At 35.5% G+C, this 129864-nt stretch overlaps 1 protein-coding gene across 1 annotated transcript; it reads right to left on the bottom strand.

Annotated features, from left to right (window-relative positions):
• Nucleotides 1-32801: 32801 nt before the first annotated feature.
• On the bottom strand, nucleotides 32802-98960 carry LOC149821294 (Polyketide synthase, enoylreductase family protein). The gene is made up of 10 exons (XM_089982759.1): nucleotides 98675-98960; nucleotides 98150-98247; nucleotides 64323-64454; nucleotides 63982-64125; nucleotides 63767-63869; nucleotides 55379-55478; nucleotides 55120-55196; nucleotides 54944-55022; nucleotides 33114-33232; nucleotides 32802-33023 (listed from the first exon to the last, which is right to left on the bottom strand). Exons 1-10 carry the CDS (start codon nucleotides 98878-98880, stop codon nucleotides 32930-32932), a joined length of 1152 nt encoding a protein of 383 aa, XP_089838885.1. The 5' UTR covers nucleotides 98881-98960; the 3' UTR covers nucleotides 32802-32929.
• Nucleotides 98961-129864: the final 30904 nt, after the last annotated feature.

Below are 129864 nucleotides of genomic sequence, written 5' to 3'. Positions count from 1 at the left end.
ACAACAATCACAAAAGGCGCTATTCTAGCGCGAGTTGAGGAGGGTTCAGGTTCTTCTGTGAACTTTGGTGTCTTGAACGCACCCGAACATTTAGAATGCTCATACCAAAACTAGCTTGGATATGCTTTCATTTTATTAAGGGTGGTGGCAATTTCTTCAGGGGTTAAATAAAATGGCACATTTCATGGGGATCACTCTCACTAAGATTCACAGGTGTTGAAGGCGTCCGTCTTCCATGGACAAACTTGTTCTGACAAGGAAAATGAACATCTGGCCTGCACAATCAACATTGATCTACGGCATACTAGAAAACAACTGCCATACAATTGGAGATTTTTTCCTTAAGGTATTTTACTGTGGTGGATGTTTGCTGCTTGAGTCTGTTTATTTTCCAGTCGAAATCGATCCCCCGTTAATTGTAATATTAGAGCTCAGCATGTCTGAAAGCATGGAATTGCTGATGTTACCAGTATTCCGTGCTAGGTTGGCCATTGCATAGCTGCTGAGAATATGACAGGCGTTCAACTCCTCAACCCCAGGGAAAAAAAATAAAAGGTTTGGTAGTTGGAGGGCATAATCTTTGTTATCAAGGGCACAAAGCTGCAGCTTCAAATGCACTGCTTATCATGACATTGAGCATGATGCTGGAGCTAAAAGTATCTCACAATGTTTCTAAAATGGAAATGATAACTGGACCAACCGTTAGTTTGGAAAGTAATTGTTGACGGCGGTCTGGTGCAACCTCCCTCCAAGTTGATTAATCTCCTTTCTAAAACCTAGCGCAGCCCAGTCCTGCCTCCCGAAACAGTTAATTTTTTTTTTTTTTTTTAAAGCCCAGCCCTGACTGCAGCAAATAGTTTGATTTGTCCATATGAAATAGATTTTTATTAATAATTGTAGCCATTTTTTATTTTATCTCAAAATTTTTTTTTCCGGGGGCGCTGCCCCCGAACCCCCGACTACCGCACAAATAACATTTTTTTTGCTACACCCCTGTTTGCCCCCCCCCCCTCCCCCTCACATGAATCCTAGCTACGCCCCTGCTAAACCATGTGGAAAAAATAGAATGGTATGTTACATTTTGCTCCCAATTCAGAAAATATAGATTAGTAGTGGCCTTTGAAAACAAAAGAGTATATACTACAAGGGAATTTCCTTCATATCTGGGTTGAGTCTTGGAGATTCTTGATATATAAGCTCTTTTATGTCTTCCTCACTGAATGACAGACGTTCAACGTCAAACTGTGCAAGAACTAAAGGCACATTCGAGACCGGATGCTTTGTGTTGAAGAAGATGAGTGAACGAATGAAGAATGAAGGTGAAAATTATCATATGTGCATCTACAACATGAAATATGCAAAACAAGTTTAAGGTTTTTCACTTTATTTTAAAACTCAGACGTGATGTACGTGCTTGATTCCATTGGCACGGTTTCGTGGATTATCCTATCCTGATACGTGGGTTGGGTTTTATAAGGGTTGAAAATCAATACCCCGAATTCTTTATAAAATTTCGAGGCTTAGATTTTTTTTTTAAATAAAAAAGTGACCCAGGTATAGATTCCTAGCAAATCGATCATGCCCAGCACGTTTATAATGATAGAATTATAAAAAGAAGTGCTACAAAAGCCATTTCGACCCATTTTGCATATTTTATTTTGGGGTTAATATTTAGTGCTATTGATGGCACCCAACTGTTGAGGTGGAAGTTCTAAGTTCAAGCTTTATCAACTCAGTCTGACCACAATAGAGTTTGTTTGTTTGCTAAGGATCAAATATTAGATCGTGTTATTTTGATCTAAAAATATATTTTTTTGAGCCGTAAAATTTTAATACATTGTGGATGATTGATTTTTGAAGTCTACTTATGTATCACTAATTCAAAACTCATTTTCAATTAAACAAACCTTGTAGAATACATCTATAAGGTCGGGTCTAAATCTCTCTCTCTCTTTATATATATATATATATATATATATATATATATATATATATATATATATATATATATATATATATATATATATATATATATATATATATATATATATATATATATATATATATATATATATATATATAAAGAGAGAGAGAGAGTAGTGAGTAGGTGCTTGAACACCTACTTGAACATGCTGGCCGTCTACTGCGCGTGATGGATGGCGAATGAAAAAAGAGAGTAAAAACTCATCAAAATAACAAGTTTTTCCGCCCAAATGGCTTTAGCGACACCTTTTGAGCACCACTAAAGGTTTGGGAGAAAAAATGACCTTTAGGTGCTCAAAAAGCACTGCTAAAGGTATAAGCCACACACACACAACATTACAATTTTACAATGTGGCCCGTATTTCTTATACCTTTAGCGGCACTTATTGAGTGTCACTAAAGGTCATTTTTCTGCTCAGACCTTTAGCAACTACAGCTAAAACCATTTGGATGAAAAAACTCATCATTTTGACACTATAAGTTAATTATGATTAAACAATAATCATGATTTGAGGGCTATATAAATTGACTATTCTATCCCCATGAATTAAATGAATGTAACCTATTAATGTTTTGCAAAAAGTCTTTTAATGAACGCAAAATAATCATTTTATAAGTATTTGAACTGCCTTTAGAAAGTGGGAACAACCCATAACCCCAAGGAAGACTGAGCAAGGGTTATACTAAAGGGAAGGGCCGATTTAAAAAACCCCATAAAGCAACAAATGATTTTGCAAATCCATCGTAAGAATAAGCGGGAAAGAGAAAAGGAGAAGAGAAAAGAGAAATACCAAATGATTTTTTTTATATTTACGCGAATAAATCACCCCCAAGATCAGAGACCTGGCCGCGCTAGCTCTGCCTGCAGTACTTATGATTGCTGTCCTGGCAGCATAAAACTCCATGGGCTTTACCCCCTTTCCTCCAAAGAGTCGCCACTCTTCGGCTTGTGCAAGAGGTGACATTCATGGGATTTGAACCTAGACCGCTTGTCTAGCGGCCTAGGCCCCATCCCACTACGCCATACCCTTTTGGGGGAAGAACTGGAATGGTTGATGATAGAAATGAGGCAGTAGGTTTGGGTTTATATAAGCCCAATCCCAACGGTCAGCAATAAATAGGCAGGAAGAAAAAAGGCAGTTTTGATCAATGGTTGCATGCAAGGACATTGGACAGTTATGGTCCAAGAAGTCAAGGACAGCTAGAACGGTCAAGCTGGACCACATCAAGGTCAAGAATGGTTGGTCAAGTTAAAATCGTTCCAAGTACCAAGAGGATAAGTGAAAGGTCTATTATGACCGTGACCAAACTGAACCCAACCAAACCGAGACAGGTCAAAACCAAGGCCTAACACCATGCCCAAGTCCAAATCTAAAAATCTAAGCACAAGTCCAATTACCAACTTCAATTGAGATGCCCACAAGAAGGCCTTGCCCTAAAATGTTACTCTACTCTATATAAACACTATGGAAGTTTCTCTCTTTTTCAATGTAGGATTACAATTTTTTGATCATAAGGTTGTGATTTCCCTCAAAACCAAACTTAAGGAAAAGATGGGTAACGAGTGAACCAAGGCTAAGTTCCCAGCATAGGTCTTAATTTTGACCAAGGTTGTTAAATGCGATGAGGCGAAGCGAGGTGTTGAGCATGCGCTTCGCCTCTGAGGCGTACGCCTCTCACAACATGAGACTCTCAAGTATCTGTGGTATATCTAAAATATCATAAAAATATGTGACATTTTTGATGAGTTGTGGAACCTGATTCGCTGTTTTTGCCCTGCAGGAAGGGGGGTCCGGGCGGAGGTCCAGGGGGGCCCGCCCCTGGCGGGGGGTTATAGGGGGGCAGCGCCCCCCCCCAGAAGAAATTTTTCTGGGGCTTATGTTTGGGACCCGGTTTTCAGTGGATCCGACCCGATTTGGTTAGGGTTAGGGTTGTCGCCCTTGCCTTGTTTATATTCTCGCTTTTCTTTCCCGAGCTTGTAACTGTCTGTTAAGAGTAATAATATTTCTCTCTGAGCGGCCGTGGTTTTTTACTCTCTCTCGGATTTGAGGAGAGGTTTTTTCACGTAAATCTGTGTTCTTCTTGTGTTTTTGTTTGATCGTTCTTGTTCTTTGTTTCCTTTTGATTGTCTCTTGCTTGTGGTTTTTCCTAACAATTTTTGTAAGGATGTTAATGGATTGAATTTAATGCGTATTCGACTGCATCAGAAGGACCTTTGTTTAATGATCAGATTTGGAAAGCTGAAACCCATATGCTCATAATCAGATTTCTTTTTTTATATTTACCTTAGGCGCTTCACTGCAACGCCTCAGTACCTTGAGCGTGCGCTTCGCCTCTGAGGCGTACACTTTTGAGGCATACGCCTCTCACAACACTGATTTTGACAACCTTAAGCACAGTTCTATTGATCTTTCTTTTCTAGAAAAAAACAAGGGGAAAACAACAGTTTGTCAACTCTATAGAAGCCATAAAAGAAGAAATACATGCCCATTTGCTTAACCTCAAAAAAGTTTTCTACATTGCTAATATCAAGTTCCAAAGAATTAACATAAGATTCCAATGCAATATCGAACAAAAATGCCTAAGTTCCTGTACAATGCGAGCAGAAGATATAAGAGATGAAAAAAATCAAATAAATAAACTTGACAAAAAAAAACACCATAAGTATGGTAGACAGTTTCTACTGTATTCTAACATTTTTCTAAGAGGTTTTGGGTACTATTTCTATGAATGCCCTTTATTTTCTATATTTCTAATAGGTGATGTAAGACATTTCTTTCAAAAAAATAGGTGATATATTTGACCTGATTCTTTTATCATCGCTATGCACGCTTGGATCCGAGCCCAGTCGAGGTTTACATGACAAGCCAAATCCAGTAATGCTTTATACAGGTCTCCCATTTTTGCACCAAACCCGGCAATACAAATTTGGGTCGGGTTGGGAATTTAAGACAAACTGACCCATTGACACCTCCTACTGGACGCCAACAGGCATGGGGTGTACTTGTGGAGTTTTGCATTGTGGAAATCAAAGTGGGATCACAATCAAACATGATACCTCTCAACTAGGGGTGGGTATCGGAACAGCCCGGCCGGGCCTGAGCCCGTTTAGTGTGCCCTGGCCTGGAGATGGTCAGACTCATTTACTAACGGGCTGAGTTTTGTCCCGGTTCTTAACCGGCTATGGTTTAAAGAGCAGCCCATGGTGCGGTGCATTGGCCCAACAGAGCAATGTGAAGCGGGCCAGGTCTGGCTCGACCCAAATTCATTTACAAATAGTAATAATTAATAAGTTCTCAACTTTCTATGCACTCAATTAATTATCTTTCTAGTTTTCTTAAAATTAACCTAATTATTTATGTAAATAAAAATAGTTAATTTTTAATTTTTATATCATTAAAAAATCAATAAATAACTCAGGCCTATCAGCATGGCTCGGTACGGGCCGGCCCAGACCACATATAGCTGGGTTTTGGCCTAGTACCTAATGAGCCCAGACCTAAAACCTTGACCCAAACTCGGCCCATGGCAGGCTGGGGCTCCACCCCCCACTCTGAATCCATAACGTCTGAACTATAACAGTGATTTTTTTTTCATTATATAAAAAAACATCTGAATATTAATATAATGATTTTTTTCTCGGTTCATAACCCGAAGAAACTGCGCTCATCATTCTAATGCCCATATAATCATTGCACATTTTAGAGTTTCTGTTTATGAGCAGGTGGTTGGGAGGGAAGAGGTAAGGGGGTGATGGGAAGAGGTGAGAGGAAAGGTGATGGAAGTAAATTTGTCCACCACATCTTGGTAAGGATGTAGTTGAAATTGAGAGAGGGAACTCCCAACCACATCTCCAAATCCTAGACCCAAACAACGGGGATGTAGGTAGGGTTGCAACGGGTTCAGATTCAAGATGGATCTTTGGTAAATTTTGGTTGTTCCAGATCCAACTCCCCAAAATATCTTCTGATAAAAAATCATAACCGTTTGCATCCCTAAATGTAGGGAATTCAGGAAATCTCCTTTCTACCCCCAGCTCCCTTTCAAATCGTTTCCCAAAGAAACCCTAAGGCTAAAGGGCTTTAGTAGGGATGGCAGTGGGGCGGGGGGGGGGGGGGACAAGGTCTCCACCCCCGCCCCGCCTCAAGATTTTATCCTCCACCCCCGCCTCCATCCCCGGCGGGGATGGATTTTATCCTCCACCCCCACCTTCATCCCCGTTTCATGTCCTCCATCCCCGGGTCAAACGGGGATGAGGTGGGGCGGGGATATTGCGGGGAAAAGTGGTCGGGGCGGGGATGAGGCAGGGATCATGGCGGGGATGGGGTGAGGCAGGGAAAAGTGCACGTCCATCCCCGCCTCCACCCCCGGACGGGGATGAGGCAGGGATCATGGCGGGGATGGGGTGAGGCAGGGAAAAGTGCACGTCCATCCCCGCCTCCACCCCCGGACGGGGATGAATTTTAACCTTCGTCCCCGCCTCCATCCCCGTTTCATACCCTTCATCCCCGGTCCAAACGGGACGAGGCGGGGCGGGCCCCCGCTTTCCCCCGGTCCACTGCCATCCCTAGGCTTTAGGTTTGTGTAGTTTTGGTGTGTAGAGGAAATTAGGTAGCTGAAATTTGCACTCCCCATTTGTTTGTTTTTTATATTTACTTGAAGAAACCTTTCTTAAGATCAAAGACCTAGTCCTTCTGGCTCTACCTTCCGTGGTTACTATCACGATAACTGTCCTGACAACATAAAACTCCATGGGCTTACCCCTTGCTCCCAAAACGTCACCATGCTTCGGCGCAAGAGGTGACACCCATGGGATTTGAACCTATACTGTATGTCTAACAGCCTAGGCTCCATCCCACTACGCCAAGCTCCTTTGGAAGCATACTCCCCATTTGTTGCTAAGGGCTACACAGAATTTTGAACCAATTGGGGACCATAACAAAGTGAAAAACATGAATTTGAAACTGAATTTCCAATTGACTATCCTTAACCGCGGAATTGAAATATGATACTAGAAACTCTGAATAGCCCAGACCTAATATGTTCAGTTATATATATATATATATATATATATATATATATATATATATATATATATATATATATATATATCCAGTGCCAATTGTTTTGACACAATTTGTCACTGTATTGATTTAGCCAAGATCAGCCCTTGGATCATGTGTTTTTATAAAGAATATATATTTTTAGCAAAAAAATTATAGCCATTGATTTTTTGTTTTGCTGAAAAACCTATTCATACATCAGAATGATGTATCTGGTGATCCAAGAGCCTATCTTGACTAAATCAAACATGTAGATCCAGTTAAAAAACTCTCATTATGAGTTCTAACTTATTGATACCATGAACGTGTCTATCAGAGTAAATAAATATGAGAACCGAACATATTATGCCGCATTTCTCGTTCTGCCCCATGGGTTTTAAGTGTTTTATGATATATCTGAACTGTTAGATGTATTTATCATGCTCGATTTAGTGAGAATTGAGTCTTAGATCATGTTTTTTCGACGAAAAAATATATTTTTCTGAGCTGGAAAAAACTGGTACCTTCATACCCATTAATTTTAGATAACTGGAAAAAACCTGTATACAAGTCAGATTCCAGCGATCCAAAAGCTGGTTCCCACTAAACAAAACCTATAAATCACATCTACGTGAGAAAAAAATACTTAAAGGTATGATTTTTGAAGGGGCCTAAGAACACATTATTCAACTAGTGAATTGGGCATTTTCATATGAACTAGGCATTTTTTAACACGTTTTTTTTTAAAATCTAATCATGTAGATGTGTTTGGTCATGTATTTTTTATGAAAAAAGATAATTTTTTGATGCTTGAATATTTATGAAGATTATGAGCCCTTAGTTTGAAGCCTCAAAAATCTTGTTTATGCATCATAATCAAATGATTCAAGAGCTGTTCCTTATAAAACCAAATATGTAAATCACATCCACATGGTTAGATTTAAGAGAAAAAAAATTCATGAAAATCGGGGCTCACATGGTAGTTATATTTGGTACAATCGATTGTACCTACTGTCTAATTTGAATCTTTTGATGCAGGTTGTTTTGACACAATCTAACCAAAAAGATGTGTTCAGCATGCTCAATTTAGTAGGAATAGACTCTTTGATAATGTTTTTTTATTGATGCTTTCATAACCAGTGATTTTTAGATCACCGAAAAAACCTATATACAGGTTGAATTCCGGCGATCCAAAATCTGGTTCCCACTAAGGAAAATATGTAGATCACATCTATGGTTAGCAAATCTTAACCCATATATATATATATATACACACATACACACACAATTGGACACATCATCGAATGCCCAATCATTGAACTTCATGCCCGATAGCCCAATGCGTCTGATGAAATTTTTTCATTTTTTTGACATTTAGTGGCAGTTCGGACTGCCACTAAAGGGTCATTTTTGCACTCAGAGGACGATTTAGCACCCACTGTTAGGCCCTACTATATATATATATATATATATATATATATATATATATATATATATATATATATATATATATATATATATATATATATATGCTACCCTCAATGGTTCCAAACCCGTATGAGAAACTAATATATGTTAATTCTTTTATTGTATATTTGACCCTCCTGATATTATCTATATGTTTAGTGTACTAAAAAACCCTTGGATCATATTTTTTTAATATGTATGCAAGATTTTTTAGGGGCTGAAAATTAACGTTGTATAACGTACTGATTTTTTTTGGATAATCTAAGGAAAACCCCCAGCACCGACCACACATTGGCAAGGCCTCTGTAAAACCCTAACATAATGAAATTTCAACCATAAAAAAAAGCATTTTTACATTGAAAAAATATGTTCAGATGGTCAATTTTTACCATTTTGGCTATTTCAATTACATCCATGTGGTCAGATTTGGTGAAAACATCTACCCATGAGTTTCAATAGGGCCTAACAGGGCAGAATGAGAAAAGTGAGCTTAATATGTTCAGTTCTCATATATATATATATATATATTAGATTACACCGCACCCCCCCCCCCCCCAGCTATCTTTAGCTAACTACAACATCTGGTCTTTATCATTATTGTCCCAATCGTGCTTGATATAATAGAGCTTACACCTATGCACAATATTTGTGGATCTGTTTGCTTGATTCCGTTGGTGGTTAGTGACAAATTGGTTCCTTTGAAGCATAGCTTCAGCCTAGCTAGACTGGACAAGGTCTACAAATTTGGTGGCTTAAGTGGGGCTGAATACCTCTCAGCATCCTTTTGGGCTGCTTGCGGGTCCAAGACTAACAGACCCTGGTCAAAGGTTCAAACCAAACCAAAACCTGACCGAGGTCCAACATCATCCCATATTCCTACCTAAATGCCCTTGCTCGGTATGGATTCAGGTTCGAGCACCTAAGTCAAGTGGCAGGCCTGGCTGTGATCTGGATTCTACCAATTTGACCTCATGAGCCTATTGGACCCACCAAGTGGATCTAAGCCCGACTTCTTGGCTTGGGTTAGGGAAACGACATCGATTAAACTCGACTTGAGTTATATCAAACGGGATAGATCCGTGTCAAAGTTGTCTAGTTGGTGGACTTTTAGTGCATCAGTAAATATATAACCATACCTGAACAGAAGTTTAACATTGAAATATAATAATAAGAGGCAATTAAAAAGTCAAAATAAATAAACAAAAAGTGCATTTCATAAGTATTTCATGAAAATAATATTTATCTTGAAAAAAAGTCTTATGAAACAATATCCACTTTGCAATCTCAATATTACTCACCAAAAGGGATCAATTAGAAATGATCTCAAAATTCATCATAGCTACAACAGGAAACACTTGGTTCTCACCAAGTGGAAACAAAAAATATTTTATATATCAATTAAAGCATAATCGAAAAATCCAAAAGAATACAGTGGATAACCACTTTATTAGAAAACAACAAAAAACCAAAAATTAACCCTCACATATGTTACAAAGGATACATGGAATCTCAAACTTCACTCAGACAATCTCATGAAAAACATGGCCGGCATTATTTTCCTAAGTCAACTTCCTAATAGAAGAAATTAAAGTAGAAGATGATTTTCCTGACGAGGGCATCTACAATGTCCAACAATCTTCAGTTTGAAATTTATTTTTTGATGGCTCTAAAAACATGGTCGGCATAGGGATTGAAATCTTACTGGTCACACCTGAGAAGAAAATGATACCTTATTCTCTCAAACTCAACTTTCAGTGTACTCACAACATGGCCGAGTATTAAGCTCTGATACAAGGCCTAAGAATTTTGCAAAATTTCAACATCAAAAGAGTGCATGCCTTTGATGATTCATTGCTTGTCGTCAGTCAAATCAAAGTTGAATGATAGGTGAAGGATCAAAAGCTAATCCCCTACCAAAAGATTGTCTTAGCTCTCACCAACAATTTTGAAGAATTCCAACTTCATCACATCAAAAGCGAGTATAATCAAATAGCTGACGGCTTGGCCAGTCTCGGCTCCATCATGTCTTTCAAAAATGATGAATCTTGTCGTTCTTTTAAAATTGACAGACTTGATCAACTTGTCTTCATTTCAGCTGTGCAAATAAATCAGGTCATTCAAAAGGGGAAGCCTTGGTATCAAGACATTAAAGATTTTATTGAAACTGGTGAATTTCCACCAGAAATGCCAAAAAGGGAAAGACAAGTGATCTAGCGTATGTCTGCTCGTTATTTCATTCTCGTTGATGTCCTCTACCGTTGCGGATTTAGTGTTGAATACGTCAAATGCTTAGACAAAGATGAAACCAGGGAAATCGTCCAAGAGGCACATGAAAGAATTTGTGATGGTCATGTTGGCTACCAAACTCTCGTTAAGCAGATCGTTCGAGTAGAGTACTATTGAAAAACCATGCAACACGACTGTTATCGTTTTGTGAAAAAGTGTGTCAAATGCCAGATGCATGCACCTTCCATTCATGCATCAGTCGTATATCTGCAATAAGTTATTTTCCCATGATCATTTTTTATGTAGGCTTTCGATGTCGTAGGTCCAATTACTCATTCTGCTTCTAATGGTCACAAGTATTTTCTAGCTGCAAAAGAATATTTCACCAAATGGGTCGAAGTTGTCACTCTGCATACAATAGAAGACTGACATGTGGTTTCTTTCATTCACAAAAACATTCTTTATAGTTTTGGCATACCACATGACATTGTTTCAGACAATGACAGTCATTTCAAGAATGAGAGGATGAAAACCTTTTATTCAAAATTCAGGATCCATCATCATTTTTCAGCTCCATACTATCCTCAAGAAAACGGCCAGACAGAGGCCACCAATAAGATTCTAATTTGCATCTTGGAAAGAACTGTGAAGACGGGTCGTGATTTGCACGAAAAAATCCACGATGCACTATGGATATATCGAACCGCCATTCGAACCTCCAACCAATGCAACTTTATCAGAACTTGTTTATGGAACCGAGATAGTACTACCTCTTCATGTTCAAAAGTCCGCTCTTAAATTCGCATCGCTCGTAGAGTTACCACTCGATCAGTATCAACAACAGAGGTTGGTACAACTTGATCTACTAGACGAAAGAAGACTCAAGGCAGTGGAGCATGCTCAAACTTATCGTCAAAGGATAGCTCGACATTATGCCAAGTCTGTCATCGAGAGGAAATTCTACGTTAATGATCTAATCCTCAGATCGACAACTCATATCAAGCACCGAACGCGTGACAAATGGTTATCAAACTGGAAAGATCCTTATGTGATTAAGAAAATATTACCCTGCAATTCATATCGTCTGATCAATGTAGATGGAGTAAAACTGTCGGATCCTATCAATGCTCTACATTTGAAAATTTTTTATACCTAAATTATCTATTCTATCTTTGTATTCTTCAAAGAGCTTCCTTCAATAACAATGATCAATTGTTCTTTCATCCAATCCAATGCTTTCTTCCCTTGTTATACTGGGCATCTTTTATTACGAAGATTGGTTTTCACTTCAAACATCATATATGCAGGCAGGATTAAACAAATTCTTTATTCATCAATTTTTATCAACTTTCATCAAATTTTCATCAATCTTTATCAAATTTTCACCATTTTTTATTGATTTTTCATCAATTTTCATCAATTCTCGTATCACTTCACATTCAGGATAAGGGATAATCTTGAGAACACCATGGATAATTCAAATCATAAACTATCTTGGATCAAGATTTTTTCATAAATTTCTCATCTTAATCTTCAGAAAATTTGTAATCTTCATATTCAATTCATAATCTTTGCCGATTCTTCTCAAATTCAAGCTAGGATCGAATCACTTTTTGAAAATCGATCCCTGCACTGGCGTTCTTCGCAATTTTCAATATTTGGATTAAATGCTTTCCTCTCAAATCCAACTTTCAGGTTGGACAAATTTTCTTTTGAAGATCCGAGTTTCGACTCAGGTTTTCCTTCAAATCAATTTATCTTTCCTTCGAAGATCTAGGTTCCGACTCGGGTCTTATTTCAAGTTAATTTAATTTTCCTTGAAGATCCTAGTTTCGACTTAGGTTTTTCCTTCAAATCAATCTATCTTTCCTTCAAAGATCTAGGTTCCGACTCGGGTCTTCTTTCAAGTTAAAGTCATTTTCCTTGAAGATCCTAGTTCTGACTCGGGTTTTCTTTCAAGTTAATTTCATTTTCCTTGAAGATCCTAGTTCCGACTTGGGTTTTCTCTAAAAAATAATCTAATTTTCCTTAAAAAAAAATGAGTTTCGACTCGGACCTTCTTTCAAAAAACTGAGTTTCGACTCGGACCTTCTTTCAAAACCGAGTTCTGACTCAGACTTTCTTTCTAAAAATCTGAGTTTCGACTCAGACTTTCTTTTAAAACTGAGTTTCTACTCGGAATTTCTTTCTAAAAACCCGAGTCCCGACTCGGACTTTTCAAAACCCAACTTCTGAGTTGGACACTCTTTCAAAAATCAATTTTCACCAGTCTTTTTTTTTAAATCAATCCTCAAGTTGATCTCTTCTTATCGAAACCGGTCTATCGTACTGGTCTCCAGTCTTCTTTGCGGTTCTTGGGTTTAATCCCTTTTAAACCAATCTCATTTAAAAAAGATTCGCTCTATAGGTTGAATCCCTCCTGATCCAGTCTTTCTTTCATCAAATCCAATTTATCAAATGCCAACATTTTTCCAGCTTTTGTCAATGACAGTCTCTCAAGATTCGACCCTCGGGTTGAACTCATTTTTCAATTGGCCCAATATCTCAACCAAATCAATTTTCCCTTGTGAAGGACCCTTTTTCTAGGGAGAGTTCGAGGGAGCTCGTTCCTTTCACATGTAATCATTTTTATTGTTCGTAAGAATCTTTTTTTCAGAGAGAGTTTGAAGGGACTCATTTCTTTGCGGACTGTTTGCAAAACAACAACCATTTTTTTTACACAAGGAAACCCTTTTTTCAGGGAGAGTTTTGACGAAAGCTCATTTTCTCTATTGGCCCCCAATTTATCATTTTGGCCTCCCCGTCGTAGAGGACCCTTTTTTCTAGGGAGAGTGTGATGGACTCGTTCCTCTTTGATATTCATCAATCTTACCCATCGACCGCCTTTCCATAAGAGAAACCTAGGATTAAGGAGTTTTGACGAAAGCTTAATTTCTCTTCGAAAGCTCTGTTTGGCAAACACCTCATCTTCAGGGAAGAGAGCAGTATTTTTTATACCAATTCAGGTCAAGGGTCAGTCCTGAACCTCTCTTTTGGGGAAAAGAGAGGAGAATTTAGTCACGGATATGTCAATTCGATGTCAAGCAATCCATTTCACCAAGGATTTCAAAAATATTTTGCCAATTTGTTATCAAGACCAATGTTGATCTAAAAAAAAATAAATTTACTACACAAAATTTCACCTCAAGCTACCTTCAATATTCTCTCTAAAAAAGGTGAACCTTTTGCGAAGAAAAGAACTGAATTTAAAAACTTTTTATGTTGGTCGATCAAAAGGATGAAGAAAAATCCTCGATATGACCAGTAAAGAAAAATTCAACAATGTTGAAAAACCATAAGTGAATTGATATTGGTCATATCTATGGCACATCTTTAAAGACTATCATTCTTGCAATAAGGCAACAGAATTATCCCGAGTGATAAAAAGAATCCACTCAATCTCAATATCTCTCGTTCAAAACTATAATTAACTATCTGCAAAAGGGATCTCTCAATCATCGTCAAGTTGAAGACTGATAGATGAGTTAGACCCCAGGGCCAAAGGAGGACTTGGATCATCTCTAAGTTGAAGGGGTATGTGACGTGCCCTTCCAGAGAAAGTTTAAATCATTGCCAAGTTGAAGGTTGATGTGATAAACCTCCCGACAATCCCTAAAAGATATTTGATGCACGTCATCATAAAGAGATTTCAATTAAAGAGACAACATCCTTAATATAATTCTTGGGACCAAAGAAGATGTAGATCATCTCCAAGTTGAAGGAGTGTGTGGCGTGCCCTTTCAGAGAAAATCTAAACATAACCAAGATGAAGACTGGTGTGATGAAATTCTCGCCAAATCTCAAGAAAGCTCATTCTCTGTCTTAAAAGAGCGCAAAAGGATCATCAAGGGTAAAACCCCAGATATCAAGCTGCCGAAACAGTCAGGAATCATCTTTATCTATGTGAAATCCTTTTATTAATATCATTTCATCCACTTGCTTTTATGAAACTAAGAATATTTTCTCTTTTCATATCAAGGAAACATACAACCTCCTTGAAGAAATTCAACAGTAACAATTTTGAATTTGATTCTCGACTCTACAAAGTTAGTCCAATTAGAGTTAATACTCTAGGTAGAAAAAGAAATGTTTTCGCATAAATGTGCATGTTTTAATCATTTTTTAATCAACTACAATTTTTATCTCATTGACAATATTTTTTGGTTATCCCGACATGAAGCAAAAACTTGATGTCCATTTTGGCATATTCTGGCATTGTTTTATCCCTCGTTAGGACTTGATAACACGAGTTTTCAAGGTCCTTCCCTTCAGTTTGGTTTGAGCGCCTAGGCTCTCAGATCTGCACATTTTCCTATTGTCCCCACTGTCCCACCATAAACAGTTCATTTTCAGGCCAAAGGTTGAGCGTGTTTTTCTCGCAAAAGGTTATTTTCAAAAGCTATTCAGTCTCAATCATGAGACGCCCCAATCAACTCATTTTCAAAGCTTTAAAACCCCCCATTTTTTTGCCTTTTGCAAACCCCTTTCAGATTCTTTGTGCAAAATTTAAAAGTCCCATTATGGTCTCGTCATTCGAGGATTTCATATTTTTCATATCCATTCAGGTTAAGGATTGTCTCTGTGCCTCACCTCGTGAGGTATTTTTCATATCCAATCAGGTTAAGGATTGTCCCTGAGCCTCACCTCATGAGGTATTTTTCATATCCATTCATGTTAAGGATTGTCCCTGAGCCTCACCTCATGAGGTATTTTTCATATCCAGTCAGGTTAAGGATTGTCCATGAACCTCACCTCATGAGATATTTTGCATATTCATTCAGGTTAAGGATTGTCCCTAAGCCTCACCTCGTGAGGTATTTTTCATATCCATTCAGGCCAAGAATTGTCCCTGAGCCTCACCTTGTGAGGTATTTCTCATATCCGTTCAGGTTAAGGATTGTCCCTGAGCCTCACCTTTGAGGTATGTCTCATATCCGTTCAGGTTAAGGATTATACCTGAGTCTCACCTCGTGAGGTATTTTTATATTCGTTCAGGTTAAGGATTATACCTGAGCTTCACCTCGTGAGATATTTTTCACCCCTGTTCAGGTAAGGGTCAAACCTGAGCCTCGTTCCACGAGGTATCTTTCGTCCCATCCAGCTCAAGGGATAAACATGAATCTTTTCAAAAAGCTTATCTTGTCTCAGCCGTGAGACCTCTCTATATTCAACATCTTTCTTTTCAAAACTTCAGGGACTTTATTTATTTTTACCTTTTACAAATCTCTTTCAAATTCAAAAGTCCCATCACAGTTTCCTCATTTCTTTTTATCTGATCATTTCGCTTTCAAGGATTCTGTCCTCCTCAAATCCATTCAGAATAAGGTGTAAAACCCAAACCTCACTTCATGAAAATCATTCTTCACAATCAATTCTTTTATACCCAGTCAAATTTTCCTTGATGGGGGCATTTTTATTTTTGAAATTTAGTATGTTTTTCTTTGTTACTAAACTCGGCTTTCAACCGGCTTAACAGCAAAGAGGGACATTTGTAAACACCCCAAAATTTCTAAGTTCCAAAAAAAATATCCTTTCTGACCTTGGGTCCCACCTTCTGAGTCATTCAGAAGGGCAATTGAGTCAATTTTTAATCATTTCTCAGATTCACTTCCTTGTTGAAGATCCAAAATCCAATTTCATTTTTTATACTAGACCCAATCTCGGATCTAGATCAGACATCCAAATCCAATTTTGAGCCTGATTCTTCTATTTTCAATCCAAATCTAAAAAAAAATCCAAAATCAATTTTTTGTATGGCTCAAGTATTTTCAGATCAAATCTCTATTTGGATCCATTCCTCTCATTTTTTTATCAGTTGGAAATCCAAACTCGATCTTTACTCAAAATCTCGGATCCATATCCATTTTTAAAATTCAATTTTTAAAATTAATTCTTCTATTTCAAAAGCTCTCCTTTGCAAAATCTGCAAACTTTAAAATCCAATATTTTTGCAAAAATCTTTCAAAACTCCATCTCAATCTCGCCTACTGAGTCACTCGCATTTTTCTTTTATATAGTTTTAGATTCTCTCCCGAAAAAATAAAAAGGGAAAATTTCAGAAAGTGATTTTTGGTTAAATAAAGAATTTTTTGCAACTAAAGCCTCCTTTTTAAAATTTAAAAAACCTAGAAGGGGCATTTTTGAAACTTTGGTAACCACCCTCTCCTTTATAAGCACACGTAAAGGAGAGGAAATGGGAGAAGCTTTTGGAAGAGGAGGAAAATTGAATCCCTCTCTTCTCTGTCTTTCCTTCTTCCATTCTGATTTTCCCTCTCTCTCCCCCCCCCCCTCGTTTTTTTTTCACCAAAGGATTTGGGTATGCCCCTTCTTCACTGAAGAAGGCTGAGAAGTAGGCCTGCTCATTCCTTAATCACTCCTCAACTATGGTAAGTTTTATATTTCCTCTTTCCTATTCAATATTATGCTTCTTCGAGTTTCAATTCATTCTGTTTTTGTGATTTTTGTTTTCACCATTGCTTTGATTTCATCACTGCCAGTGTTGTGAAAAGCGTTGAGGCGTAGCGAGACGCTCCACCAAAATCTGAAGCGAGGCGTAAGTCTCGAGGCGTAAAGCGTAAGCCTAAAAAAATTAAACTTAAAAAAAACTATAAAAAATATCTAAAGTATAAATAAATAAAAAATTCTTTATTGATGAAGCAACAACTAACAAGAAATAATAAATCTCAAATAAATACTGAAAAATATGAGATTAACATGTAAATAAATACTGAAAAAATATGAGATTAACATGTAAAAGTAACATTAATGCAACAATCTATGTAAGTATCTAAAAAATAAAACATGGGCATTCATTAAATAAAAAATTAACATTAACAACTAAATGCATCTTAGCATTAACAATACCATGTCATAATTAGAAAATGTAAACATTAGAAACCAAAACTCTCTTTAATTAAAATGATCTCTTGCCACATTTGCAGAAAAAAAAACAGAGCTAAAAAAACATCTATTGAGAGCATTGCATCTATGCAGAAATCAATATTAAAACCTGATAAGTGAAAATCAATATTAAAAGTATATCATGTCATTAATATTGTGATCTATGAAGAAAATTCAAGTCATTTGACAACACCTTAGAATGATTTTCATTCAAACAATAAATAACATCCAAACATTGATATCAATGTCCAAACAAATATTCTAAATCTTAAAGACCATTTAGATTATATTGTATAAGGAGGAAAGAGGATAAAGACATAGCACAATATAATTTAATGCAACAAGAGAGCATCCAATGAACAAATTTTTGTTTTTTTTCAACAAGGGAACATCCAATGAAAATAAAATGCTAATACAAATACAACAAGGGAAGAGAAAGTAGAACAATACAACAATTTACTGTTTGCACATGCTAATAAAAACCATTCATTATAAATGAAATGCAAATGACATTCGTTTCAACAATATAAAAACAAATCAGGAAACAAGAAACCAGCTAAGGTTTTTCAACAGACACTATATGGGATGTTGTTCATCGCATGGATGAATGGCATCAGGTTGACCTCTACCATCGAAAGTAGAGGTCACGCGTGGGCTGCAAAATTCATCAAATGTTGCAACGAAGGGTCTGCAAGAACTCACGCGTGGGCTGGACCTGCTAAAAGCATTCACGCTCATCTAAAGGAGATGGGACACTGCACTAGATATGCCTGTGATAGCACGCTAACAGCACAACAATTGCAGAGTTGCTGATTTTCGCAGACACTAGTTGAAAGGGGGGGAAGAGCATCAACGATTGAGAGAGAGGGAGGAAAGAGCACACCTGACCTCCGAGAGAGGGAAAGCGAGCCGGCTCAGTGGTGGCGACATGGGTAGGTGAGGAGAGGGAAGCACGAGCAGGAGAGGAGAGGGAAGCGCAAGATGGAGATCGAGCAGGCGAAGGAGGAGCGTGAAAATACCTTTTTAAAACTGCGTGAAAACCCCTAATTTATGGTCAAATGGGGACTTTGACCCTCATTTGACCAAAAAATTAGAAGCGTATACGCCTTGGCTTGAGGCGCACGCCTCGAGCCTTTTGCGCTTTATATGTGCGCCTCAAGGCAAAAAGCCCCTCGCCTCGAGGCGAGGCGCGCTTTTTGCGCCTTGAGGCACGTTTTTAATAACACTGATCACTGCAATACATGTTGCATCAACCAACATCTCACAAGCACTGCACCGGTCTTTTCTTTTCTTTCATTCTCGACTGTCCATCAGAAGCATATGTTGCAGTATCGACCTACCTATAGCAGTATCGATCTGCATATTGCAACAGGGTGTTGATTCCTTTCTTTTCATTTTATCTTCATGTTACTTATGCTCCAACATTTTCCTTTGCAATTTGTTGCTAAATTTTCATTGCTTATGTGCATTCAATCTTTGTTTATGCTTTTGCATATCAGATTTGGCGCTCCCTTGCATTTCATCATCTTCTTCATCTCATTTTGTTTCATGTTCATGGCATCGCATCATTCATTGTCTCTGCAGTAGAGGAATTAAATCTAGAATTTTCATTGTCTTAATCGTTTCTTTTTCATCACATATGCATTAGATTATGGTTTTTGCATCATATCATTTCAATAATCGTTGAAGTAATTAGGTTTGCTATGTTTCTGAAGCATAATTATGTCTCATCGGCGCGTCTTTGAATTTTAATTTGCTATTATACAAATTTTGGTTTAGATGACTAGCAATTGTGCATGTTTGATTTCCCTTTAGTATCTACATCTTTGCATCTCCTCACATCATTTCTGATTTTCACCATTCCCGTTGCAACATTTTCATCAATCGTATTTCATTTCATTTCCATCACACATCATAATCATCAGTCCATCCAACGTTTTCTCTGTTATATTGTTCTGTCGTGTTGCATTTTCTCGATTATCTTCATTTCTGCATCAATTGTGTTTTGGTTTTGATTCACATTTTTTGCATTCTGGTGATCATCATTTTCACTTTCGTATTGAGCATCGTCTTCTATATTTCATCGTATTGCTGCAACTGTGTATTTTATAGAATCATCTGCATCGGTTGTATGTTCATCTGTGTTTTCCCTGTTCTTGTTCACGCCCTGCATTTGATCTGAATCCGCATAATCCTGCATTGCATCGTTCTGTTTCACCGCATTTTAGTGCATTGTTTGCAATATCTGTTTCGTTTGTGTATTTGTACAAATTAATCATTTGCATATTCTTTACATCATGCACAACACCTGCACTCAAAACCGCAATCGGTCATAGTAGTAAATTGCATCTTATCGTCGCCTGTCATGTCATTCATCCAGCATCATCCAAGCATTCATTTTTCATAGCACAATATTTTACTTCTCAGTATCACTGCATCAAGTTCTGTTTTATATTTTCATTGCATTTTTCTGCAACTGATGTTTTGTTTTGATCTGCAATTACGATCTATCTTTAATTTTCATCGGTTATGCTTTCATTTGTTGAGTTTGCATCATATTTTCTTTCATTTGCAGTCATCATAGTGATTATACTTCAGTATTTCAATTGTGCTTTTGCTTATGATAGTTCCATTCATATACGCACTTCTGATTCATCCTCATTTCAATTCATTGCATTTGTGTTGTAGCATCATCAACATCTCTGCAACAAAACAAAAAAAACACATCATTTTCACAACAGTTCACTCACAACACTTCATTCACAACACTTCTATTCCACCGTCATCTTCTCCATCTCCCTCAAGGTTGGATCTTTTATCATCTTCCCAAAGCAATATCTCAGCCTTGCTTGGGAGTGTATCTATTGACAATGATTTCCTTGAAAGCGATAAAGATTTGTCAAGAGCTATGAGTGTTCCTGCAAGTGTTGAGGCATCAAGCTTTCTAAATGCTATGAATGATGTCAAAGTGGCTGGACAGATACTGTCCTTCACGAACCACGATGGGATCGAGCAAGAAATGCTGACATTATTGGGGTAGAGTTGGCCAAGAGTACACTAGAGTTGCCTCTTATGTGGAACATTCAAGTTAGCACATGGCTTACTGTTTTACAGAAGCATTTACCACTACAACTCATAATGCAGTTGCTTCAGCAAATAAATTTTTCTGCTTCTGTTTCCATGATCTTAAAATTTCTGTTGATATTAGCATATATTAGAGGTGGTGTTGAGATGCTTCACTGTGTGCACATTGCCACATTCACTGTGTTCATTTCACTATATTGTCACATTATCACATTCACTGTATTTTGATTTAGCATTTATATCTCACTTCATCAGCATCATCAACATCTGCATCATTTGGTTTTGCTGCATTTTACTGTTACATTTCCTATATATATGTCATCGTATTAATTTCAGTTTATACGTCTGCATTTTATTGCATCAAGTAGTGCCTATAATGATTTGTTGCATAGCATATTCTGTATATCACATTCAGCACCCACACTTTAAATTGCAATCAGTCTAGTCTTCTTTCATCGATTGTTGTGTTCTTCATTTCAGCATATGCATTTCCATTTCAGCATGGTATATGCATTTTCATTTCAGCATAGCACATGCATTTCCCTTTTATCATATCACATGCATGTGCATTTCATCTTAGTATATGCATTGTATTTTAGCCTATGCATATGCATTGCATTTTTAGCATAGGTATATATACATAGGCATTTAATCTTAGCATATGTATATGCATTGCACTTTTGCATGTGCATTCCATTCTCGGCATAAGTGTGTGTATTTCATTCTCACCATGTCCACATGCATATTCATTTAATCCTATACATTTTGCATATTATCCAGGTTATATTTCTTTCATTTTACTCTGTAATTTCATTTGTTATATTCAATCTTTTATTTCTTGTCATGTAGTAATTCTTAATCATAATTTTAATCTTCTTTCAATCTTTCATTTCTTGTGTCTCGTATCTTTGTTGCTTTGTATCACCTTGTGTTTTGCAGGAAATGCAAAAGATCTTGGTTTCTCTTTTACATTAAGAAATTTTAACATTCAATTTAAAATTGGGGTTGTAATAATTTCATTTAATGAGAATTTATATCTTTGTACATAGATTAGAATGGATGAGCATGTAGTTGTATTTTGAGTCTTCATAATTGATTGTGGCATGTTATTTTTATTTTCTTTCAAAAGGGCACTATAGTGAAACATGAATGACATGTGCACCATTCTAATAAAAGGTAAATAACCCTAAGTAGACGATTTGCATTTTTGGCCATAGTCATAATGCGAACAATACTTAGGATTTTTATCTTTTATGGAATAAAAATTGACCTACACTTTAGGTCCTTTTCGAAAAACATCACATTTTCTAAAATTGATTTCCTTTTCTTCCTCTATCAGAATTTAAAATCTAAATTAATTTGAGATATATTTATGGCCATAGTCATGAATGTATTAAAAATTAATTTTGCCTTAAATCTTATAAATGCACAAAATTTATTTTATTCTTTATTAGAATTCAAATAAATATTAAATTAGAATATGTTTATGACCATAGTCATGAATATATTAAAATTTAATCTTGTTTTAATTCTATTAAAGAATAAAATTTGATTTTAATTCGAATTTCAAACAAATCCTTTTAATACATTCACCATTTAAGATAGAATTGAATCATTATTTTCCATCATTTTCAAATTATTTCAAGTTATTTTCAAGGTTTCAAGTGATTTCCGAAATAAATTTTCAAAACAATTTTCATTCAAAGTCATTTTCGATTTCAATTTACAAAATTCAAATTTATCCTTTTATTTTCATTTTTCAATTTCACTCAATACTAAATCCTATTTCAAATTCCCATTTTCGATTCTTATTTCTAAACTTCTCATTTTTGAATTTTAAACTTTGAATTTCATTTCAATTCCAAAAATTAAATTCAAATTCTTTACTTCTTTTCAAAAATTCCAAATTTTGAATTCTATTTTCATTTCAAATTCAATTTTAAAATTTCAAAAAAAATCTGAATTTTATTTCAATTCTCAATTTAATTCTAAATCAAATTTTGAAATTCGCTTTAAATCTCCAATTCAATTCTGATTTTAAACATCAATTCAAATTTCAAAATCAATTCAAATTTCAATTTCAAATTTTGATTTCCATTTCAAAAATCCGATTTCAAGTTCTATTTCAGAAACAAACTCAATTTTCAAATTCTAACTTATCAATTTCAAGCTTTAAATTCAGACTTTCATTTTTCAATTTCACTCTCTTCCAATTCCATTTTCGATTTCAAAATTTCATTTTCAATTCAGATTTCAGATTTCAGATTTCAAATTTCAAATTCCAAATTTCAAAACTCTTAATCTCAAAATTTTATTTCAAACTTTTGATTTCAGTTGCAATTTCAATTCTTTTTTTTTTTAATTCCTATTTTCATTTTCAATCTCAAATTCACTTTAATTACAAGTTTAAAAATTTAAATTTAAATTTCAATTTTCCAAATCAAGTTCAATTTCTAAACCACTTCCTAAAAGATATTTTCAAACCTATTTCAAAATCATTTGAAAAATCCAAATTTCTAAGATATTTTCAAAAGCATACATCATAGCACAAGCATGATTCTATAGGACTTAGAATAATTTCTTAGACAAATTTAGGCAAGTTAAAGGCATAAATTTGATCCTTGGTTCGATTACCCCTGATAAAGGCGCCAGGAACGGTTGAACCTCGTACCGACGAGCGAAATTCATCTCTCTATTTTCCCGCAAAATTCAAAATGGAGGTGAGTAAATTTTCAAAACACTTTTCAAAAGGTCAAGTGAGACCTTGCAAGGGTTCTTCAATTTTTTTTCCAAAAAAGAAAAAAAAAAGAAAGGAAAAATTTTGCAATGATCACGATCACACATTCTGACTCTTCTGAACTTAAGATGAGCTTGACTGAGTCTAGACTGACAAGAGTCTAAGGGTGTCCTTGGGGTAAAATGATATTTTGTTTAACAAAGTGGGGGTAAAATGACCTCTGAACTGGGATAGACTTAACGACATGACTCCTATACTGTACTGCAGGGGGTTGGCATCTATGAGAAGAGGGTGTCCGGAACGGACCTAAGAAAATTTGAGTTGTTTATAGATGCCCCTTTTTGCTGATAAGCCGGTTGAAAGCCGAACTTAATGACAAAGAAAAACACACTAAATTTTGAAATAACAAAAAAAAATGCCCCAGTTAGAAGATCTGAATTGAGTATGGAAGAATGGTTTTGAAAATAATTCTCAAGAAGTGAGGTTTCAAAAGGCGAAAAAATGAGATCTCCAAAGCTGTGAAAAGGGAGACTGATATAGGAGAAGTCTCATGATCGAGATGAGATAAGCTTTTGAAATGGTCCTTTTGTAAAAATCCAGGTTTGACCTTCGTTCTGGATGGGACGAAAAATGTCTCATGGAATGAGGTTCAAGTTTGACCCTTACCTGAATAGGGAGAAAATATCTCATGGAATGAGGCTCAGGTTTGACCCTTACCTAAACGAGGAGAAAAAATACCTCATGGAATGAGGCTCAGGTTTGACCCTTACCTGAACGAGGAGAAAATACCTTATGAAATGAGGCTCAAGTTTGACCCTTACATGAATGGAGACGAAAATCCCTTATGGAATGAGGCTCAGGTTTGACCCTTACCTGAACGGGAAGAAAAATACCTCATGAAATAAGGCTCAGGTTTGACCCTTACTTGAACAACAAGAAAAAAAATCCCTCATGGAATGAGGCTCAGGTTTGACCCTTACTTGAACGGGAACGAAAAATACCTCATAGAATAAAACTCAGGTTTGACCCTTACCTGAACGGGGAGAAAATACATCATGGAATGAGGCCCAGGTTTGACTCTTACCTGAACAGGGAGAAAAAATACCTCATGAAATGAGGCTCAAGTTTGACCCTTACCTGAACGGAAACGAAAATACCCTATGGAATGAAGGCTCAGGTTTGACCCTTACCTCAACGAGAAGAAAAATATCTCATGGAATGAGACTCAGGTTTGACCCTTACTTGAACAGAAAAAAAAATACCTCATGGAATGAGTCTCAGGTTTGACCCTTACCTGAACGGATATGAAGATACATTATGAAATGAGGCTCAGATACAATTCTTAACCTGAACGGATATGAGAATATAAAATCCTGACTAAAGAAACCATGATCGAAACCTCCGAATTTTGCACAAAGAATCCGGGAAGAGGGTGCAAAAGGTAAGGAAAATGGGGGTCCCTAAAATTTTGGAAAAAAGGATTGATTGGGGTGTCTCGTGACTAAGACTGAATAGCTTTTGAAAATGACCTTTTGCAAGAAAAACATGCTAACCTTGACCTGAAAATGAACTCTCTATGGTGGGATAGTGAGGATAATAGGGAAATGTGCGGATCTGAGAGCTTAGATGCTCAAATCAAAAGAAGGGAAAATCTTGAAATCCCAGGTTATCAAGTCCTAAAGGGATAAATAGGGTGCCCAGATATATCAAAATAGACATTAAGTTCTTGCTTCATGTCAGGATAGCCAGAAAATATTGTCAATAAAATAGAAATTGTAGTTGATCCAAAAATGTTAGAAATGTGCATATGTGCGAAAGATATTTTATTTTTCTACCTAGAGTATAACCTCTAATTGGGCTAACTCTATAGAATCAAAAATCAAATTCAAATTTGTTGATGATATTGATAAAATTTCACATAGATAAAGATGATTATTGACAATTTGGCAGTTTGATATCTGGGATTTACCCGTTATGATATCTTTTTGCACTCTTTGAGACATAAAATTGAGCTCTCTTGGGGTTTGGCGGAAAGTTCATCACATCAACCTTAAACTTGGAGATATTCTGATTTTCCCTAAAAGGGCACGTCACATGCTCCTTCAACTTAGAGATGATAGAGTCTTCCTTGTCCCCGAGAACTAGATTGATGATATTGCCTCTTTGATTGAAAATATTTTAATGATAACATAGATCAAATATCTTTTAGAGTTTGTCAGAAGGTTCATCGCATCAGCCTTCAATTTAGCGATGATCTGAACTTTCCTTGGAAGGACACATCATATGCTCCTTCAACTTGGAGATGATTCGAGTCTTCTTTGTCCCCAAGGGTCTAACTCGCCTATCCACCTTCAACTTGGTGATGATTAGGAGATCCCTTTTGTAGATAATTAATTATGTTTGCATAATTAAGGGAATTGAGTGAATTTTTTTTATCGCGTAGGATATTTTCACTGCCTTATTGCTAGAAGAATCATCTTTGAGAATGTGCCATAGCTATGATCAATAACAATTCACTTCTGGCTTTTCAACATCATTGAATTTCCTTTGCCGGCCATATCAAAGATTTTTTCTTCATCCTTTTGGTTGACCAACAAAAAAAGCTTGAACTTTGTTCTTTCCTCGCAAAAGTTTTACCCTTTTAGAGAGAATATTGAAGGTAGTTTGAGGTAATTCTTTTGTGCATTGAAATTTTGAAATCAACAAATATTTTTTGTAACAAATTGACAAAATGTCCTGAAACCCCTTATGAAATAATTGCTTGACATCAGGTTGATAAATCCATGACTAGATTCTCCTCCCTTTTCCCCAAAATAGAGACTCAAGCTTAACCCTTGACTTGAATGGGTAAATACTTTTCTCCTCCCTAAAGATGAGGTGTTTGCAAAACAAAACTTTCGAAGAGAAATTAAGTTTTTGTCAAAACTCCCTAATCTTAGGTTTCTCTTATGGAAATGCGACTGGTGGGTAAGATCGATAAATATCATAGACGAGCGAGTCAATCACCCTCTCTCTAAAAAAAAAGGTCCTCTGTGACGGGGAGGCCAAAATAAGAAATTGGGGGCCATAAAAGAAAATTTTAAGTTTCATTTCAATTTCAATTTCAATTTCAAAGAAAATTTCAATTCCCAATCAATTTCTATTTCAAGACAATTTCAATTTCAATTTCAATTTTCAAAATAAATCCAGGCATGCATCATAATTTTCCTTAAAAAAAATTCAAAGTCACATGATTAATTTTCTTTCTGCATTCTAGGACTTAGAATAATTACTTAGGCATTTAAGCAAAGCAAGGCATACCGTTCAATCCTTTGTTGAATTACCCCTGGTAAAGGTGTCAAGAACGGTTGAACCTCGTACCGACAAGCGGATCCCATTTCTTGCATTTTTCAAAAATGAAGGTGAGTTTTCAAAACAAAATCTTTTTCAAAAAGGTCAAGTGGACTTGCGAGAGTTTTCTTAAAATTTTTGCAATAATCACACACCATTACCGTTGACACCCGACTTCTTGGACTGACCTCTCTTAAATTGCTTTTACTCATTATTCAAGATAAAAGTCGACTTAATCGCATTGCCAAACATTGTAGGGCGACTAGTCATCACCCATACTCGTAGTTCGTCCTTGAGTCCCCTCAGATACTTTGCGGCCCTAGCCTTGTCGTTAGCTAATAGGTTGAGGCAGTATTGCTCAAGGCTCCATAATTTGGTGGTATAGTCTACCAAACTCATATTTGCCTTAGTCAGCTTGAGGAACTATTGCTACATCATTTCTCTGGCGAACGAGGAAAAGTAGGTCTCCAAAACTCATCTCGGAAGGTCTCCCAAGGAATAGACTCCACCGTAGCCTACTTTATCTTTCACACAGTGTCCCACCACTTCTTGGCATCACCTTTCAGGCAGTAAATGCCCAAATTAGTCAGTTTGTCCTCTGGTACGAGCATGACATAGAAGGCGTGCTCAATCTCCTCAACCCAACTCTCAGCGGCTTTAGGGTCAACCTTCCTTGAGAAAATTGGCATATCTAACTTCAGAAACATATCATAGATCACTATACCCGTATTAGGAGTCACGACTGATATGGGATGCACATATACTGCAGGTTGAGCCGTTTGTGCCTGGCTCTACATAGTAACTATCTCAGCCAGACTGTTGAGGGCATTCGTCAGAAAATCCCATTGTTCTTATCAGTTCTCATAAGCATTTGTGCAGGCATGAGTATACATCTAAAAATCAATTACAATAAAAAAATTATCATTCAACCATACTCGTAAATCAAACCTACTCCCTTAGGATTGATTCGACTAATGAAACATAATCACATCAAACATGCAAATTAAATCATCATATATTAATTTAATGATAATTGTTCATATTGCCAAAATAACAATTTTCATAATTATAGAACAATAAAAAAATAAAAATTCGCAAGGTACCACTCACCAATGATGTGGAAACTACTTTTAGAGTGCGAATTTATGAGTTCAGGGTAGTGGTTTGACTAGCTCTGATACAAACTCTGTAACAACCTCAAACTAACCCTAAAAAAATATAATTTTTTTTTAAAAAATATTACGAAAAATACCTAGGAACCTCGGGCATATTACATTACATATTTAATATATACAACCCAATAACAATTCCAGACATAGAATAAATCAAACCATAAACTGAAATTGAATTGAATTTAATTAAAGTCATATTGAGGGTTCACATAGTTCTCATAAACAAAAACTCTCGAACACGTCAGAACCCTAACCACCAAATCATAACCCTCAATCCTTCCAGCGAGTTGGTTTATCTATCATTGTGCCTCAGTACTTGAAAAAGATTTTTAAAAATAAGATAAGAACTGAAGTTCTCGCACAAGACCCTTTCAAAATCTAACAGTAAAGAAATTAACATAAATCAACTCAAACATAAGTTTAAGAGGGTTCTACAAAGAACACATAATCAGAACAAACTTGTAATCCAAGCAGTTCAAATCAAACAATCAATAATTTTATGTTAAATTAAACATTCAGGAATGCATGAATCAATGCAACATGCATCAATAACTTTTTAAATTCAATTATCAATATTATTTTTGCATGCATGTCCCTATTTAATGCACACAATTTAATTTTCACTTTCTTAAAACTAGCAGATACTAAAAAATAAGATGAATTCTCAAGATTCAAGACAGTTCTCAGTTATACATTAACATACAATTTGTACTTTATTTAGTGGGTTTTACACGTCCTTCGATCGATGTCAAGAATCATCACCATCAATCAGAACATTAAGAATCATCACCTAATATCAAGACGACAAAAAAATTAACATTCATTGACACACTTTCTTGGTATATCAATAACTACAAGTAAATCAACACCACCACCCCAAGCAAAGTGGTGAAAATTTCCTACAACTGTGACTGAAAACACGAATCACACATCAAGTTCTTGAGAAAACAAATGCACACAACATTTAGTATCTCCACGATCTCCTATGACTTCCATCCATGGTTCCCACCCTTTCAGAGGGACATCGAGAAAGAAAAGTTATTATATTGTTTGATCTCTTTTACCGGTCCTAATTAATTAATAGTTATGCAAATCATCATGTAATAACATATTCGGGCCCTTGACCTATCATTTCAATAGTGTAATTAATTCAAAAAAATACCAAAATCGTTTTGCAATGCATTTACAATTTATTATCTCATGAGCAACACATGCTCATGGCCTCATAAGACCCATCAATAGTTCACATATAACCACTATATAATTTAATAAGATTTAAATGACATTGCAAATTTTAGTGAACATAAATCACACAAAGATATTCAAATTGGTATCCACGATACAACATCAATGCATATTCACAACAAATAAATGAATGCACATTGAACCAAGCATATTAATTTTACCATGCCAACAAAAATTCCAAAAAAAACTTTTATAACCATTCCAATTCAATATCCATTATCCTCAAATTGACTAACTATCTAAGGCAAATCAGTTTTAACATTTTCTAATGGGAAGCAAAGTCTTAGACAACTAAAAATTTAGATTCTAATTTGATTTTCTAAACAACTTGCTAATAAAGGGTTATTTTCAATAAGATGTCATAGATATAAGGAATCATATAATCAAGTTCTACAAGCACATGAATGAATGAGATTCCAAGGGTGAAAAAGACAATGAAAATACAGAGACATCGGTTAGAGGGGTGTCTAAAGAGTTTGTCCATCTAACTGAGCTGTGAACAATTATGCACCTTTGTAATAGACCAAGTTAAACCTACATTTAATTAGATGAATCAAGTTATTAAACTTTGACTATAACTTTGTAATGAAGCTCATGTATTGAATGTAACTTTGTAATTGTTAAACTTCAAGCAATTTGATTTCTTGCAAACCAACTTCATTTATTTCTATATTAATCATATTGACTTGTCTATACATGGAGAAACAATTTTGCAAAATTGTCTCATTTTTGCCTATCAATAGGATTTTCGCAAATATACTTCACGAGACTTTAAAACATATATGCAAACAAGTATGATATAAGTAAATAAGTTTAAAATAGTTGTCAAAATTAGTAGCTGAAAGGGAAGCAAGTTAGGGACCACTGGTTAGGGAGAAAAGACAAAAAAAAACTTAGATTATGCGAAAATAAGCAGGTTTAGGACCATAGCGGGTTTATACATTATTCAAGAAATTCATAAAAAATAAAAAATATCACACATTTGTTATAGTTTCACAAATATTTAAGTATGATATTTGCCATATATGAAGATTTGTAAGTAACTTCATGCGAGAGCGTGCAATATATGCAAAAACATAAGTTATTTGCAAAATTAGTGGTAAGTGTTTCACACATAAATTTATGCAATTTCAGGATATATATGAAACAATATGTTATTTGCAAGAGGTTTTTCATAAATATTTTTATGCAAAATTTTTTATTATATGTGAAAAAGTATGATATTTACGATTTTGGTGGTTTCAGTTTCACCAAGATTTCACAAATAAATTTATGTGAGTTCGTGAGGTCTAAATTTGCATAAAAAACCTGTGATTATGTATTTAAGTGGGTGATGGACATATTCGATGAGTGGTATAATTTTATCGCAAAAATGCCTAAATTCACAATTTAAAGAGTAAAAGTATCCTAATGATTTAAGATATTTACGATTTTGGATTTCAAAAGAATATAAAAAATTATAGGTTTTTAGAGAATCATGTTAAATTACCCTTACAGTTCGGTCATTTTCCATTGTTAAAGTTCTCATACAAGACCCTCTTGAAATCTAATAGTAAGAAAAATTAGCATAGATTAAATCAAACACAAGTTTAAGAGGGTTTTACAAACAACACACATTTAGAACAAACTTACAATTTAAGCAATTCAAATAAAACAACCAACAATTTCATGCTACATTAAACATTTAGGGATGCAAGAATAAATGCATGCATGAATAACATTTTAAGTTCAATTATTAATATTTTTTTTGCATGCATGTCCTTATTTAATGTACACAATTTAATTTTCACTTTCTTAAAACTCACGAATACTAAAAAATGAGTCAAATTTATGAGGTTTAAGACAATTTCCAGTGGTAGCTTAACACAATTTGTATTTTATTTATTGGGTTCTACGCATGTCCTTCAACCGACGTCAAAAATCACCACCATTAATTGAAACATACTTAATGTCAGAACGACAAAAAAATCAACATTCATTGACGCAACTTTTTTGGTATACTAATAACTACAACTGAGTCAACACCACCACCCTCAGGCAAAGTGGCGAAAGTTACTTATAACCGTGACCAAGAACATGAATCACACATCAGATTCTTAAATAAACAAATGCACACGACGTTTCGTATCTTCACGGTCTCCCATGACTACCATTCATGGTTTTCACCCTTTCAGAGAGATACCAAAGAAAAAAAAGTTATTGCATTGTTTGGTCTCTTTTATCAGTCTTAATTAATTAATAGTTATGCAAATTATCATGCAATAATATATTTAGGGCCTTACCTTATCAATAATTAATTAATAGTTATGCAAATTATCATGCAATAACATATTTAGGGCCTTACCTTATCGATTCAACAGTATAATTAATTTAAAACAATACCAAAATCATTTTGTAATGTATTTACGATTTACCATCTCATGAGCAACACGTGCTCCTGGCCTCAAAAAGCCCATCAGTGGTTCACACATAACTACTATACAATTTAATAAGATTTAAATGACATTATAAATTTCTGTGAACATAAATCACACAAAGATATTCAAACTATCCAAGATCAGCAAATTTTATAGTTCTAAAAGAAATCGGACTTTTGGGACAGCATAGGCAAAGTTTCAGTATCTTCAAAACCACTTTCAAAATATGATTTAGTATATATATATATATATATATATATATATATATATATATATATATATATATATATATATATATATATACATATCCTAGTCAGCATATATATATATATATATACATACTTCTTGATCATCACATGTATTGATCAAGAAGTATGTATATATATATATATGCTGACTAGGATATGTATATATATATATATATATATTGGCTGATACAAGAATCTGTCTGAAACCTGTCAGCTCAAGAATTTGTCTTGAATCCACAAGATCGATTCTTGGTTTCAATCCAAGATTCTACTTTTCTTGTTATAAATCAATCCGAACCAATTTTCGGTTCAGGCTGACCTGAAACCTCCCAACTGTTCTGAGATTCAGTCCAACTCGAGCCTTCAAACTAATTCAATTGTTAATCCAAATAACATCCGACACACACAAGAAAGTATAGACTTATATAGGTTTTCTTTTAACACTCTCGCAAAAAAAAAATACATATTAGTGTGTGGTTCCTGTCCACACACACACAAACAAACAACGACAGGTTTGCGTGTGGTCCATGTCAACACACATGCAGGAACATATGTGTGTTTCAACTCACAAACAAACTTTTATTAATGATCAAGCAAATCAGCAGTTTAAAATCATGTTTATGCTAACTGAATAAAAAAATCATCAGTTTAAGATATATATATATATATATGCTGAAAAGAAAGATCATCTCAGTCACAGTTTCTCAGGTTCTATCATACCCTAGATGTCTGATTCTTGTGTAATAAAATTTATCTTATGAACACAATTTTTTATCCAAAGACTCAGTAAAAAAAATTCAGCGTGATATATTTAAGGCAACCATTCTATCAATTAAATATATTTATTTAATAAAAAAAATCTTTTATTGAATTTTTAAAATTAGGCAAATTAGCAAGATATTACACAAAGATTGTCCTTAATAGCACTATTAGGGAAAGTAGTAGAGAATCCTCCATTTGCAGGTTTTATTGACAAAATGGGTTTGCCAATTATCTTAGGAACAGCAGCATTTTTTACACTGAACTAACACACGTTGAGTTAAAATTTCAGGACCTGTTTAGGATGACTCCCTAATTTCCCTAGAGCCTTGTTCAGAGCCAAGTCAAAATTATCAAAAGGAGCCAACTCCATCCTACAAAAGAGTGTCACAAATAATGGTCAAGACCAAGCAAACAAAAACCTGTAATAACTCTTTAATAAGGACAGAGGAAAAGAAACATACTCGTATTTGAATTGTCCATCCTTCACTAAGCTCAACAGATAATCAATCATTGTTCTGCAGTCTTTTGCCTTGTCTGAAGTCATCCAATTTTGCAACCAAAAGCCTCGGAGCACAAGATCCTGCATATGAAACATCTGCTTAGCAGGATAGGTGCCAATAACTATAACAAGAGTCTCCTTTTTTAGTTTATAGCCAGTTTGGACTTGATTGGTACACAATATGAAGCATGAAAGCCTTAGCAGAAAACACAGCTTCATGCATTTCTACTCAAGATTATATGTTCATACCAAAACCTATTGTTTCTTTATCAAATGATGAAGTTAACATTAATTGTTGTCAAGGGAAAAAAGAAGTATGAATCCCTGTATACAGAGATAGGAAATTGGCATCCTACAAACCTCAGTCTTAACCAAGACACAGACTTCAAGAAAAGGAAAAAGATGTCTTCTGTAAGTCTCAAGCAGATACCCTCATTCATACTTTTGCTGGAAATTATTTGTAGCCATTTTGTGCCTTTTGTACTTCAAACTCTTCAAGATGTTTCCTTACTCTGTGGAATGCTGGGTTTATGCCAACTTTTACAGTATAAAATGCTATAATCTTTACCATATGCAATTGCCATGCTAAAAGCATGAGTATCGTTCTTTGGATTTTTCCTCTCAATTAGACCTTGTCAATCTTATATCTAATATACTAAGCAACAGAGATATTCTGCTAATGAAATGGTATCACATAATAGATCTTCAGTCTACACAGTAAGCATCTAAGAATGAAGATGACATTTCTTTGGATCATTCGTCTGACATGCAACACCATTTTTATATGCTCTGTTTTATAACAGCATTTCTTCACACCCTCACTGATTCTACTATGAACAGGGAACCAAAATATGTCTATAGACAAACTCTCACATAACACTTGGAATAGACTACATGAAGTTGGTCATTCAACTCTATAAAGATCCTTACTACTAACTTTGAGGAGCCTGATTTGGCAACACACAGGCTTACTGGGCTTGCAGTGACATTAATTTGATGCTCAGCAAGTATAGAGCTGATGAGATGAAAGTGAGAAAAAATGGAGGTGGCAATCGGGTAAGGCTCTTCGGCTTCATTCATAATTGATTGTTCTGAACAATAATGAGAAAGACTAATGAAATAACAAGTGCACAAACACAATGCAACAAAAGGGCTACAAATGTGCACATCCATAAATACAAAAGCCACTTATGGGCCAAATACAAAAGAGCCACTAAGGGCTAACACATAAACCTCACAAAAGAGAGGAAGAGCACAAATATAAAATAAAAAATGTTATTCCAAAATGCTTAGAACATACCTAAAGAAGGGGCCAACCCTTATTATACAGAAGATGAGGCATTGGGGAGCTCCCAATATAGTAGTTGGGAGCTCCCCAATGACTCTATGGTCATAATGACCATATAGCCCTTAAAAAAGTTGAAAAATAAAAATATAAAAGGACAAAAAAACTGTCCCTAACGGACAGCACATATTACATGTACAAAATAATCAAAATACCCTGGTCATATACTCTAATTACATAACAAAAAATAACTATATATATATTTGAATATATATATATATACATAAAATCTTATACAATACATTTTAACACCCCCCCTCAAATTTATGGTGTGATCATCGAAAATTTGTTAAGAAGAAAATGAAATTGAAGTGACGGAAGCACTTTGGTAAAAAAGTCCTTTTTCAGAAATTCTTCACGTACATAGTGACAATCAATTTCTATATGCTTGGTCTTGTCATGAAATGCATGGTTGTCAGCATGTATAATGCACTCTTATTATCACAACATAGTCTGGAAGGTGTTTGTAGAAGAATGTTTATATCTTCAAGTAATCTTTACAACCAAACAATCTATGATATTGTAGTAGGCATTGCACGGTACTCAGCTTCAGCGGATGATAATGATACTTTTTTATTGTTTTTTATACTTTCACGACACTAGAATCACCTAAAAATACACAAAAGTCAGTTTTTTTTTTACGATTTTATTTTTTGAGAAAATCGGTTTTTGAGAAAATGATTTTTAGAGGGGTTTTCTTTCAAAAAAACCTTTCTATCATATGCATAGACAGCCCTAAGCCAAACCCATGTGTGGGAGGCATAGTTTAGGGTATGTACTTATGAAAAATCGAAAGAATTCATACCTATGAATTCCGTATTACGTATAGAGTATAGAACTCCCTACCTTCTTAGCGAAAAATTGATCCTACGCACGTAACTCGTTCTTCTACCATGAATCGGCCGTCCAGTGCGGACAACGACCTCGCCCACACCCTCCTTACGCTCCTCACACGATCGTGGATACCTCCCTTGCTGAGCTAAGGGTGGAGACACCAAGGTTTTGGTGTAGGGAAGAGGGAGAGAGAAGAGGGATTTCTTGGGAGATGAGAGAGAGGTTTTAGAAAAAATAGAATAAGGAAAAATAAGGGAGGCGTGAACCCCTCATCTATTTATATTGGTAGGGTTGGATCAAGGGCTGGAACTAATCCTAGCCCTTGATCTTAGGTTTAGGATAGTTTCCATAACCTTCTTCTCCTTATCTTCTCAACTTGCTTGCCAAGTAAGCAAATTGACTAGTCAAAGTTAGAGTTTTATTTTTTTCACTCTTTTATTCTTTCCTTTCTTTCCTTCTTGGTCAAGCCAATAACCTAATGGGACTCTCTAGAATTGATGCCCCCCTCCTATGGGGTTTGTTTTTTTTCAAAAAAAACTTGACTTTTCTTCTTTTTTTTAATTTTTTTTGGTAACTTGAATTCTAATTTGATTTTAAAGCTTTATATTATATTTTTTTAAGCCTATATATTGGAGTGTCACATAGGATGGGACAACCCACCTATGGACTCCTATCAATTTATTAAATTTAGTTAATTTTTTAATTTCATTCCATTAAATGAAATTCTAGTTTAATTCAAATCAATTTCAAATGAAACCCTTTTCAAATTGCACCTGTGAATTTACATGAAATGTCAACAAATGAAGTTCAAACTAAACTTAATATAATTAAATTCCATCTATAAAATTTTGAATTTTCATGTATTTAAATTATTTATTTTAAATCTTCCTTAAGAGGTTAATTCGATTTTTTCAAAAATAATTTCTGAAAAATTGAAACTCAATAGGGTCGATGAGATCCTTGGGCGTGTAGGGGTGTTTCTTACACTTAGAAAATTTTGTCTAAGTCCAACATACTCTATACTCAACGCAAATAATCATTATCTAGACTGTTTAAATTATTTTCTAAAAATGATGTTTTCTCATAAACGAACTTCAAAAGTGATCTCTACCAGGGTCGGCAGGACCTAGTGTCATTTTGAGTGTTTTATTTATTAGAAATACCCTAAAGAATCACATGTATTACTTCTGAACTAAATTTAAAAGTGTAGATTCAATTTAAAAAAAAATACAATTTATTATATTTTTCAAACTTGAATTAACATTCGATTAAGTCTTAATTTAGATTTGAATCAAACTCAAATCTAATTAGAATATTTGAGTGACATTTATTAAATCCGAATTCAAATCCAAACCCGATTAAAAATCGAAACCCTGATTCAGAATAAATTCTCCACTGAAAATTTATTCAGAATCCTAATAAATGTTTAAATTATAAATTAATTCTCATCTTAATCTCAAATAATATTTTTTAACCTTAATTTAATGTTATTTCTCGTAAAATAACGAAAATTTGCGAGTTTTATAATACATACCCTTAATAAAGAGTCATGCCTCTTTGGCTTTATGAAATTTAGCAATATTGGTACATATTTTAAGCTCAACATTATTCATAAACCATGCAAGAATTTTTTCATGGATACTCTCCCAATCTTCTACCTTAGATTGATGATCTTAAATGGCTTTAATTCGAGCATCTCCTTTTAGAACCTTCTCTTGACCTCCTTCTAGTTTGGTGAGCTTGAGTTGAGGCACAGGGATAATGCCCATCACATATCCCAAAAGCTTCTTTCCTTGGTGTCTTGTAGTTTGAGCCATTAAGCTTGAAGGAGAGATCAATTTTGTGATTATGCTCCATTTTGAATGGTATAAGCGAGAGAGAAAAAAAAGGTAGGGAGTTCTATTAATTGGAGATTTGTTTTCTAATACTTGAGAAGGCATTTTATTTATTAGTTATACTGCGATAAGTGCAGCTTCGGCCCAAAATTGTTTTGGAATATTCTTTGAGATAAGAAGGGTTCTAACAGTCTCAATAATGTGACGATGCTTTCTTTGGAAAATACCATTTTATTGAGGAGTCCTTAGACAAGATCGTTGGTGTAAAATTCCATTATTTTTAGATATGATTGAAATTCATTTGAAAGAAACTCTCCCCTTGAGTTGGAGCGGAAGACTTTAATATTTGTTTTAAATTGGTTTATAACAAGATTATGAAAATTTTTAAAACACAAAAAAACTTCTGATTTAAGCTTAAGGAAGAAAATCCAAGTATGCCTACTGAAATCATCTATGAATGTAATGTAATATGAATATCCTCACTTTGACATGACAGGAGCGGGACCCCATACATCCGAGTGCACGAATTCAAAAATTTCACTAGATGAAGAAGTTTTTGATCCAAAAGGTATCATTTGCATTTTTCCAAGTATATAATCTTCACACACAAAATCTTTATCTTTACAAAAATTTTCCAAAAAATGGAAAATGAGATATTTTGGATATACTTGGATGTCCTAATCTTTTATGCCAAAGATCTAAATCCATGTCTTTGACATGATTACAAAAAGAGTTTTTGGGTAGACATAAAAAGTCCATATAATAGAGATCTCCTCTTCTATGGCCTTGCCCAATCAACTTCCCTGATTGGAGATCAGGCACCCAACAAGCCTTAGATGAGAAGAGGACTTTACACCCATTATGAGAAATTTGAAAAACTAGAAAAAGGTTTAAATCTAATTTTAGAATAACCCTTACGTTTGAAACAAAAAAAATTAAAGTGTCTAAGATTTCCTATACTTTTGACTTTTAAAGAAATGTCATCGGCGGTTGACACACGTGAAAAATATGAATTGGCGCAATTGGATGGTAGGGATTCATTATATATCATATGAAAAGACACTCTCGAATCCAAAATCCAAGTGAACTTACCTGGAGAAGAAGAGGAAGAGATGGCGGCACTGGATGTAGGAGTAGCTTTAAGGATATGTGAAACGGCCTCCGTTATTTGAGCAATTGTCAAATCATTGAAATTGCCTTCTTTCTTGATATCTTGAGTTTCTTCACTTAAAGCGGCTACCTTCTTAAATTTGGGGCAATCCGGTCTTATGTGTCCCGGTGTTAGAAATGGTATCCCACCTTCAACACAAGAGAAAGAGAAGTAGAGAGGGAGAGAGATATCAGTGGCTGCAGAAAACCCTCTCAATTAAGGTTTGTTGTTTTCTCTATTAGATATATACACGTACACTTTTATTAGAGTACAAAAACACCCTTTACACAGTATGGAATTTACAACATGCCATTAATGAGCATGTGTTTAAATACAAGTAAAACAGATTGGGTCTGGATCCCAGTCATGATAATCTTTTCACCCTCCCTCAAGTTGTACATGGTTTTGAACCATGAACAACTTGCCTTTTAACATCCAAAATTTGTCCTTGATAAGTCCTTTTGTAAACAAGTCAGCAACTTGATCAACAGTCCAAACGTATTCTTGTTCAATTTCCTTCTCTTCGACCTTCTGTCTTACAAAATGTTGATCAATTTCAATATGCTTGGCACAACTATGGTAGATGGAATTGAATGACATGTTGATAGCACTTTGATTGTCACACAAGAGAATACTTTTAGAAATCGATTCTCCTACTTCTGTCAACAGGTGTCTGATCCATGTCACTTCAGTTGTAGCAGCTGCCATTGATCTGTATTCAGCTTCTGTGCTCGACCTGGCTATGGCCCTTTGTTTTCTACTGCTCCAGAAGATAAGATTTAGGCCAATGAAAACACAGTATCTTGAGACTAATCTACACTCATCTGGATCTCCTGCCCAATCTGCATCTGTGTAAGTAAGAAGTTCATGCATGTGATGGTCATGCATACTCTTTCTGTACAAAAGACCATCGCCAATAGTTCCCTTCAAATATCGAAGAATACGTTTAACATCTTCCATATGTCCAATATGTGGTTCATGCATGAACTGAGATACCTGATTGACCGAATAGACAATATCAGGTCGAGTGAAGGTAAGATACTGAAGCATTCCGACTACCCAGCGATATCCTGTAGGGTCCTCATACAAATCTCCATCTTGGGAACTTAGTTTCTGATGAAGTACACTGGATGTGTTTAAAGGCTTGCAATCTGTCATACCTGCCTTGCTAAGAACATCAACCGTATACTTATGTTGAGTAAGTGCCATACCTTCAGGAGTCGTATCAACTTCTACTCCAAGAAAGTTTCACAGTTTACCAAGATCTTTCATCTTAAATCTATGGTTCAAAAGTTCTTTGACCTGTTCAATATGTTCATTAGAGTTACCCATAATGATAATGTCATCAACATATATCAATAACAGGGTAACTATATCTTTGCATTTGAATATGAAAAGAGAATGGTAAAAAAGAGACCGACTAAAACTATATTTTTCTACTTCAAGAGAGAAACTATCAAACCAAGATCGAGATGTTTGTTTCAGACCATATATAGCTCTCTTTAATTTGCACACGTATTCTTTGGAGTTCCCTTCAGCATACCCAGTGGGTTGCTCCATATATACTTCCTCCTTCAGAGTTCCATGGAGAAAAGCATTTTTTACATCCAGTTGACTGAGAGTCCATTTGTGCTCAATAGTCAATGACAATATGATGCGGATAATGCCCATTTTCACGACTAGACTGAAGGTCTCATCGTAGTCTTGTCATGGCTCCTATGTAAAGCCTTTGGCAACCAATCGAGCCTTGTATCACTCGATAGTACCATTCGGCTTATACTTTATCTTATACACCCACTTTGAACCAACCACATTTCGATTGTGTGGTCTGGGAACTATATCCCAAGTGCGACACTCATGAAGAGCCTCCATTTCTTCGTTCATAGCTTCAATCCATCTTTTGGAATTTACTGCTTGATAAAACGTGGTGGGTTGATCTTTTTTGCCCAAGGCGGTTAAGAAAAGTTGAAAATCCATTGTAAAATTCTCATAACTAACCCACCTATCAATAGGATGTCGAGGTCGGGTAGACCTTCTGTGTACAAGTGATTGAATGGAAGCAGAAGGAGAATTTAGCTCCTGATTACGGTTGGGGAAGATCTCCTTCTCACGTCGAGAGTAAACAATGCCTTTATACCTTTTGGGAGCCAATGATGATTCAGAGATCACCCTTTCCTGAGTTATTTGCACAACAATAGACATGTTTTCCTCATCTCTTTGATTACAGCCTGTAGAGCAAACATCGTCAATACTAGAAAAGAGATCTGAGTTCAACCAAGGGTGGTAAGTTTCAATTTTAGGAGGAGTGTCAACATTATGACCAAAATTTGATTAATCAAACACAACGTTTATGAATATCTTGATGTGTTAGTTCACAGGATCATAACATCTATATCCTTTGTAATCATCAGCATATCCCACAAATTTGCACTGTAAGGCTTTATCCTGAAACTTGTGTCGCATTGAACTGTCAACATGAACATAACATACACACCCAAATACACGCAAATCATGATAATTTGGATGCACACCATGCAAAGAAAAATGGGGTGATTTGTTTTTCAAGATATTCATGGGCAATCGATTTATGACATAGACTATTGTACGAAAGGCCTCTGCCCACAAGGTAACTGGAAGATTACTATCATGCATCATACTCATTGCACTTTCGACAATATGGCGATGCTTCTGTTCAACAATCCCATTCTGTTGAGGTGCATGAGGGCAAGACACCTGCCTACTTATTCCATTTGTCTGGAGGAAATTAATAAAGTCATTTGAAGAGAACTCACCCCCTCCATCACATTGGAAACACGTAATATTCTCAAAGAATTTATTTTGAACAAAGGTATGAAAATTCTGAAACAATTTGAAGGTTTCAGATTTACTTTTCATGAAGAAGATCCATGTATATCGAGAATAGCTATCAACAAAAATGAGATAATATCTAGTGTCAGACATGAAAGGAACTGGAGCGGGACCCCAAACATCATAACATATAATTTCAAATGATCTTGAAGCTCTTTTATTAATGGAATGAAATGGGAGAACATGACTCTTACACTGAAGACAACTGGAACATTTTATATTATCGACACTTAAATTCAGACTTGACTTGAGAATAAGACTGCTTGAAACAAGCTTATCAATAAAACAACTACTACAATGACCCAGACGACCATGCCAAAGATTCGACTCAATACATTAAAAAAGATTAAGAACACTCTCAGAACAAGCTGAAGATGATGATGTGAGCTTCAAGATGGAATCAACAGGTTGAACATGAGAGAAAGGATTCTCTTGGAACACGTACATATTCCCTTGCCGTTTTCCTTCAGCGAATGTTTCCCTCGTGTGAAGGTCCTTAACATGAACAGAAAAAAGGGTAAACTCGATTGAAGCATTAATGTCATCGACAAGTTTAGAGACTAAAACAATATTTTTCTTTATATTAGGAGCATGAATGACATTTGAAAGAGCAAGAGAAGAGTTGGACATAGGAATTACAGAATTTTCAATGTGCGAAATATGATGATGAGACCCATCTCTAGTGACAATACTATTTCTACCAATATAAGGAGCAAGATTTAGGAGCTTACCAGCATCACAAGTAGCATGGGTGGCTGCACCAAAATCAACATACCAAGTACCGTGATCATTATGTTTGATGTTCAATTCAGCCAAAGCAGATAACAACTCCTTGACTTCCCCAGTATTCTTCAATGTATTTGTTCTCTTTCTTGTCTCCAATTGTTTTCCTCGATTTTGCGGGTTATACCAGCAATTTGCTTTGATGTGCCCCCTTTTGCAGAGAAAGCAGGTAGGTATCGTCCTTTGCCTTTGCAGATTAGGAGACATACTGAGAGAGTAGGTAAAATTCCACGGGCTCCTTGTCCATTCTTCTCTTGACCTCCCCTTTCTCGAAATTCATACCTGCCACGTCCTCGACCATAAATAACACCTGTGGCAAGGACCTCATGTGCTCCAATGGGATTGTGAATACCTTCGGAGAATCCCTTCAAGGTCATCTCATAATGTAAGAGCTTAGCACGAAGGTCTTCAAAAGTAGGTAAGTCGGGCAAACACAACAAAGAAGTAACCATCATATGATAATCGAGTCCCATCCCGCTCAAAGTCTGCTGCACCATATCTTTGTCACTGACCGTGCAACTGTGAACACCCCAAAAATTTTCAAAATGTTGTAAATATTCCCTTTTTAACCTTGGCCTCCATCTTCTAAATAATTGAGTCATTTTTTTATCAAAATTCTAGTTTATTTCTCAAATTTACTAGAATCAAATCAATTTTCTATATCTGACTCGATTTTGGATCCGGATCTAGTGTCAAAACCCAAATCTGAGAATCCTTATCCAAATTTTCAAATTAAATTTTCAAAAATACCAAAAATAATTTCTGAAAGGCTCAGACAGTCCATCTGGTATCCTGTTGGATCCACAACTCTGTATTTTTTGATTCGAGGTTTAAACCTCGAATATTTCCTCAAAATCCGGATGTAAACCCGTTTTCACCCCTCCGCATTGCTTTCTCTCCTCTTCAACGATCTGTCTTCACCTTACCCCTTCTAACATCCATTACGACCGCTTCTCTCACGCCCATATCTCTGATCTCTCCTGGAATTACTGAAGGTAGAGCTCCCTTCCCTCCTCCAGACTCTTGCAAAACAGAGGTAAATCGCCATTCGTTTTCCTTCTTCCCTTTCATCGTTCATTCATAAATTTCTTTGATTTTCATGGTTTGTAATGCATATTTATAGTTTAATTTTCTTTTTTTTCTTTTCTTTCTTTCTTTCTTTCTTGCTTTCAACACCATTAACGCATCAGGGATGGTTTTGGATTGCTTATGGCAATTTCAATCCATCTTATGCAAAAGTAATCAAAATATTTCATTCCGACATAACTTTATCTCCCGTCTTCCTTCTGTATTTCTTTTCACAATCGTCTGGTTATGACCGTTCCCTGCTTTGACATTATCAGATTAATTGTTTTCCCCCTTTTTTACCATATTTCTGTTTATGAATGTTGTTTGTATGCTTGTTCCTGTTTTACTTTGTATTTTAACATTTCGTTCGTATTTTAGTCACTCGATAATTCCTTCATCCCTTGTTTTTCGATCTCTGCATAGTTGACGTCCCATCTTAAGGTCATGTCGTCATCACCGTGTTCCTTATTCTGTAATGTATTTTACTTGATTGATCAGCTAATGTCAAGTTTGTAGCTTCAATGTTTTCCCTCTCAGAGTAACATTCTGCATCACCTGCGGCGGCGCTATTTAATTTCATCCGATTTATTGAATATCCATCGTAATGTTCCTACGTCTCATTGACTTCTCATATACTGGCACATTTTAAATATCCCAAGGCCCTCGGTTTCCTGAGATCAGAATAATCCGGGACAATAGCTCACCCGCAGGGCTGGACTGAAGAAAGCCGATCCCATTTTCATTCGGTAAGACTTAAAGCAATATCGTGTGCATTTTTTTTTTGACACAGTGATTAATCTCAAAAGAATTTTCTGTCTTCTTTTACTTACATATGCTGCATCGGCATCGAATCATTACTCTTAATATTAGTTCACCGGTCCTTTTGGGCAATGCTATCTCTGTAATCACATGAGCTATATGTGTTTGTGGTAAAAGGTAATCTCACCTGGTTCAAGGTTCCTCAGGAAGGGATTTGTCTTGATGCAAGTCCCATGTCTAATAAGGGAAATGTGGAAATTCTGTTGGTCTGAATTTAATCATGGCATGGTGGCCAAATTTGGCAACATCCTTGGGATTCTCGGATGATAAAATCTGAAGAATTCATGAATGTAACCTGAGCAGGTCCAACTCGCCAGTTGACGTTAATAAGGATACGGCTGATGCTGCGACAGATGGTCTTCAACTCCCAGTACTGAGCTAGGAAATGTGTGACTTGTTTATCCCTCTGATCCCTAATTCTTTTAATGGCTAATTCAGAAATATCACTTCCTATGTTTTGACAAATACGATTAGAGTCATTTTCTTTCTTTCAGTTAAAGCTTGCTGGGATTAGATATGGATAGTTTAGTTTTTTTTTTTTTTTTTTGTAAATTAGCATTGGAATTCTTGTGATTACAGGTAGCAGCTGGGAGTCAATTACTAGTTTGGTGTTCATTTAGCAATCTTGATTAGTAACTTCAATTCATTATGCTAAACATATGATCCTCTTATTTAGAATCAGAGCAGTGACATGCAAACTATGCTATGGCAAAAGGCTTATCAAAGGTAATGCTTCCCATCGTTTAACATTAGAAAAGCAGGTAGAGTAATGTGTTGGGTTGACTGTGATAACCAGGATACTTGAGATAGCTGCTAATCTGTTGATTTGCATTGACAAAATTGTTACTTGCTCAAAACTATCATTCTGATTGCAACCACCTGCCACAGTGGATATAAACAAGATATCTGGAGACTCACTGTCAACACAGCTATAATGGTTTTTTGTTCCAACATGATCCCTGTTTTCTGAATTTCCTTTGAGTGAATTCCTTGTATAGATGACAGGCTTCTGTTTGCTGCAAACTGCTAACACTAATACAACATATCTCCCTGCTAAAATTTTGGAACCTGTGCACCTTCTCTCCATCATCAATATGCACAGCCCGATACCTTCTCCAGGTAAGTCATTTGTTCTTGCAAACACCACCTACCTACTGTCATCACTTCCCCTGCTCCCAGCTTTATCTCCTCACAGCCAGACACCTTATCCACTTCACATCACTGACACATCTTGCACCTTCCCTCATCACCAGCCACTGTGCACAGCATAAGAACATTATATCTCAGTACAACACTCCATTGCCTCATGCCCAGGTATATATCACATCTGCCCACTGCACGTTAGTTTCCCTGCAAAACCCACTATTCACCATGAGCTACTCACCCCATTCTTGACCTCACAGACCACACACATTCTCTCACATTGCTGCAGTCACATATCTACAATTTCCACCTGTATGCTCACTACACTATTGCAGAAATACAGCCCTTCCCCTTTACTTATTACACCTGTGCTTACTGCATTGCATTTCCTCACGGTGCACACCCACAGCACCTTATCACTTCACCTTGCTGTTCCTGCACTTTCAAACACATCCCTTCACAACCCTCTCCCTTGTTATGAATATTCACAGCAGCTTGTAGCTGTTGTGCGTTCTTTTCCCCTGCACTTTAGCCTATCCCTTGACTGCTGCCATGAATATCAGTTTGCAGAAACTGATTTATTGCTGACAGTCTACCTGAATTGCCATTTCATTCACATTTTGCTATAAGGTTAGACTGTGATTCATCGGTTTATATGTCACATGAAGCAGTTAGTATGCTAATTCAAAAATCAGTATTTGATTTGCTGCAAAATGTATAGTTTTTTATTCAATATTCCACATATATCCTATCTATGGCATAATATCATTGCATATGCCTTCTCAGGTAGATTTTTATTAGCCTAAGGAATAGCATGCATATACATTCATATATAGATCTTCTCATTAGCTTAGTATATTATAATATCTATTTTCCCATTAGTTTAGGATATTAAACATGCATTTTAGTGTCCATTTCCTCATTGGTTTAGAGCATCACTTATGCACTCAAATATATGATTTCTCATCATAATGCATTACATTTTCATTAGCATGAGGCATATGCATGAACATTTTGTTGCTTGTATTCTAAATTCAATATGATATTTGCAATGTCTTTTTATAGTTGTTTGTTGCCTTGTGCTAATTCAGTTTTTGCAGGAAAACATGAAAAACTTAGACTTCCTTTCTTAAATTAGGGATTTTATCATTTGAAAATTGTAATAGCTAGATCAATGAGAATATTTATATCTCCTGTCTTAGATTACAATGTATGAGCATGTAAATAATACTTGATTCATATTAAATTTTCTTTTTCATTTCAAAATTTTACATGATGGAACACGAATGGCACGTGCACCATTCTAATAAGAGGCGATTAAATCCTAAGTTGATGATTTACATCAATGGCCATAGTCAGGGTGTGAACAAGACTTAGGATTTTCATCTTTTATGGAATAATACTGGATCCACAGTGTATCTTTTCCAAAATATTTTCTTCCTTTATTAGGGTTTAACTTAAAATTAACTCAAGATATATATCAATGGTCATAGTCAGGATATATTGAGAGTTAATTTCATTTTAAACTCTATAAAGACACCAAAAATATATTTTATTCTTCACTTGAATTTAAATATGATTACTATATAATGCATTCAATGACCATAGTCAGGGATGTATTATATCTTTAATCTTGTTTTAATTATCTTAAAGAATGAAATATGCTTTTCAAATATTCAACTTTCAAAATTCTTTAAATCATTCATCATTTATGATACAATTGCATCATATTTTTTCAAAATTCTTTTTTTCAAAATCCAAGTGATCTTGAATATCAATCTTCAATTTCGATTCTCTTATTTCAAAGATTCAAAATTTCAATTTCAAAATCCAATTTGATTTTGAAATTTCAAATTCTCAAAAATTCAATTTCCAATTCAAATCAAATTTCGAAGTTCAAATTGAATTTGAAATTCCAAATTCATTTTTTAGGATTCAGTTTCAAAATTCAATTCAACATCTCAAAATCAATTTCAAAGTGCAATTTAAAGTTTCTGATTCATCTTTTGATTTCAAATTCAAACTTCAAATTCTAAGTCCAATTTGACTTTGAAATTCATTTGTATATTCAAAATTCAATCTCAATTTTCAAATCAAATTTCAAAATCCAATTCTATATTTAGAACCCAATTCAACTCAGGATCTAGAATTCAGAATCCAACTCCATTTTAGATTCAAGACTTCGGATCCAATTCCATTTAGGTTTCGGATCCAACTCCATCTTAGATCCCAGACTTCGGATCCAATTCCATTTAGGATTCCAGATTTCGGATCCAGTTTCACTCCCAATTCCATATTGGATTCGGATCTTCAAAAACCAAAATCCATTTAGGGTTCTAAATTCAGAATCCAACTCCATTTTGGGATTCAAGACTTCGGATCCAATTCCATTTAGGATTCCAGAATTCAGAATCTAACTCCATTTTTTTATTCAAGACTTCGGATCCAATTCCATTTAGGATTCCAGATTTTGGATCCAACTCCATTTTAGATTCAAGACTTCGGATCCAATTCCATTTAGGATTCCAGATTTCGGATCCAACTCCATCTTGGGTCCCAGACTTCGGATCCAATTCCATTTAAGATTCAGACTTCGGATTCAAATCCCATCTGGATTTCTTAAATCCAATTCTATTTTCAAAATTCCATTTGGATTTCTTAAATCATCCTGATTTCGAATTTTAAAATTCAATTCCATTTCAAAATTCCATCTCCACTTTGGAATCCAGATCCAGAATTCAAATTCAAAGTCCGTTTTCGACTCTTGAAACCTCATTCTTTCTTCATTCCTTTTAAATCGAAATTCACTTTCCCAACTCTGATTATGTTAGAACTTCAAATATCTTTCCAAGATCTATCTCAAAATTCTAAGTTAGATTCAACTTTCAGAAACTATTTTTCCATTCCATTATCAAGTTCATTTCAGAAACACTTGGGATTTTTCAAATCATTTTTCTCAAAAGCATACATTTCTGCATTTGTATTGCATAAGCATGATTCTCTGTGCATTTAAAACTTAGGATAAAATTCTTAGATGATATTTTAGCAAAGCAAAAAGGCATAAATTCGATCCTTGGTTTGATTACCCCTGGTAAAGGCGCCAGGAACGGTCGAACTTCGTACCGACGAGCGAATCCCGTCTCCCAATTTTCCCGCAAATATTTCAAAACGGAGGCGAGTAATTTTTCCTAAATATTTTCGAAATTAAGGTCAAGTGAGACCTTGCAAAAGAGTTCCTCTCTCTTCTTCCTTTTCTCATTCTCTCTTCTTTTTTATCTATTATTCCCCTTCAAAAAGGGAATAGAGGCTAGAAAGGCGAAGAAAAAGGAAAAGATGAACGAGAGGAAAAATTTTGCGATGATCACAACAACTCACGATGGCCAACTGATCTGTGATAGTCTTTATTTTGTTTAAGTACTCCATGACCGTCATGGAGTCCTTTCTCGACATTTGAAACTCTTTCTTTTAAAATAAAATTCTAGCCTGAAAAACTTGAGAATATATCTGAACAAGACGATGCCATAACTGCATAGCTGAGCAGTCATCTGAGATTGCCATAAGCACCACCTGTGACAAAGTGGAAGTGATGTAGGCAACCAAAGCCTGATCTCGCTTCATCCAGGATACATACTCTAGATTTCTAACAAATGTAATTGAAGTTTCACTCTCCCCATCATTGCCTTCTTGTGATAAAAACTCTGGAGGGACAAGAACAAAGTCATCCAGATGTCCAGAAAGATCCTGACTCCTTATGAATGGGATGATTTGTCTCTTCCAGGTTAAAAAGTTGGAATTGTTCAGTTTCTCAGACACAAGCTGACTGAGAAAGTTGGAAGATAGGCCAGAGTGCGAAGAAGGGAATGAATCCATAGTCAATGGGTGAAAACAAGAAGGATTAAGAGACCGGAAAGAGAAATCACTTTTAGAGCAAACAAAGTAAACTTAGAACTCGATTGTTTTTTTTTACCTACAGACCCGAGACAGAAAACAGAATATGTAGTAAGAAATAAAAGAAACTACTCTAAAGGAAATATGGATCAATTAGTAAGAAGGCACATTAATATGAAAATAACGTGTTTTCTTTAACGTATTTTCTTTCTAAAAGGGAAAATTCCAGAGTTGAGAGGTAGACAAAGTGCTATTAATCAATCAAGGAAGTACAATGAACGTACAGAAGTAGACAGGTCAGATTCAGTTCTGGCGTTAATTATGAGGAAAGATAAGGAACGGGTTTGACGTGATTTCAAACTTTGAAATCACGCAAACATGAATTCAGATTTGTGGTGTTAGAAAAGATTATTTTATGGGTGAAATTAGAAAAGAATATGTTGTATGAAGAAAGGAATAGAGGAAACAAACAAGATAAGAAGAAACCACTGGATTGTGAAGAAAGGAAGAGACGATGGGAACCGAGAGAAAAATACCTTAGAGAATAGCAAGGAGGTTGGACACGATCTTCAAGGGATCTAATGCTCTGATACCATGTTAGAAATGGTATCCCACCTTCAACACAAGAGAAAGAGAAGTAGAGAGGGAGAGAGAGATCGGTGGCTGTAGAAAACCCTCTCAATTAGGGTCTGATGTTTTCTCTATTAGATATATACACGTACACTTTTATTAGGGTACAAAAACACCCTTTACACAAAGTATGGAATTTACAACATGCCATTAATGAGCATGTGTTTAAATACAACTAAAACAGATTAGGTCTGGATCCTAAGTCGTGATAATCTTTTCACCCAGTTCCTTACAATGATGACAAATGATTTTGCCCTTGTATCCTCCATGATGTCCTTTCCCATTGTTTTTCCTCTCAAAATAAGGAGGTTTATATGTTTTTACAAAGTTTCTAGGTCTTGCCATGGCAAGAACCTCATCATTTTACTTATGCATGTCAAGTCTTGTTTTCTCTTGGCAAATTTGTGCAAGAGCATCACTTATAGAAGAAATTGAGGTCCTATGAAGTAAAGAGGACCTAACTTGTTCAAATTCCGATCGGAGGCCATAAAGGAAAGAGAAATGGTTTTTTCTTTCTATTTGAGCTTTTCTCATTTCAATAGTCGAACCTTCCCATTTAGGTTCTAACATGGCTAATTCATCCCAAGTAGGGGATAAACCCCCATAGAAATCTCTCACGCTTTGTCTCCTGTTTTGCATTACGTACCTTGTCTTGGTGATAATATAGCCTAGTTATATCCTTTTGAATAAAGGAATTCTTTGAGAAATTTCATGCATCGCTTGCCTTCGTGAACTTGATGATGTTGATGACAATCTTAAATTCCATGGTATTCATAAGCTATGAGAGAATTTGAGCGTTGCTTGCTTCCCAATCTTCCAACTTATCTTGGTATTCTTGTAAAGTCTTTTCCTTTTCTTCTTCGGACAACACTTTGACTTGATCTCCTTTTCTTCTAGTCAATTTGAGTTGGGGTTCATTAGTGGAGCCACTAACAAACCCCCATAGCCTTTTGCCTTTGATGTGATCCTCCATTGTTATCGCTCACATCAAATAGTTGTTCTCAAAGCTTGTATGTGATGATGGAGGCGGAATCTCTTTCTCCCATAATGAATTGCAAAGATTTGAATATGGGAATGACGAACACGAGCGTGAAGAGCACTACCACAAGAAGGATCACTAAGGAATCTTTTTCAAGAACCTTAAGCTCGGATACCATGTAATGAAACAGTAGTCCATGTAATGAAACAATAGTGCACTATTACAACACCAACGAAAGGCTACACAAGTGCACAAATATAAAATGGTCACTAATGGACCAACAACAATCTCACAAAGGAGATACCGAATATCACTTTCACAAGAAGAACAAGGCTTAAAGCCTAATGAAAGAGAATTTTATATATTCACACAAAAATGCTTCAAAGAGCATACCATACAAAAAGGAGTGAGGCTCTATTTATAGAACCTCACTTGGTCATAAAGGGAGGCAGTCCAACATGCATTGGACTGTCAGCCCCCCAACGACTATAAGAAATACATTTAATAAAAACAAAAAATTAAAATTAAAAAAGACTTTTCAGTCCCTAATGGACTGTGCTAAAGTACTATACATGGAATGACCAAAATGCCCCTGATATACGTATACTTATAAATATACATATATCATGGATTACACACAATTTTAACAATACCATGTAATGAAGTATGCGGAATTATAAAACAAAGTGCATAAGCACATACACAAGTCCAAAAAAGGAAAATACACTAAGGTACAACACAAGTACAAAAGTAAATACAAAGACTTCAAAAGGACTACAACATAAACTCAAAAGTAAAAAATATTATCTTTGTTGAATAGAAATGCTTAAGAAAAGCATTGAGAGCAAGAGAGGGGCTCAATCCCTATTTATACACAAAGGAGAGCTTTGGGCTCTATTGAGAAGCTCCCAATGACTCTATAGTCCTTTGACCATAGAGCCCATGTTCTTTTAAATAAAAGAAATAAAAAAAAAAAGAAAAATTGTTCCTAGTCAAAAATACTATTACATGAGTGAAAAGACCAAAATTCCCTTGAAGGGCAATACAAATTACAAGATTGTATATATACATATATGTAACCTATTTTAACAGGCTCCCTATGTATACTACTCATAAAAAAGGAAAGAACCTTGGCATGACCCACTTCTCACTCCTTATAGGCTTTTTGTATTCAAGCATATCTTTTTCTCTTTTAACTCCCTTAAGGCTCTCCTCCTTAGATTCACCATCGGCTCCAACAACCATTTTTGTGAGAATTGGTTGTGGTTCCAATGCGGAACCATCAACAAATTGCCACATATATTTACTCATGAGGATTCTTTTCACTGCCGCAGCCTCTACATATTGTAGTTTTTTCCATCAAATTTGATGGGAACAACGGTTATAATTTCTTTATCAACTATAGCGGAAACAAAGAAGAGAAAGAGAGGAAAACAATAAAAAGATATAGAGAGACAAGGAGAGGAGAAGTCCCAAGTTGATGTAGATCCACCATAAGCTTCTTTACACATCCTCTTTCAAATTCATAAGCTTTCAAGAGCTTCTAGATCTGATACCATGTAACGAAATAACAATTGCACATACACAATGCCACAAAAGGGCTACAAATGTGCACATCCACAAATACAAAAGAGCCACTAAGGGCTAACACATAAACCTCACAAAAGAGAGCAAGAGCACAAATATAAAATAAAAACTATTATTTCAAAATGCTTAGAACAATCATACCTAAAGAAGGGGCCAACAACTCCTTTTATACACAAGAAGAGGCATTGAGGAGCTCCCAATATAGTCGTTCCTCTTTTCAAAATCATAAGCTTTCAAGAGCTTCTAGATCTGATACCATGTAATGAAATAACAATCGCACATACACAATGCCACAAAAGGGCTACAAATGTGCACATCCACAAATACAAAAGAGCCACTAAGGGCTAACACATAAACCTCACAAAAAAGAGCAAGACACAAATATAAAATAAAAACTATTATTTCAAAATGCTTAGAACAATCATACCTAAAGAAGGGGTCAACAACCCCTTTTATACACAAGAGACATTGAAGAGCTCCCAATATAGTCGTTGGGAGCTACCCAACGGTCATATTTATGACCGTTAGAGAGTCCCAATGACTATGGTCATAATAACCATAGAGTCCTTAAACAAAGTTGAAAATAAAAATATAAAAAAGACAAAAAAAACTGTCCCTAATGGAGAGCACCCTATTACATATACAAAATAACCAAAATACCCCTGATCAAATACCCAAATTACATAACAAAAAATAACTATATCTATATCTATAATCTTATACAATACATTTTAACAAAGACTAATATAGCCCACAAACTAACACAGATATTTGAAATTGTAATGTTCAAGCCAAGGTTGTAAGTACCGTATCGTAACCCGTATCAGTCGGGCCCAAATTAATATTGTATCGTATCGTAAATGTATCATAAATTTTCAATAAAAAAAATCTAAAAAATCAAGAAAAATCAGAAAAAAATAGCAAAAAATCTAAAAAAATCATTACACATGAAACAATGATAAATTGCACAAATACAACCATAAAATCGCATTTATGTCTCTATGAGCTACATAAGACATCATCAAACATCAACTAATATAGAATCATCGATAATACTGCATGCATATCTCACAAGAACAATGCCACACATAAACAAAGTAACCAAGGTTATGAAATACGTTACAAAAAAACACTATATATCGTACTGTATCATACGACATGGTAAGATACAGGAGGTGTATCGTATTATACACCTGATACTGGTACGATACACACTCGTATCAAGATATGGGTGTGTATCGTATGGTTTTGCCCAAAAGTAGTGATATACGTTACGATATGGTACGATATTTACAACACTGGTTCAAGCAAACAATAGGAATATTTTTCAACAAGAAGTTTGGAAATTTTCTTTATTTTAAAAAATTAGCAGAATCTTAGGAATATCAAAGGAAAATCGTGATGATAACATAAATACGTCATGCAATACATGCTAAATAGAATTTAGTCAATGTTTCCAAAATCTTTAAAAGATCTCAATGTTTGAAGATCCTAGTGAAAGTAGTGCAATAACTGGAAAAATTGGCAGAACTTTGTGATAGAGCTATCATCAATATGTGTGTATATTGAAGAGTGCTCGCCTTAATTGAATCGGTAAGACTTGATGCTCACATCACAAGAAGCAAAAATAGCATGTTGAGACTTTGTGCTAAATGAAACCAAAGATAGTCTTTCTCCTGCCACTCAGATGATCTCACTCCTGGAAACTAATTTCTCAACAAACTGTGTGGAAAGGAGCCCACATTCTAAGATCAACATATAGTACAGAATCAACATATTGTCTACAAGTACAATTTAGGTGACACAAAGAGTTCAGAAAACAGGAAGATTGCAACATTGTGGACAAATGATCATCTATCCAGAAAAGGATAGGGTTGCTGAAAGTTGCAGTTATGTAAGCAAAAGGTTTTGAGCCTTTGGAAACCGTAAAAATAGATAGCGATACCAAAAAAGGTAAGACTGTGAAACTTGGGAAGACTACAAGATAGCAGAAAATTAGTAGCAAACAGCTGGTTTATATCCAGTTCCTGATGACATGCCTTTTAGTTTATTTTCAAAACACCCTGAATATATGGAAGACTGAGAGGCCAGGTGCTGGTAGACGAGGCAGTTCCCAGAGAATATCACCTTGAAATCAACAAGGACACTAAGATTTCAATGAATGGAAAACAAAATCAATTTTCCAAGAACAGATTGAAAAGTGGGAAGAGGGGAACTGTCTTTGGGTGACATGACAGCAAATGAGATCACATTGATAAGTGTCGTAGTGTGAAAAGTGAACCAAGGGAGATTGCATACTAGTAAATGGACACAAGGATTACTTGGCAATAAGTTGAACACGGCAAAAAATGGGAGATAGGTGGAGGCCCTGTGGCAACCCTATGGGAACATGTCCTCTTGCACATTTGAATCATGAAAACTGGTACCAAAAAGGGGATGGACACTGAAATAATGAAAAATGATACCAAATAGGGGATGGTCACTGAACGGACATATAGAATGGAAAATGAAACAGTAAATTGTCAGTATGTTCGCACAGAACCAGGATCCAATTATCAACTGAAGTATCACCATATTAAAATGATGTATGGGGCTCAATAAACCACTTTTTGGGTCATGAGGATACTCATCGGGTGACAAATCAACTACTGTTTTCCGCTAATAAACAGTGATTCACTAACCTCTCTTATTAATGGACAGATAAACTTACTGTAGTAGGGAACTTAACCGTTTATGTCTCACCACAATAAGGACATGACACCTTGTATAGAAAGTAAAATAAGTTTAGTAATGCTATACAAATCAACTAGGAAACTATGAGTTGACAAAAGAAAATGGAGGGAAGAAATACTTAAAAGTTCACCTTGAAAATGAAAGATGAAGTGGACACTGTGATCGGTTTCTTTGACATGCCACCATAAGTCACCATAGTCCCTCCACGCCTGCAGATATTTATAATTGCATTAACTTACTGAAAACAATTACTAATTTGAAACCACAGCAGATTTCATATTTAAAAACTATGAAAGTGTTTTTCACCTTATGAATTTGAGGACTAAAGTGGCAGCATTTCCACCAACACAATTGAAACCTAGGACAGGTTCAGGCAGATCACCCTAAATGTTTTAAAGAAACATAAAAACATGCTTCAGCAATGAGAAATATTTTTTAACCAAGGAAAAGATTACAAGAAAAAATAAAAGCCAGAGGCCCCAATGCCCAGGGGCATGAAAGGTAGGTTTTACATGATCTGTTCTATGATAGTTGTTAATCACTATATTTCAGTTAATAATGCTACCAGGAAATCCTTGACATTCTTCACTTCCAACTGGCTTTCAGTGTACACCTCACTTGCACCAAGTTCTTTGAGTTTCTTTTTCACTTCATCAGAACCAAGCCTAAAGCATCCAATAAGACAAAGTTGGAAGTGGTTAATATGGCAAGAGAAAGAAGCGTATGCGGGCATTAATAGATATGATTACAAGTCACAAAAAAGTGCTTGAAGATATGCACATTGGCACAAGATTTATGTTCACAAAGAAAGTAGATGCATCCAATAATCTTTTTTTCTGAAACAGAGATGCATTCAATGATCTTGTGTCAGTCACTTTGATAATATGGATCTATCTAGACTCATGTCGCTTAAACCATTTGCTATCAATGAGGACACAAAACATACCTTATTAATGCATTAAGTAGATAAGGTTGGTCACAAGGTTTAATCCTACATTATTGTGAGGCAAGGTACTAAAGCAGCTATCTTCACTGTCATGCTCCTCCATCTTTCTCATTTATAATCATTCTCTGCTAGCATAAAAGGAAAAAGGGAAAACACTCTGTCGCAGATTACCATCTGCAACATTTAAAAAAAATACTATGCATAGTCACTGATTTTGCTATCGGGGATTTTCTCTCGGAATAAATTAAAAAAAAAACTATTTTTCATCAGAAAAACTCAGTATATTTTAAAATACATCAAATATATAAAAATATAAGAACATGTTGAAAATATAAAAATGCATAAATATCACATTAATTGTAATGAAGTATGCAAAATTACAAAAACAAAGTGCACAAGCACATACACAAGTCCAAGAAAGGACAATACAAAAGGCACTAAACAACTATACAAGCACAAAGTGCATATAAAGACTTCAAAGAGTTTAAAACATAAACACAAGAATGTAAAACTATTATCTTTGTTGAATAGAAATGCTTAAGAAAAACATTAAATACAAGAAGTGAAATTCCACTAGAGGGGGGGTGAATAGTGAAATACGATGCAGATCGATAAAATAAAAAATAAGGCAATAAGGCACAACACAATAAACACAGGATTTATACTGGTTCGGCCGAGTTACTGACCTACATCCAGTCCCCAAGTAAAACACTTGAGTCTTCCACTATAACATCTGAGTTACCGGATAAATAATACAACACTCTCTTCCTCAGAGGTCTACTTCTCTCAACAGAGAAGGGAAACACCCTCTTCCTCAGAGGTCTACTTCTCTCAACAGAGAAGGGAAACACCCTCTTCCTCAGAGGTCTACTTCTCTCAACAAAGAAGGGAAACACCCTCTTTCCCAGAGGTCTACTTCTCTCAACAGAGAAGGAATACAGTGAATAACAGAAAGATACAATACTTCCTATAGAACCTTCAGAATGATATGAATGCACGAATGAAAGATTCTCAGAATGTTCTGTTCTTTTCACTCAGACAATACTCTTTATCAAAGAGTTATTTTTGACTTTTTCTCTTTCTTTTTCTCGGCTCTCTTTTTCAAATATTGAATAAGAATTTTTCTTTTTGTAAGCTCACATGTCCTTATGAAATAAGTAATTTGATTGTGTTTATATAGCCTTAGAAAAATAGTCGTTGCCTTTTTGAAATGATAGTCTTTTTGGGATGTGAGATGTCAAGTCATTTAAAAAAAAAACATCTTTATGGATTTTAGAAAAAGTCTTCTTTCCATAAAAGTAGTATTTGGGGTACACTAGTCGTAATATTTTAGGTATGATATATTTTATGTAAAAAGTCTATTTCTCATAATAAATGACTTATAGTATATTGAACGTTGGATTATAAACAATCATGTAGTTTTGTCTTTATTCAAATTAATGATTTGTAGTACTTTAGTATTTTATTTAGAAATCGTCACTTCTTTACTTAAATGGGTGTAAGTACAATAAATGCTTTGAGTCCTTTATTTTGTAAATAGTCATATCTCAAAATGCTTTATGAGGTGTTATTTAATGTCTACAGAAAGAATGATGACTTTAAGTAAGTCGACATTCTTAAGTGGGGATTTTATTATTGAATAAATAGTCATTTCTCAAATGCTTTTGAGGTGGCTTTTAATGCTTACAGAAAGAATGATGACTTTAAGTAAGTCGACATTCTTGAATGTGAATTTTAAAATAAATAAAGTCTTTTTCAAATACAATTATCTTGTATATAAAATAATATTTGTTTTCTCAAATTGTCAATTCAAGATGAATGGTTGTGAAGTACACTAAATGCTTGAGTAATACTTATATTACAAATAGTCATTTCTCAAATAAATGTTTGTGTATTATCTTTTCATAATTTGTTTTTTCTTACATAAATGTTTATGTATTATGAACCAAAATTTCTTACGTAAATATTTGTGTATTATGAACTAATGTATTTTGTCTTTTCTTACATAAATGATTATGTATTATGAACCAATACATCTTTTCATATTTTGTCTTTTCTTACATAAATGCTTATGTATTATGAACCAATACATCTTTTCACATTTTGTCTTTTCTTCATAAATGCTTATGTATTATGAACCAATACATCTTTTCACAATTTGTCTTTTCTTACATAAATGCTTATGTATTATGAACCAAAATTTCTTACGTAAATGTTTGTGTATTATGAATTAATTCATTTTGTCTTTTTCTTTCATATTTGAAATCATTAGCTTTTATATCTTTTCAAGTTGTCTTTTTCATAAATGCATGTTAGAAGGTACAATTAATGCTTTTAAAATCATGAGCTATTATATCTTGTCAAAATGTCTTTTTCATAAATGCTTGTGAGAAAGTACAATTAATGCTTTTGAAATCATGAGCTATTATATCTTGTCAAAATGCCTTTTTCATAAATGCTTGTAGGAAGTACAGTGATTTGTTTCAAAAAGGTGTTTTTGAAATGCTACAATATACATAACGTATCCTTTTATGAAAGCTTAACTTTTTGTAAATAAATGGCTTGTATGATTTCAAAGCATATAGTCTAATATGAAATATGCATGCTTCTGAAGGTTCTGTTACATATGACTCTAAATAAGAAAAAAATCTTCATCTTGAGGTAGCCGATCTTCTTGGATAATCTTTATGAATGTATGGCCCATCAAGCTTTTTCTTCAAAGTAGTATGATTGCATCAAATAGTTGCACTTGATCAAGTTGTCTTCACTCTTCTTAAGTGAAATAACCTTGCATCAAATACTTGTTAAATACATAACACATCATATCCAGTCATAATATAACATATTCAGTTTCACATATGAAAGCATATCATATTTATCATATCTCATGAAAGCATATCATGTATTTATCATGTATCATATATATGCATCATGAAAGCATATCATATTTATCATGTATCATCAAAACATAGTTTCTCAACAAGAAGGGGGCAACAGTCCCTATTTATACAAGTAATGGACCTTGGGGAGCTCCCAAGAGTCATGAGTATGATCATTGGGATGCTCCCAACGACTCTGTGTAATGTCCGTGAATTTTTTGGATATTTAAGAAATAATAAGGGATTATTCTCAGTATTTTTATGAAAAAATCATCAATAGTTATTAATCGAAGAACTTTTGAACGTTTATCAAGTTATTTAACTTATACAAGCTTTTTAGACACTTTTGAATCTAGATTTCGATGGGAGATCCACGAGGATCGACACCCATGAAACCCAGTTCAAGTCATACATTTGACATACGTAGTATCCACTGAATCTCCTAATTAAATTATATTTGAATCCAGTATATGATCCGAATTTATGAAACATCATAACAAGGACTCAGATCAATTCAATGGACCCGGTCCGAGTTTAAAATTATTTTGAGTTGGGTCTCGAACAAGATCCAGATTACTCTAAGGCTTAAGGCTTAGGATTGGATTTATTAGATGGATCCAATCTCAAAACAAGTTAGATCCGAAAGAGATCCAAATTTATGAACACTTCGGGTCTAGAATTGGATCCAAAAAAGATAAATCAATTCTCAAAATATGTGAAAACCTTATCATATATGTGTATATACATGAATGCTTATTTTTGGATCCGAGATCCAAACAAGACCCAAGATGGATGTCATATAAGAGAATAAGGATTTTGGGTCCATTCCGACCCAAACCAACTCAGAACTCAAACACCGTTGCATTGGATTGGAAATTAGAATCCGAATATGGATCCAATCCAATCTAAATTCAATGCATATAACCTAGACCTAAATTTTGGAAATGGATTTGGATTTCTATCCAAATCCAAACCACACTCCATGCAATTATATATATATATATATATATATAGGATTGAGTTGGATCCGAATTAAAATACCTAATTAATATATATACATAGATTGAGTTGGGACCTAATCCCTTGAACAACCTCTCCTAAATCGCCCATTTTTAAGAAAGAGATGGAGGTTTGGATCAAGGTTAGATCCAATTGGATCAAAGTTGGATCCAATTGGATTCAACCCGAATCCAAACCACGCAACCGACACCCCACCAATTAATCACAATATTGATTAATGTGCATCTAAGATGGATGAACTGTTTATAGCTCATACTAGTGTAGCTTAAATCACTGTTTTAAAATTGTTTATCATGCTAGCATAATATGTTTTGCTTTAATTTTGGTTCCCTATTGTCTAGATTGTGTACTTACCAATTTTTCGTGAAATTGACCCATTTTATGGGAGCAGGTGACGATTAGGCGGTTTACCTGACGATAATGGTGTGATGCGAGATGGCCCGAGGTTTCACCCTCCTGCTCGCAGTTTTGAGTCATGGTTACTTGTTGGAATTTGTATAAGAGGAAACCTTAACTTTTGTACCACGAATAGTTTTCATAATAAATTTTTGGCTCACTAATTCTCTTGTTAAAATGTTTTAATGATGATGGATTTTTATGGTAACGTGCCCAAAGTTGTCAACTTGTTTTGCTTTTCAAAAAAATCATTCCGCTGATAAAAACTCTAAAAAATGAAAGGTTTTCTAAGTATTATTAAAAAGTTAACAAGTTTGAAATTTTGGAGCGTTACACACACGGAGTTTTAGTAACCTCACGGTTTTCCCAAAACCGCCATCCAAGATTCTCACACTGCGAAAGGGAGATCCAGGAAGAAAAATATTAGTTGCACTGTTTGTATCTTTTATATTTTTAATAAAAGTAAAGTTCTTTCCAAAAGAATCATTTTGCAAATCAACATGCAAAACACAACACGGGACCTTGGCCCATTACAAATTAACAATGCAATTAATTTAGAAAGCCAACAATTTCAAAAGTAAATTTTGAAATGCATAACACTGATCTTGGAGCTACACATGCTCCAGACCCACATGGCCTATAGTGGTTCACATTTGACCACTGATGCATCTTAAGCAAAATTCTCAGTGAACATGCACACACACAACTATTGAAACATGTTTATAATGCACATTCATTCACACACAAAAAAGAATATACATATAAAACAAATTGTATATGCATATGAACACTTGCTTACAACATGCATTTTTGCTTTCATGATTCATTTCATGCATAACATCAAAATATGCACGTGATCATATTAATGCAACATCAAAATAACTTCAGAATTCACGTGTTCATGATATGCACATCTATGCCAACATGATATTCAATTGCATGCATATACATAACAAATAAACACTTTTGTCAATTCGGACATGATCGAGATACAAAACATAACTACCGAGCCATAGCTATGATGCCCCCTGTGTCTCATGCAGAAACATGCAACCAAAGGCAGTGGACAGCGGACAATGTTACACATAAATGTGCAACATTGTTCTGCCCTATAACAACCCACCGAAAACAACTAAATCATATGTATCATGAATACATGTTTGATGTATAGTTATGCAGAGGTATAACATGCATGTATACGGTTATTAAAAACTTAGTTATTTCGGAACCATTGTTCTTTTATCTGTCATTGGTTTTTCTGCACATATATATAGATGCAGTTTGATAACAATTTTGCAAACATAATTATTTCTAGAAATCGTGTTTAACGGTCATAAGTGTTTAACAGTCATAAGTTTTCTGCACATATATGAACACAGTTTGGTGGTAGTTTGCATACATGGTCATTTTCAGAAATTGTTTTTAACATTCATAGATTTTCTGCACATGTATATATACAGTTCTCGATGGTAGGTATATACACAATCCAATAATAGTTTTACTATATAATTAGTGCTGGAAATAAAATCATGCTGCTACTCATTATAACAGAAAATCAGCTCCACTTTATTGTACAGCCGACTCATTTTCAGTGTTGGTAAGTATGTCTAAATGTCGGTTTTACAAACCCAGCTACATCAAGAAGTATGGAAAGACACGATATTACAATTATAGTATTCTCTAATACTTTTGTCACTTTGGATCATAGTTCGCACCTCATCGTGTAGATTGCACACATGCGCAATATCTTTAAGGAAATACATATTTTTAAGATATTCTCAAGCCTTGTTGGCATGCTCAAACTTTGCAAGACTATAGCATTTTTTAATATCTACGCTATTAACTAGCCAAGACATGATCTTGGCATGTTTCATCCTCCATTATTTTCATTTTTTCTCATATGTGGCTAATGTCTTAGTCTTCGCTCCTTCCGTGAGAGGTACCTCTTTCTTATTTTCTATTTTTGTGACATTAGTTTTGGTACCGAATCGGAACAATCTACTAACCCCCACAACCCCTTTTCCCAAATATGGTGTTTCATAATTGAAGCTCACATTAGATTAACTGGTATCATTTAGTTTCATGGCCATGATGTTGACTTTATCATTGTCATCCATAGAGAGAAAGAAGATGAGAGAGAGAAAAAAAGAAGAGGGAAGAAGAAAAAAATGAAAAAAGGATAAAGAACAAGAGCACAATCATGATTCCACGATCTCTTTTCCTTCAACTATGTAAACACAAGAATACTTAAATCACTAGAAAGGATAAGAGACAACTTCTTGCTTCAATGGCACGGAAGTTGAGTTGAGACAACAACTTTCCAAGATCTAAGAGCTTGCTAGCTCTGATACCATGTAATGAAATGGAGACCTTCAACAAAAGCACAAATGCTCACAAGTGTTTATTAAAGACACATTAACCACAACCCACAAAAGGGCACAAATAAGAAGGCTCAAGAGTAAAATAATAATCTTTATTTAATTCACATAAAATGCTTAAAAAGCATTGATACAATGAGAGGGGAATCACCCTTCTTTATATACATGAGAGGAGGAAGAAATGGACCTTGAAGAGGCTCAAATAGAGTCGTTGGAGCTGGTCCAAAGGCTCTATTTGTAGTTGTTGGACTAGCTTCAATGGTAGAGTCTAGTTCAAAATAAACTAGACAAACTAAAAGAGAAAAAAAAATAAAAGGAAAGGAAAAATATATAAATATACATATTATATATATATTACATATATATCATATGTATAACTATATATATACACTTTTTAACAAAAATAATTATGCCCTTTTTTGGGGCTGCAGATTATACAGAAAGCTGACAGCATGAGAATCTGAATGAAATAATCAGACCTAACAATATGCAACAAGAATATATATTCCCTTTCTTTTGTTTTGCAGATCTGATGTGTTATAAAAATCACGTCAGATCTAGACTTGAATAATGAAAGCAATATAACACGATAAGAAGAATGATAATAAAGGAAACATTCTGATGTTTTTTAAACAAGGATAAAAATCAGATCTGAACTGACATTATATATATTTTTTTTGACAGAGATAGGAATCAAATCTGGACAGACGTTAATCTGATCTCCTACCCAACGCTGATGCAAAGATGGAAGAAACTATGGGTTGATTTAAGTAGCGAAGAAAGAAAAACTGCTTTTGAGAAACAAGGGTTTGAGAAGGAAGAACGATGGGTTGATTTAAGAAGGGAAGAAAGAAAGACTGCTTTTGAGAAACAAGGGTTTTGAGAGAATAGAGAAGAAAAATCTGGAAGAAGCAATATTCAATCCGCAACTCTGATCTGAGAGGGTCTTATCCTCGCCCTGCTCAGATACCATGTGAGAAATCATGCCCTGAAATACTTTGGCCTGCAATATAGGTTAGAGAGAAAGAAAGAGGAGAAAGGAAAAGTCGTGAGCAGCAAAAGGAATTGTGAATCCCTGTTCACGCCCTATGTTATGTATTTATATCTTACTCAAAGTACAAAGATACCCTTGAGTACAAGAGGTTTTACAAACAAACAACTAATGACAAATACATCCCTGGGTCTATTTCTTAACACTAATGAGCTTGGATTAAGATTAAAGATCAACACAAATACAAAGCTCAAACAGAAATTTATTTCAGGTTAACAGAGCCATTGTTTAATAATATCAGCCAAGAAGACCGCAGAAGAAGCTACATGAAATAAGGGTTTACCTGTCTCTGATAATATTAATACTATGGATTCCTCTAATTCGTGCCAGCTGAATAATACATTGGCCCACAATACTTGTTGCACCATTTTGCACAATAGCATCTCCTGAACATATCCACACATGCATCCAGTCAAAGGAACTTATACTGCAGACGCAAACTGATGAGAAAACCAGCGAATACAATGTAGAATACTTATTAAGATAGACGGAAAATACCAGATTTCAGGTCAACAAAATCCTCCAACATGCGCAGAGCAGTCAGAGGATTTACAGTTACTGTGGCAGCATATTCCATAGGAATATCCTTTCTAACTTTGTGCCATGCATTCTCCGCTTTGACAACATAAGTCTGCCATGTTCCTAAGCATCACATATTGTGTCATATATAAGATAAACCAGAAGCAAAAAAGAAAGAGAGTTTTTGCAGCACAAAATGTCCAATGAAAACCAAATTAACATCATAGGAGAACCAGCATGACAAAAAATACCAAAAGGGTGAGAGACAAAAGATTGAAAGTGGAACAGCAGAGATAAGGCAGTTCTATTATTAAGATTACCAGAAGAAGGAGGAGAAGGTATCACCCAATCACCAGGAGAAAGGTCCCTCACTGCAGAACCCAAAGCAAATACCTCCCCAACTCCTTCATATCCACCAACTGCAGGTACTGGAGGCCGAACTGGGTATACACCTGCAGAAAGAATGAAAGATGACAAGCAGGAAGAAAGCAAGTAATTTTGATATTAAAGAAGATGCCTCATAAATCATAATATTAGAGTGGCATAAACAAGACATACTGTCTGAAAAGCAAGAACATTTTTTTGGTAGGTTTTAACTAACAGAATTTTGACACTATCTTATTTAAACCAAGTAAAAGATAGAGGATTTTAAGTTCTGTAGAACCAAGAGAAAATAGCAGAATTTTGAATCTGAAATGCTATAGGTAAAAAACAAATGTACAGAATGGATTTTAAGTAATGTAACAAAATCATGTGAAAGCTATCATAATAATAAAATCAAAAGCTCTACTCATGCAGAAGAATGAAAATAAATACAAAACTTCAACTCACGGCCATAAAGCTATTCCAAATAAAACAACCACAACAGTTGATCTGCACAGTCATGGACTCTCAGATGGCAGTGAATGTCATGATTGAAGACTGCTTGAGAATAGCATTGAAAAAAAAAGGCTTCTTTTTTAAATGTTATGAAAGCAGTCTACAGATTGATAATGAAAGGAGATATGGTAAAGTTAGAAAGTTGTTGGTACACCCATCTGCAGCAGCATGCTTCCCCAAATGTGCACTTAAAACTTGAAGAAGAAACTTTTCAAACGTAATAGTCCCATATCCATCAATGCATAAATCATTTTGACTAAAGAACTAGAAAATCATAGGAACTTTCTGCTTCAATCATTCATAGGAACAGCCCCTTAGCTAGTCTGTAAACAAGAACTTTAAAGGCAAATCAGATCTTAAGAGTATTTGAATAAAGGAATAACACTTCTATTTGCAGCCACATAATATAGAATAACCCAAGTAGTCATTATAGCTCCAAAATTTGCTGAAACCACGAGTTCTCCATAAATGCAAGGGACCATTGGCCTACTGAAACTACATTAATGATGGGTATTCAAGATAAAGAAACAGGCAAACAGTCCACGGGATAACTAGCTAGTAGAGCATCCCTGGCATGAGTTTTGAAGAGTTAATGAGTCTGGTGGGAAGAGCAGATGAGATCATGCTACTGCTATGTTAAGCCAGGTTGCTCCTCCTGTTACATTCCAGAGTGTATGGCTATGGACCTCCTTTTAGATCCTAAATTTTATGAGGGACAGTTTTTCATATTGATACCAGACTTTGGTTAAATTCCCATAGACAACAATTTTTTCCCTAAAGAGCTGTAGAAGACGATCTGGAAAAACACTGAATCCATAAAGCTAACAAGCAAATTACAGGTGGATACCAACAAATATATTTGGACTCACAAGAGTTTTAAACCATAAAGAATGATAAATGAACCAGTTTGCTAGGTATCTAACAGCTATGATCCCTTGCTACCAGCCTGCCTAGGCCACAAATCTTTCACTTTCTTCTTAGATGGTGGATCACACTCTAATATCTCCTAATTTTTTCATAATTTTTAAGCACAAAAATAAAATTTTAAATTAAATATTTATATTTAATGACAAAATTGTGAAAAATATCTTAAATATGAGATGACGTCAACCTAGGTCTGGACATGGTCCAGAGCCCACTTACAAGATCTAAATATGTTAAGAAAAATATGTGAATTTATTTGTTTTTAACCTTTAAATTCAAGCAAAATTTAGGTTAAATTCAGGCAAAATTTAGAAGCGAAATTGATCTAAGACCGTAGTTAGATCTGTTTTATCGAAGTCAGATATCAGTTGGTTCAAAAAATGTATTTTTCTAAATTGACCGGCCTCTATTTTTGGGTCTTTTTCGGATTGATAGGACTCGACCCACTCCGTTGGACTAATGTTAATATGGATCTAGGCTCAGTCTAGGATCCATATTGACTAGGACCTGGTGTGGGTGAGTGTTAAAATACATGTAATTCATATATATATATATATATATATATATATATATATATGTATTGTCTAAAATACCCAATAGGGGTATTTTAGTCATTTCGCAAGTACCTGATAGGGGTACTTGTTATTTTTCATTTATTTTTGTAATTCTTTTCTTTTTATTTTTTGTTTTTGTTTTTTGTTTTTTGTTTTTTGCTCACATAAAAGGGGCCCCACCATGGAGTCGATGGGGCCCCCAACGGTCACATTTGTGACCGTTGGGGCTCCCAACGACTCCATGGGGAGCCCCTAGGTGGCTCTTCTTTTAAGGCCATAAGGTCATCCCCCCTCTCCTTCTTTTGTGTATATATAGGGGTAAACCCCTCTTGTATTTTCCACTCTTGAGAGCTCTCTCTCTCTTTTTCAATAAGAGACATTTATATTTTTATGTTGTGTTGTCTCTTGTGGGTTTGGGTGTTACCTCTTTTGTTTGTTCATTAGTGGGTATTGTAAGTGCTTATCGCACTCTTTGTTTTTCCGCATATTTCATTACATGGTATCAGAGCCTTGTGTAAGCTCTTCTTCTTAATATAGCTAGTTGAGTAGTTATATTATTGTTTTTTTGGTATCTCTCTTCGTTTGTCCTCTTGTGAGTGATTAAATGGAAGGGGAACAAAAGATTGATCTCTCCTTCAAGCTCAATGGCTCCAACTACATGATGTGGGCCGCCGCCATGAAGAACAACCTCAAAGGTAAAAAACTTTGGGGATACGTTATGGGCACCATTCCGGAACCACAACTCCAACTCACTAAGATGGATGGTGATCAAGAAAAAGCTCTTGAAGGAAATGCACGCATGAAGGCCATTGAAGATCACCAATCTAAAGTGAAAAATTGGGAAAGTAAGCATGTGAAGATTCTTGCTTGGTTCATGAACAATGTGGAGCTCAAGATTTGCGCCAACATTGCTAAGTTTCGGATGGCTAATGAAGCATGGTTCTTTATGAAAGGTATGTTTACTCAAAAAGACCTTGCTCGTCAATTCTTTCTTCAAGAAAAAATCCGGACTATCAAGCAAGGAGAAATGAGTGTAAGGGATTACTATAGCACTCTTGGACCCTTATGGGATGAGTTATCTTTACTAGAACCAAAGTGGGTTTCTAGTGTGGATGTGGAACTAAGAAGAGAACAAATGGAAAAAGAACACTTTTTCCAATTTCTACATGGGCTTAGGCCCAAATATGAACAAGTTAGATCTTCCCTTTTTCATAGATCTAAGCCTCTTCCCTTGGAAGATGCCATAGCCGAAATATGCCAAGAAGAAACTCGTCTTGGCATGATTAAAGGAGGAGATGATGTTTTGGCCGTATTTAAACCCGGCAACCATGTAAAAGCCTATAAGCCTCCACACTTTGGAAGGCAAAATAATTATAATGGCAACTATAAAAAAGCCATTTGCCATCATTGCCAAGAACCGGGTCACATAAGACCTAATTGCCCTAAGTTGAATGAAGCACCTAAAAACAAGGTTGCCTCCGTTGAAGAAGCTACTCAAAAGAAGGAGGAAACTATCAAAGGGAAGGAGTCTTTTTCTCTTGCTCAACTATCGGAAGCACTACAAACTCTACTCAAGATTCCATCAACCTCGGGTGCCGTCATAGCTTCTTCCTCTCCTCCAGGTATGTCTTCTTGGATCCTTGATTTTGGAGCTTCCTTTCATATGACCCCTCTTGAAAATGAGCTTTCCGATTTGTGTAATAACTCTAAAAGCTCCTATGTTTCAACTGCCGATGGTACATCTTTACAAGTAAAAAGTTTTGGAACCTTAAATTTTTCTAAAGATTTCTTTGTGTCAAACGTGAGAGTGGTACCTCAACTTAATTTAAATCTCCTCTCTGTTGCTCAAATATGTGATCATGGATGTGAAATCTCCTTCTCAACTACGAATTGCTCTATACAGGATCTCTGATCCGGGAAGCAGATTGGGCAAGGCCATAGGAGGGGAGATCTCTATTACATGAGCAACTTGAAACTTCCCACTAACTCTTTTTGTAACCATGTCCAAGATAGAAATATTGAAATTTGGCATCAAAGACTTGGACATCCAAGTTTTTCAAAAATGTACTCATTTCCATTTGGAAAGAAATTTTGTAATGAGAAACATTTTGTTAGCAAGAGTTGTATTTTTGGCAAAATGAAATCCACCCCTTTTCCAAATCGAACCTTTGTGTCCAAAAGACCTTTTGAGTTAATCCATTCGGACGTTTGGGGTCCTTCCCCGATCATGTCTAAAGGAGGATACTCCTATTACGTTACTTTCATTGATGACTACACTAGATATGTGTGGATCTACTTTCTCAATTTAAAATCCGAAGTCTTTGACTTCTTCAAGAAATTTTATATGATAGTCAAAAATCAATTTTCAAGTAATATCTCTACTCTCAGATCCGATTCAGGTGGAGAATATCTATCAAATGAATTTCAAAATTATTTAGAAATAAATGGAATTTGTCATCAAAGATCGTGTCCTAGGACTCCTCAACAAAATGGTTTAGCCGAAAGAAAGCATAGACACATCATGGAAACCACTAGGACACTCCTTATTTCCAAAGAAATTCCAAAGAGTTTTTGGGCCGAAGCGGCCTTAACCTCAACTTACTTGATAAATAGAATGATATCTTCATCCTTACAAAATACATCTCCATATGAAAAACTATTTGAAAGAACACTCGATTTCAACAGATTAAGAATTTTTGGGTGTAAATGTTTTGTCCTTACACATAAAAGAGACAAATTATCTCCTAAAGCTATTGAATGTGTTTTCTTAGGATATGGAGAAAATCAAAAGGGTTTTAGATGTTTTGACTTGAAAAATAACAAACTCTATGTATCCAAAGATGTAACCTTTTTGGAAAATGAAAATGGTTTTATGAAAACTAAAGATATTAACGAAAGTGAATATGCTTTCTTATTTGATCTTCTCTCCCAAGAAGATGAGACTCCTCAAGAAGAGGAAATCTCTAATGAGTCGTTGAATGACCTAGAGGATATTCCTCTTGATAATGTTGAAGATGAAAGTGATAGACCAATCCAAACCTATGTTAGGCGTGGTCAACAAGCTCAAATGAGCGCCTTAGAAAAATACTCTCAAGGGTCCAACATAGAAGAAACTTCTTTAAGGAGATCTGGTCGAATCTCCAATCCTCCTAATAGGTTTGTTTCCTATGAGTCTCTAACTCCAAGGTATAGAGCGTGTCTAATTGCATTACACTCATTTCATGAACCTTCACATTATAATGAAGCCAAAAACATTCCCCAATGGGTTGAAGCCATGAACTTAGAACTTAGTGCCCTTGAAAAGGCAAAAACTTGGGAAATAATTTCATTACCCACTGGAAAGAGATCGATTGGATATAAATGGGTCTTCAAAATTAAAACTAAAAGTGATGGTTCATTAGAATGCTATAAAGCCCGATTAGTAGCAAAAGGATATGCTCAGGAATACAGTATAGATTATGAAGAAACTTTTGCACCCGTAGCTAGGATGACCAGTGTTAGGACTCTTATCGCCGTGGCATCAGTCAAAAAATAGCCTATCTATCAACTAGATGTTAAGAATGCATTCCTAAATGGTGAATTAAATGAAGAAGTTTACATGGATCCTCCACCAGGAGTATGTATTGGTAAAGATAAAATTCTAAAACTTAAAAAGGCATTATATGGTTTGAAACAAGCCCCATGGCATGATAGATTTAGTAATGTAATGATAAGTTTGAATTTCCGTTCATGTTATACTGACACTGCTTTGTTTGTGAAAAGTGCAGGGTCTTCAGTAGTTATTTTACTACTTTATGTTGATGATATGATCATCACTGGAAGTGATGAGCAAGGAATTAATGATATTAAGAAAGTTTTAAAAGAAAATTTTGACATGTCTGACCTTGGTTTCTTAAGATACTTTTTAGGGATTGAAGTGGCGTACTCTCCTCGAGGGTACATTCTCTCTCAGATGAAACTTGTTGCTGACATTTGCTCCAAATCTGGTATCTCCGATGATAAGAAGACAGAAACCCCTGAAGTCATCAATGCAAAATTAAGGTTGGAAGATGGAACACCTCTCGAGGATCCTACTCCCTACCGGCAACTTGTTGGGTCTCTAACCTACTTATCCATCACTCGGCCAGACATAGTTCATGCCGTCCACTCTGTCAGTCAATTTCAACATGCACCTACAACTGTGCACATGAGTGCAGTGTTAAGGATCGTCAGATATATCAAAAACATCATAACTAAGAGAGTTTTTCTTTCCTCTTCCTCATCACTTGATTTAATTGCTTATACTGATGCTGATTGGGGAGGAAATCCCAATGACCGAGTCTCAACTACGGGATTTTGTGTTTTCTTAGGTGACTATGATTTCTTGGAGATGCAAGAAGCAGCACAAAGTATCCTTGTCCTCAACGGAAGCGGAATATCGTGCTATGGCCACTACAACCATGGAACTTGTATGACTAAGAAGTCTCCTCAGTGATATGGGCATTGTCATCTCTACTCCTTTGAAGATGTGTTGTGACAACAAAAACGCAATTTATATTGCAAGCAATCACACCTTCCATGAGCGTACTAAGCATATTAAAATCGACTTCCATTACGTATCTGATGAATACCTAAGAGAAACCATAGCACTACCTTACATCACATCTGAGTACCAGTTGACGGACTTCTTCACTAAGGCCCTTGCTGCTCCTCGTTTTTTGTTTCTCCTTAACAAGCTTTCGATTATATCCCCGTAAAGCTTGAGGGAGGGTGTTAAAATACATGTAATTCATATATATATATATATATATATGTTTATATATATATATATTGTCTAAAATACCCAATAGGGGTATTTTAGTCATTTCACAAGTACCCGATAGGGGTACTTGTTATTTTTCATTTATTTTTGTAATTCTTTTCTTTTTATTTTTTGTTTTTGTTTTTTGTTTTTTGTTTTTTGCTCACATAAAAGGGGCCCCACCATGGAGTCGATGGGGCCCCCAACGGTCACATTTGTGACCGTTGGGGCTCCCAACGACTCCATGGGGAGCCCCTAGGTGGCTCTTCTTTTAAGGCCATAAGGCCATCCCCCCTCTCCTTCTTTTGTGTATATATAGGGGTAAACCCCTCTTGTATTTTCCACTCTTGAGAGCTCTCTCTCTCTTTTTCAATAAGAGACATTTATATTTTTATGTTGTGTTGTCTCTTGTGGGTTTGGGTGTTACCTCTTTTGTTTGTTCATTAGTGGGTATTGTAAGTGCTTATCGCACTCTTTGTTTTTCCGTATATTTCATTACATTGAGATCCAATTGGATTTGGATTATGGGTCCAACCCAGACCCATAATTCATCCATGTCAATTTAAAATTAAAATGAATTTAAAACTTTAAAAAAACAAATATTTGAATTTAAAGAGTAAAGAAGAGGTAGCCCCACTTGACATTCTAAAAGGGGGTGCCCCCCACCTTAATGTGGAATATTCGACAGGATAACAAAAAATAAAAAGAAAAAAAAAACAAATAAAATAGAGTTCAGGAAGAAACATTAATTACACTGCTCGTGGCCCATAAGACCTGCAGTGGTTCACATTAGACCACTGATGCATTTTATGCAAAACCCACAACCAAGTGGTTCACATTAGACCACTGATGCATTTTATGCAAAACCCACAACCAACATGTCACATATGTAATCATTCAACATGCTCTCACATGCACATTCATACACACAAATTAAGAACGTACATGAATAAATTTCATATGCATATGAACACATCATGTTTTATCTTATGCATGTCATTCAAGTATGTGCATGACTATGTCGATGCAACATTCATCTAACTTCAAAATTCATGTATTCATGATATGCACATATATGCCAACATGATATTCAATTTCATGATCATGCCTAACCAATAAACATCTTTACCAATTCAGGCATACTCAGGTTACAAAACCTAATTACCGAGCCAAAGCTAAGCTGCCCCCCATACATAGGACAGCATTAGCGTACCATTGGCAGCATGTTTCTCATGCATAAACATGCAGCCAAATAGTGTTGGACAGCATGAAATGCTACACAAAAAATGTGCGGCACTGATCTGCCTCAAAGCAGCCCACATAACACATAAATGTACCACATGTAATAGCATTATAACAGGTCAAATGGCAGCAATAAGAACAACTAGATATTTAGCCCAATCATGACAGCGTACAGAAAATTTTCTTACACAATGCTAACATAAATAGAAATTTAAATTTCAAGGTGATGTGGATGCCAGCTTTTATGGCAGCATCAAACGATGTCTGCTAACAGTTTCCCAGCAAAGGACAGTTGGTATGATGTGAAACTCAAGCACATGAACTCACCAGCCCTAATATACACATAGGAAACTTCATGCAATACATAAATTTTGTACAGGAATCAATGCTTTATTAGCATTTCTTAACTAGTTAGATCATGTGATATCTTATTAAAACTATAGTTTGAATATAAAACCCTAAGGCAGACATGGCTTGGGGTCAAATCTGACCCTCAGCCCGTGGCTGCATATACATACCTATGTATATGTACAGTAAGCAGGCCATTGAAGTAAAAAAAAACTTACAGCTTTGTGCATGGGAAAGAGGGCTGTTTTGAAGACAGTTTTTTTTTACAGGGACTCGGCCCCAGCCAAACCAGTCGGCTGGGACTGAACAGCACGTTGTTCTGCCCAGCCGATTGTGTCAGCTGGGGCTGGACAGCACCTTCTGTCCAGATAAAAACTATATATGTTTATTATAAATTTGTTTAAAACATCTAAGAACTTGACCCAACCGACACAGTCGGCTGGGGCTTTAACTGGTCTCCAACACTGTCCAGCCGAGAGGTGCATGCATACAAACAATCCGTCGGTAAATTCAGAAATAATTTCGAGTTCGGTCCAACATCCAGTCTAGTAATGACAGCCGACTCCCTAGGCAGTCCAAGAGATGTAGCATGATCAATCAACGACAGACTAGATAAACAAAATTACCCACATCAGTACATGGCCCTTAACAGAATTTAAATACATAATGACTATAGGAATCCTATGCCATTGCCTCCCAAGAAAATCAGAACATGCAAAACAAATATAGGGCTGAATCCATAACTGAGTTTATAATGACATACATCACACAAATCAACAAGTGTCTGCACATGCATCAAAAGGGACAAAAAATCAAAGATCAACACATGCTATTTCAGGGTAAGCACCTACTGTTTTGAAGATCGACCTCGTCAAATTTGTGCACATAGCTATTTTTAAAACAGAATTTAATGTTTGATTCGATCTGTACATATTTATTTAGGTACGAATCTGCGTACATATACATATCCATATATGTATGCCTTGTCGTCGGGTGTGTATGTTGTGAGAAATCAGATGTGGGAGTCACCTTACTATCGTAGCAAGAGATAGAGAGAGAGGTAAGAGGGAAGAGAGAAAAAAATGTTGGGCGTGATGTCTTCTCCCCTTTCCATTGATATTTATATGTTGTACGAGTGGTACAATACAGTACAATAGTACAATACAGTACAGTATGTTGTACAATACAGTACAATAGTACAATACAGTACAGTATGCTGTACAATACAGTACAGTAGTACAATACAGTACAGAATGTTGTACAATACAGTACAATACAGTACAGTAGTACAATATAGTACAGTATGTTGTACAAGTGGTACAATACAGTACAGAAATATATTCATTTACATATACATATTTAACAGCCTCCCTCAAGTTGAGAATGATCTTCAATCATGCTCAACTTGCCCTTAAGTAACCAAAATTGATGACTAACCAATCCTTTGGTGATGATGTCTGCTACTTGGTCTTCTGATCTGACATACGAAGCCTCAATTTCTTCTGTTTCAATCTTTTGTCTAACAAAATGCTGATCAATCTCAATGTGCTTCGTGCGACAATGATGAATAGGGTTAAAAGAAATATTAATGGCACTTTGATTATCACATAAAAGCAGAGAGGAAGAGATAGGTTCATTCAACTCTTGAAGAAGATGCCGTACCCAAGTGACATCAGCTGTCCCTGCTGCCATTGCCCTGTACTCTGCCTCAGTGCTGGATTTAGCAATGGCCTTTTGTTTCTTACTACTCCAAGTGACAATATTTGGGCCAATAAAAACACAATATCCTGAAACCGACCTACGCTCATCAGGGTCCCCACCCCAATCTGCATCACAATATGTAAGTAAACGGTGTCCTGTAGTGAAGCTTTCATCTTTGTGATAGAGCAATCCATCTCCAATAGTCCCTTTCAGATATCTGAGAATACGCTTAATACATTCCATATGACAATCAGTGGGAGCATGCATAAACTGAGATGCTTGATTTACAGCATAAGCAATGTCAGGTCTTGTAAATGTAAGATATTGCAACATACCAACAATGCGGCGATATAAAGTGGAATCATGATATAATTGGCCTTCTTTTGCACTAAACTTATGATTTAAGACAGATGGGGTGCTGAGAGGTTTACAATTAATCATACCAGTGGTGTGAAGAATGTCAAGAGTATACTTGTGTTGACTTAGAGTGAGTCGATCATCTTGTCTATCGACTTCAACTCCCAAGAAGTATCGCAATGGGCCTAAGTCCTTCATCTTGAATTTGGCCATGAGTAAAGACTTGACCAAGGCAATATGTGCATCATCACTCCCAGTGATAATGATGTCATCAACATATATAAGAACCCAAGTAGTAACATGATCATTCTTATACATAAATAAAGAATGATCAAGTATACTCTTAGAAAAGCCATGCTGCTGAATTTCCATGGAGAAACTCTCAAACCAAGACCGAGATGCCTGTTTTAAACCATAAAGAGACCTTCTCAATTTACAAACCCATGTAGCCGCATCATGTTCACTATATCCAGGAGGTTGCTCCATATACACCTCTTCCTTCAAGTCCCCATGTAGGAACGCATTCTTGACATCCAACTGGCTAAGAGACCAACCATGCTGAAGTGCCAAAGTGAGGATCACACGAATGGTGCCAATTTTGACAACAGGACTAAAAGTTTCCTCATAATCTTGCCCATATTGTTGTGTGAATCCGCGTGCAACAAGGCGAGCTTTATATCTTTCAATGCTACCATCTGGTTTACGCTTGATCTTGTAAACCCATTTGGAACCAACAACATTTCTATCAACAGGTCGAGGAACAATATCCCATGTATGACATTCATGAAGTGCTGCCATTTCTTCGTTCATAGCTTCAACCCAAGCTCGAGAATGGGCTGCCTGATGGAAAGTAGACGGCTCTTTCTCTTTGGCCACATTGGTTAGAAACAACTGAAAGTCAAGAGAAAAATTGTTGTAACTAACCCAACGATGGATAGGATGCCTTTCACGTGTGGATCGTCGAAGAGGGGGAGCCTCGTGAGATGGAGTTGAAGGGGCTCCTCGACGAGCATAAACCAAACCTGAAAACCGTGAAGGTGCATCCTGGATGATGGAGTTGTCTGCTTCAAACTGAATTGGTTCATCAACAACAGGATCTCTGATAGAGTCATATAGCAAAGTATCACAAAGCCATGGATCATAAGTAGTTTGCTCATATACCTGAGAAGTATCACAAGTGCTGAAATGGTCATCATCAAAAACAACATTTCTAAACACCTTAATCTTACCCAAAATAGGATCATAACATCTATATCCTTTATACCCATCGGCATATCCCAGAAATCTGCACTGAACTGCTCTGTCCTGAAACTTGTTACGTAAAGAATGATCCACATGGACATAACAAATGCATCCGAAAGCATGCAAATCATCATAAGAAGGGTGAGAACCGTGAAGCAAATAATAAGGAGACTGATCTCCTAATAATTCCATAGGCAACCTGTTAATGATATGCACTGCAGTGTGAAAGGCCTCAGTCCAAAGAGAGAAAGAAATATCAATATTGTGCATCATACTTAACGCGGTTTCAACAATATGCCGATGCTTACGTTCTGCTACTCCATTCTGTTGTGGAGTGTAAGGACAAGAGGAGTTACGTGTGATGCCATGGTCCTTTAAATATTCACTAAAATCATGAGATATGTATTCTCCACCACCATCACACTGGAAATAAGTGATATTTGAATTGAAAAGGTTCTGAACAAGAGCATGGAATTGTTTGAAAAGTTTGAACACTTCAGATTTAGATTTCATAAAGTAAATGCAAGTGTAACGAGTGAAAGAGTCAAGAAATAACACATAATAACGAGAGCCAGATAGAGATGAAACAGGAGCTGGGCCCCAAACATCAGAGTGAATAATTTCAAATGGCTTGGAAGCTCTTTTATTGATACTTTGAAAGGGAAGTACATGACTCTTGCAGACATTACAACTAGGACACTTATGATCTAATTTGACTTTGGGAATAAAACCCTGAGAAGACAATTTGTCAAGGAACCCTTGACTACAATGACCTAACCGACGATGCCAAGAAACTGGCTTATTACATTGCATAACAGAAGAAGACTGACTCAAATAAGCAGGAAAAGATGGAGACACGGTAGATGACGTCTTCAAAGTCCCGGGGGCTGCTTCGAAGACGTACATGTTTCCGCGTCGTTCACCCTTAGCGAGCATCTTCTTGGTTCGAAGGTCCTTAAGACAAACAGAAGACAGAGTAAATTCCATGGATGAATTTGTTTCATCAACCAATTTAGAAACAGATAAAATGTTTTTCTCAATGGCAGGAGTGAGTAAGACATTTTTCAATGGTAGTGTAGATTGTGACAAAGAGAGAGATGCATTTCCAGTATGAGAAATAGGGTGGTGGGAACCATCTCCCGTGACAATAGTGCCAGTGCCAATATAAGGAACCATGTTGAAAAGTTTACCTGCATCAGAAGTAACATGTGCGGCTGCTCCAGAATCAATATACCAAACTCCATCATCATTCTGACGCAAATTCATGTTGTTAAATGCAGTCATCAGAATTTGTTGCACATCATGTGGCAACCCTGCACTCTGTCCCTGATCAGTACCCTGATGTGCTCGAAAATTTCCCTGCGGCTGCCCCTGAAACTGTCTAACATTCATCTGTCCAGCTCTTGGTCCTGGCCTCCCTGCCTTGTTGCGATTCTGTGGGTTGTGCCAACAATCTGCTTTCACATGGCCACGCTTGTTGCAATGGAAGCAAGTAGGGACACGGGTACCTCTAGTGGCAGGTGGAGCAGTAGGAGTAGGAAGGAGTCCTCCACGGCCCATATGAGCAGCAGGTGGACGAAATGAGGTAGACCCAGATGTAAACATGACAGGATGAGGATCATCAATAAGATGATCTTGAGTCAAACTAACTTCATACTGTAGGAGTTTGGCCTGTAAATCCTCAAAGCATGGAAGTGTAGAGGCAACCTGTAATGCAGTGCAAAACATACGATATTTGGGCCCAAGGCTTCCCAATACCTGCTGAACAACATCTCTGTCAGAAACAGGATATCCAATAGCGGCCAACTGATCAATGATAATTTTGATATCCCCTAGAAATTCAGTAATGGTCTTAGTTCCCTTTCGCATAGATTGGAACTGCCATTTCAGTTGAAGTGCACGTGATTCAGAAACCTGTGAATAAGAGTGAGCAAGATGTCTCCATAGTTCTGCAGCAGTAAAATGGTCAGAGATAGTTTGTAATATACGATCAGATAACGTGGCAGTCAAATAGGCAACCACAGATTGGTCCTTCTGAAACCAAACATCATACGCAGGATTTGGAATAGCAATGCAACTCACCTTCCCATCATTACCAGTTACCTCTTGCGTAATAGTCATAGGTGGGGCGGGTGATCCCCCATCCAGATGCCCGGAAAGACCATGACTTCGAATAAACGGCAGAATTTGGCGTTTCCAAAGTAAGTAGTTATCATGAGTTAATTTGTGAGAAACAAGTTGAGAAAGAAATCCGGGGCTGATTTTAGAATCCATAAGGAAGAAGATCAAAGATGAATCAAACAGCACGACAGAAATTCGTAGGTTGTACGGACAGAACCGTACGGACAGAAATTTTTGAGTTTTGGAAATCACGATTTTTTAGTTAATCGTGCAGAATGTACGATTTATCAACTATATTGCAAGAAATAGATAAGAAATTACAAGAAGTTTGAGAAAAGAGGCACTTTTGAGAAATGAGGGTTCCCAAATTTGGGGAAAACAGAAATTAGGGTTGATAAAATTGGGGATAACAGAATATGTAAGAAGGAAAAGATGCACGATATGAGGAAATGAAGAAACGACGTCGAAATATAGTGATTCAACGGAGAAACAACAGAGAAAAGATGAAACACTTTCCTTGAGAACGCCCAAAAACGCACGTCAAGGTCCTTAGGGGCCTTCCAGATGATCGTGATTACCACGCCCTTGGCTCTGATACCATGTGAGAAATCAGATGTGGGAGTCACCTTACTATCGTAGCAAGAGATAGAGAGAGAGGTAAGAGGGAAGAGAGAAAAAAATGTTGGGCGTGATGTCTTCTCCCCTTTCCATTGATATTTATATGTTGTACGAGTGGTACAATACAGTACAATAGTACAATACAGTACAGTATGCTGTACAATACAGTACAATACAGTACAATAGTACAATACAGTATAGTATGCTGTACAATACAGTACAATACAGTACAGTAGTACAATACAGTACAGAATGCTGTACAATACAGTACAGTAGTACAATACAGTACAGTATGCTGTACAAGTGGTACAATACAGTACAGAAATATATTCGTTTACATATACATATTTAACATATTTAACATATGTATATATATAAATCGTGCGTGTATGCATAAATCTGAAATAGAATATGTTTTCAATACAAAAAAATCAGATTCTAAATCTGCAATATACCTAAACAACATGAATAAATCAGCTTTCCCCTTTTCTTTTCCAATAAAAACATTGCCTAAACCCATTCTATGCTCTTTTTCCCCATTTGAATCGAGAGAGAGAATCCGTACCTTTTTCGAAGCTTGAAGAATGATGGAAAACAAATTTCGGATATTCGGAAAGGAAGAAGGCTTCTTCCTTCTTCTTCCTCTTTTCTTCTACACAACTTTTGTTTTTGCTTTCTCTCTCACTCTCTCACTCTCTCTTTCCTTCCTCTCTTTCTTTCTCTCTTTTCCTTTCTTTTTTTTTTTTTTTTTGAATTTATATAGATGCATCTAGGGAGTGACGCACCCTTCTTTTCCAGCAGTTTCTAAAGAGGGCTGGAGATTGGACTTCCCATATGAGAGTCCATCTCCAACTCTTCTTTCCAAATTTTTCAAAATTCTTCTTGTTGACTTTTCCAATTCTTTTTTTTTTCAACTCTATTAGAGTTCCCTTATTCTCCTGCCTTATGTCTTTCTCATAACTATTATGGACTCTTCTAGAGTCTCCACCATTTAACAACTTCTAAAATTTGGAATTAAATAATATTTAATATTAATTTAATTATTTATTAATAATTAAATATCCAAAAACTTCCAGAGGGTGCCTTATCCCTCCGGGAGTCTTTTTAACTTTAAGAATCCTTTAATTTAACCTTGTATATTGAATTCAAAGTTTTTAATTCATTGGATCTGGATTTTAGATCGGGATCTAAATCCAAGATCCAAATCCATATCAAAAATCCATATGGATCCTGAGTTGAAACAGATCCTAATTAATATGGGTCTTGGACTGAGTCCAGATCCATATTAACTTAAATCATATGGGTCGGATTTGGTCCGATTCAATCTAGACCCGGTCCCATCTAGACGGGCCTTTTTTGAAAAAATGCGATTTTCAGGCAAACCGAAGCTCGAATTCGAAAAAGCAACATACCGGTAAACTCAAAAATTTGAGACGCATCTATTGATATATAATTTGAATTTCGCCTCCAAAATTTGCCTGAATTTATCCCAAATTTCGCTTAAATTTTGCTTGATTTTAAAGATTGAAAATAAAACCTTTTATCACCTTTTAATTGGCTCATTTCGGTCTTGTCAATGAGACCTTGGTCACGCCCAAACTCAATTATCATATATTAATATTGAGAGTTTTCCTATATTTCTACAACACAGCCAAATTTCATCAATCTCTTAATTTTAACTAAGTAAGAAAATACACGATATTACACAAGAAGTTGAATGCGCAGTACCATCGTGAAAAGATTGAGACTATCATGTTCAAAGACAGATGGTGGGTTACGAAGGTACTTCGGGAGGAACTGATGAGTGAGACCCATAGGTTGAAGTATATGGCAACACCAAGATGTTGAAAGAGCTTCATAGGACATATTGGTGGAACAAGATGAAACATGACATTGCAGAGTTTGTGTTTCGATGTCATGTCATACTTGCTAGCAAGTTAAAGATTGAGCACTAGAGACTTGGTGGACTACTGCAGGTCTTTAGACTTCTCTGAATAGAAGTGGAATGACATATCGATAGACTTCATCGTGGATTTGCCGAAGACCCATCGTGACCATGATGCCATCGGGGTTATAGTTAAAAGATTAACGAAGAGTGTCCATTGTCTTCCGATTAGGGTGAGCCAAAGTTTGGAGAGCCTCACAGATTTGTATATTGATGAAATTGTCTGACTTTACGAGATACCACTTTCTATCGCATCAGATAGAGATCATCGCTTCATGTCTCGTTTTTGGTGTCAATTGCAGAAGGCCTTGGGTACCAAGTTGAAGTTCAATACGACTTTTCACCCACAGGCCGCCGGACAGACGGAGCGTACGATACAGACTCTCCAGGACATGCTTAGAGCATGCGCACTAGATTGAGCAGGGGATTGGGACAGGCATGTGAAACTTGCAGAGCTTTTATATAACAACAGTTACCATGCTAGTATTGGTATGGCTCCGTATGAAGCTCTGTATGGTAGACTATGCAGATCTCTGGTACGTTAAGATGAGGTTGGAGTAAGAGCAATGGAGTCTCTAGAGGCGATTCATCACTATTCAGACCAGGTACTAATGATTTGTCAGTGATTAGTTGCAGCGCAGAGTCGACAGAAGAACTACGCAGACCAGCGGCATAAGAAGCTTAGCTTTACAGTGGGCAATCACGTGTTTGTTCGGATATCTCCTATGAAGAGTGTTTTCAGGTTTGGGAAGAAGAGGAATCTTAGTCCTCGGTACGTTGAACCGTTTGAGATCCTCGAGCGAGTTGGTGAGTTAACTTACCGAGTAGTACTTCCGCCTCAGTTTTCCCACATCCTCAATGTTTTTCACGTCTCGATGTTGAGAAAGTATATAACCAACCGCTCACATGTTATTTAGTATGAGGCGGTCGAAGTACAGTCAGATTTGACAATGGAGGAGAGACCGGTGGAGATTGTGGATCGCTAGAAGAGGATACTTCAGAGTAGGACGATTTTGTTTGTGAAAGTGTGTTTGCAATATCAAGGACTGGACGAGTGCACTTGGGAGCTTGAGACCGATATGCATTAACACAATCCACATTTATTTGGTACGTTATAATTTCATGGGTAAAATTCTTTTAAAGGGGTAGTGATATAATATCTTGTAATTTTTCCATAATTTTTAAGCTCGAAAATATAATATTAAATTAAATGTTTATATTTAATATGATAAAATTATGTAAAATATCTTAAATATGGGATGACATCAACCTAGGTCTGGACATGGTCCAGAGCCCACTGACAATATCCAAATATGTTAAGAAAAATCTGCGAAATTATTTGTTTTTAACTTTTAAATTCGAGCGAAATTTGGGTTAAATTCTGGAGCAAAATTAATCTATATGACCATTGTTAGATCCATTTCGGAATGTAGATTTTATAGAAGATCTGTTTTATCGAAATCGGATATCAATTGGTTCAAAAAATGCATTTTTCTAAATTGACCGACCTTTATTTTTTGGTCTTTTTTTGTTTGGATCATACTTGACCCACTCCGTTGGACCATTGTTAATATGGATTTGTACCCAGTCTAGGATCCATATTGACTAGGACCCGATCGGGGTTGAGATCCAATTGAATTTGGATATGGATATGGATTTGGATCATGGGTCCAACCTGTACCCATAATCTAGCCATGCCAATTTAAAACTAAAATGAATTTAAAACTTAAAAAAAACAAATATTTGAATTTAAAGAGTAAAGATGCTACCCCACTTGGCATTCTAGATGAGAGTGTCCCCCCTTAACATGGAACATTCCACAAGATAACAAAAAATAAAAATAAAAAGCAAATAAAATAAAAAGACAATATTTGTTAGAGAGAGTTCTACCATGGGTAGAACTCTACCCCTAAATGTCTTAAAAGGGGTGTCACCCCCTAGAGACTTTTCAAATTATAAAGGAGGTTAAGAACCTCTCTCTCTAGAAGTCGTCCTCTAGAGAGAGAGAGAGAGAGAGAGAGAGAGAAAGGAAAATAGAAAAAAAAGAAAATGTGAGTTGAGGGAGATAGAAGAAGAAGAAGCATCCTCAACGATTTTCCTCCTAAGTTTTTCATAAGACCAAGAATTAAGATATGAGTTTCTCTCTAAAACCTAGATGGAAAAGGAGGTACTGGAAGTTGATTCAAGCATAGGTTTGGAGAAAAAGAAATTTGGTTGCCTTAACATGTACATGTTTTTGGCAGATGGTGATTTTAAAAAAAATAAAACTTCTGGTCATAAACATATGTATTTTACTATTTACCGATTCTACGCATGAATCTGATCATATATACATGTATTTTTACAGTTTGTTGATCACGTGCATGAATCTGATCATACACAAGAGCCTCTCTTGTGCTAATTATGCAGTATAACGAATCCTTTAGTGCACCCCATAAGCGCAACGGACTCCACGTGTGCACCGAGGCATATGTCACTTATGACCTACACCTGAAACCATCAACAAAACTGACATTCTTTGAGGTAGGGAAAAGTTGCACAAAGAACAAAGAAATGACAATGTTAAAACTTGTAAATAAACATAATTATATATATGTACGTTTTTAACTCAAGGACGCAATTTTGCGATCCTTGTCCTTTTTTCCGTCATGTTATTTACCTTGTCGTTGCGCTTTTTTGTGCACAGGCTTTTGCTTATGCATTTATTTAGCTCGATATGTGGTTTCACATATTGAGCATTGCTTTATATCATTTACTTTGCCGCCACGCTTTTACGTGCATAGGCTTCTGCTTACACATTTATTTAGCTCGATGTGTGGTTTTGCATATCGAGCCTTGTTTTATGTCATTTACTTTGCCGTTGTGTTGTTCATGTGCACAGGCTACTGCTTACGCATTTATTTGGCTGAGGTACGGTTTTGTACCTTGTGCATTGCTTACACATTTATTTAGCTGAGGTACGGTTTTGTACCTCGTGCACTGCTTACGCATTTATTTAGATGAGGTATGATTTCGTACCCCGTGCACTGCTTATGCATTTATTTAGCCCAGGTACGGTTTCGTACCTCATACACTACTTATGCATTGATTTTGCTCGAGGTGTGGTTTCGCACATCAGGTCATGCTTTATGCATTGCCGCCAAGCTCTAATGTGTACAGGCCTGCGTTATGTGATATATGTATTATACGTGCATATTCGTAAGGTACGTGGTTTGCGTACTCTGCCTAACCCTGTATCATGGTTGTCCTTTTCAAAAGACGCAGATTTTGCGCATGTGCGTCAATGCCTTAAAAAAAGGGATTTCTTATGAAAATTCAGTATTCAAGTATATGTAGTTTTGAAAAGCAAAAATTGAAAATGGCTAAGGTCGGGGATTTCTTCTGAGAAATCCACACCCCTTTTATCGTAAGGGGTATCATTAGACATGCGTTGCATGTTAATACTACGATAATTAGATAAGAGATTTGTGGCGATCTCATAACATACAAACTGCACAATGATATAAAAGTGGTAATTACACAAACAAGTGATAATCGCCTTCACAGGCAAGATGCTCGAATGGATTCAACGAACCAGAACATGTAGAATGGGTCGTCAGTTAAAATAGAACATGACGCACTCATTCGTCTCCTTGGTTCCGTCAAGAGAGAGGATGGGATGGTATAAAAATTCCGATGGACAGGTTGTTAACAACCACACTCCTCGAGTAGCAATAGACTCGATGTCCCCAGACATCAGAGTTAGGAGACAGGGCTATCGAATTTATCCTAGGTGATAGACCCCATGGAATTCTGCAGAAGTTGGATGCATCCCTTGCCACGTATGCCTTAGGAGAATTCTCTCTCGGTCACCGACCGTCGCTTTAGGAGCGGACTCAACTGGTTACCTGGGGTATCAAAATATAAAAAATAATAAACCCTTGGAAAAAACTTGGTTGTTTCTATGTTTCTCTTGTGTGTATCATCAGGATAGTTAATATTGAAACAAAGTTATCCTGTTCAATTCATTTATATCAAAATTGTTTATCATGTATGAAATCAAGCATGTGTTAGTACTTAGTAGTGTTGTTTTTCTGCTATTCTTATGCACCTACCAGTTTTTCACAATTCTGACCTATCTGATGGGCGCAGGTGATGATTAGAGTTGAGTGACAGGTGATAGCACAATTACAAGATAGCTTTGAGATCTCACTGTTTCTTCTAGTTCTCGCATCCTAGGCATGTCCTTTGGGCTTAATGTTTTGTACACGGGTTTCCTCAGAAAATCTCTTTTTTGTATAAACTAAAGTTTCTTTCTATATACATGGTTTTAATTGTTGATTTGTTGATGTAAGTTTGTCCACAGTAATGCGCCCAAGGTTTGACTACTTGTTATTTCAAAAAGAATCGTTTTCCGCTGATCCGCTAAGTCAAAACTCTGAAAAATAAGGATTTCCAGTCTCTTTCAAGTTCTTCTAAAAATTTTACAAGTTCGAAATTTTGGAGTGTTACAATTACAGCTGTGTAATGTCACTTCTTAGGTCTTATTGTGCATACCCTATTAAAGGGGGTATAGGGGTATATTAGACTTTTTGTTTCTTTTTGTTGTACCTAAAGGTGTCAACCCTTTTTATGTTAGTCACACGATTTGCGTATGTTGAATGAAACTTGGTTTCTTCTCTCCTCCTTTAAACCCTTTGTAAACCCTAGCTCCTTTCCCTTTCTTTTCTTGTAAACTCTAACATGGTATCAGAGCCATATTGAAGACAAGAGATTGTTGATTGAAGATGTGCATGTGGTGAAAAGAAGTGTTTTCTCTGGTTACGGGTCATGGATCTGAAGATCCAGACCCGTGACATCCACTTCTTCATTAATGGCATTATGTAATATTGATTATTGTAATAAGGGTATTCTAGTACCCTAATTTTGTTTGTAATCACATGTTAATATAAAGGAATACACAGCAGCCGACTCTAACACAGCAGGGTATCGGTTTTTCCCAAACCTCTCTCTCCCTTTCTCTATCTCTCTCTGTTTCGCAGCTCTCTCGCGTGGAACGATCTGCAGGTTGCAAATCTAACATGGTATCAGAGCCACGCTTCAGTTGAAACTGGAATCGATCCAAAAAGGCACGTCTAAAGATCTATTTCTCCTCTATTTCCTCTTCTAAAGTCTGAAAATCCAAAAAGGTACGGTTGTTTCTCGTTTTTTTTTTTTTGAATCACGACTGACCTTGTCAGTCTCATTCTTTTCATCCCACGTCTGTTTCTCGTTTCTTTCTGGAATCACGACTGACCCAGTCAGTCTCATTCTTTTCATCCCACGTCTGTTTCTCGTTTTTTTTTTGGGTTCACGACTGACCGAGACAACTCAGATTTTTCTGGTTTCTGGGGCTCACGACTGACCCAGCCAACTCAGATTTTTTCTGGGGTTCACGTCTCATTCATCCTTTCCTTTTCTCACCCAGCCAACTCAGTTTTTTTTTGGGGTTCACGTCTCATTCATTCCTTCCTTTTCTCCCTACAGTTTCCTTTTCTCTTACTTCGGTGGTGGCCGAACCTTTGTTTCTCCACTGTTTTCTTTCTCTCTTGAGTGACTCAGCCCAGATTTCCTCATTCAGCCACTAACAAGCCGATACATTCTCATTGTGTCAATACATAGTAGGAATACATATTCACATTGATATTTTTTTTTTTTGGATTTTCATATCCGATATTCCATTTCATATACAAATCAGAAATATGATTGACATTCAATTTCTGTTTCATATCAGCAATCTGAATTAGTTCCTGCAAAAAAAAAGAGTTACAAAAACTGCAGGTGTAAGCAGATTGTGCTGAATACATTCTTAATTCAGTGAAACATGAATTCACTCTCTAGCCAGTTAGTTCTTTCTTCAAGTTTCCTCAGCCAACTTGTGTTTGAAAAATTAAATAATGGTAACTTTTTGACTTGGAAGAGGCAAATCATACCTTTCATTAGGAGTCAGGATCTTTCTAGACATCTGGATGGATCTATTCCAGTTCCTCCTGAGTTCATATCACAAGAAGAAAGGGACAGCAAAGGGGAATCTACTAGTGTATATGTTAGAAATCCTGAATTTGTGGCTTGGATGAAAAGAGACCAAGCGCTTGTTGCTTATATTACATCAACACTGTCACAAGAGGTTCTTGTAGCCATTCCAAATGACTGCACTGCCATGCAACTTTGGAACAGACTTGTTCAGACATACTCACAGGTTTCTCAGGCCAGGATTATGTTTCTTAAAAGAGAATTTCAAATGTTAAGAAAGGATTTCATGACCATCATGGAATACTTGAACAAAATGAAGGTTATCACAGATCAGTTAGCAGTTGTTGGAAGTACAGTTTCTGATAAAGATTTGGTACAACAAACCCTCAGTGGATTGGGACACGACTATCATATGATTGTCACTTCTCTGTTATGTTTACCTGAGCTGCCCAACTTTGAAGATCTGCGCGCAAAATTGTTACAATATGAGATGAATCTAAAGGGATTTTCTGAAGAATCATCTATGCATACTGGGGCACAAGAAGTTCTTGCTACAAGGGTTACTTATGCACGAGGACGAGGAAGCTATGATATCAAGGGAAAAGGAGCACAAGGGAGAAGTGGTCATGGAGGTCGTGGATTATTGCCTACACCCAACTCATATACCAACCCAAAAAGACAGAGGCCAATTCCTACTTGCTTTCTGTGTAATAAAAGGGGGCATATCAAAGCTAATTGCTGGTTCAATCCCCTAAATAAAGGAAAATCAACACAAACTGAAGCAAAAAGAGGCACAGACAATACAAGGACCAACGGAGAAATAAAAGAGTTGTTGTTGTCAGTCTTAGCAGAATTGAATCTGAAACAAAATGAGCAAGGGTGGACTCTGGCGCAGCGACTCACGTTATTGGTGATGCAGGTAAGCTCCTAAAACTTGTTCCTTACATTGGTAGAAGTAGTATAGTTACTGGAGATGGATCACACCACTCTGTCTCGCATATTGGAAACTCCATCATACCCTTGCCCGAATCTTCCATCAATCTTTCAAATGTTCTTTATGCCCCTAATATCAAGAAAAACATTGTTTCAGTTTCTAAACTTGTTGATGATATCAAAGCCTCAGTTGAATTTACTCCATCTTTTGTTCTTGTTAAGGATCTCTGCATGAAGGAGACGTTCGCTAGAGGAAAACGACAAGGCAATATGTATGTTTTTCAAAAAGATCCTTCAGCACATATTCGCTTTGCAGACCCAAACTTGAAGCTCCAATCATCGTTGTCTTCTGAAAATCCTACCTGCGTTTTTAGTGTCTCTGAAATCAATAAGTCAAACCTTTGGCATGGTCGTCTAGGTCACTGCAGTAATAATTTCATTGAAAAACTTGTTTCAAATAACCTCATTCCCAAGTCAAGTTTAGGAATAAATGTAAATGACAACAAATGTTCTAGTTGTCTCTTATGTAAGAGTCATGTTTTACCATTTCATTCTATCAATAAAAGAGCTTCAAGACCTTTTGAGACTATCTGTTCTGATATTTGGGGGCCTGCTCCAGTTGCTTCTATGTCTGGAACTAGATATTATCTTTTATTTGTTGACAGTTATTCTCGCTATTCCTGGATATTTTTCATGAAACATAAATCTGAGACTTTCAAGTTGTTCCGTAACTTCCATTCCTTTGTCAGAAACCAATTTTCTGAAAACATCTTAAGTTTCCAATGTGACGGAGGAGGTGAATTCTCTTCCATTGACTTTACTAACTTTCTTCAAAGTAATGGGATAAGGAAAAAGGTGTCTTGCCCGCACACACCTCAGCAGAATGGGATTGCTGAAAGGAAGCATCGTCATATTGTTGAGAGTGCAATGAGCATGATGCATGATAGTAATCTTCCGATCACTTTATGGACAGAGGTTTTTCATTCTGCAGTTCATGTGATAAATCGATTGGCGATGACTATTTTGGAAAACAAGTCTCCTTACTTGTCTCTTTTTGGTATTCACCTCAACTACTATGATTTGCATGTGTTTGGTGGTTTATGCCATGGTTGCCAGTTGAGGAAGCGGGAGCGGGAAGCGATACGGGAAGCGGGAGCGGGAAGCGAGGCACTTTCAAAATTTTAGGAAGCGGGGAAGCGTGGGACCACTTAGGAGCGATTCGGGAAGTGTCTCGGAAGCGACCTAGGAAGTGTCTCGGAAGCGACATAGGAAGCGTCTCGGAAGCAAGGGGGAAGAGAAAAAAATAAAAATAAAAAATACAAAAAAATTTGAAAAACAGGGGAAGCGTGGGGGAAGCGAGGGGGAAGCGCGCTTCCCATTAAAGGGAAGTGCGTCCCCCATTAAAGGGAAACGCGTCCCCCATTAAAGGGAAGCGTGCTTCCCAAAAAAGGGGCGCGCTTCCCAAAAAAGGGGGACGCTTCCCCCCACGCTTCGGAAGCGCGACGTTCCGCGTTTCCGAAGCGCGCTTCCCCTTTTAGCTAGGCGCTTCCGGTAACCCTGGTTTATGCTATGTTCATGTTGACAGTTCAAGGAGACATAAGTTTCAGGACAAGGCTTTGAAGTGCAGGTTTGTGGGTTATGTTGATGACTATAAAGGGTACAGGTGCTATGATCCGGTGAGTAAGCGCATCAAAATATCAAGAAATGTCATCTTCGATGAATTGAATTTTGATTGTCAATGTACTAGTTCTTCAGAATCAAAACATAAAGTTCAGGCTTATTATCCTTGGTTGAATTATGAACTTCTCGCAGGAGCTAGTGATGCTTGCTCAAATTGCACTCAAAAGGATAAGATACCTGTGTCTACTGATGGAATGATTGATCATGAAAATACAGACTCAACTTTGAATCCAGGAAGGTATAAAGGCTTTGTCTACACTCGACGAGAAAGAGAGACACCCACCATAGTTGATTCAGACATGGACACATCCTCAACATCCAACATTGTTGATACTAGAAGATCCACACGTTCTCGCCATCCAATTGAAAGGTGGGTCATTTATGAAAATTTCTCATTAGATTTTTAACTCTTTCTAACAGCCTTGAATAAAGAAGATGAACCCACAACGTTCTCTCAAGCATCAAATTCCAGAAGATGGATTGAAGCAATGAATGAGGAGATGGAAGCTCTACATGAATGTGGTACGTGGAATGTCGTATCAAGACCACCTGACAGAAATGTTGTTGGTTCGAAATGGGTGTACAAAATAAAGTATAAACCAGATGGGACTATAGAGCGATACAAGGCGAGACTTGTAGCCAAAGGTTTTACACAGGAGCAAGGACAGGATTATGATGAAACTTTTAGTCCAGTGGTGAGGATGGGGACAATCTGAGTCATACTTTCTTTAGCTATTGAACACCAATGGACCATTAGCCAACTTGATGTGAAGAATGCTTTTCTTCATGGAGATTTGAGAGAAGAAGTTTACATGAAACAACCCACTGGTTACACAGAAGGTAATCCTACAAAATATGTCTGCAGACTAAAAGGGTGATATATGGATTAAAGCAGGCATCTCGATCTTGGTTTGACAGCTTTTCTCTTGAAATACAAAAATATGGTTTTAAGAAATCTCTTCTTGACCACTCCTTATTTATATTTAAGAACCAAGACACAATTACTATGTTGTTGATATATGTGGATGATATCATCATCACTGGCAGTTCCAATGAGCACATTGAAGAAGTCAAACATCTCTTGAATCAGAGGTTCAAAATGAAGGACCTTGGCAAACTACGATACTTTCTTGGAGTTGAAGTCGACAGTTCCTCTGAAGAAATGACTTTCACTCAACATAAGTATACCATTGATGTTCTCAATAAAGCGGGTATGAAAGACTGCAAGCCCTTGAGCACTCCTAGCGTTCTTCATCAAAGGCTTAGCTCTCAAGACGGAGATCCATTTGATAATCCCACACAGTACCGTAGCATAGTGGGTATGTTACAATACCTCACTTTTACTCGCCCTGATATAGTCTACTCGGTGAATCAAGTTTCTCAGTTTATGTATGCCCCATGTGAAGGGCATATGGAAGCAGTTAAACGGATACTACGATATCTGAAGGGAATGGTTGGGGATGGTCTCATATATAAGCGAAAGACAAATGGGCAAAGTGCATATGAGATCACTATTTATTCTGATGCGGACTGGGCGGGAGATCCAGATGAACGCAGATCAGTATCCGGCTATTGTGTATTTGTTGGGATGAATTTGGTTTCTTGGAGTAGTAAGAAACAAAAGGTTGTTGCCAAATCCAGTACAGAGGCTGAATACAGGTCAATGGCAGCCGCCACTGCTGAGGCTACTTGGGTTAGACATCTACTGACAGAAGTCGGAGAATCGATATCTCGATCACTTCTTTTGTGTGACAACCAGAGTGCCATTAGTATGTCTTTTAATCCAATCCACCACAGTCGTGCCAAACATATTGAAATAGACCAGCATTTTGTGAGACAAAAGGTAGAAGAGAAAGAGATTGAGCCTGAATTTGTTCGAACTACAGATCAAGTGGCGGATATATTTACAAAAGGATTGACAAAGGGCAGATTTTGGACGTTAAAAGGCAAGTTGTTCATGATTCAAGATCATGCACAACTTGAGGGAGGGTGAAAAGAAGTGTTTTCTCTGGTTACGGGTCATGGATCTGAAGATCCAGACCCGTGACATCCACTTCTTCATTAATGGCATTATGTAATATTGATTATTGTAATAAGGGTATTCTAGTACCCTAATTTTGTTTGTAATCACATGTTAATATAAAGGAATACACAGCAGCCGACCCTAACACAGCAGGGTATCGGTTTTTCCCAAACCTCTCTCTCCCTTTCTCTATCTCTCTCTGTTTCGCAGCTCTCTCGCGTGGAACGATCTGCAGGTTGCAAATCTAACATGTGGAGGAGAAGGCTTCAATCGGTTGGGACCAGACTCACCTCGACTTGCATGCTCCTCTGTTGACATCAGCATAATTGTAAGTTTTCTATCAATTGAGGTGGGGTTTCAGTAGAACGTGAATTTAGAAGATGAATGAACCTAAAATCATGTTAATTGGTTAAGATTTGAAATTTTGGAGAATTTTTCTTTGATTTTCTGTGTATCTTGGTGAACAGTAACCAGACCTTGAAAATCCTTTAATAACTGATTATTGGTGGTTTTAATGTCGTAAATAAGTTGTGCTCAGGTGGCTTTTTAGTGTAGAACTTGTTGATACTATTCTTGGGTTCTATTTGATTGATTTGCCTTTCTTTTGATCTTTTGGGCATCTAAAACAGGTGGTGACTGTTTCTTTTAGATTTTCTTTGGTGTTGACTGTTGTAGTTACACAATACAGCAAAATATCGTGAAATTTGGGGCTCTTTTTGTGGATCGTGTTACCTTGGATGGTATTTGTATTTCTTTGAAAAATCTTGATATCATTTGTTGAGCTTTTGGGTATCATGAGGCTTGTTTGTGAAGGGTTCTTTACCATGTTTTATTTTGAGTATCTTCTTAATGCAATAGTGGTACAGATCGCACCTAGATAGTTGGTTTGTTGGTATTGTGTTTTTGTGCAGCTTTTTGGCATTGTAGTTGGGGGTTGGTGAGTTATGGAGAAGGAAGGGATTAAAATTATCCTAGTTAAGTTGAATGGGACTAATTAAGCATATTGAGCTGATTTCTTGAAAGCAATGGTTGTTAGGAAAGGTTTGGGAGGTTATTTGAATGGTTCAAAGGCAAAACCCAAGGTTTCTGGGGATTTTTATAAGTCTATAGAGGAATGGATCATGAACAATGCAAGAGTCAAGGCTTGGATTCTTGAGTTTGTGGAACCAAGAATTGCCATGAATATTTCAAAATTACATGAGGGAAAAGAAGCTTGGGCGTACCTCAGGCAAGTCTTATAGACAAAAGAATTGAGCAAGGCATTATCAACTCACTTGAGTTGAAAAGTATGAGCCAAGAAAATAAATTCATTAAAGAATTTTATTCAGATATGCAGAGAATTTGTGATGCTCTTGCACTTATGGAGAGCCAGAACAAATGTAAGAAATGTATAAAATGTATCATGTCAAACCTGTTTAGGGCTTCTTGATCAGCATAAGTCATTACTCAGTTAATTATAAAAGAGACTAAGATAAACTCTCTTGGATCATACTCATCGTGGGATTATGTCATAGTTGTATCTAGGCAAATGGACGGTGGAGAGTTGTGATTTGGTGGAAGAGGTGAGCTTAACTCTGTTCAGTGTCACTATTGCAAGAGTTTTGGTCAAATGAAAAATTATTGTCTCATTCTCAAGAAAAAGAAAGGTAGTGCATATACAACTTTTTATGAGTGAGGATACAATGCCCAAGGATGAGCAGTTAGTTGGTCCATTATCTACTTGTGGCCAAGTGATAGGTAGTGGGAAGCTTCAGCGATTAGAACAGGTTCAGCATGAGATTCAGCATCAAATTTAGCAATTGCAACTTCTTGCTTAGTCAGTCATTGGTCTTTCTTTCTCTGTTAATTCTACCTCCTCTTCTAGAATTGCTTTCTCAGGTATCTCAGGTCATTCTTCTGATTGGCTAATAGACTTTGGGGCTTCATGCCATAATGGCACCTCATGAGTCTGTCCTAGCTAACTGTCGACCCTACAGTAGTATCTTTCGCACTGCAGATGATTCTTGTATGTCTGACTCCAAAGTAGGTTCAATTACTTGTGATTCTTATACTAGTAGTAAATTCAATATCTCTCAAGTTTATCATGTTTCATCCCTTGCTATGAATCTTATTTCTGTGGGTGAAATTACCAAACTTAACTGTAATATTATCTTCTCTCTTATTAGTTGTGTTGTGCAGGATCAATTGTCAGGGAAGAAAATTGGGATTGGCCATAGAAAATGAGATTTATACTACCTGAACTGAATTGATATCAAAAAGCAAAAAAAAAAAAGTTAAAACCGGATATGGAGCTTCAGGTTTAGATGAGTCTATTTTGTGGTACCAAAGCCTGGGGCATATTTCCAGTTCCAAATTGCAAAGTTTAGTGTATTTATGAAGTTTTGAAAAATCCAAGTTAGTTGTGTCAAATCATGTCAAAGACTGTATGAGTTGTAGATTGGCCAAGAGTCATGCCTTGTCATTCAAGTCTAATGATAAGGAATCAGAGAGTCATTTTAATTTGATACATTCAGATGTATGGCAGCTTTCTCCTGTTGTGTCAAAAGGAGGATCATCCTATTTTGTGACTTTCATAGATGATTATACAAGATTTACATGGATATATTTTATAAAAAATAGAAGTGATATTTTTGAAATCTTTAAAAACTTTTGTGCCATGGTTGAGAATTAATTTACTACTAAGATCAAAACACTCTGAATTGACTCTGGTGGTGAATATATTAGCTTTGAGTTTGAAAAGTTCCTGCAAGAGAAGGGTGTGGTTCATAAAAAATCTTGTCCCTATACTCCTGAGCAAAATGGTGCAGTTGAGAGGAAAAACAAACATATCTTGGAGACAGCAAGAGCTCTTGTGCTTGGAGGAGAAGTCAACTGAGCATTTATCAGATAAATTGTATGCCTTCTGGAGTACTTGAAGGCGTATCCCACTTTTAAAAACTTTATAAAAAAGCTCCAAATTATGACATGTTGAAGGTGTTTAGTTGTGTATGTTTTATCTTGCTAGCTGACACATACAGAGATAAGTCATCTCCTAAGGATATCAACTGTTGCTTTCTTGGTTTCACTGATAGTGAAAAAGGATACAAGTGCTATGATCTTGTTGGAAGGAAAAAGTGGATATCTCAGCATGTTTTTCATGAGTGTGCTATATTTTAGTTAGCATGGAGAAAAGATAGAAAATGAGACTAAATTGTCCTTTTTGGTTCCCTTTGAAGAAAAGAAAGATGGGAGAAAGAGGATGGAGAGCCAAGGAGAGAAATAGGAGCAACTTCTGGCTAGAGAAAATAGATTCAGTCAAACCTACTCAAGGCAACATGAAGATGTGATTGAAATTTCATTTTTAGATCAAGTGGAAGAGCAAGGAAGTGAAGAGGCCTGATCCAAGACAACAACAAAACTTAGAGTTGTCATCCTCTTCTTCTATGTCTTCTCAAGTACATAAAAGTTCTAGACCCTTTGTGCTTATGTTTCGTTTTGTATCTCATGAGTCTTTTGCTCCTCATCATTGTGCATTCTTAGCCTTAATCCATTCCTATGTTGAGCCTGAGTCCTGTGCAGAGGCAATAGGAAATGAGGAGTGGCAAAGAGTCATGGTTGATGAAATGAATGCACTTGAAACAATGCAGGCATGGGAACTAGTAAAACCTCCTACAAAGAAAAATATTATTGGTAGCAAATGGTTGTACAAGGTAAAGACAAAGGCAGATGGGTCAGTGGAGAAGTATAAAGCCAGGTTGGTAGCTAAGGGATACAGTCAACGTTTTGAAATTTATTTTGTTGAAACTTTTGCTCATGTAGCTTATATGACCACAATTCATACACTAGTAGCAATAGTTGCCATACAACAGTGGGGTCTTTGGTAGTTAGATGTCAAGAACGCATTTTTGAATAGGGATTTGCAAGAGGAAGTATATATGGAACTACTACAAGGATACTCATATCCAGAAGGTAGAATTTACAGACTTAACAGAATACTATATGGACTCAAACAAGCACCTCGAACTTGGTTTAAAAAGTTCACTTCAACAGTAAGATCACTTGGTTTGGAGCAGAGTCACCATGATCCTGCTTTGTTTGTGTCTTCCTCTCCTCTTGAAAAAAGTATATTGCTTCTTTATGTAGATGATATGATTCTCACTAGAGATAACATAAAAAAGATTGAAAAGACCAAAAAAAATTGGCCAACATGTTCAAGATGAAAGATTTAAGGTGTTTAAAGTATTTTCTCAGGCTTAAGATAGCTTACTCTCAAAGGGATTCTACTTGTCTCAACATAAGTATGCTACATATTTGATTGTGAAAGCAAGATTAGCTGATAACTCAAAAGTAATAAATTCTTCCATGGAGACAAATTTGAAAATGAAAGCTACTGATAGTGTTGAGCTAGAGGATCATCTAGTATACAAACAATTAGTTCGGAGCCTTATATATTTGACTATATTCAGACCAGATATAACTCATGCAGTTCATGTAGTTAGTCAATTTATGAGTGCTACCAGATAAATTCACTTGGCAGTTGTACTTAGAATCATCTAGTATATCAAAGATTCTATGCACTATGGCATGTTTTTCTCATCTTCATTAGACACAGAGTTGAGAGCTTTTTGTGACGATGATTTTGGAGGTTCCACTAGAGATAGACTTTCCACCACAGAGTTTTGTGTTTTCCTTATAAGCTTTTTCATTTCGTGGAAGAGAAAGAAGCAATAGAGGGTTGCTCTGTCTACTACTGAAGCAAAATATAGAGCTATGGTTCAAGTTGTAGATGAGATTATTTGGATACGATGGCTATTAAATGAATTAGAAATTTTATGTGAAAAAAAAAATCTCAACTATATTGTGACAATATGAGTGCTATTTATATAGCCAAGAATCTAGAGTTTCAAAAGCGCACCAAGCACATTGAAATAGATTGTCATTATACAAGAAGGGCTTATGAAGATGGGATTATAACTTCGGAACATGTCAGCTTAAAGAATCAGATTGCAAATGTGTTCACTAAAAGTCTTTATCCCTTGCATTTTAGTTATTTCCTTTCCAAACTTAGAATGATTCTTTTCCGTCCTTCCAAGTTTGAAAGGGACTATTGAAAGTCTATGTAATATAATGTATTACAGTTGTGTATTGTCACTTCTGAGGTCTTACTATACATACCCTATTAAAGAGGGTATATTAGAATTTTTGCTTCTTCTTTTTGTTGTACCTAAAGGGGTCAACCCTTTTTATGTTAGTGTGGACCCCCTCACACGATTTGTGTATGTTGAATGAAACTTGGTTTCTTCTCTCCACCTTTGAAGCCTTTGTAAACCCTAGCTTCTTGCCCTCTCTTTTCTCATAAACGCTAACACTCATGATAAGTAAAGAGTTGTGATCAGTTATTTTGAAGAAACTAAAAGAAGGATTGTAAGCTCAAGCTCTTTCAGTCATTGGAATATGGCACACTGTTACTATCACTGCAAGTTAGCATTGTTGAATCACGTAACAGGAACTTCTACATGCTTTTTCTACTCAAAATATTTGATAACTGGGCATCAAGTGTAAATATCCTCTCATTGGATCAAGATAAGGCAAGTGTATCAAATGGAATGTTAGATTAGTATCAATAATTCCAGGTAACAATGTACCAAATGGAATGCTAGACTAGTATTGATAAATCCAAACAGCAACAAAAACACAAGGTTACATAGTACCTACAGATGAGAAGAAAATCAAATATTCTGATGTATTTCAAATGCAAATAAGTTTACTATGGACAATTGAACTTCAAGTGGTTTTATGCAGATTAGGTTGAGTCTAGTTAGGCTAAAAGGTATGTTCTCTTTAATGGTATTCATGCAGTATTTAGTGTCAGAGTTTTGAAGAGAATCAAATCATTGAGCACTAATGTAAACAAGTCTTCTCATCCTTTCTCTTTCTCCTGATCTTTTCTTCTTATTTTTACCTCCAGATTATCTCCATCTTCTCCTAACCATCTATAACTTGACATATGGTTTTCAGCAAGATTAATTGCACCCAGTAAAAAGGCCACATGGATATTTTGGATGTTCATATACATGGTTTCCCTCTTCAGGCTCAGGTGATCTCCTGGTACCTGTATGTAGACCAATGAATTAATCGGTCTAATTATCTTGGATGCAGATAATTCATGGTCAACACCTTTATTTTTAAGCTACTTTTGCTTTCACAAATTTTCGTTGAGGCTTCGGCCTCGAGAGAAAAAGAAAAAGCTTACCAACCTTTGACCAGAAGTCAACATTTCAACTACTTGTTATTTTCTTATAGAAAGAACCAGCAGAATAGTCGGAAACGATTTGAAAACCGTCATATCTGCTTAATTGTGCTTATCATTTACTGAATTGATGCTACAACGGAGATAAAAAGCTAGAATATGTCAATATGATGCCATCAGCTGAGAGCTTCAAAAGCTAGATTATGTCAATATGATGCCATCCGCTGCGAGCCTAAATATGAAAGTGAACGCTTTGATCCACCAGAGATGTTGCAGCATGTTTTATCCAAGTTGAACACCTGAAGAGCTGCATGATAAAGTATAATGGCATGCCTAAAAACTTATACTTGCAACTGAAGTCTAACATTCTTGCAATTCATGCTTATAGAAGCCACTGAACATACTTTGTTTTAATAGAACACAACCACCTTAGCCAACATACGTCACTAGCATTTGTGACAATTTCAGGCACATGAGATTTCAACAGACCAATTAATGTGCCGTCATTGCTACAGAAGCCATAGACGAAAATGGAGTTGAAATCCACCATATTTAAAATAGATTTACATTTATAATAAACCTTCAATTCTGTTGATGTCAGACGGATTAATCGGTGCCGCGAGCATCTTGACGCAAACATCATTCTCACTTAAATTAACTGGAGGGAGATCAACCAATCTGCAGGCATGCAACTGTGAACATCAGAATATACAATGATCATACCACCAAAATTCTGAAGATGTAAAAGGTTTTTGAAAGGATGAAGGCAGGCCAACTGGCACTGAAGCATGTTTGAGGATGCCCCAACTGACACATAAATCCCCAATAAAAACTAAACTATATTGCGAATCCCACAAGATAAGAAGATGAGACAACTGTCATCAAACTGCCCAAAAGAGGAAGTATTTTATCTTTTCCAAATGATGGTAGCTCCATTTTCGGCAGAAAATGAAAAAACAGATTTTTATCAGATGAAAGAAGAAATGGGTATAATCGAATTTCCAACGACGACGACGAGGGAACAAGAAAAAGCTTGGAGGAAGAATGGTTCGGTGGAATTAGAGCAGTTCCACAGCGAGCGAGCGAGAGAGAGAGAGAGAAGCACCTGGCGACTTGGTCTGGCGGGCCCTGCAGTTCGTAGACGACGGCCTTGGAAGGTGGGGAGGGGGAGGAGGTGCAGGAAGAGGAGAAGGCGCGCAGGAGCAGGCAGCGACTCTGCGGGCAGACGATTGAGCGTCGGACGAAGGGATGGACTCGGTGGCAGAACCTCATCGCGGCTCCCCTGGTGATGATGCTACTGCGACTACACATCCTCTCCGGCTATCTCTACAGCTCTGCCAGCAACCATAGGTCCTCTTTGGTGTTCACCTGCTGCTGTTGCACCAGCAATGAACTCCAGAGGCAGAGGTGTGTGTTCCCTCCTGGGGCAGTAGGACTCGACCCGGATCCGACTCATATCAGTGCAAGTGGTTTCCCCATCCGGATAATCACAGCTGGGAATTCTAATCACAATGTGCACTTTTGTCACGTTTCACCAATCTTGAGAAAGTGTTGCAATTGTGATTTACAATCATAAGAACTTGAGAAAATCCAAGAATAGGATTAAATTATTATAATTGTTGAAAATATCTCTCCCTCTCTCAGATATATATTGAAGCAGGTTATATGTCGTTAGCTACATCTCGTATTCGGGGGTCCCAATGAGCGCTACGTATGTAAGCACGTGCGGCTCGTATCCTCATGTTTGTCAGCATCAGTTAGCATCGGAGTTTGGTGTGATTGCAAAGACTTAAGTACCTTTCTTCCATTGGTGTCATAAAATGATGATTCTAGAAAAAGAGTAGTTGCAAAGACTTAAGTACCCCGAAGATGGTTATTTAAGACCCAATCACTGCACTGCAGGATTATTCGAGAAAAAAATCCTCCCTGAAGAAGGCCATGAACATCAACTCTTTCTCTCTCTCTCTCTCTCTCTCTCTCTCTCTCTCTCTCTCTCTCTGTGTGTGCACATCCAGTAGACGATCATACACTGCTCCATCAAGTACTGACTAACCTACACATTGACTGTTGCATTGTTCAACTTGATGAGTTATGGCGTCTGATTCAAAGTTTTTGCCCTTACAGGAGGGGGGTCAGGGGCCACGACAAAAGAAATTAGGAAAAACCAAAAGGAAATTAAGGAAAACTTACAGGAAAGGGAGCTACTATATATTGCATTAGGGATCGAATAAAAAAAATGTTGAATCAATTGATATTCAAATTTCTCAGACATCAATAAATTTTAAAAGAAAGGAACAAAACAAGTGTTGGAGTTGGATAGCTCCATTGATGTAGCAACAGGTGGGTCGATCCTACCATATGCAGGTCGATCCCACCATTTTGCCTTACGATAAAAGGAAGAAGATGAAGAAAAGCTAAAACAAAAGAGGCTACGAAAGGAAAGACTTTTTTTTTTTACAAAGAATCAAAGAGGAGGGGGGACGATTACTTACCTGTTACTGCAGGGGTGGTCGATCTCCTTCAGATTATTTGGGGAAGAATCAGAGGACCTAAGAAGGAGGGGAGGAATGAATAAGATCGTTGTGAAGAAAAAGAGGTGTTGAGACGAGAGAAAAAACGATCGTGAAAGAGGGGTGCTGGGGTGAAAAGTAGTGAGGTGGAAGAGACCCTGCATGCCTCATTTAAAGAGGGAGAAGAAGCCTGGAGAAGGCATTTTGAGAGCTTCAGGGAGGGAGAGAGAGAGAGCTCGAGAAGCATCGCAATGGAAAACCGTTGCAGGTTTTTCAAAGGGGCTCCTTGATTTTTTCCAAATTTTTCAAAAAGTTTCTTTCAAAAAAGGGTTTTTAGCAAAAAGAAAAGGTGTTTTTGTGAAGCGGATGAACTATTTTTTTCTAAATTTTTGAAAGGAAGGTCCGAAAATATAAAGGAAGTGCTAGGATTTTAACAAGCGAGGCCCAAATGAGTTTCTTGAAGCAATTTTACAAAATTTTTGTTTTGAAATTGTAAGATTTTCTGAAAAATGAGGTTTCTGGAAAATATCGAGTTAAATTTGAAAATTGGGATTCCAGAATGGATTCGGGCCCGATTTGAATCATAAATTGGGTCAAGAATGAAAATTGAGTTTGGATTCCAACGAATCCGAGAAATGAATGGAATTTTGGTTTAAAATTGACCCAATTATTCAGAAGACGGAGGTCAGGGGCAAAGAAGGAATTTTTGGTTTTTTTTGGAAAATTTGGGGTGTTCACACTCATGCATGTGTTATTCTATGAAATTTATGATTAATGCTAATTTGAAATGAGTCGCATGCTTCATGGTGTGTGGTATGTACCATGTGTTATGTTGTAAGTCATGTGAGGCATGCATACATAGGGCTCGAATGCGAGTCAGGTTTAGTGGAGCTAATGGGGTGCTTGTGAGTACTTGGTTTGGCATTGTTAAAATATGCTCATACACACACACACACACACACACACACAATTTAACTGGGCTCTTGGTTGCTCCTTATTAGAGTGCATGTGCCTTGAGTTGTATTCAAATAAGCTATACCTCTCAAATCGGATCATGAATGAACAAACCCTTTTATGGAAACCTTTCAGACATATTGGAGGTGTCTTCAAAAAATATTGGGTCTTATTGGTGGTATGAAAGTGAGAGTTATGGCTACTACAACCCAAGATAAAAATTCTATCTTGCGTGCAAAGCGATTCTTGAGAGTCAGTTTTGTAGAAAATCTAATAAATCAATTATTTCAAGTTAATGACTGATTTTTTTATATGTTATGCACATCATATGTATAAATCTGAGAAAAATAAAAGAAAAATATGTTTTATGATGTCTCTTTATGATTATAGACGATGTTTAAATACTGTCAATATGTTGTTGCATGATTAAAATTTGATAATCTATATTTATGCTTGACTTTTCTTATTTTTTCATGATTTATATTGTATTTCCTATGTTGTCTTGATATTTTTGATCGATCCATCATGGTAAAATAAATATACCTTTCAAATCGAATTACCAATGGTCAAACCCTTTTATGATGACCTTCCAAACATCTGGGAGGTATCTCCAAAAAATATTGGGCCTTACTGATGGTACAAAAGTGAGGGCTATGGCTGTTGCAACCCAATATAAAAATTTTGTCCCGTGTGCAAAAAGTGATTCTTGAGAGTCGGTTTTGTAAAAAATCTAATAAATCAAGGGTTTTGAGTTAATGGCTGATTTTTTGATATATTATGCACATCATATGCATAAATTTGAGAAAAATAAAAGAAAATATGTTTTATTTTCTGTTAATCTCAAAGACTCACATAAATCGTAACAAAATCAAGATTCTATAAAAAACCTGGATCTAGAACTGTCTCAGATAGGTTCTGGTCTAGAAAATCTAGAGAATTCTTATAATGAAGTTTTTCGACAACTCAAATGATTCTAAAAGCTAACAAGCATACCATTCACTCGAAATTTTTGGAGGACAAAATCCCTTTCGAATTAGGTTTGGTGATTGCTTCTTTGGGAAGAAAGATTCTGGTAGGTTCGGTTAAGAACATAAAAATAGTCTCGGGTCCATGAATCTTCACGAGCAAACAAAATCATTTTTTTAAGATCTACTACTTGGAATTGAAAGTTAATATCCTCTTACATGACTGAATTTTTATAGAGTTATATCTATTCATTTTGATGGTATGTTAGACCCATGAACAACATGAAAATTCTGATATTATACAGTTCTTGATTTTAGATAATATCTTGACTTGTGAAATTATTTTTCTAAAATTACGTGCTTGATTATGATATGAGATGTTAATCATGTATATGTTGATGTGGAATTTATCATGAATATGCTATATGTATGCATGTGGATTATTTGTGCATGATGGCATATGCGACTGCATGTTAAACATGAGAATTAAGCACGATAATTAGGCCAAGTGGTGTGCATAATCATGCATGTATTATTTTATGAAATTTATGATTCATGCTAAATTGAAATGAGTCTCATGCTTCATGGTGTGTGGTTGTACTTTTGCAATGGTATTTTTAAAATAATATTTTCAGTAAAAAAACTTTGGAAAATCGTCAACCAAATGAAACCAACTTTCCACTTTCGTGGTGAGTACGGGTCGAATCCATAGGGAACATGATGATATTCAAAATTAAATATAAATATTTTAATTTATTAATATTATAAAATATCTACAATGAAATAAAATAACTACAATTAAGTCACACATTACCAAAAATGAAAAATAACTAAAGCAAATTCTAAATTAGGCTGCTCAAGCTTCCTTCAAGTCCGCAAGGGCATTTTTTTCCTTTCATAAGCTATGGCTTTACACCCTTGGCATAAATAGTCCTTTTGACCTGCAGTGTACTTGTCAACCTAAGACAAAATAAAATAAAAAGTTAGTAGTGAACTAACTACACTTAATTCAAAATTACCACTAATTCTAATTAAAAAAAAACTCATAAAACTAAATCGTAATTTAAATAAAAATAATCTAAAATGTAAATTCTGATTAAACTAACTAATTTATACTAAACTAACTAAACTAAATTATGAAACTATAATAACTATTTTGTAAAAAAAAATCAAGACAATTATGGAAAACTAACTAACGAGTGAAATGTCTGTTTTGCCCTCGCTATAGTGCACAAATCGCTTTCTAATAGGTTTTCAAAAATAGGCAGTTTGAAGGGTCAACACAGATCCAAAAATCACAAAATTTATTTTGTTGGATTCCTGAAATGTGCAGGATTCTGACCCTTTTTACAGATTTCAAAAATTCATTTGGAAGCTCTATATATAAGCATTTTAAGATCAATAAAAAACTGAAAATATGTCTGTTCCGAAATTTGAAATCCCGAAAAACCGGTCTTTAAAAAACACTTTAAATTCTGACCAATTCAACTCCAAATGAGTTGAATTTTGGTTTAAGGACAGTAGACACGTGGATAAAGATAATAAAATTGATTTTTTTGAAAATCTTTGAAAACTTGCACATAAAATGATGAATGCGATTGACTCAAATTCCAGTCCAAAAGTTCAATTCAATTCAAATGAAGATAATGTGATTCATGCACCACTAACATAAAACTCATGCAAAAACAGAACACTCACACCTAATATGCTGCTGAAAGACACTAACAAATTTCAATTAATCTAAAAAAAAATATTAATGCTAATAACCTAAATTACTTTCAAGAAATGACAACTAATTCTAAAGTAAGGCTTAAATGCACATTATTAACTAAGCTAACTTAGACTAAGCACAAACATGAATCAAAGTATCTAAAATAATGAAAACAACTAACCTAATGTACCTATTTTAAAATAAACTAACTAACTTAACTTGAATTGAAAACTAATTTAACTTATTTAACTTGAAAAATGAAATGAATTTAAAGCTAACTAGGGTAACCTACCTACTTAGGGCACAAGGGGGCGATTTATGAATTTGATTTAGACTTAGAGGCTCACGCCCCCTAGTGGACCCCACTATGACTAGTCACTAATTAATTAAAAAAATTCAATGAAGCAAATAAATACAACAAGACAACTAATAAATTACCAACATTAGTTTAATTACACAAGAAAAGGCAAGAGTTAAATCTAAGAAGAAGAAATTGTCTAAATTCATTCAAACTTTCCTAAATTACTTCCTTAAATTAAAACTAACCTTAATGAAAACAATGAAAATAAGGCAATTATTCTATGAATTCAAAATAAAGACTAACTAAAAATGCACAATGTAAGGTGGACCAAGACTTTAAATAAAACCCAATTACCTACCTAAAATAGCACTACACAATTTTGGTCTTTTAACCTAATCCTTAGAACCTACTTAAAAGTTAAGCAAATAAAATCTATAAACTATACTAAGTAATTCAAAAATAAGTATATAGACTATAAATAAAACTGAAAACTAAATTAAAACAAATGAAAAGACACCACTTACTTACCCAAAATGACACTAGCTGATTTTATGAAATACAAACCTTAAATGCAATGAATCAATAAACTATGGAAATTATGCTAAGTCAAAACAAGAATCGACCCTATGAATTAGAAATGGAAAGTAAACTAGGACTAAAAAACAAAATCAATTACTTGACTAACTTAACCTACCACACGATTTTTTTTTTCAAAAACATTAACTAAGAGTCAACACTTACTAAGTGCAAATAGGATACTTTATATGTCAACCTAATTAGCTAATCAAATAACAGTTGGAAAGTATTCTAAACAATTCAAATTTCAAAATCTAACCTAAGCCTTAAAAGTGGAAATTACAATAAGACCCAAAAAGAAATCACTTGCTTACTTAAAATATCACAACATTACCACACGATTTTCAAACATCTAGCTAAAGGTCAAATCTTGCTAAATAAATTAGAAGGCAACGAAAATTGACATGCTAACCTAATGATGCAATGGCTTAAAAGAAATGTTGACCCAATAACTAAGTACACTAGCATACGTTTACCTAACTCTACTTGACCTCAAGCTAACCTAATAACATGGAATAGACATTGATGACAAAAATAATTAGAAGAAAATAAACTACAAAACTCATTTTTCTAGAATTTATATAACATGAACTATCATCCTAACTATGTCCACTTACTTTGAATACTAAACAAAACACTAAAATCTAATTAAGCTATTGTTAGTGTGCTGTCAAAAATCAGAGTCACGATTAATAAAATTAGTATTAGCTACTATTGAATTACCACTTACATAACGACTAACCTAATCTAACCGAATTACTAACCCGCAATCGATTAACTCTTACTTTTCAACTAACCTATTTCACCAAAGACAAACGATTTGATCTAGCTGTTAAACACGACTGAACACACCTAAATTAATTAAAAAAAACAAAAAGACAAATTACGAATAGGTTATGTACATGATTCAACCGGTTGCATCTTTTGAGATTAAAAGTAATATGAATCGATCCAATCGGCTATAAAAATGAAATCAATTCTTGCATAAGCAAGAACACAATCGACTAACAATGTAAAACAACAAGAAGAGATTTGTGGTTGACGAAATAACCAAAAGACAGATCTACGACTAGACCAACGATTAGACCTGACACACAAGGCTCGACTCGATCTAACTAGAAGAAGGGGATGAGAAAGACGTACCTTAGGGGGTTGTCCGACAAGGAAGGGGGGAGAGAGAGCGGTTAATGGAGGTTGAAATCATGCCCAACACATTCTTTGGTGGTCTGCCACGTTCCTTTACACTGCTGCACTCGTCCGGGAGCCGATTTAGAAGAAGATGTTGAAGGAAAGAAGAAGGGAGTCGCACGGGGGAATAGTATGACTGCTCCTCGTTGATGCAGATGACACACCACCGAGGAAAAGCGCACCTTCAATCTGCAACACCTGTAAAAGAACATACACAACACACCCAAGAAAACACAAAAACATGAAATAGAAGAAAGAAGGAAGAAGAGAAGAAGAGCACACAAGGGAGGGCGTGAGAGAGAGTGCTCGTACTGATAATCTTTTAAAAATCCAATGCTCGTACTGGTAATCTTTTAAAATCCAGTGCTCATACTGGTAGTCTTTTAAAATCCAGTGCTCGTACTGGTAATTTGTCAAAATTCAGTTCTCGTACTGGTAATCTTTTAAAATCTAGTGCTCGTACTGGTAATCTTTTAAAAATTCAGTGCTCGTACTGGTAATCTTTTAAAATCTAGTGCTTGTACTGGTAGTCTTTTAAAATCCAGTGCTCGTACTGGTAATCTGTCAAAATCCAATGCTTGTACTGATAATCTTTGAAAAAACAGTGCTCGTACTGGTAATCTTTTAAAAACTCAGTGCTTGTATTAGTAATCTTTTAAAATCCTGTGCTCGTACTGGTAGTCTTTTAAAATCCAGTACTCGTATTGATAATTTGTCAAAATCCAGTGCTCGTACTGATAATCTTTTAAAATCAAGTGCTCGTACTGGTAATCTTTTAAAAATCTAGTGCTCGTACTGGTAATCTTTTAAAATCCAGTGCTCATACTGGTAGTCTTTTAAAATCCAGTGCTCGTACTGGTAATCTGTCAAAATCCAGTGCCCGTACTAGCAATCTTTTAAAATTTAGTGCTCGTATTGGTAATCTTTTAAAATTCAGTGCTCGTACTGGTACTTTGTCAAAGTTTGGTCTTCATATTGGTCGCAACATAAATCTCACATTGAGGTTCAGACTCAATGTTAATCCTCAGATCTGCGAACCAAACAATCTTTGTCAGACCCTTGAGTCACTCCATTCTATCAATCTGACCTTTGGGTCACCAATTTTGTCAGACCTCTTGTCATCCGTTTTATCAAGCAAACCTTTGGGTTATCAAATTCTATCAAAGTCAATCATATATTTTCGACCTTCGAGTCACATCCGGCAATTATGGTCTTTCAAGATTCGACCTTTGTGTTGAATTTGTCTGCCAACTAGCTCAAAATCAATTATCAATCATTTCTCTTGCGAGGGACCCTTTGTCCAGGGAGAGTTCGAGGGAGCTCGTTCTTTTCGCATGTCTTTATTGTTCATTCGTTGAACCCCTTTTTCTAGGGAGAGTTTGAAGGGACTCGTGCTTCACGAACAATTTGCAAAACAATCTTTATTGTCATACAAGGAACCCTTTTTCCAGGGAGAGTTTTGATAGAAGCTCATCCTCCTTGTAACCCTAAATATCTTTTGTTAGGCCACCCCGTCATCGAGGACCTTTTTTCCAAGGAGAGTGTGATGAACTCGTTCCTCTATGATATCCTTTCCAATCTTTGTTAGTGCCCCCCTTTCCATAAGAGAAGCTTAGAAATAGGGAGTTTTGACGAAAACTTTATGTCTCTTCGAAAGTTTGTTTTGCAAACACCTCCTCTTCAGGGAAGAGAGGAATATCTTTTTATCACCCGTTCAGGTAAGGGTCAAGCCTGAGTCTCTCCTTTGGGGAAAGAAGAGGAGAATCTAGCCACAGATGTGTCGTTTAGACCTCAATAAATTTCTTTCACCAAGGATTCCAAGAATATTTTGCCAATTTGTCATGAAAAATAGTTGTTGATTCCAAAAAGTTTTTATTACACAAAAAGAATTATCTCAGATTACCTTCAGTATTACTTCCAAAAAGAGTGAAGCTTTTGCAAAGAAAGATTCAAAATCCAAATTCTTTCTATTGTCCAACCAAAGGGATGAAGAATAAATCCTCGATATGGCCAGCAAAGAAAATTCAATGTTGTCGCAAAGCCATAAGTGATTGATATTGATTGAAGCTATGACACGTTTTTAAAGATCATTCTTGTAAAGATAAGGCAGTCGAAATATCCTGGGTGATACAAAAAAATCTACTCAATTTCCATATCTCCTCAATCGCCCAAGCTGCAATTAAATATCTGCAAAAGGGATCTCTCAATTGTCATCAACATGAAGATGAATATGCGAGTTAGACCCCCGGGGCCAAATAAGATTCAGATCATCTCCAAGATGAAGGAGTTTGTGACGGATCCTTCCAGGGAAAGTTCAGATCACCGCCAAGTTGAAGGCGAATGCGATGAACCTCCCAACAAACCCTAAAAGATATTTAATTTCAAGCTATCGTCAAGTGACCACCAACCAATGAGCCAATATCGTCAATGTAATCCCTGAGGCAAAGAAGGATCGAAACATCTCCAAGATGAAAGAGTTTGTGACGTACCCTTCTAAAAAAAAGAGAAGAGAGAAAAAAGTCAGAACATCTCCAAAATGAAGGATGATGTAATAAATTCTCCATAAACCCCAAAAAGCTCCAATTCTGTCAAAAAAGGTGCAAAAAGACCATCCTGAGAAAAGAAACCCACAATATCAAATTGCTGAATCTGCCAAGAATCTTTTTTAATTTTGTGAAATTCTTTTATTAATATCCTTTCACCAATTGCTTTCAGAATGAGAATCATTTCTTTTCCGTTCATATCAAGGAAATTGATAGCCTCCTTGAAAGAAAGTCAATTGCAAGTAATTTGAATTTGAATCTTGATTCTATGAAGTTAAGTCCAGATGAAAGTAATACTTCAGGTAGAAAAGAGGGAATATTTTTCATATAAATATACTCACATTTAAATCATTTTGAATCAATCACAATTTTTATCTTATTGGAAATCTTTTCAAGTTATCTCGACAGGAAGTGAGAGTTTGATATCTATTTTGATGTATCCAGGCGTTGTTTATATCCCTTTTAGGATCGGATAACAGGAGTTGTCCAAGATCCTTCCCTTCTTGTTTTGATCTGAGCGCCTGGGCTCTCAGATTTGCACACTTCCCCGTGTTTCCCACTGTCCCACCACAGACAGTTCCCGTTCAGGGTAAGGGTTAAACCTGAATTATTTTTGCAAAAGGTCATCTGTTTTAAAAGTCATTCAGTCTCAGCAATGAGACGCCCAAGATCAATCCCTTTTCAAACTTTAAAGAACCCCATTTCTTACTTTTGCAAACCCCTCTCGGATTTATTGTTCAAAATTCAAAGGTCCCATCATGGTTTCTTCATTCGAGGATTTCGTTTATTGTCCCCTTCAGGTTAAGGGTTAAGCCTGAATCTCGTTTTTCCACGAGGTATCACCTCTTTCAGGTTAAGGGTTACCCCTAAATCTCATTTTTCTACGAGGTATCGTCCCCTTTCAGGTTAAGGGTTAAGCTTGAACCTTGTTTACATGAGGTATTGTCCCCCTTCAGGTTAAGGGTTAATCCTGAACCTCGTTCTTCCATGAAGTATTTTTCGTCCCATCCAGGTTAAGGGCTAAGCCTGAGCCTCATTTTAATGAGTTGAATCTTCTTCTTTATTCTCCATTCCATATCTATCATGATCACTGTCAGAGCTAATTCTTTTATACCCAGTCAAATCCATCGAACTGGGGCATTTTTATAGTTCGAATTTGGTGTGTTTTTCTTTGCCACTAAGCTCAGCTTTCAACCATCCTAGTAGCAAAGAGAAGCATCTGTAAACACCCCAAATTTTCACCCTCATTCAGTTTTTACATTTCGTATGTCATTACATATCATTGCATGCATTTGGTGGCATATTATTTCATTGCATTACATAGCATTTCATGTCATTTTATCTCATTATCGAGATTTAGTACTCTTGCTTTTTTAAAATATTGAGTCTAGATTCGATTTTAAAACTTTTCCTTCGAAATCAATTTCAAATACCTGGGTTTTAAATCAACATTTGCTATTTGGCCAACCCCCAGGGCTTTGCATTTCTTATTTCAAAAACATTTTCTTCAGGAAAACAATCTGGATTTGTTTCAAAATCAATTTTTAGTTGATTTCAATTCTCAGATGAGACCTATTTAGGTAGTGTTGATTCTGGACTCCTTTGTTTGTTAAAACTCTCAAAATTTCAGAGTCCTAGTTGGAGCAAAACTTTTTTCCAGAGTCCTAATCGGACCAGAACTCTACCTTTTACTACCTTTTTCACTTGTTTTTGAGAAAACTTTTCAAAATCTTTCATTTTGGTCAAAATCCTAGAGTCCTAGTTGGATTAGGACTCTCTTTTTCAAGAATCTTTGTCGAATTAGGACTCTTCGTCAGAATCTCAGTCGGACTAGGACTCTATTCTTCATTGTTATTTTACCTGTTTTAACCAAATCTTTCAAAATCTTTTAAAAAGAAGTCAAAAACTCAGAGCTTTAGTTGAACCAGGTCTCTATTTAGAGAGTCCCAGTTTGATCAGGACTCTGACCTTGATTTCAATTTTGCAAGAATCTTTCCAAAATCTTTTTATTTATCTTTCTAAATTTCAAAATTGTTACACTTTTACCACTAAGTTTCAAAATTTTGGAATTTTATCCCAGAGTCCTGATCGAATCAGGACTCTGTCCCAGAGACTTGATCAAATCAAGACTCTATCTTGAGTTCACTTTCTTACTTCATTTTCACTGATTTTCAAAAGTTCTGTTTAAATTTCATTATTTGCCTTCTAGAAAACCAAAAAATTCTTAGAGTTCTGGTTGAATTAGGACTCTTCCTCAGAGTCCTCATCAAATCAGGACTCTGAATCAAACTTTAATTTTATCCTATTTTCATCCGTTTTTCAAGATCCCCTCAGTTGTTTCTCAGAAAATCCGAAAATCTGAGAATCCTAGTTCAATTAGGACTTTGTCTTCAGAGTCCCAGTTGGATCAGAACTCTATTTTGATTTCAATATTTGTTATTGTTTTCACAAGTTCTTTCATTTGTTTTTCAGAAAATACCAAAAAAAATCTAGAGTTTCAGTCTGATCAGGACTCTGTCCCAGAGTCCTAATCCAGTCAGAAGTCTGTTCTGAAGTCTGTTTTACTTCTATTTTTATTTTTTTCCATTTGTTTTAAAAAATTAGTTCATTTTGCAGAGTTCCAGTTGATTCAGAACTATTTCGGAGATTTGATTGAGTTAGGACTCTAACCCTGATTGTATTTTCTGATTTATTTTCATTAGTTTTGATGAAATCTTTCAAAAACTTATTTGTTTGGCTTTTAAAATTTAAAACCTCAGAGTCCTAAAATTTCAGAACTCTGGTCTAGAGTTCCAATTCGCTTAGAACTCTATTTTCAAACCCTTGAATTATATTTGTTGATTTTAACTCATTTTCAAAGCTATTTTCAGTCTTTATTTCAAATTTTCCAAAACTCTGATGTGGGGCCCACCTAGTTGGTGCCATATTCAGAAGAGTTCTGATCTAGTCAAGAGTCTGTGCCATTTCAAAACTTCTGATCTCAAGTCTACTTCTGAATATCTTTTGAAAAACTTCTCATTTTCAAGTTTTAAAATCGTTTTTGAAAATTCAAGTGGGGCCCACTCAAGGTGGCTCCACATTTTTAAAAGTTAGGGTTAGACTAGGATTAGTCAGTATCCTACGTAGGTTAGATGTCTAGGTTAGTCAAAATTCAAATTTTAAAATCCCTATTTTCACTTTAGTTTTTAACTTTGATTTTAGAGTTTTAAAAATTAGGTTTTCTGAAAAACCCAAGTGGTGCCACATTTGAAGGGTTTTCTAGGTAATTTAAAAATCTAATTAGATGTTAATTAGGTTAGATAGGGTTAGGGGTAGTTAGGTAATCTCACACAAAAATCGCCCCCTTAAACCAAATCCAATTAGAGAAAAGAGTTTGGATTTTTCCAAACTCTTTAACCTAAATTTTTCTTTTTATATAAAGAACCCATAGGGGGTTCAACCCCCTATTCTTCTCCTTTTGGATTCTTGGAGCTTCTCTCTCCTCTCTCCAGCACTTCATCTTCTCCATTGCAGCTGCAGCTCCAAGGTAAGATTTCCATAAAAAATTTTATGCTTTTGTTAATATTTTTTCATGTTTTAACATGGATTTCACCATTGGCGCCCTCTCTTTAATGATTTTAACCATGGATTTAACCTCAAGAACCTCAAGTTCGTTCCAAGAAGATGATCTAACCCTATTCCATGCTGTTTTCCATGATTCTAATCCATTAGAATCGTTTGTGCTATTGTTTTTCATGTTCTTAACCAAAGAAACATGTGATTTATCCGTTAAATGGATTAAATCCATGTTTTCAAAAGTAAAAGTAATTTCAGCCATGAATTCCCTATTTTTCTTTTTATTTTTTATCATATTAATGTTCATTGCATGTGTTTTAGCATTAAAATAAATTTTGTTTTGCTGTTTAGGCAGTTTTTATTGTTTTTCATTATTAAATCATGTTATTTTAAGGATTTTCTTAGATTTTTGTATGTTTTGATCTTAGATCTTTTGAAAGCATGCTATTTCATATTGAAATCATCGTTAGAAATTTCTGATTTTTTTATATGTGGTTGACGGATATCTTATTAGGCCTCTGTAAAAAAATTAGAGATTTTAGGATTCAGAAACTCTGTCAAAAAAATAAAAGATCGAATCATGATTTTCAGTCGTTAAAATCGCTATTGAAATTCATAGGTAATTTGTTGTTGCGTTATTTCTCTCATCTGAAGTCTGATTTGTGATCCGTAAAATACAGCAGTCTCGTGTTAATTCCTAGTATTTACTGTAACTTTACTATATTTTTTTTCATAGCTTGCTATTTTTATTTTGACAGATAGTCAGACCCATGCTTTAAAACTTGTTATGGTTTTTTAAAACCCTAGTTTAACTTGTGTTGATCATAGATCATTAACCGTAGATCTGATTCATGATCTGTAAAAAGGAAAATGGTTATTTTTTTTGTTTGATATTTACTGCTAAAATATCAGATTTTTCTGATATGTTTTGCTATTTTTTCTGTATTTTCAACCGGAAGTATCTGTTTTGATAAATTTTATATTTGTTATATTTTAGTCTGGATTGCCGAAATGATATCTCCCTCACCGAAGATGATTTTTTTGATCTGTAAAATGGAGATTCTCTATTTTTTGTCTATTATGTCTTTGTAAAATTTCATGGATTTCCATGGTGTATTGACCCATGATTAGGGTCTAACACTGAAAGAGGTACGTATCCGTGGGCAAAATAGCAAATTTCAGGGTTTTATGCAAATTCTAGATTAAAAATTATATCAAAATTGAATCTTTATGTTTCTAATTTAGTTTTAGGGTTATATTGAGTTTACATGTCGATTTTTATGGATTTTGAATATCATTTGGTACTCGAATCAATTAAATTGCAAAGCAGGGTGCCCGCAAGATCCCGAAACACTCCCAAAATCATGTTTTTCATGATATTTCTGAGTTTTTGTACATGAGTCCAAATTTTTAGGGTTTGGTTGTGTTTATAATCATATTAGGATGCTTCATGATCGATTTTATGTTTATTTGATTTTATTTAAACCCTAAACCCCAAGTTTTTACCAAAATATTTTTTGAAAACCCTGATTTCAAGGCTATAGTCTTGCTATTAGGGACATTTTGGTCATTTGACCTCAATTTCGAAATTCCAAACTTTGATTTTCTTATTTTCAATCATACCACATCACCTTATATTTGATTTATTTTCATTTGAATTCCAAAACCCTATTTTTATAAAGTATCTTTCTGAAAACCATGATTTCAAAGCCATAGTCTTGCTATCAGGGGCATTTTGGTTATTTTGACCCCAATTTCAAATTTTCAAGTCTCATTTTCATTTTTCTTCAATTTTATTTCATATTTCATTATGTTTATCTCAGTGAATCATGGAAAAAGGCTTATGTCTAGATAAATCCAGTAATTTCCAAATATTACTGGATAAATCTAGAAAAAGCCGACATATCTTCACTAACAAGTTTTCTAGTTTTGCAGGGATATTGAACACTTTATTTTTCTATATTTAAATTTAATTAGTGATGTAAAGTAAATTAAATTTGGAATAAGAATTTCAATTTCTGCTTAGATTAGGATTTGCATTGCATATAGTTTAATTTTGCAAATTTTAATATCTGATGTATGTCAATTCATGCATATTTTTTTATAAATCCACCATGGTCTACACGAATGGCACATGAACAAGCTCTTAGAGAGTTGACAGACTCGGTGGAATTCGTATTCATGGCCATAGTCAGAATACAAATGGGACCCAGATTTATGATCTTCGTATTAGCCACATTCAGCCTACACTCTTAGGCTAATTTCAAAATGCACTGTATTTCTCAAAAATACAAAAAGATTTTCTCAATTCCTCAAAATCATGACTTTAAAATTCATATTTATTCATTTCATTCATTTGCAAATTCCAATTCCAATTCCAATTCAGAGAAATCAATTTTCTCAAAATTTTCTAAGTCTTACTCAAAAATTGATTTTCTCAAAACTCTGAGCTTTCAAATGGTATTTCAAGTATTTCTCAAGTTCAAATCATGATTTCCAAGTCATAATATCTTCAATTTCAAAGTTTGAATTCATAGAAATCAAAGTTTTCTAAAGTTACTTGAAATTCCTCAATAATCAATTTTCTTAAAACACTTTAATTTCTTCAAACATCGATTTTTTGTTTCTTCAGACTATTCTCCCAACTCTAATTCACAATTTTCAAAGTGTTATATTTTCAAGAATTTCCAAATATTTCAAATCTTTAAGGCAAGCATCATGTTTTCAAATATGCATTTTCAGAAATTCATAGCACATGCTTGATTCTTTGTGTATTTAGGAAATAGAACACATTTTAGATAAGTTGAGCAAAGCAAAACAGATGATTGATCCTTGGTTCAATTACCCCTGGTAAAGGCGCCAGGAACAGTTGAACCTCGTACCGACAGACGAGACCCATTCCTCGGAATTTGCTCGCATTTTAAAAACGGAGGCACGTTATTTTCAAAATCTTTTTCTAAGGTCAGTTTGACTTGCAAAAGTAAAATTTTGCGATGATAACACATGATCATATGACATCTCTTTATTATTGTAGATGATGTTTAAATAATATCCATGTGTTGATGCATGATTAAAAATTGATACTCTACATTTATGCTTGAGTTTTCTTATTTTTCTCATGATTTATATTATATTTCCTATGTTGTCTTGATTTTCTTGATCGATACATCGTGGTAAAATAAATATACCTCTCAAATTGGATCACCAATGGGAAAACCCTTTTATAGAGACCTTCAGACATCTGGGAGGTGTCTTTGAAAACTATTTGGCCTTATTGGTGGTACGGAAGTGAGGGTTATAAATGCTGCAACCCAAGATAGAAATTTTGTCATGCATGCAAAGTGATTCTTGAGAGTCGGTATTATAGAAAATCTAATAAATCAATGATTTTGGGTTAATGGCTAATTTGTTGATATGTTATGCACATCATATACACAAATCTATGAAAAATAAAAGAAAAATATGTTTCAATTTCTATAAATCTTAAAGACTCACACAAATCTTGAAAATTTTAAGATTCTGTAGAAAACTAGGATCTAAAATTGTCTGAGATAGGTACTGGTCCAAAAAATCTAGAAAATTCATATGATAAAGTTTCTTGACAACTCAGACATCTCTAAAAGCTAACAAGCATATCCTTTACCCAAATTTTTTGGAGGACGAAATCCCTTTCAAATTAGGTTTGGTGACTGCTTCTTTGAGAAGCAAGATTCTGGAAGGTTCAATTAAGAACATAAAAATAGTCTCGAGTCCATAAATCTTCACGAGCAAACAAAATCATTTTTCTGAGATCTACTACTTGGAATTGAAAGTTAATATCCTTTGACATGACTGTGAATTTTTATAGAGTTATATCTATTCATTTTAATAGTCAGTTAGACCCATGAACAACATGTAATTTCTGATATTATATAGTTCTTGATTTTAGATAATATCTTGACTTGTGAATTTATTTTTCTAAAATCATGTGCTTGATTATGATGTGAGATGTTAATCATGTATATGTTGATGTGAGATTTGCCATGAATATGGTGTATGTATGCATGTGGATTATTTGTACTTGATGACATATGAGACTGCATGCTAAACATGAGAATTAAGCATGATAAATAGGCCAAGTGGTGTGCATAATCATGCATGTGTTATTCTATAAAATTTATGATTGATGCTAAATTGAAATGAGTCTCATGCTTCATGGTGTGTGGTATGTGGCACGTGTTATGTTGTAAGTCATATGAGTCATGTATACATGGGATTCGAATGTGAGTCAGGTTTGGTAGAACCAATGAGGTGCTTGTGAGTACATGGTTTGGCTTTGTTAAACATGCTCATATACACACACACTTTAACTGGACTCATGGTTGCTCCTCATTAGAGAGCATGCGCCTTAAATTGTGTTTAAATAACCTATGTTAGGACACCTTAATGACTGTAGGGGGTGTTGGTTTCTGCCTTGTGAGGCTGTGGTTTGAGCTGCCCATAATGGAGCTTAGGGCTATTGAGTCTGGTGTAGAGTGCACCCAATGTTTAGTTGAATTTATTGTAAATAACACCTAATAGCTCATTTGTTTCAATGACCTACTTTGGAAAGGATAGAAGGTACACTCATCGATTGGCACATTTTGAGAGCATTGACACCTCTTGCGCCCCCATTCGTCGATGTAGGGAGCTGAGGCTATCAATTTATCCTAGGTAGACTGTCAGACTCTGCAAAGTAGGAATTGATTCCCTAGACCATTGTTAAGTTTCTCTCAGTTAAAGGCCGGTTCAGTGGATGTTTTGCTTGGCTCTTCGAATCGATGTGTTAATTAAAATACATAGCATAATAAATTTTCATCTGATTGTTGAGTCGGGATTAGGTGTACTCTTTGGAAAAGAAAAGAAAAATAATGCATTAGTTTAGGTTCACCAGTGGTTAAATAATTCATTGAATAATGGCATAAAGTTATATGCATGTTATGCATAATTTGTAGCTCCTGCATATGATGGCATACATGAATCCTTTTGATTGTTGCTTTGATTAATAATGATATAATGCAGGTACGTTACTTGATGGTTAGAATAAATTATTGTGTAATCATATATGCTTAAATGATTATTATTATGATCTTTAACTATGTTGAGTTTATAGGCTATAACATGTTGTGATTGGGTTGCATTGGGAAATATTTATGCTTTGTGTATTTGCATTTTTTTCATGCCTATGTGTAGGGTGCTTTCCTACTGGGGTTGTGGCTAATGCCACTATATTTTAATATTTCAGGTAACGAATAAGCTAAAGGGCGATGACAGGAGACTCAGGGTGCCGTTAAGAGGGTCATTGTCCTTTAGCCTATTGGACAAACTAAATTATTTTATTTATTTTATTATTCTTTCTTTAGTCTTGTAAACTTTGATATTTGGAAGACTAATATTTGATTTATTGCAATTCAATTGATGATTTGATTAAATTATTCTAGTCTTTCAAGTGTGTGTTGGTAACTATAACCTGTCCAAGGTTTGAACTGAATCTAAAATGAGTTTCTGCTATATTCTAAAAATCATGTAAAGGGATTAAAAAAAATATTTTTTAAAATTTTTGGTTTAAAAAATTGAGGTGTTTTTACTGATGACATAATGTCATCGCTCTTATCCTGTCGATAATATGAATAAGAACATGTGAAAGATGGTCGAGACTAGATATTGCCGACGGTATTATAGTCACCTTTCAATTATGATGATAATTAATTGTCATCTATTATCCTTTATATTTTTTATAGTATAGACGGCAATAATTATCATCACATATATTCTTATTTCTGATTCAAATATACGATGATATTTTCATTGAACTTAAATATAAATGTGATGATATTATCTTCGTTATAGATTAATTTTGGTGCATACCAGCATATTAACAACGATAATTATCATCGTTAATAAAATATAAATAATCAATATATTGATGACAATAATTATTGTCATCAATATGCTCACAACGATAATTATCGTCATCAATATGTTGTCAATAGATTATAAATGACCAACATATTGACGACAATTATAATCATTGTCAATATGCTATTATTTGTAATCTATTGATGATGAGGTATAATTATCGTCATCAATATGCTGCCAATAGATTACAAATGATGAGCATATTGACGACGATAATAGTCATCCTTAATATGCTATTATTTATAATCTATTGATGCTGATATATAATTATCGTCATTAATATGTTGTCAATAGATTATAAATGATCAACATAATGACGACAATAATTATCGTCACCAATATGTCGATTATTTGTAATCTATTGATGATGATAATTATCCTTATCAATATGTTGTCAATAGATTACAAATCATCAATATATTGGTGACGATAATTATTATTGTCAATATGATATTATTTTTAATCTATTGATGATAATTATCATCGTTAATATGTTGTCAATAGATTATAAATGATTAATATGATGACGGCGATAATTATGGCCATCAATATGTTGATTATTTGTAATATATTGACTGATAATTATCATCGTTGATATGCTGTAAATATATTTTAAATCATCATCATATTGGCGATGATAATTATCATCATCAATATGTCATTATTTGTAATCTATTGACGATGATAATGACCGTCATCAATATGCCAATTATTTGTAATGTATTAACGATGATAATTATCATCGTCACTATGTTGTCAATATATTACAAAGCATCAACATATTGGCGACGATAATTATCATCATCAATATGCTATTATTTGTAATCTATTGAGAACGATAATTATCGTCCTCAATAAGTTGTCAATAGATTATAAATAATAAGTATAATGATGATGATAATTATCATTTTCAATATGTCAATTATTTATAATCTATTGACGACGATAATTATCGTCATCAATATGCTGTCAGTAGATTACAAGTCATCAACATATTAGCGGCAATAATTATCGTCTTCAATATGCTATTATTTGTAATCTATTAACGACGATAATGATCGTCATCAATATGCTAGATTAAATAATTACTTTCATGATGATGATGATAACTATCATTGTTAATATGTCAATTATTTGTAATCTATTGATGACGATAATTATTGTCGTAAATATGCTGTCAATAGATTACAAATTATCAGCATATTGACAATGATAATTATCATTATCAATATGCTATTATTTATAATCTATTGATGATGATAATGATCATCATTAATATGCTAGATTAAATAACTACTATCATGATGATGCTAATTATCATCATCAATATATTAATTATTTGTAATCTATTGAGAATGATAGTATGTAAAGTGGTATGCACCAAAAATTTTATAGTTTTTTTTTCTAAAATTTCACTGTTCGGATGCGATATAGATGCATGGTTATATAGAAATAGACTCTTGGATAATCTGATTACGATGTATAAGAAGGATCTTTTAAGGCTTGAAAATCAATAGCTCAGAATTGTCGTAAACATGCAAGCATAAAAAATCACATTTCTTGATCTGATTATGATGATCCAATAGTCGATTCCAAGCAAATGGACCACCCCGAATGCATATGTAAGGTTAGATTTGCAAAAAAACTATGAAAATCTATGTTCATACCAGTTTATATGTTTTGTTAGTTTATATATTATAGTTTTTCTTGATCTAGGGTAACTAAAATATGTAAACCAGCCAAATATGCAAACTGGTATGCACTGAGATTTCGATAGTTTTTTTTTCTAATATTTCACCATATAAATGTGATCTAGATACATGTTTTATAGAAACAAACTCTTGGATCATCTGATTATGATGTATAAGAAAAAACTTTTAAGACTTGAAAATCAATGGCTCAGAATTTTTGTAAACATGCAAGCATAAAAAATCACATTTCTTGATCCGATTATGATAATCCATTAGTCGATTCCAAGCAAATGGAGCATGTCGAATGAATCCTAAAATCGCCGATAATTATCATTGTCATTATTAATCTAAAACTAACAATAATTATCATCATCAATATGTTGATTAACTAGTTCAATCTAAAAGTGACAATAATTATCATCGTTAATATATCTAAAATCAATGATAATTATCATCGTTAATATTAATCTAAAATCAATAATAATTATTATCATTAATATAGTGATTAACTAGTTTAATCTAAAACTGATGATAATTATCATCGTCAATATCACTAAAATCGACAATAATTATCATCATCATTATTAATCTAAAATCAATGATAATTATCATTATCTATATGAATCTAATACAATGATAATTATCATTGCCCTTAATAAAGAACCGATGATAAATATCATTGTTGATGTTAAAATTTTATTTTTCTCTAAATCTTTATGCGAGAGGGATCCCTTCTTTTCATTCCCTCCCTTTTTTTGCTTTTTCCTAAATTTTGTTCTTCCCTCTTTCTCTCCCCAATCATTTCTCCATTTTTTCTTTCTTCTTTTCCTTCTTTTCTTTTTTTTTGTTCGCTCTCCTTCGGCAGGGTACTCGAGCAACAAACTACCCAAGGAGACCATCCTCCTTGATGGTTGTGACTACGAGCACTGGCTCATTGTCATGGAGTTTCCAGAAAACCTGAAGCCCTCCAAGGATGAGATAATCATCACCTACGTCAAAACCCTATCCATCGTCGTCAGAAGGTACTATCTTTTTGTTCTTCTTGGCCTTCTCCTCTTTTAGTTTCTTTGATTTCTTGCCCTGAAGGAGAGACTTTTTTTTTTGTTCTTATTTTTTGTATGAATCTTGGGGTCAATTAGCAAAGAGGAGGTGAAGAAGAAGATCTACTCAATATGTATGATAATGTATACCAGATTTGTTGTTTTTTATTTTCATAAAGTTTGGAGCTATGGGAAAAAATGCCATGGTAAGTTTTTTTTTCAATGCTATCACACTTGCATAAAGAGCATCATAGTTGTAGTTTATGAGAAAAAAGATAAAAACCTTCTACTATCTCTTTATTGATATATCCATGAATTCTTTCTAGAATATTTTGTTCCCACTGCATCATTCTTGTAAATAGGGTATTATATTGTTGTCACTTGTTATTTTGTAAAATTTATCCATTGTTTAAGACTAAAGTTCTTCTTTCATGTGTTTCTAGCTTCACAAAGCATCAGAGTCCTTACACCATTATAGGAAGAACTAGAGATCATCAACCATTCTCTTAAAGTAGGTGAACACATTTTTCCTGTTGAGAAAAAAGAGGAACTCAGATAGCTCGGTGCTTGTAAGTTTTCTGCTTTAATTTTTTGTATTTTTAGCATCATTCTTTTTATTACTGAATTGGTGATAAATTAGGCTAGGCAATTTGAAGTACCATTTGTCCTCTAGTTGTTCGTCTTTAATCTTTTGTAGGGAGTAGTACTTACATCTCTCTCTCACACTCATATGGTTGCATTTGATGTGCTAAATTTTTTTATTTTCTGCTTCTACTATTTAGGTTGAGCAAACATAAAATGTTATGACTGAGCAAACATAAGATGTTTGTGCATTATTAAAATTGGTGTAATAATTGTTGTTATGGGCTGTTTTCAATTATATATGTCTGGTTATTTGAATTGAAGAGCAATTTCTATAATAATAGGGAAATATAAAATTTAAATTGAAGTTTGAAGTGTTCTGTAATAGCAGAGTTTGAAGTGTTATAGTTTTCTATAATAATTAAAGTGTTCTATAATAATTGAAGTGTTATATAATAATTGAAGAGCAGTTTTTGTAAGAATAGGGAAATTCACACGATTCTATGCAAATTTCTCAAGAATTCAGTGACTTTTCATATAACTATGCAAATTTTGTATGAAAATCGCATGATTTCATGCACATTTCCTTTAATTTGAGCAATATTAAATCAAACTATGTGAAAGTTCTATGCAAATTTGCATGATTCCATGTGATTTTCCTTCTAATCGTGTGAATTTTCATCAAACTGTGTGGATGTTCTATGCAAATTAGCATGATTCTATGCAATTTGTCTTCTAAATGAGCAATTTTGTATCAAACTATGCGAAAGTTCTTTGCCAATTTACATGATTTCATGCAATTTTTCTTTTAATTGAGCGGATTTCTATCAAACTATGCAGGAGTTCTATATAAATTTGCACGATTCCATGCAATTTTTCTTCTAATTGAGCAAATTTTCATTAAACTATGCAGAAGTTCTATGCAAATTCACACAATTCTTTGCAATTTTTTCTTCTAATTATACAAATTTCCATCAAACTATGCAGAAGTTCTATGCAAATTCACATGATTTTATGTGATTTTTTTGTAATTGAGAAAATTTCCATCAAAATATTTGTTTTTTAAAAAAGGGACTTTTGCCGACGATATTTATCATCAGCTATATCAAAGTTAATAGTGATGATATTTATCATCGGTTTTCTTAATATAACCAATGATATTTATCATTGGCTATTTGAATATATATGACTTTTCAATATATATATATATACAATTATAATAATCATCGAGTTTAATCTATACCTGACGATATTTATCATCAACTTAAAATAATATAGATGATAATATTTATCATAAGATATTTTTGACATATATGTTTTTAAATATAAATACAATGATATTTATCATCGAATTTAATTACTATAACTGACGATATTTATCATCAGCTATTTGAACATATATGATTTTTTAATATCTTTACAACAAGAATTATTGTTGACTTTTAATATATAACTGACGATATTTATCATCAACTTTCAACAATACAGACAATGATATTTATCATCGGTTTTAGTTAGTATAGCCTATGATAAATATCATCATCTTTAATTACTATTACAAACAACATTCTAGAGCCAACCATTTTATACCGACTATATCATATCATCGAATTTACTTTTAGATACACGATGATATATAAATATCATAAAAGATAGTAATATAAACGACCATAAAGTGCCGACGATGCGAGCAATGATATTTATCATTGTTTATGTTATTGGCTACCAAAAATCATATATTGTTGTCAATAGCTGATGATAAATATTGCCAGCAATGACCTGTTTTCTTGTAGTTTTGTAATAAACTTGGACACACAAAGGATCGATGTTACTTGTTGCATGGGTTTCCTAAAAAATCTATCAATGTCGCTCAAGCTCAACCAAAAGGTGGATGCTCTTCAGGTAATGCAGCACCATAGTTCACTCTAGACTAATACAATCAACTGCTTTCGTTGATTTCTATAGGTAACTCTCAGCCAATGCCCAATATATTAAGTAATCCTCCTCCTCCTAGATCTACATTTTCTAAACTTTGGATATTGGACACTGGTGCCACCTATCATATGAGTTCCTCTCTTTCATTTCTTTTCTTATTCAAACCATGTTTGTCCCTTAAACCTATCAAACTTCCTGATGGGTCATTTTCCTTAATAACTGACACAACGAGAACGTCCATAACTTCAAAAATTCATCTTGATCATATTTTAGTCGTTTCTTCATTCAAGTTCAAGTTCATTTCTGTTAAAAAACTTTACAAATTCATTGAAATATGACATCATATTTTTTTCTTATTACTATGAAATTCAAGACCTTCAATTGATGAGGACGATTGAAGTGGTAGAGTGCAAGCTGGTTTATATTTTCTTGACATGGAGCCAAATAAATTAGAGGTCAATAAAGTTGTCATGTCCACTACTCCTGTCACCAAGTTTAGTCTTTGGCATTGGGGTCTAGGCATACCTCTTCTTGTAGATTAAAATATTTGTCAAAAACATTTGATCTTATTTTATTTGATGATTGTTATTATGATATTTCCCCTCGTACTCAGCAAACTTGATTGTCTTTTGCTGATAGTGAGATGATTGCCTCATGCCCTTTTGAACTTATTCATGTTGATATTTGGGGTGATTTTTCACACCATCTGTCACAGGGCTTACTATTGTGGATGATTTCACTCGATTCATATGGGTTTTCTTTAAAAGGTTCAAGTCACAAACTAAAGAACGTTTGCTGCCATGGTTAAAATGCAATTTCAAGTGCTTGTTAAAACTATTAGATTCAATAACGAGACAATTTTGTTTACATGAGGTCTAAAATTGTCAACATGAGAATGAGATTCTCTATCAACATAGTTGTGTAGCTATGCCACAACAAAATAGGATAGTTGAAAGAAAATATAAGCATTTACTATAATTACAAGAGCCTTGCGATTTCAAGAAAAATGTGCCTATCAAATTTTGGGGAGAATGCATTCTCACTTAAGCTCATTTAATAAACAGACTTCTAATTAAAATTTTGGATAACAAAATCCTTCATGAAATACTTTATAATTTTAAGCTTAGTTTTTGAATGTTTGTGTTATACACATAATATTCATTTCAAAGATAAATTTGATTTATGTTCTCAAAATGACATTTTTATTAGATATTCTTTTGGTAAAAAATGATATAAGATGTTTGATCTTGAAAATAAGTATATTTTTGTTCATGGTGATGTATTTCATGAACATAAATTCCTTTCCAATCATATGTTGTTCAACTACTATAAAATCATGTTCTACCAAATCTTGTTGTTGCGACGTATGAGTTAAGCATCCAAACCCCATCTCTTGAACTAGAACCAAACCCGAGTGAACCATCTTCAACCAATCAAACCATGTTACCTGAATCTAACAGTGAATTGGATCCTCCTACTAACCAATGCCAAATTGAACTCATAAGATCCACCCACAATAGGACCAGACCCACCTATCTAGAAGATTACTAATGTTCCTATGTTGCACTCTACCCTCACACCACGTCATCCAAGACAAAGGGAACTAGTTATCTCATTGTCTTTTATTCTCTCAATTTTTAAAGGCACATTGTGTTTTCCTTGTCTCGATCTCATCAAATGACGAACCATGAGAATACCAAATGATCATGAGAGATAATAAGTGGAGAAAAGTTATGGCAGCTGAAATCAAGGCTTTAAGGAGAACAATACATGAACAATTACTGAATTACTTGAAAAAAAAAGCCTATTGATTTGAAATGGTTATTCAAAATTAAATACCAATCTAATGGATGTCTTGAGGGGTATAAAGATCAGTTGGTTGCAAAAGGTTGTACTCAGCAAAAAGGCTTTAGATTATCATAACATGTTTGCTCTTATTGTGAAACTCATTACCATGCAATGCCTTGCCATTGCTATCATTTTTTAATGGCCCTTGCATCAACTTGATGTCAATAGCGCATTTTTGCATGGGGAGCTAGATGAAGAAATCTATATGAAAGTACCTCTAGGGTATTCAATTAAGTGGGAAGAATATATTTGTCGCTTGAACAAATCATTTTATGGGCTCAAACAAGCCTCTAGACAGTGGTTTGCTACTTTTTTTTCAAGCTCTTAGATAGGAGGGATTCAAACAATCAATTGCAAATTATTCCTATTTTCCTCAATAAATGGAAGTAAGCGAACATTTGTCTTTGTTTATGTAGATGACATAATTGTGATTGAAAATGACATCATTGTCTTAAGAGTACTCTGAGGAAAAGCATTTTATTAAGTTCAAAAATTACTTTTCTACTATCATGCTATTTGAATTTAAATTAGGCAAGTTGTCCACTCACCAGACGATCCACTCTTGAATTTTTCACATTTCTTGGACAAAGTGCCATTTCTTGTAAGATTAAAAAACAAGTTACTATATAACACTCTTCTGTAGAAGCAGAATATCGATCCATGGTCATTGCAGCTAGTGAAATCACGTCTCAAATATTTATTGATGACTCTTGGATTTCCTCATCCACAACCAGCTCATTTATACTATGATAAGCAGTCAGCTCTACATACTGCAACCAATCTCATTTTCCATGAACGAACTAGATATATCGAGCTTGATTGCCACTTCATACACAAAAAAATTCAAAACGGTATCTTGTGTACTTGGTTCCTTCCAGGCAAACATCAACATGCTGACATCTTGGGAAAGATCATTTTAATTATTTGGTGAGTTAGTCATGTTCAATCCCATGATCCAACTTAAGGGGAAGTATTAAAGCCAAAGACAAATCAAGAAAAACGAAAATCAAGAGAGCAGATTATGGAAAGGGCCAACTTTGAGATAGACTTATGATCTCATTTGAATTCTTGTTTTTTGATTTTTTACCTGCTATATTTTTTTCTTATTTTCTTGTTATTGTCTTTCCTTTTCTTATTGTATTCAAATCCCACAAAATATGGGATGAGAAATTGTTATGTATCTTTACATTTGTTTCATTTGCTAAATAAATTATCCATTCCAATTCCATTTCACATGGAGGATTTTCACCTTCACACTTATGCTATTAATTAATACTTTTATGTTTTTGCAATTAACTTTTATATGGTTTGATATTTTCTTGATACTTTTTCAAGATACAAATCTTTAAACTTATTGCAAGATTGTCCCTCATGGAGGCACTGAGATATGTGCATTTTATGCAACTAAGAGTGAGCATCTAATCGAACAAGGACTGGATTATGGTTTTTGCCCTTGGCTAGCTGGGCTTAGGTTGGCCTAATCTGTTGACAGTTAGGGGTTTGATCGTGCTCATCCCATCGATTGGCCAGTTGATACAATCTGTAAACCAGGTCAGGGAGTCCGGTGTCCAGCCCTATTAATAATTATTTTGCTTCAGCCATATGTAAATAACTCATTTTGGAAGGGGACACGTACACACATAACGCCAAGGAAAAACCCTCCCATCACATACTGTACATTGGCATGCCTTTAAGGAACCCTTGAAGTCTCCCTTTTTATAAAATTAGTATTAAAATAATATTTAAAATCTTTGCAGGTTGTTTTTTAATATTTATTTTGTCTTTTTGTGTGGTAATCGCTTGTTGACTTTAATGTTATCTTTATATGTCTATTTGATAAGTAGATTTCAAAACTTAGCCAAAATAGTTTTTGGGACATATTAAATTATTTGACAAGCTAAAAGTTTAGTCTCGAGTAAGAAAATTTTTGTGAACTTATATAAGGTAGGTTTGACTTTGCTTTTAGGGGCTTGTCAATTGTATTTGCATTTGTTTTTGCCTTTGCTTATGCCTATACTCACCTGTTTCTTATCTTAAAAGAATGTGTCATGGTGGTGATTATTGATAGGTTTTGATAGGTTTGCCCTTGCCTTATTATAAAAGGTAACTCAGACAAACCACACTAAAATTATCGTAGATTCTTGCTTCCAATCTCACTCTCTCATTTCTTAATATTTATCGTTGCTCATAAAGCTCGCAATGCTTCCTGCCTTTCTACTCAAAGCGTCAATCACTACATTGGCCTTTCTCGAGTGGTATGACATGGAGAAATCATAGTCATTTAAGAACTCTAACCACCGTCTTTGTCTCATGTTCAGGTCCTTTTGCGAGAAAATATATTTGAGGATCTTATGATCAGCGAAAACATCAAATTGTTCTCTGGACAAGTAATGCCGTCATACCTCAAGTGCAAAGACCACTACTGCAAGCTCTAGGTCATGTATAGGGTAATTTTGCTCATGAACTTTCAACTGGCACGATGTGTAAGCTATGACCTTGCCTTCCTGCGTCAACATGTATCACAATCAAGTACCTGATGCATCGCTATAAACCACAAAGCCTCTCTGTTCTGAAAGCAATGTGAGTATGGGGGCTATAGTAAGCCTCTTCTTCAGCTTCTGGAAACTCTCTTCATGTTGTTGAGTCCAAACAAACTTGATTTTTTTGCAAAGCAACTTCATCATTGGTGTAGCGATATTCAAAAAATCCTAAATAAATCCCTGGTAGTATCCTGCAAGTCCAAAGAAACTATAAATATTTGATATGCTCATAGGTTGTTTCCAGTCTAAGACCACTTCTACCTAAATCTAAACATAAAATTTAACAAATCAAAATAGGGATCCAAACAATTTTCCTCCAACATAGTTGTCGAGGTGCATTACCTTAGCAGAGTCTACTAACACTTGGAGATCACGTGTCCCAAAAACATGACCTGCTTTAGCTAGAATTCGCACTTTGAGAATTTAGCATACAACTAATGTTGTCGAAGTGTCTCTAAAACAATCCTCAAGTGTTGTTTGTGGTCTTCCTCGCTCTTTGAGTAGATCAAGATACCATCTATGAAGACGATCACAAATAGATCCACGTAGGGTCGAAAGATCTAATTCATCAGAATCATAAATGCTACTGAAACATTGGTTAGCTCGAAGAGCATCACCAAGAACTTGTAATGGCTATATCGCATCCTGAAAGTTGTCTTCTACACATCTGGATCCTTGATCCGCAATTGGTGATAACCCGATCAAAGATCTATTTTGGAAAAGACCTTGGCATCACGAAGTTGATTAAACACGTAATCGATCCGTGAGAAAGGGTACTTGTTCCTGATTGTCACTTGATTCAGCTTGCGATAGTCAATGCATAGGCGTATTGACCCATCCTTCTTCTTGACGAATAAGACTGGAGCACCCCATGGTGAAACGCTCTACCTAATAAAGCCCTTGTCCATCAATTCTTGCAAATGCTTCTTCAGTTCTTCCAATTCCACAGGGGCTATGCGATAAGGGGCTCTGGATATTGGAGCCATACCAAGTACCAACTCTATGGAGAAATCGATCTCTCTAGCAAGCGATATGCCTGACAAGTAATTTGGAACGACATCTGCGTACTCACAAATCACGTCCAAGTCCTCCTCGGGGTCATACTAGAATCTATTAAAGATACGCTGGCCAAGAAGGCCTTACAACCCTTTTTCATGAATTATTTTGCCTTTATTGCCAAAATCATCTTTCCTTTGCTTTCCTTTTTATTTGCCTTATACTCAAGTAAAGGCTAATCTGGGCGAGTAAACTGGATGCATCACTCACTAAAAATCATACAAGTGTAGAACTCGTACATCCAACCTATGCCAAGAATGACATAGTAACCCACCATGTCCAATATAATTAGGTTGGCAGAGAGGTTCTGTCTTGAAATTATGACTTCTACATCGGGTAGAAAGGTATAAGTGAAGAAACTACCACTCGATGGTGTGATAATTTTCAAGATGTAACCCAATGTGATCGGTGTGATGTCAAATAACTTTGCAAATCTAGTAGACATAAAAGAATGCATGGTGCTAGTATCAAATAAAACTTTAGCATCGAACCTCGTAATAGGAATAATACCTTTGATAACGTTCGCATCCTCTTGCAACTCCTCTGCAGAAGTTACATAGACTCGACCAGTGGCTCTCTTGTGTCTCTGAGCCTAAGACTACTGCTGGCGTTGCTGTTGAGGCTGCTGGGGTTACGACTATTGTTGCTGCTCTCGAGGTGTGGTATTGGCTCCTGCCTCTACTAGTCATTTGGGTCAATTTCGATCAATGTGTCATATCTCTCCACATCGCAGGCACGCTTCCATGAGTCTGTAGTAGACTCTTCCATGCATCTTCTTGCATATAGGGCACACAGTGGCACTCTGCTAGGGTCGGCCAATGCCATCCTACTGCACCCTGGTCCTCTTAGTAGGTGGTGCCCTACTCGTCTCGGTTGTAGGTCTAGGGCCTTTGTTTCCATTGCCCTTCGACCTATTGAACCTCTTTGGCTGAGTCTTCTTCGAAGAATTCCAATCATCCTGTGACACAAAAAGGAGTGTTACTATCTATTTGGGGTTGTTCTTGGGTAATCAAAGGAACAAGTTTTTATTTTCCTACCTGAAGTACAATGGCCATCTCGATGGCCTGGTTGAGGTTTTGATGATGGTTAGTAAGTATGCGAGTCCTCAATTCATCTCGCAATTCATGGACGTACTTCTTCGTTTGTGCCTTGTCAGTAGTGTATATATGCAGACAATACTTCTCCAGGTGTCATAATCATGTAGTATACTCCACCACCTTTATGGAACCTTGATGAAGATCTAAGAACTCTTGCATCTTGCGGTCATGAGCGTACTTGAGAAAGTAGGTGTCTAGGAATACCTCAGAGAACTCCTCACAGGTCAGTGTGTGTCGCTCCTCTGGTGTATAGCGCACCTCTCGAG

This window comes from Nuphar pumila, chromosome 12 (assembly GCF_984573655.1).
Source record: "Nuphar pumila chromosome 12, dmNupPumi1.hap1.1, whole genome shotgun sequence".
NCBI lineage: Eukaryota > Viridiplantae > Streptophyta > Magnoliopsida > Nymphaeales > Nymphaeaceae > Nuphar > Nuphar pumila.
This window is presented reverse-complemented; position numbering and strand designations above follow the sequence as displayed.

Bases quoted from the DNA above. Each gene is read 5' to 3' on its own strand.
- LOC149821294 (XM_089982759.1), bottom strand. From the start codon at position 98,880: ATGTGTAGTCGCAGTAGCATCATCACCAGGGGAGCCGCGATGAGGTTC. The intron at 98,248-98,674 runs GTGCTTCTCTCT...GCATGCCTGCAG, and splicing joins CCGCCAGACCAAGTCGCCAG to ATTGGTTGATCTCCCTCCAG. The intron at 55,197-55,378 runs GTAGCATTATTA...TAAAACATTTAG, and splicing joins AGAATGTCAAGGATTTCCTG to GGTGATCTGCCTGAACCTGT.